This window comes from Leptonotus elevatus, chromosome 9, assembly GCF_054856555.1.
Source record: "Leptonotus elevatus isolate MCC_2025b chromosome 9, RoL_Lele_1.0, whole genome shotgun sequence".
Lineage (NCBI taxonomy): Eukaryota > Metazoa > Chordata > Actinopteri > Syngnathiformes > Syngnathidae > Leptonotus > Leptonotus elevatus.
This window is the reverse complement of record NC_141247.1, coordinates 7,585,043-7,729,221: the sequence shown is the minus strand read 5'-3', so window position 1 is coordinate 7,729,221 and position 144,179 is coordinate 7,585,043. Positions and strand designations below refer to the sequence as shown.

The following is a 144,179-nucleotide window of genomic DNA, read 5'->3' as shown; positions in this document are numbered from 1 at the left end:
TCATAAACACTTTGGTGTTTTTTGGTCTCTGGTCCAATAAAAACAGGGAACGCGGGGGTGTAATATCTGGAGCTGGGGGAAATTAAAGCTGAAGTTCCTCTCCTCCTCAGTGCACTCCCTGCGCGCACACACACACACACACACACACTTAATCAGCCAGAGAAAAATCTAAGACTACATCTACACCCAGTGGAAGGAACCCGATACAACCACATCTCCCCTCTTCCCACATTCCCCCTTTCCCCTTAATCATCCACACGCAGATGCTGATAAATTACAAGCAAGGTTCAGGCAACATATGATTAACTGAAGTTAATGAAGACTAAGAGAGAACTTGAATAAGGAAACCATAGAACTCTCTGACATAAAGCTGGCATTAGAAAACCAGTAGACATTCTTTTCTCTCCCTTTCTGCTTCTGCTGCTATTTCCAAAAGTCCTTTCAGTGTGCGGTGACAAACATAACCCTTCTGACTGGCGGAAAAATAAATCATACTTTCAAGCGAAGACAAATGCCTTATCCGCTGGGAGTAGCCCCGGGCTGCAGGCACATAATGGCCTCTCTGCCTCTCGCTTTCACTTTTTCTCTCAAGGCGGGGAGTTTCCCCGGACTGGCCACGCAAGCCCAAAGCACACAGTTGGTCTGGTCTTGCTACACAGCACCAGAAAAGTGGACATTATGCTTCGGAGAGTTACTTTGGAAAGGGTGCCGGAAAGCCTGACGGGCAAAACTACTGCTCTGCTCCAAGTAAACAAGACGAAACCCATCAGTCACATCTTAAAATATCAGAACATATTTCTGTTCAACACACATGACTTGAGCTCATTACTCATGGCTGATCCTGTGACCAAGCCATAAAAGTCAAGCATTTCCTAACGCTGCTTTGGCCCCGCTCTGCAGGCTTGGCTGGGAGCGGGGCCGGGCCAGCTGCAGGAGCCTGTCTCCTCTCCTCTCAGTGCTATCAGGTTGCCACTCCTCCTCCTCCAGCCCATTACACAGGCCTCTTTATGCTGCGCTAAAAGCTGCTCATGTTCAAGCACTCTTGGGAAAAAGCTCCTTAAAACACATCGGGATGAGAGGCCCTGTCTGGTAAAATATTAATAGGAACTTAATTGGTTGTTAATGGACTGCTACTTGAGTAGGAATCACCTTCCATTAGACAGGCCACCGAAACGAGGCCTTCAACAGTGTCGTCTTACCAACTTCGCGTTCTAATTGTTGTCCACTCACTGTAAACGTAAATTGCAGGAGACTACATAATTATTGTCATCTAAATTCCTGCAACATGTGTTGAACTCTACGAGTTTAATAATGACCCTTGTGTTACTTCTGCATGATAGCCGAATCCAAACCCTGCTCTATTTTCATACTTTTCAGTCATTTTCTAAGCAAACTCCTTCCTTCTGTTAATTTTCCAACATAAGGAAGTAGTTTTAACTTTTGTTTGCGGCCATTGTGTTTGTGCTCTCTGCGGTTGACATTAGCCAACAGGAAAAATCCCTCTTCTGCTAGAGTAGGCATGTAATATTGATGCAGAGCAGACTTGGAAAAACACCCAAATGAAATGGAATCTAAACTGAGTTCAAATGTGGACATCAACACATACATTTTTGATTATTGCAAACCGACAAGACGCCATTCCTTTTAGAGAAAGCCACAGGGGCGAGAGTAGCAAGGAATAGATTCACAAACAAGCAAGCAATGTCCTTCACATCAGACTTTGCAATGGATGTAATAGGAAGGAAGTTGTTGAAGTAACTCGCTTGCACTGACATTGATTTTATACCCCCCTTTATTATTATTTTTAGTTCCGGTACTTACCTTTGGTAATTTGCAACTCTTCTGACTGATTTCCATTAGCTATATATTATATTTACTGTCCGTCACAATGTGATTGACACTTGTCATATGACAGACAACGCAACGGCAGAAGTGAATTCGTGTCCAGTTACATTTCAAAGCAAATGTCAATGGATCCAACAGATGGCGACCAAACAGACAAGTCCCAGACGGCCCAGGCATTTCCAGCCGCCGCCACTAGATGGAAGTAAAATCACAGATACAGAAGATGAAACATTGACCACCCGGCCTAGATGAACATCAAATAAAAGAATAAGTAAAACGGAGCTTCCATTGTAAAGACTTTCAGTAAAATGTTGGAGTGTAATTGAGACTAATTAATTTCTTACGTGAACAATATAATTATTTCCCCCAATGTATATAGTGAACCTTCTGCTCTTTGTTTGCATAAAAAATATAGTAGAAATACAACACACAATACAGTGCAAAGGTCTTGGGGTAGTATTAGATTTGTTGTTGAACAATGCTAAAGTCATATTATATCGATACTAATGGAATGAAGTCCCATACAATGCCATTGCTATCATAAGGCTTTCGTACTATATTCTATTGTTTTACTAGGTCACAAAAGTAAAACAAAAAAGCTAGTTCTAGCATCAGACTGCACAGCTTCTCGAACTCTGTGCCACCAAACGCACACTTTTGTGATGCAATTTTTATTACATGTCACTGAATAACAGGTTCTTCGCTGGACGTTTACATCTCGGCATCCAACTTCACAATCAGAAGCTACAATGAGTACACAGTGATTCACAACAAAGCACTTGCAAAGGACACTTTAAGAAAGCTCCCTTGTAGAAAAATTCCAACAGTGGAAAAGTCAAATTAAAATAAAAAAATAGCAAATTTTAAAGTATACTTAGCCAACTACTAGTCAGTGTGGGCTACTTTTTTTTTTTCTCAATTTACCATCAAAATTGTACAAATATATGGACAAAACATTGCTTTTAGAAATGTTTTAAAAAGGAGTTAGCCTTACTGCATGTATGCTGAGCTATAACTAACTCTCAGTCATAAACATAAGGTGCACATAGTTAAAAAAAAAAGAAGAAGCTGGGAATAAAAAAGCTAGTACATAAAGCAGTGCATACAGACGAGTTAACTCTGCAAACAGTATCTTCCAGTTACCAATTTATCTCTCAAAATGAATGATTGTGTTTGCCATGGTAGGCCACAGAAACATTTGGTGCACTTGACACAGAACAGGCACAAAGAAGAACATAGTCGATGTAATTAGATTACATTAGACAGAAAAAAAGGAGCTTGATTCCCTGTTTTCATCCAGATGTGGTACCTCAGACAATCTGACATCCATTCCATCATCCATTGGGCAACAGCAGGCCCATCATTCTTGACATTTTTACCACAACTGTTCAAAGGAGGGTGTGGCATGTCTCAAGTGACATACAGCACAATCAAAGAGGCTTTGCTCTAGGGGGAATTATGGAATAAGATGGGTTTGACCATGCCTGAGAGGATCCTTGGCACATGGACGCTTACAATCTCCGCGATCATCTCCGGGAAGTTGACGCGAGTCTGCAGGGACTGAGCTTCAATGAAAAGCTCATAAGTGAATTGATGCAACTTCTTCACAATCTGCATAAGGAAAGGCAAAGAATGACAATCATTAAACGCGCTCAAGACTTGAGAATGAAGCCTGTGTTGTGACGTATGGTTTGGAAAAGGTGACTAAAAGAGAACTTTAAAGTTGTGATAAATCCGGTTCCATTGCCTTGCACCAGACATTGCGGTATTTATAATCCAGTTAATTAGACTCACTCGACGAGATGTGCAGACAATGACATCTTTGAGCCTCTAGGGATAAACTTAAAATAAAAGACGGAAGGCATTCATCATCAACAGGGGGGCGGGGGTGGGGGGGTGTTACATCATCCCTCTCTGTTCTTCAAGGTAAAGATGACACAAAGGTATACAATAAATGTTTGTCTACAACTTCTTTTTTTTACCTTTTCCTGGTAAATCTGTAGTTAAAAATGAGTTGATCATTTAAATGTTTTTTTTAATGACTTTGGAATAGTACTACAACTCAAGTTATACAGAACATTTGACTTACTTCACTACTGTATTAGTAATAATAGCAATACATACTATGATATTCGCCTCATCTCAAATTAATACGATGACTATCACTACCATATATATTTTTTTTTTATTGTGTATCTGGCTTGTTTGTGTTTAGACCTCCAGTCTGTAATAAAGCAATTAACTAACTAACAACAACAATAATATAATTATAGTAGGAATATTAATAATTCAATCCTATAATATGTAGACCACAGAAGCGTTTTTTTCCCTTTTCCCCATCACAATTGCTTTTGTTTGATGGGTACTTTATTGAAATATTGTTCATTTACGCCATCTAGTGGTGACATCTTCACCAAGACTTTCATTCTTTTGTCCATCTGTATTAATAATAATAATAATAATAATAATAATAATGCATCAGATTTATATAGCGCTTTTCTATAGACTGAAATACGCTTTACAGAAGAATGGATACATTATTCATCCATTTTCAATAATTAAACATGTAAATATCCAGAATAACAGAATTTATGAATAAGTATTTATGTGTACATATATTATTTGCATATTTAAAAACATCTTTAATCTTATTCTTTATTCGTATTCTTATCGCATTTTTCTTTTTTTACTTCAATTTTTTGTACACTGTCCAATGGTATTAAGATTCTCATTCTAAAAAGAAAAATGCGATAAGAATACGAATATATATATACATACATATATATATATAGTAAAATACTAAGCACAGAAGTATGATTTCATGTTAACAAAGATGCCATAATTACAAAACAAAATTACTGACTTACGTTAACTGTAAGCGTAATTAGGTAAAAGAGAAATAACAGATCAATGAGAAATCCATCCATTTTCGATGACCTTTATTCTCATTAGGGTCTTGGATGAGCTGCCTATCCCAGCTGACATTAGGTGAGTGTGCACCTTGGACTGGTTGCCAGACAGATGTAGTATATCTTCATATATCAATATTTGACAATTATATGTACCTAAATATAAACTAACATACTAAGACTCCAAATGGTAAGTGTCATTTTGTATGGTTTCTGGTGACATCACACATAAGTTTGCAATAGCAACCATTTTTGGAAGTTTTAAAATTATATTCAGATTAAATTACAGAACCACAAGCTTTAGAGAAAGATACATATAAACAGACTTGATTACACAGCCACATTTAGCAATTTTTTTTGGAATAGCTTTATAAAAAAAAATATGTTTTAGTTTTTTTTTTTGTACCCAAAAACATTATCTTTACCAATCTAAAAAAAAAACAATACAGTATTTTTGATAGCCTACTTGGTAGATACTACATAAGTAAGGTACACAATACAAACCTCTTATGTGTGCAGGGCTCCAGAATGCCCCTAAATTGTGGCATTTTGCCTCTAAAATTTGAGACCGTCCAACTAAAATGTTCATACATCATCCAATTTTCATTGAACCTTTAATAATTCTTGTAATCATTTATTCAGGTATGATGTTTATTCAATTTTTATGTTCAATACATTTTAATCAGAGCATTAAGTGGTTTGTTTTTCTTATTATAATTAAGTGTGGTGTTACTGTTCAAAATGCACATGTTTTAGTGCTAATCATTATGATGGTAGTTAGTGAGCTAAGATTTTTTTTTACGCTGGCACTTTGTGTAAATAGTTTGATAACCACTGCAGAAGTGCCTTCAATTTTGTAGACCACTTAATTTTCTACTGTGTGTGCAGCTGTACCTTATGAAGAGGTCAGTCAAATTATACTTGATCTTGCTGCATAAGCAGAATAGAAAAGTCAAACTTGGAGTCACATGAACCGTTGGTGGTTGCTGGCGGGAGAATTTCTTCACCGCGTGGGGCAGTTTTCCAACATATAAGGAGGAGAAATTACAAGCCGAGAGGTTTTGTTAAAGTCTGGATGTCATTGAACGAGGGGTAGATAATGAAGCAAAGTCTGGATATTAGGGATAAGTGGCTGCTGGTGGATGTCAAAACTTTGATCGAAACAATTTTGCACGAAAGCAACTCCGTGACACAAACTCCAGTGACATTTATACACCAGTTGAAAGTCGGAGTATGGTGAGTTTGGTGTGTAAAGTAATGTTTGCGTTGTATTACCGCTTGGAGGTAATCCAGCAGCTGCGTTAGCTGAAACAGCCTCTGTGTTCGGTTGCTCTCCCCGCGGTGGCTGGCCAAGCGGTCCAGTTCCTTGATGTAGGAGGTCCGCAGATCATCAAAGCACCGCTGGTTCTTTAGGCCTTCCACTGGCACTAAAAACACAACAACTCAATAACTCTAACGTCCTTTGAGTCGATTCTCTTAGGAATCATTTCATATGCTGACTTGACATTTTCTTGTTTCTATTTCAGACTTGGACTCACTGATGCTGAAGAGGACCAGTGCCTTCATGCATAAGAACTCCTCTTGGGTGACCTTCAGCACGCTGAACCGTTGGGACAGAATCTTCATTCGCACACAGTGCTCATACATACTGGAGATATGCATCCGCTGGCTACATAGAAAGAATAAAAAATAATAATAATGGGAGCACAAGATGTGAGAAAAGAAGATTTGCAATGGGTCAGGTAGAGAGAAGTAGAAAAAAATGAGAGTTAAAAGAACAGCAGAAAAAAAATGTGAGATAGATGAGCGAGATGGATAATGGAAAACGAGAACGACAGACAGGGAGAGAAAAATAGAGCTCGGAATCGGGGGCAGGCTATCCATTACCGTGCAGGTCAGAGGAAGCCCAAAAGAGTGGCACGAGCACACTCACTGGTGAAGGCTGCTCGTGGCGGGCTTACGGCCAAACGTGCTTTCAACACTCTCAGACTATTTACTGAATTACAACTTACACAGGTCGTTCAATGCATGATGATTAAGTTCAGAAAGTAAAATACACAATAGAGGTAAAACTCTCATTGGGTAGAAATTCAAGATGACACTGTACAAGAAAAGAAACCAAATTATCTGTGCACTTATGCAGGTTTTAAAAAAGATTTAACACATCTAATCATTGGAGGTGATCTCTCTGCAGCCACATTTAAAAGACCAAACTTGTTCAATGTCCATCCATTATCTGCTCATTTAAAAAAGTCGGCTTAATTATTTCACCCTCTGTAGCCTTGTGAGCTCCTAAAAAAGGATGGAAGTGAAAAGACATCTGCTTTGCACAATTATAGACCAAAAATAAATAAAAAATTCAGAGCCAATATCGATACGTTGTTGCCAAAGATGACAAGATATTTGGAGCCAATGTTTACTTTCACTGAAAGAGAAAATATGAACAACTTTTCAGATTTGCAAAATGTTGATTTTTTTTTTTTTTCTAACAAAAAGTTCAGGACGCTCTCAGGGTCATCAAATTGACAACTCGTCAGCTGTCAGATTTATAAAAAAAAAAAATGCAAATGCAGCTATTTGTCAAAATACTGAATATCGGCGCCAGTGGAAGGAAAGAAAAGAAAAAAAATTGATCTATCCCTAGTTTGCACCAAGCAAAACTTCTTCCTAAGCTGTACCTGGTTACACAAAATTCCAATCAAACATTCTGCAACAAAACTGTGCAATGCGTAGTCACCCTGACTTACTCATTGAAAACAAGGTCTGGAGCAAAGTAGAGCATGGAGCTGTTGGTTTGGGTGTAGGACCTCCAACCCAGAGCGAACACCATCACCCCCATCCAGGACAACTGAATGACTGTCATCTGATCATCCATGTGTAAGCTGCGGAAGCCTGTAAAAAAAACACACACACACACACACACACACACACACACACACACACACACACACACACACACACACACACTTAAATCTATTACATTTCTTGTTTTAACAATGCTCTAATGGCCACATACTGTATATTGGACTCAGCAGAACATGACTTAACAATTTTTTTTAAAAATGTGGAGAATACAATTCCGTAGCTTACTTGCCAGTTTAGAAAAGACTGTGCAATTATAATTGTGGGATTGTCTGAAATGTTATACACGTTCTATGTAAAAAACACACACACACACACAATTTACAAAAAAATAAGATATGTCCTTATTTTTGACAACTCATTTGATACAGTAAATAAAGTGTGTCTTTTCATTGTAAACACAACATTGTCATGGGTGACCCCAAACTTCTGAACGGTAGTGTATGCTTCTTTTTTTTTTAATGTGGGAGCAAACTACTGCATGAGAGAGCATACAAACTTCTTATAAGCTGAGATTCAAACCCAGATTCTATCAAATGTGAGGCAGAAGTGCTAACCGCTACTATACTGTGCTGCATAGGCAGTTTTGAAACTGTTAGCTATTATTATTATATATATTAACTGTTATGTGTAATCCAATGCCCTCGTGTGGCATTCTTGACTTAGATATGAACACATCACCCTCTAGTGGTGACTATTTGAAGCGCTGGATGGGTTTGTAGAATGACTGGCAACAACCCTTTATATTATTTTTTCTGGCTAAAATATTTTGAAATGCGGTGAATTACCTGGTATCCCCTTGGCCCATCGGACAACTGTGACGAGTTGTCTCTCCCCGAGCTCATTGAGACTGGTTAGCAGGGAGGCGGCACTGTCTGGAAGGGCAGGGTCGTGTCCCGCATTGACGACGGCAGGCTCAATGGCCTGAAGGACAGTGAGCAGGGATAGGCGGGTGCGTACAGTTGGAGGGATGCTTACAACCACACCCTGCGAAGCTGGAGAAAAGGAAACCATGCAGCAGTAGCAGGCAGAAAAGTAAAAAAGAAGATCACATGGGTAAACGTGACGATAAGCACCTCGAGCCCCAGCAACGGCATCTCTTGCTTCTACGCGTCCCCAGGCGGCTGCAGGTCGCTGCTCTTCCCCGCTCGTCGACTGGCCGACTCCCTTCAGTCGCCGACCTACGAGCGAAAGAGGTATTAAGTTGATCCGGCTGCTCAATAAATAGCTTGTAAAATGGCAGACTTTCAGACACAGACCCGTTCGTTATTACAACCATGTGGGAAGGTTCATCGTCATTGGCTGCTGGGAAACAACAACAATAAAAAAAAGCACTTTTGGACTATGCTGAAACACATTTGTTCCACTGTATTCCAGCTAGAACATTTTATTGGTCATTTCTGATCCAACGCATGTAAAGTACTGCATGTGTGCTGACCCTGACGGCACACACACACTTGGTCTCACCTTTGAGGCTCATTCCTGACATGTAGCACCGCTTCAGGCGACACGAGGCGCAGTTTTTCCGCCTCAGCTTATCAATAGTGCAGTCGTTGCGGCTGGCACACAGGTGGTTCTGTTTACCTGACAAAAGGGGCGCAGATGTTAAAATTCGAGTTCACCAATGGCCTTGCTTCCACCCCAAGCAACAATATATGGATATTGGCTGATAAGAAGTAGCTGGCACTCGTAATTTCAGGTCGTTGTGCCCTGGTTAGCTACGAGAGTGAGTGGGTGTAAGAAATAGAAGATGCGGATGAGTAATTGTGCATGTGTGCTGTGTGTGTCTCACTTACCAGCGGCGGCCCTCTTGAAGAATACTTTGCAGCTGCCACAGGTGACTGCTCCATAGTGACAACCGGAAGCATCATCCCCACACACCTGACACACCCGCCGATCTGACAGGAACACAGCTGGAAACACGTCTTCTGGCCTGAACACACACATGAAAGTACCGATTTTGATTTTGGTTGACCTTTACCAAGATTTCGTCCGCCCATCTACAGTAATGTGATTAGAACGAAAGATAACCCTCTGTTATTATTGTTGTGCTTGAAAGCCTAGCAGCTTTGGGGACTTTGTTTTTTTTAAAAGGGGACGTCAAACAAAATTAATTAAGCAGCAAAATCCACCTGTTTTTATCCATCTCAGGGGCGGCCATTTTGCCACTTGCCACTTGCTGTGGAATGAAAATAACGTCATCAAAGTTGCTCAAGTAATGACATATCAAAGCTCATCTTGTGAACGTCACATGAGCAAACAAAATACAGGTGAGCCATGGTTGGTTATTACCTGAGCAACTGTGACGTCATTACCAATTGACAGCAGTTGACAAAATGGCTGCCTCCTGAGATGAATAAAAACAGGTGGATTTTGCTGCTTAATTCATATTCCATATATTCCGCCATATTTAGACTAGTGAAGGCACAAAGAACAGATTATTGTAAAGAATATCCCCGGGATCAGCACAGCAGCAGGTGCTGTATCTCATGTTTACATGACCACTGATATTAACCTGTTTTGCACAAAGAGCACTGCAAAAGTTAAGGAAGGGGTGAGCTTTGAGCAGGCGCACAACAGGGCCAAGGCTGAGAGCTGCATATGGTGTTGTGACACAAATTGTGTAATACTGATAGGCGGCTGAACTCAGTTAAACAGATTTCCTAGAGTAGATATTTGTGTGTGTGTGTGTGTGCGACGCGCGTGCAATGTGGCACTGTGCAACACTGGTGAACTTCATATTCATATAGTTGTCCTGCACGACATAGCAACATACAGTACAAGCGATGACTGAATAGAACAAAGGAAAAAAGTTCAAAAGGACAAACTCATACAAAGGCTCTCATTAAGACCAACTGTGAAGCTTGGCAGGCCAAAACGGTCACCACACGAGCAGCTCGCTAAATTTTCCCTTTTGTTTCTCATCTGAGAAAGGAGAATGAATGAATGAATGAATGAATGAATGAACGAATGGTAGGAAAGATTTCCTGCAGGATTGCCCTCCCGTGATTTTACACCAAACAAAATAATTTCAAACAAATGATTTTAGTTTTTACCTGATGCTCCTCTCTGTGCACTCCATCCACGCTGGCGGTTCGGTCTTGATTGACGGATAAGTAGGTTGCCCCTGAAAAGGTTCACTTTGGTAACTTTCCACTTGGCCGTAGCCTTGTGCCGTCGTTGCTGCGGCTCGCATGCCTCCTTGACTCTGCACACACTTGTTGTGCCAGCCACAGCGGCATTCCTGCAAGGAACCGACACTGGCTTGTCCACAGTTACAATATTGATACTCCAAATGATGTCCACTTGATGCAGCACAAGGCTGGCCGTATGCGCGCTCATTTGCGCGCAACACTCTGCTGTCTCCGTGCAAGTTCGGGTTCACAGCGTAGGCACTGGCAGAGTAGATTTTGGATGCGAAGAGATGGTCCATTTGGGAGGGCAGTTCCAGGGGCGAGTTTGCAAACAAGTTGGACTCCTTGCTCACGAACGTGGAAATCACCGAACCGCGCGCCACAGTCTCCCCGCCGCTCGCTTCGCCCGACCTCAGCAGGTCCATGCAGCTCACCTGCTGGATTCCGTGGCACACGTCTCCGAACTCGTCCTGTCTCGGGTCGGCGTTGCGCCGTGAGTCCATATTTCGAGCTGCGCCGAACTCCGCTACTGGCCGGGAACTCTGACCCACAGCTGACTCCGCAAAAGTGGAACCGGCAGCATGGGTTGCGTTGCCGTTCGGCGGTGACGACAAGGCGTCCAAGCCCAGGGACACAGACACGGCCCTGCTGAGCTCGGCGGTGGTCGGACATGCACAGGTGTCGAAGCGATCTCGCTCGTTTCTTGCAGAGTTGTCTGGCTCGTCCAAGTCTGACAAAGTGGTGCGAAAATCCATCCCGAGCACAGGGGTCGGTCGTCCTCGATTCAGCAGTGCTCGAGCTCTCAACAAATTAAGCTAGTAAACGCCTCCCAATGAGTCTGTGCTCTTGTCAGGGGGAAGGAAGTCCAGATGAGCCGCCGACGTAGCTCAGCTCTCCACAGGAAAGAAGGGACGTCCTGACGATCGAATCCGCGGGTTGGCCAACTTTTTTCTCTCTTTTCCCCTCCTCGTTTTTCAATACAACAAATCCTGCCGCGCACAATATGCCAAACTATAATCGACTGCAAAACTCGCCCAGCACAACTTTGCAGGCGTTCACGTGGACAAATAATAATCCAAAATATACAATTAATCCGTTATTTGTCAGCCAGTGACGTACCGAGATCTCGCGAGAGAGAGAGAGCGCGAGAGAAAAAAACGCTTTCAAAGAAAAGTGCTGCGCCCCGAAAGCAACACTGTTATAATAAAACACATCACTAATTGTACATAACTTCTCTATCAATTCGCAGTTTCGAGCCAAAGGCACGAACTTAACATTGCTTTTTTTAATGCCATGGAACACCACAAATAGAAAATCTCATTACAAAAAATAAAGAGGATACATGCTAATTGCCGTCTAGTAATCGAACATTTTATTGTTCTGCCTCACTATTATTGTTATTGTTGTTCTCATTATCAAGCTATTCATTGTTTATTTTACGTTTGTTTTTATTGTTTTGTCTTGTTTTTATATTCGTTTGTGGTGTGCATGGTTATTGAAAACGAAATGATGCATCATAAGGGGTTTAATATCCCAATCCCATTTTCATTCACATACAATAGGACCTATACTGTGGATAGATTGCGATGGTAATCACTTTTCAGTAAAATGCTAAAAAGGATGATAATTGATTAAAGTTCTCATATTTTCATATATAAATGCATGTGAAAAAGAAAAAGAAGGAGAAAGAAGAAATCAAAAAGGTACAAGGAACTAAGTGAACAACAGTGTTTTGATACAATTCATTATGGTGAGTGTTGCTGGGGTGAGTCGGCTTACTTTTTACATGACTTGTAGTCATTTTCCTGTAATTTCTGGTGCGTGTTTGAAGGATTATTGCAAATTAGCTCCTCGTTGTGCAAATGTGACAAATGTCTTCTGTTCATGGTCTCTATATGCTAAGTAAACATTAAACAACAAAACAACAAGAAGAAGAGAAGAAGTACAGTCTTGCACAAAGATACACTTTGTGTGTTTTAAATCAATCAATAATACTACAGCCCCCATCATTTAAAACAATAAATGACAGAAGCACTTAAAGTTTGAGATATTTTCAGTTAGCCCCAAATGATAGCACAGTCCTTTAACCTGAATTAGTGTGGACATCCCTATTTTGTGACAGTTGATACTCTTGAAGATACATTGGAATAAAGACAGATGTGCATGAATGTCCATGTCAACAATTCAGTCAATGTAGTTCAAGCAGTACATGTACATTGCCAAGTTATGACTTTAAAATGCATGTAGTAAACTGCTGTGCTCTTAAATATGAAGAGCCCAGTTCATGAAGGCCACTAAAAAAAGATATCCTATCACCAATAAAATCCGGCACACACAGAAAAGTAACTGCAACAAAGCGCCTGTTCGTCTTGATGGAAAGGCAAGATTTAGTTCAATAATAAAAATCCCAGTTACAATTTCAGCTTTGGACGACACAGGAATGCTTTAACCATCCATCATTTTTATTCATATGTTGGAACCTTCACCTTGACTCAGAATAAAAGCTTCAACCAATAATATATGAGAAAATATTGCACACATGTCACTAAAACAGACAAAACATAAAGATTATGGTCATCTCGGCAATTCCTGTGACCTCCTACATGAAGACAGGCATGCTACAATATCCCTAAAGCCTACATTATTACAGTCTAGTCTTTAAACGTTAACGTAAACTGTTGGATGAAAATAATCCTGAAATAAGGACAAACATCAATGCTACCAGCATTACTCAACAGACTCATTATATTGAATTTTTTGCAACCACTGTTATCGTCTTAGAGATGTTGCATGTCATCTGAGGCTAACGCTATTCTAACTACAAGCCACGTGCATAAACAAAAGACTGCTCAAATGAGAGGCGAAGCATCTTCCAAGACAACCATGCAGTCAAGTTGCCATCCATTTAATGTCTTGTGAATTAAATGACCTTGACGAATGTGCATAGTTTCAACAGGCAAGTATAAATACTACTTGTTCCACTTTGGCTAAAATCACCATTATACAGTCTTTGCAATACAAAAGTAACCATTCTTCTATATTTGTCTGCATTAAAAAAGCAGAATGTGCTTGTTAGATTTACCATGAAAGTGCAAATCACAATTTCCAAGTGTAAATCGTTTCCAACATTTTTCTGAGGGGGGAAAAAAAAAAACTACTTTGTTTTGAAATCCTTAGTTGTCCAAATTTCCATCAAATTCTGTGAATTTCTTAGGGGAAAGTTTCAGAGACATGCCTTAAGCACATACAGAGAGCTTTACTGATTTTGGGAGACCCCCACATGACAAGGGGAAAACAATTGCACTTACTGCTCTAATATGGCCATATTCTCCTGTTTACGCCCAAGTATTTTTTAAATGTGCTTGGATTGTGCACCTTTCATCTATATCCCCTGTCTGGATTTCTGACAAACCCACCATGCCTCACCTGGGAATTTTTGTACAACCACTAAAGAATGTGAGGCTGGCTGTAAATCACGGAGCATGGCGTTTCCTGAGAAATCAATTTGAAAAAGATGGCACACTTTAAAGCAGTCACCTGAATCGAAACGTTTAGTATGATGTTCATAGGGTGTTGGACTAACTACTGCCTCTGGAGTGTGCACGTCCACAGAAGAATGTCTGAAAGTAGACGCTGGGCCTAAAAACGGGTGCATCTTAATTTTTGTCTCGTGCAACTCTATTTGAACGTGTTTGTGAATTTGGTAGACGCACGGCCCCCAAGTCAGTTCCGATTATCGTTATGTGTGAACCCTGCTTTAGTTAGCCTACTTTCTATATGTCATCAGAGTTCATAGCATTGTTCACCTTACATGACTGGAATGGAACTGCAAGGTCCATAAAGAGTGGAAGAATCTGAGAGGTCAGACCTCGACCCCATCAAACACCTTTGGAATAAAAAAAAACACAGAGTGTGAGCCAGGCCCTTTCGCGCAACATCAGTAACCTCTAATCTTACACAAGTTTTCTGGATGAATGGACAACACATGTGAGTACAGTAGATGGTGTTAGTCAACCAACTCTCTTCAATTTTCATTTCATGTGAGTGGAACAACCACAAAACCCTTCTCGTTTGTTAGTATTCTTTGATCATGGTAGCACTGTAATACTTGCTGGGGGCATTTGAAGGGAAAAAAAAAAAAATAATCATGTCCTGTTCTCTATTAAGTTATTTATCAAGACTATCAAGATGAAGCGCTTGTTTTTTATTTTATTTTTTTTACTTGTCCTTTTTCTCTCAAATGCTTCATTGATAATAAAATATGACTTTATTGATCCTACAGCAGGGGAATTCACTGGTCACGACAGGAAAACTGTGATTTAAAAGGAACACTATATAACAAGTACTTATGAATAATGTCATGTCTGGGAAGATCTGGTTTTGGTTGAGGGTCCCGATTGGTCCTGAGTGGGTTCCAGCCCTTCTGCGGGTTGACCAATCCAGGCCCTCAGCCACTTGTGCCTGGCCCCAGGTGTGGCTAGTTACCCAATTAGTGTGGGTGTATTTAGTTCCCGGGTGGTGATAAGTCGGTGTGGGATCATTGCCGCTTGTCACGGTCGCCGCCGGAGTTCTGTGTGTCATTTTGATTGTGTATCTTTTCAGTTTGTTGTTTAGTTAGCATTAACCAGTACCCTGGTTAGTGTTTTCTGTAAAATAAAGCACGCCAGTTTTGCCCGCACTCCTGCTGTGGTTCTCCTGCCTCCCTGCATTTTGGGTCCTCCACCTCACACGCCGACAGACACCACGCCGCCCCGTGACCACACCGTAACAAATAAACAAGAGGAAAAAAGTCACCTAGAAAAAGACTCAATGGCGTTATTTTAAAAGGGCAACATTTTGTTGCACAAGAGAAAATATACAGCGAGAGATACTTCATTTTGTGTTTTATTGCATGGGAAAATATTGCACATAAGTGTTTTTTGTTTTGTTTTTAGAATGTGGAGTTCTTTCACCATCGTTGTTGAAGGTGACAATGACTTTCTTATTGTATATCAAAGGGAGAAGCTTCTGCCATCAGACACAGGATACCTGCGGAAACTCAAGTCTTACCCCCCCAATTTTTTCCAAACATGTATATTTAAACAAACTGATTAAAAAGTACATGTGTAAAGACAACATGTAAAAAAAAAAACATATACAACATTCAAGCAACAAAAGCAACATTAGAAAGTTCCCCAGTCATGAGCTACACATTGACACATACATGTTCGAAAAGGAGTAGGAAGAAGCATTAACTTATCAGGTCCTACCCCTTTTAACATCCGTTACACAAAAAATAGTAGGTATGTATAGTAAACAAAAAAAACCAGCTAATATATCTTGATTATTAATAGCCAAGGTTACTATAGTAATTATTAGTAGTGAACACATTGAACAGTGTGCATTATGCATATATTGTCATACTTTTACTTATACATATTTATTTTTCCTTTTCAATAGCAACAATACTACTAATAATACAATAATAATAATATTAACATCAACCAATGTTACTTTTCATTGAAAAACACTCCTTCTCTGTACTTTTCAAAAATGTTGATTTATATTTCCTTTTGAACTGGTCTATGTTTGTAAATCAGTACTCATTCTGTTCCAAATTTTCACTCCACGTACAGATATACAAAAACTCTTCAATGTTGTTCTTGAATACTTTGTCTTTAAGTTATGAATTCCCCTCAAACTATAACCTTCGTGTCTCTCTGAAAACATATTTTCAATATTGCCCAGCAGTAAATTATGTCTAGCTTTATACACCAATTGTATAGTATCGAGTATCACAAGATCAAATAATTTTTGCAGTTTTAAATTGTAAGAACAGTGTGTTGGTGTGGTGGAGATATTCTACATTATGGACTGCTCTTATAGCTCTTTTTTGCAACAGAAACAAAGGTTGTAATGATGTCTTGTAAGTGTTTCCCCAAACTTCCCGAACAATAATTTAAATATGGTAATACTAGAGAGCAGTACAAATGTGTAATGATTTCTGGTTGAGAAAATGTTTGACTTTTGTCAGAAAGTAGATGCTTTTAGAGAGTTTTGGATCCAATATATTTAATGTGGGGTTTATTATCAACAATAACCCCCAGGAATTGTATCTCATTTACTCTTTCTATATTTACACCTTCAATTTGTAATCTTGCGCAGTTCCCTATTTTAACATTACCAAACACAACTAATTTTGTCTTGTTTAAATTTTTGATAACTTGTTTTTAATCAAGCCATGTTTTTACTTTCTGAAATTCAGAGGGAATTGTATCCAAAATAAGATGCATTTTCTCAACAGAAACTAAAATAGTTGTGTCATCTGCAAATAACACAAACTTCAATAAATGAGACATATTGCACAAATCATTAATATAAACCGTTTTGGCCCCAACACTGACCCCTGGGGGACACCACATATCATGTCCAAACATTTTGATTTAAATTCCCCCAACTGCACAAACTGTCGTCTTTCTTGTAAATAACTTCTGATCCACTTCAAGGCTGTATCCCTGATACCATAACGCTCCAATTTACTTATCAATATATCATGGTTTATAGTATCAAATGCTTTTTGTATATCAACGAACAGTCCTATTGTAAGTTTCTTTTTATCTATGGAATCAGTAATTTCTTCAGTAAGTTCTGTTAAAGCTAGTGCACTCTTAAAGCGATACAAAACTCAAAAAGTTTGAGAGTCCTTAATCTAAACAGCCAAATACAAATAGCTAGAAACGAAGCACTGTGAGCTTGCCATGAGAAAAAGCTTTTAGGAATAATGTTAATAATAAATAATAGTCAGGATATGAGAAAAAAAAGAGGATAGTGTAGACCGTGTGAGTGAAAACTGACCATTGTGTGCTGACTGAAAAATGAAGCTAATAAAAATGAATCACAAGCATGCTTCTTGGAAAGAGGAGATGCTGGCAGACGAACAAACACGGACTATACATGTAGATTTCAGTTTTATTTGCTTTATGCTTGCTGGAAAAATCTGAAGTAAACTGCACAATTTGTAAAGCCAAATTCAAATACTATAGTTGTAGGTCTTTGGTGTATCATGTCAGAACAAAATATCCTGCTCAAATTACCTTTACGGGCCCTTCCTGACAAATGAATGCTGCTGGAGTGTGGTGCTTGTGGGCAGGACAAAACCTCGCAGCGAGGGGTTTTGAGAATTGTTGCTAAGAAAAGAATATAAGAAAGTAGACTCCATTTTGCCAAATTTGTGTCAGTGCATATACTGGAGCTACACTATCAGTCAGTGTTACTAATGTCACACGATTCTCATGAGCGTGTGTGTGTTTGTTCCGCTGTTATTGCCATTAAAGGACATGCCCAAAAATACAAGAGCCTCCTTCCTTTGCCGTCATTTACATGGTGTCAGACATAAACTTGAATTATTGGCCTATAGTTCAATGCCCCAATGAGATTCCTCATAAACTCTTAGCGTAGCACGACTGGAAGCAGCGTTGATGAATGAGCTGACACTGGCGCTGGCCATAGAGGCGGTCAAGCAGTATGAAGAGGTGGCTTCTCAAATTAGCATGCAAGGAGAAACAGCTGGGATGATATGTGAAGTCACAAACAACTACAGTAGCCGCACCAAATACCATGGTACACAAAGAAATGGATATAATGGAAAATGTGGGAAAGCAAAGCATAACAAGAATGAAAATTGCTCTGCTCAGAAAACCCATGGGAAAATGGAGAAGAGTGAGGTCACAGAGCAAGCAGAGCAACAGTATCCATAAGCAGATGGGTCTTTAGAGCAGTTGGCTGTCAAGTTGTTAGCGGGTTCAACACCAGAAGAGTTCAAAATTGGCACATGGGCAGGTGTGAACATCATCTGTGAACAGACCACTCATCCCCAAAACACAACTGCATCCTGACGATATTCTGATCTGTAGCCCAGGCGACGACCTGCAGGGCTTAGGTCAGATTCAAAGCACAGTGACCTACGAAGGCAAAACACACCCATTTGCAGTATACTGTATGTTGTATGTGGGTGAACAACTTTTCAGCCGGCCATTGTCTGTGGTGAGGATAGTGGATGAGACAGTGACAGTCTTTTTTATTTTATTTTCTAGGCCCGACTGCCTTTTATCACAAACACAAAGTCCACTTCTCAATACAGAGTAAGGAGTTGGAGAGGGAGACCTGTCGTGTTGTTAGTTTTCATGTGGGTTGATAAGCAGTGGAGGAGGGGCCTTGTCCCTCATTTCTCAGCCGCAGGTGGGTCATCAGGTGCCGGGGAGAGAGAGGTCGGGTTTACAAGGCTTGCGTCTTGAGCTCGATGGGCTCCCCGCAGGTGTCAGTCTTTAAAGTCACGGAACTTTAACCCTATAAAGCCTGAACCATGTAATATGTGAGAGAAAAATCTGATTCTTTGTAAAGAGAGTATTTATTGGCCTTTTTGAACAAAAATCAACTTCCACATATGACTTTTGATTTGTGCCAGATTTGATACATGCTTTAAATTCGTACATTTACAACAGTGAAAAATGTAATAGTAAACAGACATATCAAACATATTAGTATATCCAAAAATCAGAAAGAACATTTCCCACTATTAATAGGTATAGGTGTCTCTCCTTTCTCAATTGGGAAAATAATGCAAGGTCGCTGGAAAAGCCATCTGCTGGGTAATACTGCCCTCTAATGGATTACCTGTGCAATGCATGTCTCAGATCATATACGTCAGGGTTTTAAAGGGAAAAAAATATTATACTCATGGAATACAGGGCTCAAAATGTCTTGTATTTAATATGATAGATTTGGCTTTACAGGGGGACAGACTGAACCAGTGGAAATACAACTGAAACACAATGATCAGCCATATGAGCATATTCTCTACACACAGCACAGCATGTTCCTTTCCCTATGCTGCCAAGAGTAAAAGAGGAGTTTCAGAGGATGGAGCAAATTAGAGAGGGTTGTGCACCCATGGTGCCAGTCCTGAAGTGAGGCATAGGTAAAGGCCACCTTTGTGTCAACCTGAAAAGACTGAATGAGGCTGTTAAAAGAGAACGGTACATTTTGCCTACAACTGAAGCGATCACAGCAAAACTAAAGTAATTGTCATTTCTGTCATTTTCCTGATACACCTCCACCCAGACGATTGCAAATTTACTGCGTTCATCACACCCTTTCAAACGGCTCCCGTTTGTTTGGAATTACAAGTGCACCTCAGAACTTCCAGAGAAAGAATATGGAGTTCCTCCAGGACCTTGATGGGTTTGAGGTCTTCGTGGATGACATACTGGGCCACAGAGAAGGAACATGTCAACCGCTTGGAGCAGGTAATGCAACGCATAAAGAATGCTGGCTTTAAGCTCAACAAAGAGTGTTCCATTACACCAGGCCAGCTGTGAGTCCTTGGTCACCTCATAGACAGGTCTGGCATCCGTCCTGATTAAAAGAAGGTGGAGGCTTTATGGCAGTTGTCGCCAATGGTGTATGTGAAAGACCTGAAGAGGATACTGGGAATGGTGAATTGCATAGGAAGGTACAACAGTGGACCAACCAGTGCAGGAGATCCTAAAGAAGGAGATTATATGGATATGGAGTCATGCTCAGTAAATTAGATGCATATCGCTGGCGTTGGGTCAAAATCTTTTAACTCTAAAATCTATTCAGGAGACACAAAAAAACGGAATGTTTGTTCAACCATTATAAAAGAGAGGAAGCCGTTTTCAGCACTTTAGATTGGTCAATAAGTAGTACAAAAAACGTGTGTCGACTGGCCAAAAGTATAGATTAATGAAAAAAAATGTGAAATTTGTCAGTTATGAGGTTTTGGCCCAGCGCCAGTGATATGCAGCTAATATTGTTGTTAAAATATTACATTTCAACAAAGTACTCTATGTTAACACACTTCTCTAGCTAGTTTAAAAGGACATAGATTAAAACATAAAATAAAATAAAATCTCTTAAATTTTAGGGGTGCTGGAATTGCTGGAATTCAATGTAGGGGGTGCTTGAGCAATGAGCACCCCCCTAAAAATAGACTAGAAATGCCCATGGTCTATTACAAGAAAACAGAGGAGAAGCAGAAAAAAAAATATTAGTTGTGATTGATTACAAACACTATGCGATTGATTAGTGTATCAATTTGAATGGCTTGACAGCTCTAATAAAAATGTGAAGTTGTTGAAATCCTCTTCTTTTTGTCGTTTTGTATGAAACAAGCTAAGTAGTCCCACTTTTGTGTGCAAGATGTCACTTTAAATGTAATTTCCTGCAGATTCATTAGAGATTCAATTGAGGTGGCACACTGATGATGATCAACAAAGAGTTGGTGACACAAATAATAATAATAGCGAAGTGTGTTGATGCATATTTAATGTGAGCACAAATATGTGGTCTACTTCTTCAAAACATAAAAAGCTATCAGGTCAAACACCTTTTGCACACATTAAGGAGGAACTCTAACAGCCAAGAGGGGGAATACAAATGGGAAAAAAAAGTTGAGATGAAATGTGAAACTTGTGGAAGCAGCCAAAAGATGTCCTTATCACATTAAATGGATGACAGAGGGTAAAGAAAATTATATTTTACCTTCCTTAAACCTACTATCAGGGCAAGGCGAATGTTTGAATTATTAGATGACTAACCGAATTTCACATTTTCGGATGGGTCTTCTGTTCCTCCGCTTGGTGCAAGAAGTTAATTTAACCCCAAACTAGTGCTATAGAGATGTCCAGTGTGCTATATCGCTCTCTCGGTTTATTTTGTGTACCTCAGTGGCAGACCTTTGAGTGGGGAAAGTTTAATCAAAACCTAACTTGACCAAACTTTTTACAGCACAGTTTCTATGGTCACATGATATTTGCTTTTACTGGCTGTACTTGTAAAGTCATCTGTTACCTTGCCAGTCAAGTGCTAAGGTATCCATCCAGCCATATACACCTTGTCCTCATTAGGGTCGTGGGTGAGCTGTAGTAAATACTTCATAAAAAAAAAGAAAAAGTCAAAATTATTAAAAAATAATCCATGCATGCAAACATGCAACAGCGCAATGAAATGCAACAATAGAAGAAAAGGTGGCTTTTGTAGGCTACCTGTTACATGAACATGAAATATGGGCAATGGATTGCAAACTTTCTTTTCACACCACACTAGTGAGCTACTCTGAAAACATTATTGCCTTCACATTCTTTGAGCCTTGCATGGTGGAAAAAACTCGTATCTCTTCCAGGAGCTACCTATCTATCCATTCCAGCGTGTGTTCCCGCTGAATGAAAGTTTAGTAGAGCTGGTGATGTCGTTAAAGCACATTTCTGTTGGCTTCATGCAGACCATGTGGATCAGTCAATGAATATTCTTGGAGAAAAATCTTGACGTATAAGCTGCTTAGATATTGAGAATGGCGATTACAGCAGCCTGTGGGTATCATTAATATACGTTATATATACGCTGAACTAGCTAACAACCAAACTTTTTTTTTATATGAAAGTGCACTTTTTTGTTCCTCACTGTTACAGTAATGTGTGAAGTATAATAATCGCACCCTTGAATGTGCGTCTGTGTGACAACTCCCGCTATTAAAAAAATAATAATAATAATAAGATGATGATGAAATAATTTGTTCTCTTAATTGATTTCTACACCATTAACAATGTCACCCTATTAACAAATGAAAACATGGCATCCTTGCTGATGGTAATCAGATATGTATTATTTCCGATGAACTGCTCCAGTATAATGGCATTACACACCCATGGTGTGCAGCATGCGGGCCACTTTCCCCCGCATGCCATGCTTGAGGCGTGTTGCAAGAAATGCGGTTGGAACCATTAATGGCTACAGATAAAAGTCTTAATCCTCTGTTCTTTGATTCATTACAGCCTTTTCAGAATCTCAAGGATATTAGTTTAAAACAAAAAATGCACTGAACTTCTTTTAAACCACCACAGCTGGTTTGCCAAAAATGTCATTAGACTTAAGAAAATAAAGTGCTGGTGTGTTAGTTCATTTATCTTAAGGCAGTTTTGGGTTATGTGACATTTTTGTTTTTGGCAAAAACAAAACGAAAAAACACTTTTTAGTGTTAGTTGTAGATCTGGAATGTCCCTCATTAGTGTCACTTGTGATATTTGTTTTTGCCAATCTTCTATTTAGATCCTCTTTGGTGTTTCCAAAAAAAAGACAAGGACAAACAATTTTTTCTCTTCAGAGAAAATATACGCCTCTTTACAGTGGCATTTGCTTGATCATGTCACAATTTTCTCAAAATCCCCCTTTTATCTGATCAGCGCTAGTTTTCTCAGTCAAGCAATTAATCAACCCTTGATTTAAATAGCAAATGATATAGCTTATATAGCACACTACTGCATACTATATACTAGGGGTGTTAGAAAAAATAGATTCTGCAATATATCGCAATATTATAGCACGCAATTCTCGAATCGATTCAATATGCGGCCGAATCGATTTTTAAACATCAATTTTTTATGGAAATATTCAACAAAACGTCTTACTTAGGGTTAGGATTCACACATTAAGCATGGAAGAATGTTATATTAATGGAACATTAAGCCTTAATATTTGATTTCAGTGCTGTTCAAACATGAAACAGACTGCAACCTGTTTGTTAAATGCAGTGGCTCAATTATAAGCCTGAATCTTCAGATAAATAAATAAAAAATCATACAAATCTTGCAATGTACAAGTTTACTGATTTGTATTTTCTAAATTTGAGTTTAAAAAATCGCAATAATCAATTTATAGATTCGGATCGAGATTAATCTGCATCGAATCAAATCGTGACCTAGCAATTCTAGTTTAAATGAATAAATAATAAATAAAAAAGGAGGAAAATGATTTTATCATTTAAGCAAAATTGTTTTAACAACAACATCTTGTCCTCAAAATATTGGTGGCGGGGGCGATGACTCTTATGTAACCCACCATCAGATGAGTTACAATAATTCCTTTGGTAAAGGTCAATAGATTGACCTTTGAGTTCAGGTAATCAATATTTAATTTGTAGAGAACCTTTCGGAAAATAATATAAAGTGTTTTCCAAAAAAGATGCTGATGAATAAAAACCTAAACCACATCCAAGCTGAGTCTCTGATGTCCCATTTCCTAAAAAATAAATATGAATGTACTGTACTGTATTATTGTTATTTATGTATTTTTTTAGTGAACAACAGCAAATAATGGCATGGCTGTCATGGAAACAGCGACTTTAAGTGATTATACAGTAGTCTTGAGGCAGGAGTAGACATCTGCTAGACCAGATGTATTTGAGTGACAGGGGAAAGCCAAGTAAGGCGTGTTTTCAGCGCATTGAGCGGACACAGTGGACAGTGTCTGAGTGCCAGAAAAAAAAGAGAGCCTGATTTGAAGCCTCCTTTTATATACTTTGCGATTAATTCCAATTTGGCAGGGTAGATAACAACACTCCGTGTCCGTGGTGTGGCATATTTACAAGACATGTCCATTCTCACTTGACCGCCTGTGTCTTGTCAAGGTCATTCTAGTTGTCTCGTCATTCTTTTTGTATTTAGTTCTCTGCTTTCTTTCAGTTTGTGTCGGATCATTGTCGCTGTCACGTACTCTTGTTTAGTACTTGTTTCTTGTAGTGGTAAGTGTTGTGTGTTTTTGCTACTTTGACTTTTGATTTTTATCAGGGCTTTGTTTATTATAGAGTTTGGCTGTTTTTGTTGTTTTTTATTTAAGTTAATAAAAATTCATACATAAGTTCAAATGAGTTCATCCAAAAATAACTGATTAGCTTCTTCATTTAAACCAGAGGTGTGCACCTATTTTTTATTTATTTATTTATTTTTTAAACCAAGGGCCACGTACAAAGAAATACATCAAAAGAGGCTGGGCCATGTTGACATCTTTCATTTAATACTAAACCAATCCTTCAATGGTAAAGGTATGTGAAGTTATAGTTATATGCATATACACTGATTGTATAATAAAAACAACAACAGTTAAGGTATTAAAGCAAAACATCACTGACTTTAGGGTGGCCAGTGGCCCTTCCAATTTTTTGTTTGTATGTTTTATGGCTTAATTAAACATGTAAACATAAAGAAAACACAAAACACATTACAAGTATAAAATAAAAGTTTAAGTAAAAAAGAAAAAAAGAATAGGAAGAAAGAAAAGAGTTTATATGTTCAAAAGGGGTAGGAGGAAGTTAAAAACGTATCTAGTCCTACCCCTTATTCGTTTTATGTTAATAAAATAATATGGTAATGTTTTTTCAACAAAAGGAAATGTATAAACCTAGTCATATATACATTAAGTGCACTTTAACATACGCACATATGTACATGAAATTCATAGGCATATACCATAATATATTTATAAATCATATCCTCATACTCACATATACAATTTGTATTACACTCCATCCAAAGAAATTACAGCATATGCACATTTTTAACAGCTCATGTCGGATTTAAGTAATTTTTTTAAACTTTGCTTTTAAACAATTTTTTTAATTCAGCAAGTGACTGACATCTTTGCAGGTCAGTTCCAAAATGATTCCCCAAATTGATTGTTGTGTACTTTATACATTATTTGTGCTATTTTAAATTTAACTAAGTCGTAAAATGTCATTGTGTTTGATTTAATAAACAGAGAATGAGTTGGTTCTGTATATTTGAATTGATTTATAATTCTTATGGCTCTTTTTTTTGCAGTTTGAAAACAGGATCTGTATTTGTTTTATATGCGTTTCCCCAGATTTCCACACAATAGGTCAGATATGGTAATAAGAATGAACATAATGTGTGAATATAACATAAAGAATGAATATAATGTGTATAATGATTTCTTATTCAATACATCCTTAGTTTTAGAGAATATCCCTATAATGTTTGACATTTTCCTTTTGACATTATCTATGTGTGACTTCCAACATAATTTGTCATCAATAACTACTCCAAGAAATTTATTTTCATGCACTCTTTTTATTTCAATTGAATTTACCATATTTTGTGTGTTTTGTCTAGTACCAAAAACTATCAACTTTGTTTTTCTTAAGTTGATTGATAATTGGTTCATATCATACCAATTTTTTAATGTGTTTGTGATGTCGGATTGATTGAAAACACAAAAGCGAGAAGTTAGAACAAACTTATTCTCTTCTCCTACCTTGCCGCAAAGTGTAGAAAGCATGTATGGTACAATGCAGGTAAATGACATGAGCCGTGTCAAATATTCATTTTATTCTTTGCTCCAAGCCACTAAAAAAATGGAAGCTTAAAATATGGACTTTGGACACTCCTAATTTTGTTAGGGTGGCTGTGGTTTTGGACCCAAGGGCGGGAAGGTAGGTTTTATTAATTACACAAAAACAAGGTGGTGCACAACGTGCCGACGGGAAACAACAAGATCCTAAATGCAAGCGAACTCAAATGGCAAGACATGGAGGAAACGACAAAATGTGGGAATGACAATGGACCGGAAAAGACTCAAACCAAAACAGGAGACTTAGGCCCCGTCCACACGAAAGCCAGTTTCAATGTATCCTCACAAGTTTCTTACCGTTTAGGCCGTTTGTCCTCACGATGGCGCGGTTTCGGAACTTGAAACCGATCGCTTTTGAAACCGGGCTCCAGAGTAGAAAGATTTCAAAACGCGCCTCGTACGCGTTCGTCTGGACACCATGTGCAGGATACTCCTCCAGTAATGACGTAATGGTCGCAGCTTGATGACGCGCAGTCACACGAGAATTGGAGCATACGTCATCACACTGTGAAAATGCGTTGTCATTGAGCTGCGACCATTACGTCATCACTGGAGGAGTATCCTGCACATGGTGTCCAGATGGAGGCGTACGAGGCGCGTTTTGAAATCTTTCCACTCTGGAGCCGGTTTCAAAAGTGATCGGTTTCAAGCTCTAAAACTGCGACATCGTGTGGACGAACGGTTTAAACGGTAAGAAACTTGTGAGGATACATTGAAACTGGCTTTCGTGTGGACGGGGCCTTAAACCATGCAAACTTTTTTGCCCTTGCTCCAAAAAGAATTGGACTCAAGAGTCATTTGAAGCCAGAACCGAAAGAAAGAACTGAAATCGTTCCATTTCAAAAGGTGCCGTAGTTAACCCTGCCATCCGGATCCTTAGAATCATCATCACTTTAAACCTCTCTTATTGCGCCCACCCCTGACTTTGTTGCTCATTTTCACTTATTTTTCTCTTGAATGTTGTTGGAAAGAAAGATGAGCTCAACTGCAGGTTTCAGAGGTACCTTTATCTGACTATCAAGTACACAAGTTTTGATGCATCACTAAATTACACATTATAGCCATGAGCAGCATTCTGGAAAGGCAATTCAAGATCTTGAGTGTGCGTGTGTGTGTGTGTGCGTGTACGCTATAGTTACTAGCACACTATCCAAGTTGAGGAAAACAAAAAGTAGCTCTGCCAATTAAGGCTTTGAAGTTCACATGGGACTATGAACATAAAGACAGTGGAGAAGGTCTCCTTGCAGGCAGATGCCTCAAAATGATTGGATTACAAGTGCAAGAACAGAAACTGTGGGGGGATGTGATACATTTGCTGTAATAGTGAATAAGTGTGAGCTTGCGTCATTTCTAATAAATGTGTTAAAGAAATCAGCACTGACGGACAGAGAGAGCGGAAAGATAAAGTTGACAGTGAAATGAGACGGGGTGCTCTTGGAATGAAAATGCCAAATAGTAATATAAATAGTTATACTGCAGTCTGACAGATGGCTTCTTTTCTAATTCATCTGGTGGCAGAAAAGAAAAACAATCAACCGTAACCAGAGGGGAGTAAAGAAAGATCAGTTTAATGCTAAGCTACTGCAGTGACCAGCTCACATGCTGAGCTTTGACAGAACATTTCACGTGCTTCTCTTAGAAAGTGTACATTAAACAGCAGATATGAGTGACTTAGACTTACTTATTGGTATTCAAAGTTTGGAAGTAGTCACCACAAGATAGATACAAAATGCATAATCAACACTCAGTACTGTATTTTTGGTGACGTGCGTTATTTGTCACATTGAAGGTCATGCAAAAGAGATAAACAAACAAACACACTGTCAGAAGCTGTCTCTGTCTATTTTATTTAGATGAAAGAAATACAAATTTGTATTTGCTGAGAGCAATATGAAAAACTTCAAGGCCAGAGCTGCTGCTGTAATAAGAAGTCCGTAAACCAGAAAAGACTGCTTTGGTACATCATACGCAACATACGTACCTGCACAATTTCAGATCTAATACAAGAACTGTGTCAGAAATTCTGTCTGTTTAGTTTTCACTGACACTGACAGAAGGGTATTCCGTAGTTATACGTGTCTATATTTCTACCACCAAAATTGGCTAAATATTAGAAAACCCTCCCAGAATTGTTAAATTTCTCTGACAGTGTCAATCAAAGCAGGCATTATCTTTAAAAATGGCATGTAAATTTGACAAATATTATGTATTTGCTCTTATTAAATTGTGCAGGTTTACTCAACATTATAGTTAGTGTATGTTTGCAGTAAGTAATGCCGTTTTTTCACAGACTAGTTTCAAATGCAAAATTGAAAATCAAGGACAGTAAATAGCATTATTGTTGTTACATTAAGTCTATTCATTCATTCTTAGATGCAATAATGTTATCAATTCAGTAATGCTCTACTTTTCAGTTTCTCTATTTAGTTGATCATTCAGTTCATCAGTGGACATTCCTCACATGGACTCAAATTCATCAATGCGCTGTTTGGTGTTGCCCTGACGAATCTGACGTAGAGTCTTGTATTTGTCACGTCCGGCCTTTACATTCTCAGCATGGATCAGGTCATTTGGGGTCTTTTTGCTCTCGTCTATGGCTCGAGCAAGCTCGGTACTCAGGAACTGAAAGAGAACACAAACACGCAGAATGAAATCCTCATAGCTGAAACTATTCAAAAGCTTCAGCCCTCTCCCCACACCCCTGTCCTCCCCTCAATCCCAATCTGAAAACATCCTTTTGTCCGTCGTTATTAAATCCGTTTCCGTGTTGGAGATTCTATGCAACATCATACGGTATCTTGTTTTGCTTGGGAAATTGAGTCCAGTTTTATTCCAGGAGTAATAGGCTTTGAATGGCAGGCTATAGGCAACATTTTTAATGATGTATAATGCACTTAGTTCCTCAAAAAAATACTTTTAGTGGGAATTAAGCTGTCAATTTAGCATAAGAGGAGGCATCGGCACTGTTTGAGGACCATTTTTTATAAACAATTTCAGTGATGGACAGACATATATAGTAACTCTAAATATCAATAATATGGTTCCAAATAACTGGAGCTGTTTCCAATTTTTTGTATCCATACCTTCAAATTTTTCTGCAGTCTCTGGTTCTTCTGGGCCTCTGTTACTCTTTCCTCCTCACTGCGGTCGCGTACCGTGCCGGGAGACATTAACTCAGCACTCGCCTCCGCGCTGCTCTCATCTGTCTCGTCGTGATCGTGCATGTGAGGGTGGACAGAATCCTGGATGTGGATTCCCATGATTTTAGACTTCAGCTCTTCTTTGGTTCTCTCTAAATCAGCTTCTACCATCATCGCCTGTCAACAAAATCATTTACATATTCAGTCAAGCGAAGAACAGATTTTTACACCCTCGTCGGCCATATACTGTTACAGTATGTACACAATGAGACAATGATGTGTTTTTAACTCATTCACTGCCATTGATTGCTATAGATGTAAACAAATCATGTGAACTATTTCTAATCGCTTAACATTTTTTCATTTCATTTCATTTTTTTATGAAAACCTAGATTTTTTTATTGTACATTTATAACAGATATAAAATCTGTGATTAATCGTCATGCGATTAATTACAATTAAAATGCTAATCGTCTGACGCCCCTAATTTTTTATTTTTTTATTTTTTAATTAGGAGCGTCAGGAGATTACATTTTTTAAAATTGTAATTAATCACTTGACTTCACTAGTTAACTAACGATTAATCACAAATTTTGTATCTGTTCTAAATGTACAATATTTTTTTCTAGGTTTTCATACTCTTGTTAACTAAAGTGGAAAAAAATGTAAAACTCATATAAATAGTTCAACTGAATTTTTTACGTCTATAGCCGTCAATGGCAGTGAATTAGTTAATAAGAAGGCCATGACCACTTTATGTCAGTGTAAAAGCTAATTCGCTCTGTTTCTCCCACTAGAACTATTAACCTACTAGAAATACTAGAATTGATCATCCATTCCTGCATTTTCCATTTGTCATCAGCTACCATCTCTGGGCCTCATCTGATATGGACTGTAGTAGAAAATAGAAAATAGAAAAGTGTGTTGCGGTCTGACGAGTCCACATTTAAAATTGATGAATGTATTCATTCATCCTCATTCAAATCACAAGTGGTGGATGCTGGTGGTAGAATTCGACATGCTCCAGTCTTGTTAGTGTGTTGCTATGTTGTTTGCACATCAGCAACGGTCCGATGAAGCATAATCACATGCTTCAGCCTTCAGGCTACAACGTTTTTGATGTGTCGAAAACTATTTCGGCCGAGCCACTTGATCGGCCCGATGTGTGCGCTGTTGGTCCCTTGGCACTTGCGTGGCCGATGAGCTTGTCGTCAGTGTTGCCAACTCCCCAGTAATGAAAGTAGCTATTGGCTGTCCTAAAGGCCTAAATACACCAATCCGGCGTCGGTCACATGTGGCGTTGAACCAAACGTCGGCACGTCGCGTAGAAAAATTACGTAAATACACACCGCACCTACACCGACTATAACGTACCTTCAGCGCATGCGCGAGAAGTAATTCCCCTCCGTACCATCGGCGGCAGTAGTCATTATTCCTAAAGGCAACTGGCAACCTCTTTACGGGGGCGGGATATAAAAACGTAAACAACTCATACCGGTGTTGATAGCGGCATCGGGGTAAACGTGGCGACCAGCTGGTGAAGCGAAAACGGGCGCCGGAACAAGCTTCGACCCCTTCTCCTTCCCAAACGCATTGATGTACTCCGTTGTGGCATCTCCTGGACCCTGTCGACTCCTGGCTGCTACCGATCGTCGGTTCAGCCAAAAAGCTTCGGCCGTGCTGCCCTCCACGTTTTGGATGTGGTGCCGACCTCCAGCTTCTGAAGGAGCTTCCTCGACACCGCCGGACAGAAGGGCCATGCACCCCTGCTGCTCCCACAAGGATCGCGCTATTAAATGCGCGGTCATTGACAAACTAAATGTTTATTTTGAGGGAGTTTTTCCTTTCCAACAACTTGGATTTCCTCTGCCTGGCGGAGACCTGGACTGTCACTGGTGAATCTAGCGCTATGATTAAATTACTACCGCCTGGCTGTGCTTACTTGGACTGTCCGAGGACGTCGGGCCGAGGTGGAGGAACAGCGACTATTTAAAAAATAAACATTTTAATGTAAATGATGTCTATTTACCACATCGATCACAGCTTTGAAGCCACCTTCTTTGAAGTCGGCCAGACTGTCACTGTGCTGTGCTGTCATATACCGACCTCCAAAATACAATAAGGACTTTTTCAATTTTGCAAATCGTTTTGCCAAAATCATGCTGAAATATGCTCATATCCTCTTCACGTGTGCTGTCCTGAAAAACCATAAAGTTGAGTTGAGTATGACAACCCCCCCCCCCCCCCCCCAACGTATTCCAACTCGATCCGACTTCACGACAGTAATTTATACACTGATCAGACGGCGCATGCCGTCGGCCAACGCTGTCCGACTCCCGACGTCGGATTGGTGTGTCTAGGCCTTGTTCTAAAAGTCGCGAGAAGACGCTAAATGATGTCACTGCCTAATTTGCATAAATGGCAATTTGCACTTAATATTAATGAACACTGTAGGAGAGAGGAAAACCATTGTGGGAGAGGCAAAAAGTGGCAAATGGACTGCTTTTTATGTAACGCTATATCTATACCATCTGGTGCCCAAAGCGCATTTCAATGTCTCACATTCACCCATTCACACACACATTCACACACCAGTGGTCGACTGCTGCCAAGCAGGCCGCTGCCAGGTCCACTATGAGCAAATCGGGGGTTCGGTGTCTTGCTCAAGGACACTTCAACATGGTCACCAAGGGTGAGGATCAAACACACAGGCTCACGGATGGAAGACGACCACTGAGCCATGTCACCCCGAGTGAGTAAAAAATATCCTAAAGAACAACAAAAAGTCACTAAATTTGTCACTAGTCGCTTTAGACAAAAAAAAAAGTCACCAAAAAAGTTTGGAAAGTTGGCAGTTTTAGTGAGAAAGTCGCCAAGTTGGTAACACTGCTTATCGACTTGTATTTATTGACTGGTAGTCTGTATTTATGTTTTGTTAAAAATGGTTGTGGTGTATTGGAAATTATATAGGAGTTAGATTTTTTTTTTTGGGGGGGGGGGGGGTGTTGCAAGCATTAAATTCAAAATTAGTCAGTATTTGCAACAAAAAAGAGTCTTCAACTGAATCTGCAAATCACTGTATTATGTTTTTATTTACATTACTTAATATGTTTTACACAACGTCCCAACTTCATTGTAATTGCCATTTGCACTTGGAGGGGGGATTGCCCCCCATTTGCGGCCCCTTCTCAAGTGGGGTTCTTTCCTTGCCTTCCTGAGGGTTTAATTTATGATCATGTGATAAGATCAATATTTGTCAACTGTGGGCTTGTGAAGCCCTTTGAAATTCTTTTGTAATTAAGGGCTATAAATAAAACTTTCCACTTCACTTTGACTACTTGCCTTGCATAGTCCCCCTTTCTTTCAGTCATTGTCTTGTTCTTGTTCTTAATCTTTTATATTGTTTGTATAAGTGGAGACAGCTTAGACAAGTAATTGACTCATTCATTTCTCAGTGCTATCATGAAAATCTTGAATCCTGAACAGCAACCCATCCTGTGTGCATGAAAGACTACCATCTCCTGGTCAACTTTTTAACATTTGGTCAGATACAACTATACATAAAAAACAGCTGTAGACATTGAACAGCACAGTGTTCAGCTCATCCAGCAGTGGCAGTTGTTGTGCCTCTGTTTACAAAACTGAGCAACCTGGACATATGCAGCTCACTGTGCATCTTGGTATTGGACGTCAGCAACAGACCACAGAATGTCAGGATAGGAAACAACTCAACACAACTCATCCTCAACACGTGGAAGGCCCAGGGATGTGTCCTAAGTCCCCTCCTATTCTCGCTCTTGACTGCTCTCCCATTCACTCCGTCAACACCATTTTTACTAATGACGCCACCCTTCAGGGACAGCGATGAACCAGCGTACAGAGAGGAGCGTTTGCATCTCAGGCATTGGCATGAAATCAACAACCTGGACCTGAATGCAGCCAAGACAAAAGAGGTGATCATGGACTTCAGAAAATCCAAGAAAGTTGAGCATCCCATCCTCAATGAAGAGGAGGTGGAGAAAGTGCAAAGCTTCAAGTTACTCCATATCTCGACAAATCTCACCTGGTCCACCAACAGCACGCATCAGGAAAGCATGTTAAAGACTGTACTTTCTCAGAAAACGACGCCAAGACCAGCTCCCCCTGCACCTGCTGATAAACTTCTATATTTACACCAATGAGTGCCTCCTGACCTACTGTTGCAAAAGTTGGTTCAACAGCTGTATTGCGAAGGACAGAAAGCGCCTTGTCATGAGCATATGTTTATGTTGGGTTGCTGTGGGGTTTTTTCAGTTGCCGATCACTTTTTTTTTTGCCTGCTCAAAAAAAATCTGTGCAATTAGCTGATTGTGTATCTTAGTCTTCCAAATGTGAATAACTGCATGTATATCATCTCGTTTTAAAAAAAATAATAATTAAAATAATTATTTGATATATATATATATATAATTTTTTTATTTTTTTCTGTAGCTTCCCATAAAAATGTTTGGTTTTGTGAAATCATGTTGTTCATGCAATAGCATGAAATACAGCTTTGTAGCTTTACTTTCTATTGTATTTTAAAAATATATATATTTAATGTATATTTAAACTTTAAACTTCAAATTTTACACATTTAAAAGGCAAGAGACTGCTTTTTTTTATACATTAAAATTATTTATAATTTTAGTTTGCATGGTTTGGGAGTCAATTTAGGTTTTGGGAATTATTATACACATTAAAGAAAAACTTCTTTTTTTTAAACATGGAGTGAAAAATATTTCCAAAGCTTTTATACATTCAATTGGTATTACCTATCAAACCTGTGAAGCAATGGGTAACAAAGCCGGAGTATCTGAAGAAAATCAAGACAGGAAGAAGATACTAACACCGAATATTTTGGTGTTAAATTATGGGGACAGAGATTCAGATTGTTGTAGCAGTTAATGAATATTTTGATATACAGTATTAATGACACATTTAAATGTGAACATCCAAATGCAGGGTTCCAGGTTGTATTCAAAAATATATTAACTAGACTGTGGTTTATATTAAATGCCATAAAATTCTTACCACTGCTGGATTCCTTGCTTCTATCTATCTTATCATATACCCTTTTCACTGAGTAGTGTCAGACATCCCTCTTAGCTCATTTTTGATTCATCCTTTATCTGGCTTTATCTCCATTAATTCTCACCCTTTTCTGCCATCTCATTGCCTCCTCGTCCTTTTTCTTTTTGGCATCTTCCAGCTGGGAGATTTTCGATGTAAGCTCTGCCAGCTCAGTGGCCTATCCACGTGCACACAAAAGGGGAAAGAGTTAAGAGTGCTCCTAATCTAAGGTCACTGTGCTCTGCCTGTTGTGACAATAGGTTTGTGTGGGTGCGAATGTGTGCCTGTGTGAATGCAGTCTCTTGGGTTGTATCGGGGCAAATTTGGATTAATTTCATTTCAATAAGCAAATGTAATACATACTTTTACCAATTCACACATTAGTGAAGCAGCTCTATTTTATGTGAAAGCAGCCACAATAGTGAAGCAGTGCAAGGTGGAGACTAGTTAGACACGTTAAGGTGTTCGAAAGGCAAGGACATGCTCTCAAATAAATGAGTTTTCAAGAGAGTCCTCCGCGAAGTAGAAGGGATGCGTTTCCTCTGACAGATATTTTTTTTCCACCTTCAAGAGTAATCAATGAGTACCAATGGACATACGTGTGTAGGAATGACATACTGTACATGAACTAGCATCTTGGTACGTTAATAATGGTTAATTGTGGATATGTACCAGCTCTTCCTGACTCTTAATCTCCGACGGATGTTGTAGCAGGGCTTCTTTAGCCTGCATGGCAGCCCTGTGGTCATTGTCTAGACTCTCGGCTTCCTTCTGTGCAAGTGACCTCTCTTTCTCTAACTCAAGCGCCCTGCGAGTCTGCTCCTCCAGCTCTGAAATACATCCAGCACACATAATACAGAACACAGCATATACACCGACACTTTACTATGCACGTTATTAGGGAGAATTCTCAAATCATGAATATTTCAATATGGTAAGCCTTTTTTTTTTTTAAATGTACGCAAACACAAAAAAAATGGTTGTATTAAAAAAGTTGTCCGACCATCTTGAGCTCTCTTTGTCTGCTCTTCAATCTGTCGCAATCTCTCCATCAGCTCCATGGTCTCCCGAGCAATCTTCTCTGTTTCCTTCTCAGCGTTTTCACGCTTTTTTTTCTCACTCTCAAGCAGAGCCCTGACAGTAGAATTGTGCATAAATACACGTCTGAAACAACTCCATCTATCCCCTGACAGTTCTTCCTTAAGTACAGAGGACACACAGTAAACTGTAACATCATTGCCTTTTACCTCTCCATCTGCCTCTTGTTCTTCTCCTCCCTTGCCTGGGCCTTCATCTGCTGCACCTCAATGGTGTCCGGTTTGCGCCTGCGCATGTATAAGTCGTGGTTTCCCATACACAGTGCCAATATGCGTTTGTTGATACGAAGACGAGGTACATAGAAAACAAAGTCCTTTAACACAAAAAAAGCATCAATTAGTTATGGTTTGCTGTATGACACGACATTTAGCATCTACACTTGATTGTGTAGTTTTGATATTGTTGATATCCTGGACATGTGCCCGTAAAATACCTTAATTTCAGTACAAACTGAGATTTACGCAGACATGAAAATTATCATTTTAATAATGCACTTTTGCAGGTATTCCGTACCGGAGATTTCTTGTCAATAGGTTTGATGACAAACTTCTTATCATTGAAGGAAACATTTCGGATCTCACTCCAAGGGAAGCCAATTTTTGGGGTTAGCCTGCAGAATATTGGAATCATTACAGTTAAGTAAAACAATACAAACAATCAATATGATAATTTCATTATGACTCAAAACAAGCTTAACGCAGTAGGTAGTGATGTTTGATGAACGTATTTCCCTTCCAATCATGGACTGCGTAAAATTCGATCAATATTGATGGCAGACAGCAGTGCAAAACAAAACAAAGCAAAATAAAGGCAAATAAAAATACATAGACAACAAAAAATATCTATTGGTAGCGGTCAAACACTTTCTATTTTATAGCAATTGTGTATCATAATACTGTCATTTAATGCAGTGATTCTCATCGTATAGTGACAGGCACGCATATAACAGAGAAAAATCTTAGCTTCCGATGAGCATTTTTGAGTAAATTCAAATTGTGAGCAGCCTGCGAGCACCAAAGCAACGACAATGTACTCTCTTCTGTCCACGATGTCGCCTCTTCATAAATTGTATTTATTCTGTATTGTGATTCAACCCGACGAGTTTCACAAGCTTTTCTCGCGTTTCCGCAAACATCACAAAGTGTGTTTTGGCTGTTTGGAGATGAAATAGCTCAACACAAGGCTTCGTTTACGCTCTGCCGTAATACCATTGTACAGCGTTGGACATTCAGTCATTCAATGACTACGTTATTTTTTGCTTTTTGACTGTTAATGATAAACATTCTCCTGAATGACTGAAGTGTCGAAACTGGAATCCAACGGGGAAAAAAACTAGGGATGGGCGAATACCAATACCAGGTATCAGTATCGGGCCGATACCCGATTTATTTCAAGGTAGGACACCATTCGCCACCCCCTTGTGACCGTTTTATGATCAGGAACTAGAATTTAGAAGGATAGAAAATTGCTATTCATTTCATGCAATTTTTAGTGCAAACGATATATTGGACATATATATGTCTTTCTTAAAAATTATCTGTCGTTTTTTTTTTGGAGGGGGGGGGGGTTGTAGCAAAAGTACTTGTGGTATTGGTACTTGGTATTGGTATATGTGACTGCTCAAAAGTTGAGTACTTACAGGTATTGCTCTGAAAACAATTTTTTTTTTAATATTGAATATCCCTAAATAAAAAAGTTCCTAAATGAACAATTGTCCCAGCTGGGAGTTGAATACCTACTTGTCCATTTTGTCATATATGTTGAGGCCCAGGGCGTCCACTCCCAACCACAGCTCAGTTCCTTTCTTGTTCTTGATGCTGAAGTAGTTGACCCCATACATTTCTAGATCCTGGGCTATCTTCAAGTACTCCACCGTGGCGTCCTCCCTGTGACAAGCAGTCATGCCATATGTGATGAACGGCCCATTTGCAGGGAGGGGTGCAATGACTCAGGGTTACCTTAACATTCCCTTGTGCTCTTGGTGCCACACTTGAATTCTTTCCTCCCACTGATTCGTATTCAGTTTGTGCTGCTCTAAAACCCTGGGTTTATCATCAAGATGACACACAGTTGGAATTCAGATGACTGAATAAAGTTAAAGTTTGTATCCGGAGGATGGACTGACTACCTTTGGGGAAGCAGCTTCTCTCTTGTTAGGTATCCTGGTACGTGATAATCTTTCCTGTAGTCGCCATGTTTGACCTGAATCGCATATGAGGCCAAAAGAACAGCAGTCTCAGGTGGACAGTAAATGTCGTCATTTAGGATGCTCTCTTTGACCTAAAGTAAAAAGAATTGCAGTTGTTCATTGCTAGTACATTTATTATAACTCACATACAGAAAAAACATGTCACAACTGAGGTGTGTTTGATGCACATGGATCCATTTTTATGCACATGACCTCCCTTGTGAAAAACCAGAGAGAATAACCTTATGCCTGAGTGGTTGGGAAACCTCCTGAGGTTTTTGTGGCATCTATTTTAGCAGTTGAGAGTCCTGGTTCATCTTTGCATCAACAAGGTACCACTATGAAACTAAAACTAAGTACACTCTAAAAACAGTTGTGTCAAAAATAACTCAACTATGGGTCAAAAATGGACCGATCCTCTACTTGGGTCAATTTGACCCAAATTTTTGAGTGGTTTTACATAAAATGACCCATTTTTTTTGACCAAAGTAAAGGATCTAACAAATATTTACACGTTGTTTTACACTAAAGACCAATTTCTTGACTCAAAGTTGGGTCAAATTTTTTATCCAAAATGTAGGTACTTTTGACCCAACTATTTTTAGAGTGTAGTTGAAAGTGTTTTTTTGTTTGTTTTGTTTTTAGTTTGAAGTATTTAAGACATACAAGTCACGTGGAATACCCTAGAAGGTATGAAGAATTTCCTAAATGTTTCAAACTTTTTTGAATTATGAAATAGCAAATTTAAAAACCTAATTTATTGTGTTTGCTTTAAGATCAGCGCAATTGTTTGTGTATTCACTAACCTGCAGAAAGAAAAGACGTTGTGTTGCCTCCTGGATGAGTTCTTCTACAACATCCTCAGGGTAAAACTTCCCCCTGAACTTTATCAACAGAGGGTTGTCCCTCTTCACATCCTGAGTGGTCACCTGGGATTGGCACCCACCAACAAAGGGATTAAAACAGCAAGCAGCTAATTAACCTCAATGGATCAACAAAGTCACGTTCATTCGTGAGCATCTGTCAAGGGTGGGGGCAATCAGGTGAGTCATGTGAGAGATATGCTTAAATGTAAACTTTCTTCTCACCCTTTTGTTGAGCTTCAGCCAGGTGGAGAAGCTTTTGCTGTCCTGGTACTGGAGACCAAAGAACCAGGTTTCCCTCAGCCCAATTGTTTTCACTATCTAAACGGAACAACACGGCATAACATTGCTGTTCAAAAAGAGACTTTTAGCAGGTGTTATACAACGTACCTGATCAAAAAGTTGTTTGCCAGTGGTGCTGGGCAGGATGGCAAATTCCAGCTCAGCGTCCATGCTCGTAACCCGAACATTTATCTGCCGGAAAACATAAGACATAGGAGGAAAATATCGCCTTTGTGCAATCATCTGTACTGTGTCACCGCGTTGAGGAACATGATGAGCAACAACTGAGTGAAAATGAACACTACTTATTTTCCATTATCTTTGTAGGCTCTTTGAAATTGAGGTCAGTTTGTTGGTTCTTGGACAGGAAAATGACCAAAAAAGAGTGTTCCTTACATTCTTCTGTTCAACCAGGAGCATCCACTCACAAGAGGTTGGTGGAGGCTACAATAAAAAAAATGAAGCCCAAAGTAGATTTTTAGATGGAGTTCATTCTATGATAAATATTCTGTAGTGAATGGGTCAAAACTTGGGGTGGGACAAAATATCAATATTATGATGTCTTATCAGCATATCTTTCGATACAATATCAATGCATCAGCATATAACACATTTTGATATTGTCAGATGAGAATAGATACAGTTAAATGGCAATTTTGACTTATGAATATGACATGATTCTCCTCCATGCATTTTACAAACAATTTATTTGATTTCATTTTGTTCCATCTGTTTCCTCGCCTTTAGGTAGATAGAGGTCACAATTAATTGTAAATTACTTGATTCCAGTATAGAAATTTGTAAAATAAATAAATAAATATAAAATCTGTGTTATGTATTGGTGTCAGGCGATTTAAAAAAAAATTGTAATTAATCGCATGACTTTAATAGTTAACTCACGATTAATCGCAAATTTTATATATTTTCTAAATGTACAATAAAATGTACAATAAAATATTTTAATACTCTTGGTAACATAAAAGTGGGGAAAATGTTAAGCTAATAGAAATATGGCCGCATCTTTTCGTCATTGATACATTAATTTCATAATAAATTATAAGATTGAGTTAAGATTAACAATATGTACTGTGCTGGAAAAAAACAAGTGTGCTATTGATTTGTGTTGAGGTCAATATTTCTGCCACTAGATGGCATAATAGCACTTATAACACGGTGAGAGCTCAGTACATTTTTCTTTTCATATTAAGAACTATCTAATCTTTTACATGAAGTTGTGAAATTCTGCACATTTTTAAAATTGTAAAATACAACTTAGCCCCAGTCTCCACAAATATATGCATTATTATCACACTTATTAGGGCTAAATTTTGACGTGGACGTGTCTGTTGCATTGCGACTGGAATTCCCCCAATACAGGCTTTCCAAGTCAGGGGAAGTCATTAATCACGCGTGGAAAAAAATGTGTGGTGTTAAAGGAACTTATATTAATGCACTAATATTGACACCCCTATTATTATGATATTGTTATCATTGTTAAAATATCATAATAATATAATATCATCTGCAATTCCCACCCCCAGTCAAAACAATGTTGACTATTCAACTCTGCATTTATAGCCTACAACTTTTATTAGAACAACATACAACAGAATAAAAGGAAAAAAATGGTTTGCTAAAAACCAAAACAGTTCTAGCAACAATAACATCCAGCAAAATATACAGCTACCATGCAATTCTTGGCTCACATGAGCATATTTTACAATGTATTTGACCTTGATCCATTTTAGATTACGGCGTCTTATTTAAAACCGTACAGGCAAGGATACTAATTCCAAGCCACCACACACACATCCTCAAACATATACATTCATAGTATTGGCACAAACAATAAAAAGTTGCTACTCACAGTTGACATTTCTCTTTTTTCTTCTCTGTAGTCAGTCAGTAGTAAAACAACTCTTCTTGGGCACACTTGTCGCCTTTTCTCTGTGGAGTCATATGAAACTGCTTGCAATACCAACAAGGATTAGACGGAGTGAGAAAAGACCATTGTATTGTTCCCAAGTACCTCGCTCTCATTTAATCCAAAGGCTCTCTGGGGGCCTAGCATTGCTTAAAGGCAGACCTCATCTGAGAACACTTCTCCTCATTTCATTTTGATCATGTGTCACTTACCTTGGACTGACACATAATCTTTGTCTTTCACAATTGGTTTGATTTGAAATTCCAATACATAGAAAGATAGAAGTTGTCATAACAGCAATATTTACGGATGTACACTTGTGTAAATAACATGGAAATTCCACCTGTGGTCTCTCTATTGCTTTCATTACATGTGTAGTCAAAGTAACATGTATGTTGTTGTTGTTGTTGTTGAGACCAGAGGTGGCTTTCTCGGGTACAGTACTAGACAAGAGGTGAAGAAGAAGCAGGTGAAGAACCACGACCACCAGGACTGTGATGTGGATTCAGTCTTTTACCTTTTCGAATGTATTTGAGGTTTTCGGCCAATCTATACCAAAAATATGTCACAGTTTCTCGCTGACAAAAGGCACAAGGATGAAGGAAACTGGTCTGTTTGATACATGACGACCCCACTACCACATCTGAGGAGCAAAATCCAACCGAGACTTAATGGTCTGAAAGGCTTCTTCGGCGGTCTGAAAACCACAATATCTGTGTAAACAAATAACCATTGCCACATAAATCACCAAGATACACATTTACCCGATTTTATTGCAGCCGTAAAACCTTCAATCACGTCCCTGCGAAAAGGCAAAAAAATCGTTTGCGAATGACTGGATTGTATGACTTCTCAGTGGCACAATTTTCTGCCTCGAGTGTTTCCTCCTCAATAGCATTACCAATAGCATTAGTTTTACGATCTGTGTGCGTGTGTGTCCTTTGTCTCTTGACCCTGTTTTTACTGTGTAAAGCATCTTGTGATTCAATGTTTGTAGGAAAAGTACTATATAAATTGAAGATTTATTGCAGAATTTTTAGACAGTAACAGTTTTCTTACGCAGCAAAGGGGAGTTAAAATTCCAGTGTTAACTTTTTGAGAGGCGATTTTAACTCCTGAAGTCTAATTTTAATATTTTTAGAGTTAAATAGTGTCCTAAGTAGGGGAGATGTAGATTAATTCTGCAGGGATAATTAAACTCCTCCAATTTGAGATAGACGAGTCAGCACCATTTTGATTCTCTTCACTTGTCTTAGGAAACACTGACATTCGAACAGAAGGAATTTGGACACATAAATCATTTTCCCTTCCCAGCAAGACTGCTTAAGTTTGCCTCGTGAACATTTCAGTTATAGCCAGTTATACACTAACTGCCGTGTATTTTTTCGAGTGCAAAAGTCTTGGGCCACTATTACATTTGTTGTACAGTACATTTGCTTGACTGCTTCGCCACAACAACACAATGCACAGGGCATTGTGAATCTGGCGGTTCATGGCTGAGGGCATCCTGGTAATGTGATTTTTTCTCTCTCTCTCTCTTCTAAATTCAAGGGTGTGATTGGGTGGACCCTTTTTGAAAACAAGGATGCCATCAAGATGAGCAGAGCTGCAGAGGATCTCAGAAGAACCCTTCTGAGAATGTGTGAAGGGCGTGAGGACTGGGAGAGAGTGTGAGACTTCAGAGGGATTACTTCGAAGGGGAAAACTTGTCATTTGTACACCCTAAAAACAGATTGGTCAAATTGACCAAAAAAAGGTTAAATTTGACCAATCTAGCTGGTAGTTATGTGTTCGACAGATCCTTTAGTTAAAACAACCACTCGAGAATGGTAGGTGTTTTCAACCAATATATATTAGTGCTTGGTCACAACGATACAAATTGGTAATTCTGACCAAGATAATGGTTATTCTTTGTTAGAGGCTGACAAAAGTAGCTACCACTGATTGTCACACCCACCAAAGTGGGGCAAAATTTGTTCTCCGCATTTGACCCATCCCCTGAGGAGCGGTGAGCAACAGCAGGGGCCACACTCAGGAATTATTTGGTGATCAAACCCCCCTATTCCAATCCATAATGCTGAGTGTCAAGCGGGTCCCATTTTTAGTCTTTGGTATGGCCCGGCTAAGGATTGAACCCACAACCTCCAAGTCTCAGGGGAGACACTCTACCACTAGTCCACTGAGCTGGATCTATCTAGAAACACATTTCCATTTTTAAACACTATAATATATCATACATTATAATATATTGTAATCACTTATAATAATTAATAAATACATTTAGAATACAATAAATTGATACAATGAATATATTTCCAAGTGATCTATCTAGACTTACTTTCTATTGTAACCAATTCATTAGTTGTTTGGCTAACCAATTAAATTGGTATGCCTGTAACCACCCGGAATGGTCAATATCTGACCAATCTATTGGTTAATCAAGCCAATATGAGCTTAATTTACTAGATTGGTAGTTTTTTTTTAATCAATCCATTTTTAGAGTTTAGTTTGAATTTGACATATCTTCTGTCATCTTTTGTGACTCCAATCCCGGAACGTTATATAATAATAATAATAATAATAATAATAATAATAATAATAATAATAATAATAATAATAATAATAATAATAATACCTCATATTTTAAATTATGTAGGCCTACTTGAATCAATGTTGTAAAAAATAAATAATAATAATAATCCCTAGGATGTCATTTATTGATGTAATATGTAGTGTTATATCAATATGTTTAGGTAATAACAAACAATTATTATTATTATTATTATTGGTATTATTAATAATAATACTAATAATGTATTTATTTTGTTATCCTAAACTGAGAAAGGGAGAGTCTTTCAGAGAAGAAGTGAGACAGGCTCTTGGTGTGCCAAGATGATGTGGGAGACAGGCGAGAGTGCTTGGTGGTGGAATGGGGAAGTGCAGGAGAGCATACGAGGAAAGCGGTTCGCTAAGAAGTTGCACACAGAGGACTGAGAGGAGACAGACAAGTTTATTAGGAGATGTATTGCCAGGCGAGGTAGAAGCAGCAAATGCCAAATAGGAGGCATATGATGACCTGTATTCCAGGTTGGATATTAAAGAGGAAGAGAAAGAACTGTGCAGGTTTGCCAGACAGAGAGCTAGAGGTGGGAAGGATATGCAGCAAGTTAGAGTAATTACTAATTAAAGATAGAGATGGAAATGTGTTGACACCATTAGTGCACTGTATGGATGTAAAGAATATATCGAATGAGAGAAAAAAAGAAGAGTAGAAGAAGCCGGTAGGCTATCTCACTGAAGGCTTGGGAGCTGTGCACACGTAGCGAACTAACTGAGCTCAGCGTGAGGTCTTATAAGGCAGGGAAAAGAGGGACAGCAGTGGCATGGAAGAATATGAACCAAGTAGCAATAACACTGATGTCAACAGATCTGGAGAAGCAAGATATTTCCCATCCATGGCCTTAAGATAAATAAGCAATGTTGTATGAGAATAACGGCAAATGTGTTGTCTAATCTGAAATAACACCTTCAGGTAAGGGTATATGTAAGGGTGTTTTTTTCCCCCTTTATCAGTTTTTATCAATAGCTAATGTAGCATTTGGCATTATACAGTTCACATTAATGTATTAATGTTAGGAAAGCTGTTTGGACCGTTTAATTTTGATAGCACGTTGCTTGCTGTGTTTTAAACATTTAATTTCACGGTGTCCCGTTAGCAAAACTGTTATTGTATATATATATATAACAAAAAAAAAGAAACTTTTGGATTTTAAATACATTTCAGAGTCTGTACTTTTTGACATTGAGTAAAGGAAGGAAAACGTTAAGTCGTTTTTCAGCACCTCAGTTAGAATGTGAGTTATTTTGCCACCTTTATACATACTTTTGGCGTATGAAAGGCAGACTACTTCCTGGCTCGCTTCAGCTACAGCTTCACCTTGAGCTCGCGCGCTCGTGTGCGCGGTCACGTCGGCCATTGTTTTTTTTTTTTTTTTTTTAATCAACAAGAGAGACCACCCGGCAACACGGCGGCATCAGCTGGGCAACGAGCAAAGGGATTTCTTCATCATGACGGACGAACAAGAAATCATGTGCAAGTTAGAAAACATCCTGGAAGTACGGTAAGGACACGAAAACACGCCAGACGATCAAAAGCCTGATGTTTGTGAAAGGTCAGCGAATACAACACTGGACAGCCAAAGAAGAGCCCCCCTTGGCTGCTTTGTTACTCTGTTAGCTAACGGAGGCTAGCATTGGTTAGCAGTGGCTGCGCTGCTCCTCCGCTAAACGGACAAAGCTCGCCTTTGTTTATTTTCAACATGTCTTGCCGTAATTGCATAGATGCGCACAGGCTGCAGCTGACACAAACGGATAATCATACGTTCGTCAGCATTCCAGATGTGTAGGGAAATTCCAGATGTGGGCTGCGAGGCAGCGCTGTGGTCGAGCTAGCTAATTAGCCAGTAGCAGTCTGTCAGGATGTAACTCACTGTCCATTCATTGCTCGCTGGCTGAATGGTACACAATATTGTTTTTGTTGTTGTTTTTGTTTTTAAATAATATATTTGCAGTATATACACTGCACTGTACAAAGACGCATTTACCCGCAGCTCATTTTGTAGTAATTGCGTTATTATTTGTGATGCTAAACACGACAAAGTTACAGTCGCACCACGATTACGTTATCATTTTCACTTTTTCAAAAAGAGCATACCTGTGCCATTAATCTGAGCAACAGTAAAGTCAAGTGCAAGTGACAATAGCCTACTCGAATTTGTTGTCAATCACCCAAAAAATCACTCTGTAGTAGGGTTGGTTTATTTACAAATTATATAGTATATTAACCTTACGTTGCAGCTACCATGGTCAAGGTTAATAAAATGTGTTTATTGCTATCGCCTGAATTATTTAGCCAGTCCCTCAGTAATCATGATAAGTACATTCAGAATTTCCACCACGTTCATATTTGAATCAACCAATCAATAAATCGAAAACAATCCTAATGAATACAGTGAATATGGCGTTAACTATGTGTCTTCTTGTTACACATGTAACCACATTGTAACCTCAATATGTCATATGTCTGTCAGTCAGTACCATTGTAAACTGATGAGTCGGGACCCCTTGGAATTTTTTTTAACTACTTGTCTGCAACCCATTTAAGTCTACCTGTTGAGACTCACTGGATGCTGTTGTTTTCAAGTTACCATTTATTGATTTTTGTGATGTGAACATTTGAACAAGATAAGCTAAGTGTCTTTTATTGTTTTTGTGCCAACAGGAACAAAACAGTCCAAATGCAGAAGATCAAGTCTCGTCTGAAGATTGAGTTTGAGGCTCTGGAGTCTGAGGAGAAGCATCTAAAAGAGTACAAGCAGGAGATGGATCTCCTCCTGCAGGAGAAGATGGCACATGTGGAGGAGCTGCGGCTCATCCATGCAGATATCAATGTGGTGAGTGCGTGCTGCCACAATTGCGGAGCAGCGCCATTTTTCATCATCATCATTATAGCATGTGTTACTAGGACTTCAAGTAACTTTTATATGGGTGTACAAGAAAGCAAATTGCTTTTACAAATTGTAAACCGTTGTTTACGGAGTTTAGGATTTTAGGTGTGTTTTTGTTTTTCCAAAGATGGAAAGCACAATCAAGCAGTCTGAAAATGACCTGAACAAGCTGCTAGAAACAACTCGCCGTCTGCATGATGAGTACAAACCTCTGAAGGAGCATGTTGATGCGCTGAGGATGACTTTGGGACTGCACAGACTCCCTCACCTCAACGAAGAAGAGGAGAAGCTCTCCTTGGAGTCAGTATAACACACCTACACACCCCTAGACAATTCAAGTTTACAATACAGTGGATAGGTACTGGGCCCACTGATATTTACACCCCCAAATTTCTCTCTGCAAAAATTTTTTGGGGGGCTCTAATGAGTACAGAGGGGGAAAAAAATGCTTTTGAAGGGTGACTTTGGGGTGGGCGAGTCATAAAATATTTGAGCGCTTGTTCTTCTCAAGAAATTATGGTAAACCCCTTTAGGCTTTTGTTGAGTCATATGAACAAATCAAATCAGTTTCATTTAAATTCACAACAGATGTTAACTCAAACCACTCTACATATGGAACAGGTCTAAAACCACACTCCACACACATTAAAGAAAACTAACGGAGCCCCACATGAGGAAAGACTACGGCAACAGAGGCCATGGTAAATCTCTGTCAAAGGAAGAAACCTCAAGCAGAACCAAGACTTGGTGTGGGGCGGCCGTTTGCCTCGACCTATTGGGTTTAGATGGAGAGGCAGAAAGAATGAGAGGAAGGGATGATAAAACAATGTGAACTAAGGGATGACCCAGCATTAGCCCAAGTCATTCTTGACTATAAGACACGGGTGTCAAATTCAACATTCATAGGCCGGATCCGGCCCACCACATCATTTTATGTGGCCAAAAAAGTAAATAAAGTGTGTTTCCTTTCGTTTTCATTTTAGCTGAAAATCTGTACCGAAATTGAAATTTTCTTCACGTTAACAGGCCTTGCAGGCATTTATTTTGACAAACTTTCTTAGCATAGATGGTATTCACATTATGCCTTAGTGCCGTTTTGATTAACTCATTCACTGCCATTGACGGTATAGACGTCAAAAATTAATTTGAACGATTTCTATTAGTTAAACATTTTTTCCTACTTTTGCTAACAAGAGTATAAAAACCTAGACTTTTTTATTGTAATTTTAAAACAGATATAAAATTTGTAATTCATCGTTAGTTAACTAGTAAAGTCATGTGAATAATTACAATAAAAAAAAAAATAATCGCCTGACGCCCCTAATTTAAAAAAAAGGGGCGAATGTGAATACTAGTGATGGGAAAATGAAGCTTCATGAAGCACTTGTGATATTTTTTGACTCCTCTTGATGGCACTCTTGGTTGAAAGATGCAGTGGAAATATAATCAATTTCCTTTGCACTAGCCTTTATATTTAAACCAAGAGCACCATCTAGGGGAGTCAAAACATATCACAAGTGCTTCATGAAGCTTCGTTTTCCCATCACTAGTAAATACTATCTAGAAGTTTCATTTCACATCTTTGTTTGCCCAATTTTGAACCCGTGAACGGCACACCTGTGCACCATTGTGAAGCGGTTTGTGAAAATCCGGAATGATTGAACAAAATGAAAGAATCAAAGTAACTTGTAGAAAGCAACGCGAGCGCTCCTCTGCATTTGCTTGCGCTGTCTCGCTGTCCGCAATTGTTTGACCCACCAAATGGCTGCGGGGTCGATGCGTAGGGGACGGTGACGTCATGTAAATACTTAAGGATTAGTGGTGCAGAAAATGCTTGAATGGGTAGAAGTTATCGCGCATGCAATTCTTTATTTATTTAAGGTATGGCTGAAGTTAGGATAGCTGATTGGTTTCTTTCATAAATGAAGTATGTGAAGACAGCGAGCCCAAGCAACTGCATGATACAACTATTGACATATGTTTACGAAGTGTAAGTGATCTGACAAGTAGAATTTAACCCAATTCAAGGCAGTTCCTTCTGTTCACTGGCAAAAATAAATAAAAATAAGATGGTATATTGTGTGGAAGGCTGTTCCTAGATCTAGCAAGAGCACCACAGACTAAACCTTTGTTTGTAGTAACAAGGAGGTCATCAGTTACGTTCACGAGTATCTCAATCAGTACTATGATGTGTTTTAGGAAGCCCCTGTTTTGTAGGAAGCCATTGTTTAGCAGTTGCTTTTTTGAAAGGAAGATTAGGTATGGGTCAATAACATTGCTCTACACACATTTTGGTACCAAGAATATTTCAACGGTTTTATGTTATTTTGATGTTGCTTAACCTGGAAATGACTTTTTTTTTCGAATTGGCTCTCGTTTTTGTGATCTTCCATATTCAAGTTTTTTTTAAAGTGCACATTTTGACACGATTCTCTTTTTGCTAGAACTTTGATGAGGCCTTATCGGTCTTTTCAACGTGTCCATACAGTATCCTTTCATTTTTGATGCAATATTATGAAAGATGGCAATCATCACAGAGAGCCTTCTAAATGCCATGTCATGTTTCATGTGAAAATTAAGCAAAACATTTAGAAAATTATTAAGGAGTATTAGCATTAACTCATTCACTGCCATTTACGGCTATAGATGTCAAAAATTCATTTAAACTATTTCTATTAGTTTAACATTTTTCCCACTTTTCTTAACAAGAGTATGAAAACCTAGAAACAAATATTTACATTTAGAACAGATATAAAATGTGTGATTAATCGTGAGTTAACTATTGAAGTCATGCAATTAATTACAATTAAAAATGTTAATCGCCTGACGCGATTTAAAAAAAGAAAAGGTTGTTAATATTTAGGTGCGTCAGGCTATTAAAAATTTTAATCGTAGTTGAATCGCATGACTTCACTAGTTAACTCACGATTAATCACACATTTTATATCTGTTCTAAATGTACAATAAAAAAAATCTAGGTTTTCATACTCTTGTTAACAAAAGTGGGAAAAAATGTTAAACTAATAGAAATATTTCAAATTAATTTTTGACGTCAATGGCAGTAAATGAGTTAAAAAGGGAACAAACATTACTTTTAGCAACAATCAAAGTAAATTTTGTACACTGCCAAAGTACATTACTCAATAATATAATACTAAGAAATTAGTTGATATTTATTGCAGACCGACTCAAAAATGTATCGGCCATTCGGGAAACTCTTGAAATTCCCGATGGCCAGTCCACCCCTGCCATTGTGGAGGGTTGCAATCGAGGTGAAAGATTTTCTCTTGCGTGTTCTGAGCGCCTGTTTCTATGACGGAGTTGTTTTGAGCAGATCAATGCTGTCTGGAGGAGTTGTGCCATACCGTAGCCGGGTCTGTGTGCTTAAAGGACAGAGCAGTTCATCTGCAGTCTGTTTAACTGAAGATATTGGTTCATTGGGAACATTTTAACTAAACATCTCCCGCAAATTCTAATTGAGAGTCTGTTCGCCAAATCTGTGATCATGGATTGGTTGTTGGCTAGCTCAATACGTCTGTAACCACTAGGCTGCTGACCATCACTCTTGTTCTGATGCTGTCAGACTCCCTAGTGCTACGTCTCACTATTAGAAAAGTAATTCTGCAAAAAAAAAATGTTTTACCTTTCGTAAATGCCTATTGAAATTGGCCTACTGAAGGTGTGCTAGAGCAAATGGAATCACACCTTTCAATTTCGATTTGATTTTCAAATACTCTGAGAGAAAGTAACACATCTGCATGAAAGACAATTCAGTTGAAATATAAAATTTTGACAAAAATACATATTTAGTGAACATCGATTGAACATAAAATTATGCGATGTGTTGTGTTGATGGAAGGCATTAATACTTTAATTAATACGTGGCACGTTGACGGATATAAAGCCGACCCATTAGATTTGTTCTTCAGTGAATTGTACTCCATCACAAACCCATTCTGAAAGAAACCAGAGAGCATAATAAAATAGGATATCACTTCTTCTTTTTTTCAGCACTCCCCACCGATGCACAAAGACACTCGCATTAAAACACTCTCACTAGTTGTAAACCCCCCCCAAAAAGGAACGTGAGCTTGTTTTCTTTTGTGTTGATGTACCTGATGTGCGATGGGATGGAGTTTGTGAGATCCTGCGAATGAGACTCACAGTCAGCCCTGTCTGTCTTGCCTTTTGTCGTCAACAGTTACTTTGAGAAGCAAAAAGCAGAGTGGCAAAAGGAGCCACACGAGCCGGCCATCCCGGAATCCCTTGCTGCCGCTGCGGCAGCGGCGCAGCAGCTCCAGGTGTCCCGGAAACAAGATGCCCGCCAGACGGCCACCTTCAGGCAGCAACCACCACCCATGAAGGTATCTGCCAGCCCAAAAGCACTCAGGATGGGAACAACACTCGTGATGGGATTGTATTGGCATTACATTGTTTATAGTTACTATGCTACACTGTTCTTAATTAATTTTAAATACAATGGTACCTTGACTAACAAGTAACAAGCTCGTAAAATTAAATCAATATTCATCATTGAAATACTCTTTGCATACTAGTTCAACGCGCATTTTTTTTTCTATCATATTGTCGCTGTCCTGTGAAAAACACTTTTTTCTTTTTTTTTACACTTTTAGTCAGTCTACGTGTGGCTGTCATTTTTACAAATGATTGACTAATCTAAATTGTTGAAAATGGATTGCTCATTTTGATGATGCAATGTTAATGGTTGAACAAAAATACAGTTTTGGGGGTCTCCTGAAAAGTGACAATTTTGGAAGTATGAGGGGTTTGGCCCAAAGTCAGCGATAGACAAGTTGCACTTGATTATAATTTAAAGGACAAGTTTATGAATTTTTTTTTGACTTATAGTCTGAAAAATATGGTAATTAAAAAAAAGTGGCAAAAAAAATGGTTTTGAAACCTTGGTGTGTTTTTTCTTGTAATTAATATAAATTGATGCCTTGAAGTCTCAGTCGTGGTCTTGAAGGCTGATTTGATTACCCACAATTCTCAGAATTAATTGGCTTTTGTCATTCCTGTTAACGAAAGAGAACACACTTTTGGATTTGCTGCACTCTAGCTACTTGTGCTATGTTAATAAATAATTAAAACTAACATCACATTTATATAAGGGTGACATGTTTTTAAAAAAAAGTTTCAAATGGGAACAACAACAAAATTGAGCTATAATCCAGATGAAATTGCAAAAATGGGGGAAAACAAAAAATAATTGAAAAATGAATCTTTTATACCAGCCCAGCAGCTTAATTAGTATTTGTGTAACAACTGCTTGTTCTACCAACTTCAAATCTGAATAATGTATTTTGCAAACCATTCCTTGGTGTACTATTGTTCATGACAATAGAGACTCAGTCCTTCCGCAATTAGTGAAAATATATATGTGTGTGTGTATATATATATGTATGTGTATATATATATATATATATATATATATATATATATATATATATATATATATATATATATATATGGTGGCCGACGCTAGCTACTCCTCCGCTAACATTCACCTTGGAAGGCAGCATCATAGGGCATGACAGAAAGAGCATCAAAATACACAGATATGCAAATTGTTGTGTTTTTCATGTAATAGTTTTCAATTATGTTCTGGACAAAGATTTGTGAGGAGGTGAGACCACGGTTTCCTCTCCTTTGTTTGAGGAGTGTTTAGTCATTGTTATAGTCATCACATACTTGCACGTACCTGCACTGAATATTAAACATGTCTGTTCAGATTTTGCGTGGAAATGGATGGTAATGGTGTTGTTTTGCATTTTGAGAGCCGTTTTCAAATGTCTGAGGTTTCAGACTAAACACAGTCTCCTTTATCCTCACTATAGGCCTGCCTGTCGTGCCACCAGCAGATTCACCGCAACGCTCCCATCTGTCCCCTGTGCAAGGCCAAGAGCCGCTCACGCAACCCAAAGAAGCCCAAGAGGAAGCCGGACGAGTAGATACTTGACTCCATTTACTGCAAACTGGCCCAGTGTGCACAGAAGTGACAGCTACACATTGCAATTTGACTAAATGTATTATTGGTACTGTAGCTTATTCGATATCAGTCTACCACTGAGCCAGGATTGGGTCATATCTACATTGTGTGTTTCGATCTGTGCTTTTCGTGTGTTAATATGTAACTGTATGACTTCCTCATTAGGTTTATTATCCCTCAATTGTGTTCCTGCAATAATATAACAAAACAGTCAGTCATTTTCGTCATGTTTATTGCCTTAGATAAAGAACTGTAAGTTTTCTGCTTCTTTTTTTACAAAAACAAATGAATTGCTTGCATGCTTCTGTGGTTGTCAATTGTGATTTGTGCCCCCCCAAAAAAAGGAAAACAAAATAATGTTGTTTTACAATGTTTACGTGACCATTGACCCATACGGGGAAAAACAGCCGGACGTATTTACTTTAAATTGTGTTGTAAGTTTTAATACAGTGATATGAAAATAAATGTTTCTTTTGTAACTAAAACCGACAAGTTTGTGTTATTTTTATTAGAAACTTTTCATCTTCAAAATATCAGAATCCAACCAAAACTTTTTGGACTCGGGTATCGTTTTGTTATCTATGTGGCTGTACCACCCTGACCAAAGTTCTTTTTCTTGTAGCAATGCTCCAAGACATACAAAACCGTGTGCAGTGCAAATGAAAGGCAGAGTGACTTCACAGGCCCCGCATATGCTCGCTTCACCAGCGGTGAGCACGAGACAAACAAAGCCGCGTTAAACAGGATGATCAAATGTGGGATGGTAAAAGAACAACGGGCTGTGCAAAATCAACAATACGCTTCCTTCCATAATGTGAACCTCAACCAAAGCCAATCTATTTTATAGTTAGATAACTAACAAACTGTGGAGAAAATACACATGTCTTCATCTCCAATGGACAATCGGATCGGTGTGGCCCGCATATTTAAAAACAAAGACATATTTGACACCACCTTAACATTGTCGCTCACATTGTACAAACGCTGTGCCTGTCATGTCTGCTGCTATCTGCCTGAAAAAGGACAGAGAGGTCCTGCTAAATGAGTTCCTGCAGTGTTTTTGTCACAGTAACCCCTCATTTCATCTGTTGCCAGGGCAACTCCACGTTCCTTCATAGTTGCTAAGGCGACCACAGGTTGCTGTGACCCGCATATTTCCACAAAATAGTTCCTCCCAAATCCAGAGAGGGGCATTGGAGGGCGACGAGGCGTTTTCCACAAACTCAACTAACATGCGCACTCCTAAAAGAAATAATTGTTCAAAAGGTCCAACGGCATCAGATTAAACGCATTGGTGTCTACAGGAGACATCAATATCAGAAATGTTTGGACCTGGGCCATATAGCTCATGGGTGTATTTAGTCTGCCTTGCAGTGTCTGGTACTGCAATTGTGTCTTCGTTCTGATAAAAGTTTTCAAGGCCACAGAAACCTGTTACTCCTCATACTGACCACAGTGGGAAACAGAAAGCATACACACACACAACATTAACATGAACCAGAGCCCACAGAACTGCAGGAGATGGCCAGAATAGACTCATTTGCTTTCTGCTGGGTTAAGTGCACTGCACACGAACCTTCACCTACTCATCTCCTCGGAGAGTTTTGATCCTCATCATTACAACGAACCAAAGCGGTACAGGCTTCAATTCAGAACCTGGAGAAGGAGGTTGCCAAATCTTAACTTCCTTGAAGGCCTCGCATCAATGCTGCTGGTAGTGGGTTTGGTTAAGTCATAATCTGAAGAATTTCTGAATCAATATTTTATCTAAGAATGTATAGGCTATCGGCCAGAACTACATTATTTCGAATCCCACTGTTCTAGGCAATTTGATTGGCTGCTGCATTTAAGACACGCCTTACTACTTCTGGGCGGGAAAAGACGTAACTACTTAAATTTGGCAGCGTTATGAATCCCACTAACCCTAACCCACCCTAACATTAACCATAGAAAACTTTACTCTTTTAATTGTGTACATACAAATGTGATACATATTTGGTCATGGTGCTACATCAGCCTACAGCCAATCATATTTGAGCAAGGTGTGTCCTGCCTAGAACTCCAGTGGGATTCAAAATACCACACCAGCACTTTTTGGAGGCCCTTGGCAGATTAGATTCACATGGCAGCACATAGAGGCTGAAATATGAACCGACAAAACATCCACATACCTAATAAACTAAAAAACTACACAAATGGACAGAAAAGCCTCTTTAGAATACATTAACACAATTTCGTGGAACAGTTATTAGAATTTATAAGTCACCAGATTTACTCTAGAACACAATCGATAATTGTCTCTATCACACAATTGATGTATCTATCACTATCCTAAATTAGGAATAAGTCATATAAATAAATAAAATAAAAAATCAAACTGCAACAAAACCAAAACCATTTCTTACGCTTGCCCACAGGAAAGAGCGAGGAGGACAGTCATGGAGAGAATTTTTTTTTTTTAGACCACATTGTTTTCTTCAATTTCTTGTTCATTTTAACGCCTATATACCGTTAAAGGTGTATCATGTGACTACAAGACAGAGAAGAAAACATTAAGTGACTAAAAACACTGTCTTTGGCAGTAATATGCCATAGCTATTGATGTAATTGCAGTCATAATGATCAATTATCATTGAAAATGGCTCGAGATCACTTTTTTTGTTTTGGTTTCATATATATATAAAAGTACCTTTACTTGTACTACCTGGCATTTCTATTGACGAAGAAACGGAAAAAACAAGGATGTTGTCACATTATTTATATTTTATTTAGTAAATATGAGCTTTACCAATTAACCAACAAATCTGCCGTAAAAAAAAAGTATTTATAAAAAAAAGTAAAAAAAAAAAGAAGTAATAAAGTACCGTCTTCTTTTGTGTTCACACCATGGACACTCCCTAAAATCAATGTGTCACTATCGCCATCAAGTGGAGATAAAACAATGATACACTTTCAATAAGTTTAGGTACAGCACTATTGACTTTAATGTTTTTCTGCTGGATGTTTAAGACAACGACGAGATTTTTAGTCATTACAAAAATTAAAAAAATATTGGAAAATATGGACATATTAAATCGGCTCGGCACTCGCGGATAGTAGAGGTTTATCAGATTGGTGAATATTTGTTTTGGTTTAAGTTTGAGTGTTGTACCGCTGAAAGTAAGATTTTTTTTTTTAAGTGAAGTGTACTCACATTTGTGTGACACTACAATTTTTATGTGCTCTCAAATAATGGAATATTTATCGTTAGTATTCACAGTGAATGCCAACAATGCGGACTATTTGCCATCTGCACAAAGAATGTGTTGCTACATTCTATGAAGACGTGGTTGGGTTTGGCAAAAGAACAGCTGACTGACGGCTTCTCTGCGGAAAGATCTCAGTCACACAGCTGACACAATCAAATGGCTTCTGTTAGGAAACTGGGGGTTGGTGGAGACACTATGATGGCAGCGATTCTTGTATATTCACCTGTAACTGCGGCAAATATATAAATGCAAATTTATTTTGAACACTTTCCCTCCAAGGACAAAGTGACCATGATTGATAACATTCTTCACACATTTAATTCTGGCATATAGATATAAACACATCTACTTTATTTGTGCTTTTGTCCTTGACAAACACACTCCTACACGCGCCAATCGCAGAGTGTGACTGGTCTATCACCTTTCTAATTTTAAGCCTGAGCTTCAACTCTCCAAGAATGGAAGTTCAGCCAGACCCATCTGTGGCCTAAATTTAGCCTGCGCCAACCCAGAAGTTTTAGCCCCTCACACACACACACACACACACACACACGCTATCAAGCACCTTTCGCAACTCACATTTCTTTGCATTCATCACACACACTAACACACACAGGATTTTCCCCATACGCAGTGCGTATTTCCTTTCTTGAATGTAACTTGAAGGCGATGACGTTGCCTTTGCTTGGAAATAACCTCAGCCCAATAAGGTGAGTCTCTAATGATTTTTTTTTTGTTTATAAAAAATATAATGCATAATTTCAAACTACTGTCTGCTTTTAATTGTATTATGTCAATCTGTTTGTGGCATTAATGCATCGCATATCATAATGTAAACTGTAATTATGCTAAATAATGAAATAAAATTCACACTTTATCAAAAAGAAACCCAAATATTTGTAATCATTTCACCAATAATGTAATAAAAACAATCCTTACTGATATGCAGATAATTACCTTTTGGGGATTTATTACATTTTCAGGTGTGTCTTTTCTATCTCTCTCAAAATTGATAATTTAGAACTTGTTTTATACATCCTCAAAAAAAAAATTGGACAGTTAAAATTTCGGTGTTAAATGTTTCAGAGTTGATTCAACCCCCAAAGTGTATTTTTAACAATGTCTGATTTAAATGGAAGTCAGAGTTGATTTATTTGGTGTTAAACCAACTCTGCAGTTACTCGAAGTCAAAGCAAGCTCCGCCCACTGGATTAGAAATGTGCTGCTGCAAAGACTTCTGGGAATGCCAAGTATTACAGTTAAATGCACCTGTTCTTTTTTTTAAGGTTTTGTTCATGTTTTATTGTTAAATAATCAGAGACCTGATAAGTTCACTGCTACATTAGTCTTTAGTGTTGCTATAATACAAAATGATAGTAGTAAATAATCATATATTACAGTAGTAAATAAAGTGTAATAAAAAAATATTACAATATCAGTGTTTTTTATTAGATTAATGAAATCATTACATTATTGGGTTTTATTACATTCTGGATCAATTTGAGTGCAAATTTTATCACATTGTCATGAAATTATCACATTAACCTCCTAAGGCCCAAGCTGTTTTTTACATGCAAAGTGCTGTCCAAGCTGTTTCACCCCACACAATTATATACAGAACCTTCTGTTTGTTCAGATAATGTTAATTTTTTAGATTGTATTTCCCTCTTAACCTCCTAAGGCCCAAGCTGTTTTTTACACGCAAAGTGCTGTCCAAGCTGTGTTTTTTACATGCAAAGTGCTGTTCACATATGTGGCCACTAAGCCTTAGGAAGAGTGCCACATTGTTTCTGTGAGTAAACAAAGTTGTGTTGAAATAGACACAAACTAAGATGACAGATATGTATTCAGCACATGACCACCCCCATTTTCTGCTCATGCAGATGGAAGAGCTTTGACTTGCACCAGCCCGGAGGTAAATATGGCTGTGGGTCAAGCCGTCGACATGAGTTTGATGGACATCTCCAAGATCTTCTCACTGCTGCAGCCCAAAGAGGAGGATGAAGGCAACGAGCTGAGCCAAGCCTTGAACAACGCCGTGAGCGGTGACGACGTCGTTCTTCTCTCTGAGCTTCTTTCTCAGGAGAGCTACAGGAGGTCTATCAACATTCGAAGCGGGTGGGGGGTCCCCGTCACCCCCCTACGGACTGCTGCCGCTCTGGGACACCTCAAGTGCCTGGAGCTCCTACTGGAGCATGGAGCAGAGGTGAGATGTGAAGCAATTGTTTGTGATGTGCAGCAGTGTGGGTGCAGAGGACGCAAGTAAGAATCCTGGGCTGGTAAACAAATATTATTATTATCTTTCAATATTTGACACCTGCCTAACATATTATGCATTAAAGCTCCATGATTAGAGGAGACCACCTTTCATACTACATCAGATAACTGAGCTCTGAACGGTCTTCACTGATCTCATTTTATCGTTATCGACTGTGACAGACACAGACAACTTTACACCAAAGCAAGACTTACAATAAAACAAATTAAATGAATCAAAAGGTAATAATGATGCAATAATTTGTGCCCAACAGCTACTTTTATAATTGGATGAATGAGACCCTTGTACATAAAATAAATATAAATTCCTCTCAGGAATATACAGTAGACTAAATTAATTTGTGTCCAAATCACTTTTTTTCTTGAACCATTTTAGCTGTAATAATGCAAATGTAATGAAGCCTCCCAAGGATGTGGATTTCTGTCAGATGTAGTCTTTTTAAAATACACAACAGCAACAATGTTTACATCAACATTGGTCCTTTTAGCTCAATTGTGGCCACTTTTGGCCAATTGAAACCCAAGACTACTTTTTAAATTTTCGTATTTACTTTGTTAAATAGTTTTAATGTATTATTATTATTATTAGTAGTAGTAGTAGTATTGTGTAATGCCTTCTACCAGATTACAACATTTAGGCCTATAACTTTTTGACAAAGGAGCCATATCGATAATCTTAATTTCCGTAATTTTACTGCAGTTCAATGCAAATGAATGACACAATTTAGATTTTTAGAAGTGGTGATACTGACCATGATGAACTATATTTTAATTTAATTAGTGGAAGCTTCCTCTGATACCTGAAGAAAGATTGTACTACTAGCTATGTGAAGAACAAACAAAGGGGATACAGTACTAAAAATAACAATATACGTTTTTTTGTCCCCCCCCCCCCCCCCCCCCCAGTCTTATTCCATCTGATTTATGGGTTTGAGTTAGGGGACCCTTAGCCTGGCAATAGCCAGATTGATTTGTGCTTCACTCGAGGGAGTTCTCCACAATATCAGTCTGGGATTGCTCCACGTTGATTTGCTCGGGAAAGGCGGGACATTCGGAAAAATACTTCGAGCTGATTGGACGATGCGGCATCTTGTAAACGTTTGTTTGGACCAATCACGGCCACGGACGAAAATGTCGTCTTCGTTCTCGCACGAACATATTACCTTACCAGCCAAAAAAGCACGAAGCTCCTCTTGCTGTTCAACATTCAACAAGGAAACTGTGAGTAATTCTGCGAGAACATAATTAATTGCGGCGTCCATTCGTCCATGTTAGGTTTGTTTATTTGCCCCGGCGTTAGCGCTGGCTTCCTGGTTTTGTCACAGCTGAGCTGTATATCACGCCCCCAAACATAATGTCGCTCCGTGATTGGTCCAAACCACCAGTGGTTCGGATCGGTGAAAATCAAGGGGAGCGGTAGAAGATGGATTCTCGGGAGTTTGTGAACTCACAAATACCGCGAGAATACATATTGCAAGAGCAAGGTTAGGGGACTCCCCTGACTGGCCATAATTGCAGGGCACATATAGACAAACAATTTCCTTCTGCAAACCAAACATCTGATATCTGATCATTTGATTCAGGTGTGTTGGAGGAGGAAAACCCCTAAAGCCCCCGAGGACCTAGATAGGTATAGTTTCCAATTAACCTAATGTGGGAGGAAGCCCAAGTATCAGTTGAAAACCCATGCAAGCACATGGACAGCATGTAAACTCCACACAGAACTGTGAGGCGATTGTGCTAGCTTGATGGTCACATATTGTTCTCATATTGTAAATTAAAATGGATTTTTGTTCTTTTTTACTGAAACTTATTGATCTGTTGACTTGGTCATTTTTGATGCATGTATTAAAAAATGTTTAAAATGTCTAAAATACATCAACTGCTGAGATGTCTCAAAAAGCTTCACCCAGTACCTCGATGCTACTTACACTGCACCAGCTAGCTACTGTAGCAACGAGTTTTAGCGGGCTACGGATGCGGCTGGACACGCTGCAAAGTTAATCACCAGTCAGTAATCATTGCCTCCGTGATGTCGAATAAGCTACATTTCTTGAAATGAAAGAAGTGCTAATTGCTAAACTAACCTAAGATAAGAAGACACGGCTAGCACAACTAACACCGAAATGAAGTGTTTGGATTATAAAGGCGGAGAATATCCAATTTTTTAAGTGCAAAACAGCAGGGAAATTAAGGATTCTGGAGAGAAAATCTACTTGATAAACAGAGCCAAAACTGGAAAATGAATTACTGTATACTGCGGCATAGGCTTCGGCAGCCATGAGGAGTGGCCTACCGTTTACTTTAGTATTAAATTGTTGTTTGTTTTCACCATAAAGTCCTGAATTTAGATTTTGAGATCTGCACAACCTATGTTCACATAATTACATAGTAGATCATACCTTTTATTTATTTTTACATTTTTTTTAATAAACTCAATTTAGCTTTGCTTCATTAAACCCTTCCTTTTAAAGGGAAGTCAACCCAAACCTTTTTTTGGGACAATAATATGTTCTATGCAGCCCTACTAGTGGTTAACGTTGTGTTAGTGGAATATGAGTTAAACAGCAAAATCAATTTGTATCCATCTAAGGGGGCGGCCATTTTGCCACTTGCTGTCGACTGAAAATGACATCAATGCTGCTCAGGTAATAACCAATAAGAGGTGATCTATTTTCTGAGTTTGGTCATGTGATGTTCACAAGCTGAGCTGGGATTTGTCGTTGCCTGAGTCCTGAATAACTGTGATGTCATCTTCAGTCGACAGCAAGTGACAAAATGGCCGCTCCCTGAGATGGATAAAAACGACTGGATTTTACTTCATAACTCATATTCCAAAAATGTAATATTAATCAGAATGTCATGTTTGGACTAGTGAGGTCACAAGGTCACATATATCATATTATTGTCAAGAAATGTTTAAGGTTGGCTTCCACTTTACGGTCACTGGAATTAAACTGCAAGGAAAAAACAAACCAACAAAATTAGAAGGTTGCTCCTCAAATGAAGTCATTCATTTGCAAAATTGAGCTGTAAAGAAAAATATACATGTATTTCAAGCTTTGGGATGATTCACCTCTGTCAAGTTTTCTTTGTTGGTGTAATCCCGTCCAGATAGACAGCCTGGACGTGAAGGCCCAGACGCCGTTATTCACAGCTGTTAGCGGCAAACATCTGGATTGCGCGGTGGCTCTTCTAAAGGCCGGAGCCGACCCGAACGGCAGCCCACACAACAACTGCTCACCGGTGCTAACGGCTGCCCGAGAAGGGGATGTGGACATCCTCCAAGAGCTGCTCCGCTTCGGTGCAGAAGTGGACGTTCGACCAAAAGTACCAGAGTGGGCGTCGAATGCTACAACATGCAGAGGGCCTCTTTACATCTCAGTAGTGTACGGACATCTGGACTGCTTCAAACTCCTCCTTCTCCATGGAACTAACCCCAACTATAACTGCACAGATGAGAAGATGCTGGCCCGATTAAAGCAGCCGAAGACTGTGCTGGAGGTGTGTTTGCGTTACGGTTGCGGCGTGGAGTACATACAACTTCTTATAGACTTTGGCGCAGATGTTTATCCGCCTACACTCATCATTGACAAGACAACAAAGCAGAATGAAGCCTTGGCTCTGCTGCTCAAAGAAAGAGGTAAGACCCGAATGATTGTCTACACACAAACTTTAACTGTCTCTCTAATTTTGTGTCTTTCTGCAACCAGTTTGTCCCAAACCTCTGATGTCGCAGACTCGCCTGGCAATCCGCAGAAGCCTTCATTTTGCTAACAAAGAGCCTGCCATTGACAGTTTGGATATTCCTCTCATCCTGAGGAACTACCTGAAGCATAACACGTCCGAACAAGTGGGATGTCGCAGTTAGCATCAGGACAAAAGCAGCAATCATTTTATCGTCAGTCTTTTCAGTTTATTAGTAAGGACCCCGCTGTTTCAATGTCCTTGTGAAGTGTAACACCATTGATGAGCACTAGAGGGCGCAGTTGCGCTACTCACTGCTCTGACTCACTCGTGGGACTTGCCAAAGGATGTTAATCTGATCTATTTTCGTCTTCAGTCACCCTGAGCCATATCTTCTGATATGTTCTCACTCATAAACAGTTAAATCCCTTCTTATAAAGAGTCACAACTGGAGCAAACCTCTCAAAAACAGACACCCACGCCACATCACGCCAGGGAGTCAACATCTCGTCTGAAAAACAGTCTTGCATCTGTGGGAGGAAGAGGAGCATTCGGCTGAGAGATGTATTTGCATAAATCTCATTACTTATTGATGGCAGCATAGCTACAATCTGCAGACTCATTTTTGGTGGGCATTCCCCGCCCCTAGACTAATTTTAGCATCACCTTGATGAAGTAATTTTAAATCAGGGGCGTAGACATAATTTCAGAAATTGGGGGTATTTGAGGAGGGCGGAAATTGTTCACGAGTAGAATGTTCATCTTCTCGCATTTAGTATCCAAAGATAACCCTAATGTCAAACTGTGTTTGACAAAACAAAACAAAAAACTGTGAATCATAACCAAAGAGAGACAATGTGAAAGACAACTAAAGTGACAATGTGTATAATTTACCGCCATCTAGTGGTCATCTATTAGAATGCAACAACTTAAGTTCAACGCACGTGCATTTTGAAGCACTCGCACTAACGTGCCTCAGAGAGACCACACTAGCTTACCACCAATTTCTACGTTAGCGAAGTTCTCCTTTGGGTATCCGTAAGACCTATTAGCGATGACTAGACTTACGGTTATATGAAAATAATGTACGTTGACATTACATATGACATTTTATTACATATTATTGAAATTAATAGTATGTTTTTAAAATGAATGAATTATAAGATCACCACTAGATGGCACTAAATCATATACTGTGTCTTTAAATGGCCATAAAGGCAACACAAAAATTAAAAAAATTAAAACATTGTGACACAAAATGGAAAGGAAGTTAAAATGCTTTAAATCATTTTTTTATATTATTATATATTAAATCCTATGATTTCGACTATTTTTGATTTTCCCAGTCCTCCATGAAAGCAGACAAACTGGACTTTAAACTAACAATCATGATCATCAGCATGAACTGAAAAATAATCAACACCAATCGTATTTTATCATGACAGTCATAAAAAAAGAAGAAGCAGGAAACAAATCAGAAAATCCTCTGATGCCCACCAAAATCGTAACATGTGAAAGTAGGATCAACACATACCAGAATAATGAGAATATACTGTATGTAAACATGAATATATAAAAATCATTAATTCAGTCTAGTTAACCTGTTCTGAACTTCAACTTTAAATGTGTTTTATCCATCAACAATAAGTAACATATTGAAAAACAGTATGAATAAGCCGGTAACCCAGTGAGGGTCGGACATTTGTGACACTAGCGAATTTTGTTGTCACATTTTTAACTGTTTTTCTTGTCATGACGACATTTTGAACATCTTCAAAATGTTCTTGCAACGTTTGCGAAGCTTGAACAATCCCTGACGGGAGCGTGTATTTACTACCTTCGCGCCAACACTCGCAAACTTTCACCCCTCAGTGGGATACGGGCTACTAAGTATATGTGTGTAGTATTACAATATCTGCCAAGCAAGGTGACAAACTACTGTACAGCAGGCTAAAGTCTTCGCATCAGGGCTCTGATTGACACTATGGGCGCGTTTGGAAATACGCTATGAAGTCCGTGCACTACAGTGAGAATGTATGTTCAGAGGCAAAGTGCGCTCCGCCCGTATTAATTTCCGCAAACTTTCATTAACAAAAAACAAACAAACTCTAACCAACTTGGGACCAACGGTACATGAATGGTGAATGACGTTGATATCCCCCGTCAAGCCACAACCCTAGCATCTTGCTAGTACCATTTCCATCACCACCGGAACACCGTGTCCCCAGTCAGAGTGTCTTGTGCGCAGTGCACTGGCAATTTCGAGCAACACACTTTTTGAACAGTCCGCACTCGAAGTATTTCCAGACGACAGATTCTACGCCCCTGCTATCGACTCCCAAACCCAATCTCTGAATTAATTCATGTGCTAATAGTGTCATAAGACAGAATATATTTATTAGTGTACTCACACACAAATGGCCCAACACCATTCTGTAGAGTTTTATTGTCAACAAAAGTACAGCTATATCAGATATGGATTCATTTTTATTTAATTTTTTTACAGCGAAGTACAACATATTCCCAGTGCTTCTGAATACACCAAAACATATAATGTACATACAGTTGACATCTCCACTCTCCCATTCACAGTTTCTGGATTGAATAGGCATTATTTTTCATTTCTACATCAAATAAACTCAAAATGCCAGCAAGAACAAAAATGACAAATGTTTGCATATGGAGACAAGGATTTCGGGTAGTTAACTGTCTGCGGGAGGCAAAACTCAGACCTTGGACTATATGGTATCATACAATGGATCGCGTGTTTGTAAAAGTGGAACGTCAGTCTTCAGCTCACGTTGCTGTCATTGAAAACCACATCTAATATGGCTCATTGGACTTTGTGATACCCTGACTGTTTAGATGCAACCAAGGGATCACTCGTGGTGATGTCGCCACGCTCCATGCGAGTGCTTTGTATACACTTTGGAATAAAAAGTGTGAGTGAAAGCAGCCTCCTGTGCGTTCTGTTCTGTTGGCTAACTTAACTAAAACAAATAAGATAAAACAGCACTGAGGTCAATCCTCTTATGCTTTGAAAAAAAGACGAAGCTCAGAATGTTAACCATATGCGATCAACAAAACGAAGATATACGTTGGTTGAAAAATTTAGACCCCAAATTATAACATTTAACACTGGCTTCTAATTAAATAAATACAAGTGAGAAATTAATTGTCACTGTCAAATTGCTCCAGAGCTTTATTTGGAAACAAGAGCATGATATGAGTTGTAATGAAGTACTCGGTGAGTGTCTTCTGGATTAGGGCTATTTTTAGCACATCCCCACAGAGTTCCTATGCATTCAGCTCTTCCGCTGGACTAAAAATCTATACACAACACCTATGATCAGTGCTAACTCTTATATTGTTGTCATAGAAAAATGATACCCGTTTTGCCTCAGATCTGAAGCTCAGCCGTTACTGGTATCCATAAATTAGCAGCCATTAGAGCTATGCCAGTGTCGATTGGAATAGAAAAGAGAAACATCTAATATTTGGCAAAGACAACGCCAGTGCCTTTCATTTGATCCGTCAAGAGCTCACTTTGACTCTGCGTGAGGTGAAGTCCCTTTCCTCTTCCTGACATGGACGAAGAACAAAAGCTGCAAGCATAAACGTGACACAAGCAGGAGACAGCTGGACAGACCAGAACTCCCTCTGGTGAAATGGCAGTGAGTTCACAACTGAATGCTCGATGGCGGAAAAATGCCATCAGAAGTGAAATGAAACTAAACAAACTGTAAAGAGTTGTTTTAAGTCTCATGCAAAGTATCGGATGCCACAAGCATGCATTTACCTGGTACTGAGCTCTACCATACGCTAGAACTGGAACAACATTCGTCTCCAACGCAAAATACCAATATCCAAATATATGATCTGTTCTTTTTACACTATTTACAGTGTGTAGCTGATAACGTTAAAATAGATGACACTTTCTTATTTAATTCATAACTCATTGCTTATAATATTCATTAAACAGTATACGCGTAACTCGACTAAGCAAAACTAATGATTTCTAATATATATTCCAAACAAATGCTCTTTCAACAATAAAGGAGTTCTACGTCATTTCTATATACTGTATCTGAAATCAGAATAACTTATATTTGTGCAAGATCATTGCAGTTATGCAAGGGTGACACAGTAACAAAATAAGTGTTTTGAGTGTGCCGTGTGCACAGAAACGACTCATGTGGAAGAGATCTGTCCGAGTGGATCTCGATCGAGCGAGAGAAAGGAAGAGACCGTTGCAAGTCCCACACTGAAGGGAAAATACATGACAAATTCAAATCTGCCTGCGAAACTGAATAGATAATCACTAGTGGAATGCTGGAAGGCACTGTTAGATAGCATCTCTCTTCTCCGCAGCACAACGGGCCAGTAAGTGCGCATGATTGTGTGTCTCTGTGTGCGTGTGCATCTGCGGGGGCTGAGGAGGTGGGGTGGGCGCAGCACTGGACCTGAGCTTATCATGGTCTAGGAACCGTATGTTGTGGGTGAAGGGAATTATCTTCCGGAGCAATCTGACTGGGAGAGACGGCACTCATCCGTGTCGCAACGTTTTTTACTGAAACAAAACACAGATTGTACGACATACAAATAAATTCTACGGTGTTTTCCCAGGAAGTTATAAGGCCCGTTTGAAGGCAAAATAATGACATAGAACAATGCACTAAATAACTCTTTCATACTGAGTAACAAAGTAATGATGATAACTAGGGCTGGACGTTTATGGGGGAAATAGCAATCACATTTTGTTTTATAATTGAGATTAAGAAAATAATTATTCATTGATTTCAAAAACGCTACTCAAAATATCATCATAGCTTCATGCTAATTAATCCCTGCACATTGAATGCTGTTCATGAACACTATTCTTTTTGACAAGTACAAAATGTCCTTCTAAATATGAGAAATTCAAGCCTTTTATGTTTTTATTAGTGCTGTCAAGTGATTTATTAAAAAAAACAACTAATTAATCGTACAATATTCCGTAATTAATTGTGATTAATAAAAACATTCTGCTAATAATTAAATCTTGTAACAGATATTTTCTTGAGTAAAATCTTGGAAATAATGTAAAATCATCAAATAGAAAGTACATTTTGATTCAAAGACTGTTCTAATAGCTTTTTTTTTTTTTTTTATCCTTGAATGCAACGCTTTTCCTGTAAAATAAAGTAAGTAAATCAGGAAGTAAAACTACGTATAGTCCGTGATTCCTTTAAGTTTGGCTGCATACGTGAGCAGAGGTTGAAGGTCAACACAGAACGGTTGGTCATAAAAAAAAAAAAACACTTTAAAGGATTAAATGTAATCTCCAGAGTTAACGCTTTAATTTTGACAGACCTCATATTTATTCCTCATTTCATTCTTAAATACCCTTATCTTTTTATCATATTTATTTCATCTTATTTTATTTTCACAAGTCTTGGTACTATAATAATAGCAATCAGAAAAACAATAAGAACAAATGGTGGCTGTTTCCGCACATTTTGGCTTCTTAAGGCAGTGTGGTGTCGTGCGTGGATCGAGAACACACTTAGAATGAGAACAGAAGAAAGTTGTGATGGAACTCTATTAATATAAGTCGTTTTTCACCTATTGGGAAGAATTTGTGCCTTTGAGTAGTGTTATCTTACCTGTGTGTATGTGTATCTACAACTTTTGTGCGTAAAGATTCATTATTTGAAGGAATAACACTCTTGAAGTCTATGCTTATTTCCTGTTAGCATTTCAATGGGATATTACATTGACTTTAGCATTAGCGGCGGTAGCCGTGCGTATGTGTAAATATCCGTTATTACTCCCCAAGTCGATGCCAATTTCCAGTTAGCATTTCAGTGGATATTACATTGACTTTAGCATTAGCGGCAGCTTTAAGTTTTACAGTAAACTCCAAGTGGAGTGTTATTAAACAACTTAAGAACGCTCAAGGACGGCGAGCAAACAACATGGTGCATTCAGGGTACTTTCACAACGTCAGGAACTTGTAAACGCACCGCTGATAGAGAAAAGCCAAAATTGAAATCACTATTACATTTGGATTAATCGTCCAGCCCTAGATGGCACATTGCTCAAATACCCCGATGTTCTGTACACTGAATCCAACATGACGTGTCTGAGCTCAAAATATGCTCATAACCCGTGGCCAGATGTTTTGCTTACATTCCAACTGGAACAACAAAAACAAGCTTTCTCAACATCAGTTTTTCAAACTGCTCAGCAGAAGACGAATCTCGTTCAATGTGGGTTAAGCAAATGCATCTGATCAGGCCAGTCGAGAGAAATTCTGTTAATAGTGTGGAGCACTGTGCCAGAACATGGATCAGATTGGAATAAACAACACGATGAGGGAGGGGAATGCCAAGATTTTAAGCTGCAGTCTGTGGAGATGCATGAATCACAATCAGAAAATGCCTGCATGCTACACATTTGATCCATCTTTGTGCCTCTATCCTCATGTTGCACTTCTTCTTCGCTCCTTTTATAACGTTGGCCTGTTGACCTCCTCGTGGTGCTTTGGGGTCTACCTTATTTTACGACAGCCGTGCGTGCACATACACCAAAAAGTACTTAGCCGTGCTTTGCCATTTTCCAGTGTGAACAAAACAAAATAAGTCAAAAATAGTTTTAAATAACTGATAAAAAAAAGGACATTTTAAAGATCAACCTCACTGCCCGCTCCGGATGCATTTCCAGAGGTGTGCCATGCTCTTTCGTCCGTGAGCTGCCAGCACAGTGCTACAGCGGTGGTCTCTGGGGAGAGAGGGCAGGGGCTCTGGCACGAGGCGACTGGAGCGCAGCCTGCCTATCTCCCGCTCCCAGCAGGTTCATCTGAGCGGCAAGCTCCCCACAACCCACAGCCCTTGACCTTCTGCGTGATGGGATATGAATACCCTGTCAAAACTGCTTGGTGAAAGAATGTTAATACGCTTTACGTTTGACATTCCCACTATTGATTTGTTCCTGGAGCCGTCATATCATGGCCGGTGGCGGGTTTCTGAAGGATTGAAAAGCTTCCCCTGACTCATATAGGCTGAGCAGGTGAGCAGAGAGATAAAGATGGCGGGATGACGAAGAGAGAGTGACTACAGAGCAGATTCGAATGTGTGTAAATGGTCTGTAATTGGCGGTGGGAGAGGTGATGTCCAACAGAGTGGAGCTTCCGTTGGCGAGTGCCATAGGCCTGTCGTTACTTGGACACACATTCACAAGAATGCAACGCGCAGTCTCACATAGCAGCACAGCAAGATCTTGGACACAATCGTACAACGGCCGGGCGCTGTCCGCTTTGTGTCTTCAGACGATGGATTTAAAGAGGAGTAAGACAACAATCTCTACGAATTCCAGGACATTCAGATGGTGTGTTGATACAGGTAAGTTTTGCCGAATCGGAGTGAGAGTGCAGTGAGGGTTGACTCAGCTGGAGAAGCATGATAACTAAGAAGGTTTTCAACATGTATGAATTGTTAGGTTTTATTCCCCGCGTTCTGTGAAAGTCTTCAGTCCTCTTGCTGCTTTCAACCGCACCCAATCTTAATATTGGTCCTTAACTTTGAAAGTCTCAAGTCAGTGTGTTTTTGTATTTTCTTCATTGTGGGACACGATCATCCAGTGTTTAGTGCTTCTAAGAAAAAATAGCTGGTCCTTCAGAAGAGTCTCTATTTCTTAAATGGAGCTAATCTACTAAAATTTTGCCAGAAAGGAGCCTGGCCTCTTTTGGATTGACTGAATTCAAAAACCTCTCCTTGTGCCATGTCCTCCGTAACCTCATACTGCCCCGCGCTGAGGGGTTCCTGGGGAGGCGGATATGAGGGGGGCGTGCACCTGTTTACACCTAAAAGAGCAGTGGGCGCAGAAAAGCAAGGGCAGGGGGACAAGGAGGCGGCATAGGCACAAAGCAAAGAGAAAACAATCGTCAGTATTGTCACTCATTTGCTTGACAACACAACATCTATTCATGCTGCCATGGCACACAGGCGCACGCATCAAAATGAGATTCCATTGGTAACATTCCTGCATGTTAAACCTGAATGATCGGAGGATGACTGCTGACGAAGATGACAAGTGGAATTCAGCATTAGTGATGACGCGAGGGAGACGAAAGATGCTATTCAAGCAAACGAGAACCCACGCATCGCACCCGATACAATGCTGCAACGGTCTTTTGGACAAGAGACATTGTTCCTCCATTTTTTGTTGACAGCATATTTGTTTGAATAGCACCCTCAACACGAGAGGAACACAAGGGTGGTGAAAATAGAGCCCAACAGAAAGCTTTTAATGTGCATTTAACTAGATTCTACCAAGTCATTTAGCTAGTCTACAAGCACCACAAGAATGCTGGCGTCGTTACAAACAACTATATTTGGAGATGAAAGATTCCAAAGTTGCCATGGCATCTCAGAAATACATCAAAATGATGAGAAACAGTGTGCTTTGTTACAGGTATTTTGCCAAACACTGTTTCAGCAGCAGTGAGAAGGGTTTGATCTATTTGTGATAGAGAAATCCGTTTCTCAGAGATACTGCATGTGATAATGCTTATCAGCACATTGGACAGTGACTGCATGCTCCAGTGCCAACGTTAATGACAACACCCCCCAATGCTGTTTTTACAGTTGCCATGGCATCTTATTGTGCTAGCTCTAAAGAGAACGCGTATGCATATACCTTTAGCATTTTCAAACCATGTCCATAAAACATGGCCCTCGTTCGCAAGATGAAATCTATAAATGAATCTGAAATTCAAGAGAGTACTTCACCTTGTGCCAGCCATGTAACACACACAGCACCAAACACAACATTTACTTGGGAAAGACATCTACGAGGGTTGACGCCAGAGAGAACATTCACAAGTGGTCATTGGTTAATTCATACTTTAATGGATGATCATGCTTATTGTGCAATTGGCCATAGCGAAAACATCACTCATGGAAAACAAACTAGACTAACACTAAATGGCTAAAATGCATAAGATGACACCAGCAGTTGTGACATGTGGGCCCAGTGTTTGTGTTGTGCTAGCATCTAAGAAAACACATCTGGCATGTCTTTTTTTGTCAATTTGCTGTAACACTTGGTTTTCATTGGCGACTTTATCTGTTGTTCCATCAGACTCATTTATACCAACTAAAGTAGTAAACTCAGTTCTGACAAAGAGAACAAAAAGGTTCTGGCTAAGGTACTTGTAAAGGATATAGAGTTAAGTGCCTTGGAAACGTCTTCACACCCCTTGAACTTTTTCTACATATCGCCACCTTACAACCACAAAGTTCTGATTTTTGTTTTGAGATTTTATATAATGGACCAACATAAAGTAGCACATAATTGTGAAGTGAAATGGAAATGATAAGTTGAAAGAGAAAATTAAGGGGGGGAAAAAAATCTGAAAAATGTGGTGCGCATTTATTTTCAGCACTCCTGGGAGCCAATTTTCTCGCCAATTTTGATTCTGAGGTTGCAATATGTGGAAAAGCTCAAAGGCTGTGAATCCTTTTTTTTAAGGCACTGTACCTGTTATGTTTAAATGGTTGAAGAACAGCTGGTAATTACAAGCTGCAGAGAGGTGAAAAGAAAGCGACAGATCTGAACTTTTACCTCAGACACATTGACTATCTTGGGTCATCATATTTTACAATTAAGTGACAGAACAAAAATCAGAAAGAACAAAGTTTGTTGAAAATTGTGACTGACTGTTCATAGCTTAACCTTGACTTTCAGCTTTCTTTGTCATCTTGCGTTGGATCTTATCAGCGTTCCCAAGCTCAGGAGCTAATCTTACATGGGCTCCTAACCTACTAAAAGATTCCTAAAACTATAGTGACAGCTGTGATTGTCAACTATATAATAAATGTCTCGGTACCAAGTCAAGTTAAAACCAAGTTGCTAACGTTAACCCATACAGTTGATGGAGGTAGGAAATTGCTTCAAGAAAACTATGACACCGGATCCAGATGCCATGAAGATAGGTGTCATCTTTAAAACTCAATACTTCATGCAAACAGTCCCTCTGTCTTTTCATTGATGCTTAACAGCTGATTTACTACACGTGGCAAGTCAGCTAAATGTGAGCAGACAGACATTTAACTCAAATGGAAGACCAAAAGTAAACCTAAATCTACGGTACTTTTCCAGTGCGTGTGTGTTTAAGAAAAGTTCATGAAAGAAGATACAAAAAGCAGATTGAACAAACAGTAAACAACGATGAGAAGACAGAGCACAGCAGTGAGGAAAAGAAAATGGAAATCACCTGATATCTTCTTGTTGCCTCACCTTTCTGTTTGGTCACCTTTCTCACTGTCATGGCTGCCTGCCGTTTCTGGTACTCTGAGATCTCAAAACCTAAACAGAAAACAACACAGGCAGAATGTTCTGAAAAATGAGCAGTGACACTAGATTGCAGTTCAGAAAAAGAAGAGAAGTGAATTGATGAGTTAATTTCATATCATATCATATCATATCATATCATATCATATCATATCATATCATATCATATCATATCATATCATATCATATCATACAAATATGGAGATATGTTTGGGGCTGCAGGGTGACATCTGATTAGATGCTTAGTAAGTGCCTTAAAACAGTGATACCGCAGCACCTTTATCATGTTATTGTTTTTTGTCAATGATCCTCCCTCTGATCTCGAAAAAAAATAATGTTTTGGAACTGATACATTTTTAGGCTCAGCAAAGTACAAGTAAATATACTGTATTTGTCGAGCAATAGTACTGCTATAAAGCGTGACAGATAAGCGGAATAATATTTTGATGAATAACAGCATAAATGTTTGTTTGTTAGTAACAACACAATTGATAAAAATGACAACATTTTGAAGTTTAGACATTATTTCACAAAGAAGTTGTAACTTATACCTAAAACAGTTTTGTTATGCAGACAAATTGTATTACATAACAGCGATGAATGAAGCAAAGACGTGACTAACCGATTTTCTCATCCTCCAGCACCATCTTCCTCTCCTCATGGAAAGCCCTGAGCCAGCGGATCTTCTCCTCCGGCTTCTTGGCCAGGAAGATGTGGATCTCGTCGCTGTCTTTGTTGCACAATTTGAAGGCATTCTTCACACTTACATTGAAGTCATCGTCTCTCCCATCAATGGCGTCCCGCACCTCGTAGCGATCCATGTCGATGCGACCCTTATAGTACAGAATGTCCCGTCGTATCAGATCCTGGTGAGGTGCATAGAGAGATGCGTTGAGTGTGTGTTTAAATTTCTCCTCAGCTGTCAACAAACTACCTTTTCATTGATACCTGGTAGTCTGTCTTGTGAAACCCTTTCCATTTGCTGCCCAAATACACCAACATCCACTTCACACATACAGAGATGCCAGTTTTCCAGAAAATAAGCTCATCAACACGATTTTATCGCTGGCATTCATAAGTAAGTAAGTAGTAGCAGCACTTGTACAAAGTAAAAAAAGTTAGACTTTACTTTTGATCATTATACTGTGAGTAAATTAATTATCAATAAATCTCACAATTCAAACATCATGGAGACGAGGCTGCGTTTAGACTGCAGGCGTATCTGACTCAAATCGGATTCCTCCTCAAATCCAATTTTTAGTGTTGACTGTCCAGACTATTTTTAGCAAGTGTCCAAATCCGATCGGGCCCCGTTCAGACTGAGCCACATTATTGACCCATCTGACAGGTTGCTGTAGCAACGACGTCGAACAGAGGCAGCGCCCAGCGTGTGTAGTGTTTGACGTCATGTGACACTGTTTACCGCTCCGCACTGCCCGTTCCTTGCAGGCGCGTAAAAGCATATTTTTTCTTTTTCTTTCTTTTTTTAAACGACCAGGTTTCTTTGGCACTAATTCGCTATTTCCGGTTGCGCATATGAAGAACTGATGGGGTAGTGAGACCGGCTTCAGCGCAAGTATTGTAAACTGTCACTGTATTTCCAGTTGAACACGAGCGGAGCCGACGGGGCAGTGGAGCCGTCAAGGCGAACCGATTGGATATTGACAGCGCGGGTGCATTTGGTTTTTGCACGGGTAGAGTGACGTCAAATCCGTTCCGAGTAATTTGAGCTGACCAGACTGAGACGCATTGTGCCCAAATCGGATATAAAACTACCTCCCGCAAAAATCGGATTTGACCTGCTTTGTGACTGTTCAGGCTACAAAAGAGCCATCCACTTTAAATCTGGATGGGCCAAAAATCGGATTTGGGCTGGCAGTCTGAACGTAGCCTTAGCAGTTTGCTCGAGGATACATGGGAATTCGCCCAACCAGTCTACATGTGCTTTGTGGACTTGGAAAAGATGTTCGACCGGATACCCCGGGAGATCTTGTGTGGGTTGCTCTGGGAGTATGGGGTACTGGACATCCTAGTACAGGCTGTTTGGTCCTTGCACGACCAGTGTCAGAGTTTGGGGTCTGCATTGCCGAAAGTTAGATTTGGATACAGTGAGGGCTGCCTTTCGTCACCTATTCTGTTAATAACCTTTATGGACAGAATTTCTAGGCATAGCCAAGGCGTTGAGGGATCCGGTTTGATGGACACAGTATTACCTCTACACTTTTTGCAGCTAATGTGATGCTGTTGGCTTCACCAAGCTGCGATCTACAACCTCTCAATGGAGTGGCTCGCAGTCGAGTGTGAAGCGGTTGGAATGAAAATCTGCACCTCCAATTTTGAGACCATGATCCTCAGTCGGAAAAAGGTGGATAGCTCTCTTCAGGTCGGGAAAAGGATCCTGCCCCAAGTGGAGGAGTTCAACTTTCTTGCAGTCTTGTTCACGAGTGAGGGAAGAATAAAGTGGGGAAATCAACAGGCCGATGGGTGCAGCGACTCTGTATCAGTCATTTGTGGTAAAGAAGGAGCTGAGACGAAAAGGGCAGGTCTCCATTTATTGGTCGATCAATGTTTCTATCCTCACCCATGGTCACGAGCTGTGGGTCATGACCAAAAAAACAAGTTCCAGGATACAAGCGGTCGAAATGAGTTTCTTCTGCAGGGTGTCTGGGCTCTCCCTTAGAGATAAGGTAAGAACTAAGCTTGGTCATCCAGGACTGGCTCTGAGTCGAGCCGCTGTTCCTCCGCATTGACATGAGTCAGATGCAGTAACTCGGACATCTTGTTAGGATGACTCCTGGATGTCTCCCGGGTGAGGTGTTCCAGGCACGTCCCACTGGTAGGGGACATCCGAGACGACCCAGGCCACGCTGGAGAGACTACGTTTCCTAGCTGGCTTGGGAACACCTCGGGAAGAAGAGCTGGATGAAGTGGCTAGGGATACCAAAGTCTGGGCTTCCCTGCTTAAGCTGCTACCCATGCGACCCGACCTCAGAGAAGCGGAAGACAATGAATGGATGGATGGATAAAGCATTATATAACACACACATTCACAATCTCAAGATAAGGCCAAAGGCACAATCTGACCATGCAACAACAATGCATCCAGTCAACGTAAATGTATTTACTTCTATGTACACTTAAACTAATCACCACAACACAATTGCCCTAGGACTAAACAACATCCAGTTGCATGATGAGTTCAGCAGGGGTAAAATGAGAAACAACAGCTAATGAGCATGGAGAGATAAACCTGCATCTATGCACTATACTGATAAGAACAATACGAGAGGAGAAGATGGAGGGCTAACACCCCTAGAGGCCTGTCGCTGGATTGAGAATGCTAAATCAGGAAGCATAGGGAAAAAAAGAACAAAAACACATAATTCAGCGTATCCTTAGAACCTTTTTAAGTGGCACTGCAAAAACTGAGCTCTGCACACATACTAGAATTTGTTTGAGGTGCCAGAAATGATCAGTAGTGACAGACACAGGGTGGATGAGGTCAATAAATGATTAATGAAGAAAACACTAACAGTATGTAAGCCGCACATGAACTATACACTTGGTGTATGTAAGTAAATGATGAGATAATTGTTTTCGGTTCACATTTGGATGCATGCGAGGAGGCATTTCCTCCGCCTCGATGAGACAGCGTGTCCAAGTGTCTCACTGCATTCGTGCCTGTGTCTCTGTGTACATGCATAGTTGGGTGTAGCCGAGCATGAACATTCGTCTGACAGGGGAGCACAGCCTTGGTGCATCGGAGCCCAAACTACTGCAGTTACATTTGGAGAAATGTGCCGAGTATTTGAACTTAACCGAGGGCTCATGTGTCTTGCATTGGGTAATACTGCATATTTCCGTCCCGAGCAAGAAGTTGCACTGGCTTCGAGCATCTCTGGGATCAGCATGAAATGCACAACTTTCAAGCAGCGGACTCGGTTGTTTGTGCTCTCCCTTATCAGCTTGTTTTCAAGCAAACGAGAATCAAAATGAAAGGAAGAAAATGAACAAAGTGAAAGACATTCTACCTTCTTACAGAGAACCAGCTGGTGATCAAAGAGGAAGAAGACTCGCTGCTGGCTGCGCCCATATGGCTGATAGATCCATGACAGCTCCCCAGTATAGATGAGCTCCGAGCTTCTGTCCAAGATATCATCGCCCTAGACGCATGAAAACAGATACAAAAATCAATAAATCAAAGGTTTACAATGTAAAATAATCACTAAATAATATATTTATTTTTAGCTTTAGCTTTTTAATTCAGAATGTTTTAAGAGACATGTGTTGATAAACTGTAGCCCCCCGGAACGTGAATCCACTTTAATTATTCAAAAGATCCTAGATGCACCATTTTCCTATTCTTGCTCTTATTCATTTGACCATCATGTTTTTTCTTGTGCATTTAAAATGAGTTAGTCATGTGAATGATTTTAAGATTAGATCCCACACCAACAGCCAATATCTGTTGATATCCGGAAACGTGAAAGCTCAAGCAATTCATTCTTGTTGAATTGTGCGACTTCAAGAAACAATGACCAGTTCATATACATGAAAACGAAACTGAGCAAGGAGTCCAGGAACTACTGTAGCTGAAGAGAGTGAAGATAGACACAACAGATTTAATACTGTACATAAAGTAAAACCAGCATTCAGGAACAAGACACTGTCAGAAATAGGGGTCTATAGTACGAATATTTTGCCCCTCAAGGTACACCAACGTGCGCAGTTGTTGTGTTAATTAAGACTTCATGGTACAGGACACTATCTGTAGTTTTGAGTGTACAGACCCAGTGAGAAGATATTTGTACTTTGAACACACACACGCACATACGCCTACACGTACGCATGCACACACACACACACACACACACACACATGCACGGACACGTACGTACGTACCTCCCAGTCCAAAACAGATGCTTGCCACTGGGCAATTTTGTCAATGTTTTCCAGCCTTCTCTTCCTCTCATTGATCTGCTGGGTGACGTTTCGCATTACTGCCAAGGCTGCTGCCACGTATCGGTAGTCGCTAGAGACACAGACACAGTGCACACGTAATGACTCTTGGGGAATTAAAGGGTCGAGTTAAGCTCTTTGAAAACTGGCCACTCTTTTAAAAAAATTCTGGTGAAGTTGCAGTAATGAAAGACACAGTGTACCTTATTAGACATGGGATGTATACTGAAGTAATAGCGGTAAGTCTGCTGGAACAAGGTCCAAACAGTAAGATAACTACTGAATTCTAATTAGCCACTTGGTCTAGCAGTTGTAAAATACGACTGCATCAATGCTATCTGAGTAGGATTTTTCCCTCTATGCTCCAATGGCAATAGATCCAAGTATAGTGTGTATGTGTTTGACAGAGGGATGGCCTATACTTGGCAGATTCTTTGCAGTCAAACACTGTGAATTGGCAGGCTTTGCCGGCAGAGCTGGCACCTGTCCCGATCTGGCTGAGAGCGCCTGGTTTGTGAATGACCTGGAGCTGGCTGTGTATATGCTAAATCTCTTACACTATGTTTCTGTGGGCTTGCATGCACAAGTCTGCATGTCTGAAATTTCATGTATTGTACAGTATGCTATCATCAGGGAACCTCTTCAAATACTTTAGAAGAGAGCCATAAAGTGCTGATTGTGCACTCATGTACTAAAATGGAAAAACTGATAACATTCTCAAGATTATTGGTACTTTTAATACAGTGGTTCTTAGCCTTGTTGGAAGTACTGAAACCCACCAGTTATCTATGCTACTGTTGTGTTGTGTACAAAGTGTCACACCTGTGCTCTTGTGCAGTGTATTTGAGAAGCTCAGCCAACTGGAGTGGATATTTGCAGATCTTCTGGACTGGGGTGAGCAAGAAGCCGTCTATGGCAATGTCAATCATTTGCTGGAGGAGTCGACAGGCCTCAAAGAAGTGCTGGTACCTGCCATCCCTCATCAACTTGCTCAGCTCCATGCAAGCGTCCAAGTGGTTATTACAGTATTCTGAATATATCCAGAAACCATCTTGCTGTAATACAGAAGAGCAGAAATATCAAATTAAATAGTCATCCAAGACATGCAATTCAAGAATATTGTTTTTATAATCATGATTTACTGTACGTTTAAAAGGATGTTAGTCCTACTATCTACAGGACTGAAGCGGAATACCAGTTGCCCAGTACTATGATTTACCATAAAAAAAATAAAAAAATAAAAAATCTATGAGTGTTTGGCAATGGCTACAGTAAGTACATAAATTGTTTTCTTAATCATGTTCTTGATTCTTGAGCCAAACATTTTAGTTACTGAAAGTGTCATAAAATAGAATGTTTATGTCATAATACTACAATGGTTCATACATCAAAGACAAAATGAAAGCAGTTTCTAAACAAAACAAAAAACACACACAAAAAAAAAACTGCGTGGGCAAGATACCTCAATCAGAATAACATTTTTTTTTTTTTTACTTTGGTAATGGTCAAGGTGTAGAGTTTAAATAGGTTACTTCTTTAGATGCCTTTTTGGACTGGCAGTACACAATGGTTCAGTATGGGATGATATTTACAGTACAGTACAGTAAATTGTACATCTCTAATTTCTATGTTTTGCACTGCATGTTCAAAATAAACGCTTAATCAAACAAAAACACATAATTCTGTAAAGAGCAAGGAGGAAGAACAGGTCAGGCACAGCTGAGGGATGCGAGCACACATGTTAAAATGTTCATAGGATTGGGAAAACCAGTAGTTACACAACAAACTCACGTGTTCTAAAAAACATGGTCCAATTTCAGAAAGGTGGGGATCCTCTGTGTTGTACTGTTTCTCCAAGTCTCTAACAAAACCCATCTGGAAGCGGTAGATGTCCTCAATGTTTCCGAAGATAACTTTTAGTTGGTCATCATTAAACATGTCCACACGCTTCCTGCACTGGCGCAAGTAACCCTGTAAACATTTTTAAAATAAAAAAATATATATTTTTTAAATTCAATTAGGGGTTGGCAATCTTGCAAAAATAGAATATCAAAACATTTTTAAATTTCTAAATCACGATTTAGATTTTATCACAATTTTGTTTTATTAATATGAAATACAAATTAAATTACACACAAAATTAGAGTAGCATTGAATAAAGAGGCTATACTTATAGTTTGTGAGAATGAACACGGTAATAATAAATACCTTTTTGTAAAGAAAAATATAAATTATAAAGCAGCAAAATAGTCTGTTCATTTCACAAACGCTAAAGAAGTCGTTTGTTGTTAAAAAAAAAAAAAAAAATAACCTGTACGATTTCTATTTTATTTGTTGCGCCACTATTAGTGAAATGATTGAACTGTTCAATCATGCTTTCAATGATAATGCAGTTCGGAGCCAGTAATTGATTGAAAATGAAAATAGCGGTGATTCAAAATCAAGATTTTAATAATAAGGAGTAATATAGATTTCTGTATTTGTATATTATAAGAACCGGTATTAAAGTGTAAATTTGTCATAATTTGTCCCCTTTAAAGCTGTAAGTATGTGCTGACTAATAGCGAATAATGTTGACACATTACAGACATAATAACTGGTCTGTACCTATTAGCTTGTTTAAATGCATTTGGTACCTCACAAATGTCCTTGAGGTGTTTGATGTAATGTCTCTCCGTGCTCATGATCTCATTGATGACGTTAGCTCTCATCTGGTCACGGTTCTGGAGAGGCGAGCCAAGACACAAACAATCGTTGGCCGGGTCCAGGTGACCATTTTGAACCTCGCTAGTCCCTTCGGCTGGTTCCCCACCTCCATCTTCTTGATTCACCCACAACTAAGGACAAATACATTTACACGCACAAACACGGACACGTGATGACTTGGTAAGTTGTGTGTTAACTGCATTTGATGAAAAGGTATTAACAAACAAATCAAGCTACAGACCCTTAATCAAAAATTGAATGAGACTTACTTCCACATACATACACCTACATCAGACACTGATACTACGACAAACGCCATAGCATTTCAAAGATTAGCTCCCTGAGGATATTTGACCTTGTGTGTGACCTCCCCTTACAGTGGATATAGACAAGAAGTGACCACACCACTGTTAAAATAACACATTCCTTGAGGGAAAAAAAGGCCATTCCAAATAATTCCACTGTACGGGTGTGACCTATAACCTGCTGAGTTGAGGAAAAATAAATAAATAAATAAATAAATATATATATATATATATATATATCTCTGAAACTGTGGTTTATTGATTTGCTTCAATTACAATTACAGAACTGTTTTTTTTTTGTTGATAAAAAGCTATCAGCATAGCCAATATTAGCCAAAATGTTTGTATGCATATTTTTTGATCAGCTATGTCTTAATTCACTGAACCAATCAATGTTTTTCAAATATGCATTTACCTGTTGGGGGGCCACTAAAAAATAAATTTTGGCAGCCACGAGATTTTGGTGCGACATTACCTGTCAATACGTAACTGTGATATTAACTTTCCTTGGGTGATCCTTGTGTGTATATGCTCATCGATACCCATTCATTCCTTTCTGATATGGTACTGCAAATGCAGTGCTTCAAATGCCGGAAGCATCAAAAGTATCATTATATAAGTTTGAGAAATGATCAAAGGCATCGACAGCTGAAACAGAGATGGCATTAATGGCCATCTCGTCACCTCAACCTCTGTGCTGTTTTTGTTGTCTTTGTGTGTATTTTTACTTGGTCACACCACTACATGTTGGGCAAAGCTGACATATTTCATGATTTTCTGAATTTTGGATTATGCTACATAAAGAATATTACAAGAAGTGAACCGACCACGAGCACAGACAGTCCTCCCCCCCCCCTACCCATGCTTCAAAGTAACTCAGTTAATGGAATTGTCCACAGTTATACAGTAATAAAGTTATATAAATTATCTTTATGAAGCAAATAAAGATATATGCAATTGTCACAAAATGTGCTGACCTCGCTTCATAACGTTGCCTTCAAAGATGTGCAAAAGTCCCATGTCCATCAATACACTATAAGACTACTATAAAACATCGTCCCACTTCACTACATCCTTCCTTGCAAGATTTGCGACTCATAAATCCACGTTAAGTTTTTCATTAAAATAAATTTGATAAGGTTTCAACTAAAGTGTTGACTATCAACACCTGCTATTTTCTGGGGATAGGGACTCGGCCAACCCACAAATTGTGAAAATACACATAAAGTTGACGGCCAATGAAAATGTACTGGCAAAATAAATAAATAAATAAATAAACATCTAAAATAAAATAATAATATCTAAAATAAAATTTAAATGCTGATAAACATTCAATGTATGTTTCCCGGAGGGTGGATGGGTAAAAAATAAAAAAATCAGTCAATATACAGAGCCTTGAGTGCCGAATTGCAAGTATGCGCGGGTCAACTATAGTTATATATTTCTATTGCAAGTTTTGAAAAGCAGCTAAATTGTTTCATATCAAGCTCTGCTTTTTTGTTAATGAATAGATAGATGTTTTACATTAAAATCCCTTTTTTTTCCTTCCTTGGGATTGCTAGACTTTGTAAAAAAAAAAAATAAATAAAAAAAAGTACAGTATATAACTGTACAGTAAATAAATAAGTTATTTAAGTACACACAGTATTGGTCCATCTTGTGATCGGATCGGTGATCGGCTATGTTTTGTTTTTTAACTTGCTGATCTGGGATCTGTCCCAAAAATCCTGATCATGTAAGCCTTGTTACAAGTAAAATGAAGCCACCTCGAGAGGAAACAAATATTTCCTTCATTTGAGTTAACCAAAACCTCCTCTGGTTGTGTACATTCCCCATTTTAGCCTTGAGTCCTCTCTGGACAACTTTGCAATATTTTTTACCCATATAACTCAAAACGGCCATATGTGACGTAGTTTAGTGCCGACACTGAGCAAAACTTACAAGCATCCTACAGTATATGATGTAACTATGGTAGTGGGCATATACTGTGCTTGTCACTATATAACAAGCCACAAATTCGACAGTAACCCTAATTCAAAGAGACCTAGAACTCCACATGGCTAACGTTATGTTAGTAAGGTACATTAACGTTAATCTTACTGATTTGCTCTCCGTTAATGTTACCTTATCTTGGGTCCTATGCAGCTTCATACTGGCCGTCTTTGGTGGAGAGCAAGGTCTATGTTACTACGATTACATGTAAATGTGCTCGCCTTGCATTTAGTCTGAAATGACACTTTCACCATTTTTTTCCCTCAGATTTTTCTTCTGTCGTCACCATCTTCTCACTCCATTAACCAAATAGCTTTGTCTCCTACTTAATGTACGTAGGTGTGTTCTCCTGTGCCAAAAGCCCATTCACAGTTCTGCTTTTCATTGTGTTTGTAAAGGTATGAAGAGTGAAATGCTAATTTTGATATGCAAATTGCGATATGAATCCACCCTTGCGATATGAATGTACCTACTTTGCAAAAACAGTCTAGATAATATAGAGATAGATATTGATAGATATATATCTCTATATTTTATATCGTTTTATGCTAATATTTTTAATAGTTAAGATACAGTTTTATTATTTACTATATCTCAAATAAAAATAATAAATATGCGGCAATATATCAATACAGAATGATACTGTAATTATGTGTTGTTGCTTTTTTTGCCTAAAACACCTGAGATGAATTAAAATGGATGGAAGGATCTGCTTAATTTTTATTCCACAAACACAATGTAAATCATAATACTGTGTTTTAGATTAGTGGACGCACAAACAACATATTCTTGCTAAGAAAAAATGTGTGCCTTTAAGGGTACAGCAATATTATAAAATATACAGAACAGAACCCAATTCCAATTAAGTCTGGACATTGCGTAAAACGTAAATAAAAACAGAACACAATTTTGTGTAACATTTTTCAAGCCTCAGTATATTCAGCTGAATTGAATTGACACTACAGGATATTTCATGTTTAAACTGATGAATGTTCTTGTTTTTTGCAAATATTCTCTCATTTTCAATTTGATGCCTGCAACAGGTTCCAGAAAAGCCAGGAAAGGGGCAACAAAGGACTGGCTGGGAAAGTTGAGAAATGCTAAAAAAACAACAACAACAAAAGCAAAAAAACACCTGTTTGAAACATCCCACTGGTAAACAGGTTAATTGGAAACAGCGGAGCATCATCGAAAAGGCTCACTTGTTCATGAGCAAGGATGGGGTGAGAGTCACCTCTTTGAAAACAACTGTGAGAGCAAATAGTCCAACAGTTTAAGAACAACTTTCTCAATGTACAATTGTAAGGAATGTAGGGATTATATCATCTACGGTCCATAATATCAAAGATTGAGAGAATCTGGAGAAAATGCTGCATGTAAGCAACAAGGCCGAAACCAACATTGAATGCCTGTGACCTTCGATCTCTCAGGCGGCACAGTATTAAAAACAGGCATTATTGTGGATATACCCACGTGCAGGAACACTCCAGAAAACCATTGTCAGTTAAAACAGTTCATCACTACATCTATTTTATAATTTTTAACAGTGATGTGTTCACTTTCTATGCCCACTGTAGATCTTTGCAAACATGCACATTTGCTCCCCAAAATTCAAACCCACAGGCTCACATACATAATACCATCCTCCTAATATAAAGGGCACAGTGAGCGTGATTTTAAATGCCCAGCAGCCAACACCTGACGACACACGCTTTGCCAATATAACATTGAAGAACTGATGGGTAGAATGCCAAACACAAGATGAGAAATGCAGCGCCACAGACAAGCAGAGTGACGGGTGGGAGAGCACTGAACTGCAGAGACGAGAACCAGTAGCGCAGCCTTAAAACTGACAAATAGAGTCAACAGTAAAAGAACTGTACTGAAATTTAAAAATAAAATAAAAATAGCAATAGGCATAAATATGAATGTAAATATTCTATGAAAATGAGTTGTCACTCAAACGCCCTTAAAGCTTAAATATTTGGGGGGCAAATCTCGAGGAAGAAAATTAAGATCTTTACTTTTGACTCATCATGACTACCTAGTATCTATATGACACCGGTCAAGGGTGACTGGATGAGGTTAATGTTTGGTGATATTGAGGGTGCGTTGCATGGTGGGTTGGGCAGGCTGGATGGGTGGATGAGGCTGGGGGGGGGAAAAAACGCACCTTTGACGTGGTGTGTTGGAACCGTGGAGTTGCTATGGGGTTGATATAGAAAACCTGTTTTGTTTGGGGCTGAGGAGGGTGGGGTTCCACCTTGGAGAGAAAGAATGACACAACAGAAAGATACTTTTTGGTAGACAGTCCTGCCCTCTTGGGAGTGACAATGGAAGGGTGGACAGGTGGGAATGGCAATGAGGGGGGTCTGGAGGTGGGGGAGGCGTTCTGCTGTGAGCCTCCACCTACAAGGATGCTAAATCTTCCTTCGGGCGCCCTCAAGGTAATAACAGTAGGACATCAGTTCAAACAGAGTTGGGGTAGTCCTGTTCAGATGTGGGTATTATATAATCACAATGTATAATGGCAATATGGTGAGTGCATTTGAGAGAAAAAAGATCAACGTGATGCCGCGTGGAAGGGACACCCTCAGCATTTATTTTTAGTTGGGCCATGTGTATTATTCAAGTAAATGACTGTTCACCATTCTGTACGTGTGAAGACCCAGTAGACCCAGTTTGTTTATTTGTTTGTTTGCATATGTCCATGAGTCTCCAGTTGTGCGTGTGGGTGTATGTTGTGTCTGTACATGTGGGCCAGCTGCGGCTGCATAAGACTCACCCGCACAAAGCTGGCAGGGAACCATCCCTCCTCCTCATCAATCTGTCCCCACCACCAGTCCTTGTTGGAGGCATCCAGCACCTTGATGACGTCACCGGCTTTAAATGCCAACTCCCGGTCTGCCATGGTCACATGGTCCCATACCGCCTCAGCGTTGACGATTGACCCTCCACTTATCAACTAGAGAATAGGTAAGAATAGAGAAGATATCTCAATCTATGGCTCATTAAAAATTGTCTCCAATACTGACATAACATTGCTTTGGTATGGTGTATAAGTTTAAGGTGTTATATATCTTATATCTTTTTTTAAAGCTTCTTTAAAAAAAAAAAAGCTCTATGAATTGTGTTTCAGCAATTGCAATCAACACTTATCCTTTGAGTTGTAACCACTCAGATTACTAAAACCTCAAAGCCCCCTGGTAGCATTAGACAAAAAGCATTAGACAGTTGCTAACACAAACCACAGCACAATACAACATAGTGTACCAACACAAAAAGGGCAAAACTATGACAGGAGAAACAACACAGTAATCAGACATGCATCAGTCAATACGGGGGGATCATGGCCTGTGAGCTGATTGGCATTCTATCAGGGATATCTGCAGCTAAAAGTCATTCTCATTAAACGACAAGAGACAGCGACATTGCTTCTAAGTGGGACCTAGATCTTAAATCATCCATTTAAACGTACAGAAATGCGATCCATCACTATGCGACCTCGAGACTACATCATGTCCACATTAATGCTGTACATGTTTGCATCTTTCCGGATCTCTTCACCAGAATTATCCAGCCCAAACATAACCAGGTACCAAGTTGTGGGAACACGACGAGTTCTACCCAGTCAAGATCTGCTTTTGCTGTAGGTAAGGAGATGGCTAAGCTATATGAACTATAAAGCTGAAGTCTCAACCATGTTTTTGGATTTAGAATTTGGCTAGAATTTGTGGAACTGTGGAATAATATGCTTTATCGTAAAATAAATAAATAAATTAATTAATTAATTAATCCTAATTTGTTGAGAGTGCTTGTATTATGCTAATTATTGCATACCATTCTTAATAGCCCTTAAGCAAACAAAACAAAAAAAATGACATCTTTCAAAAAAATGACAAATATGAACCAGTATGCATTTGAACAAAAAGGGTTAAATGACCAAGCTTGAAGGAATGGAATAGATGGAAGACTGGAAATAGACATAGGGCATTGCGTTAAAACGTGTAAAGCAGTAAGTTTGCCTTGAGCACTTTTGTATTACATGTGATACAAAACATGTAAAAAAAAAATCAATCAATCAATGCAATATATATTTTAGACCAATTTGAAACAATTGCTCAGTTGCATAAAGAAGGCCGTTTTCAAACTGACCCAGAAGGTAATACATCATGGAGCTAGATATAAAGATTTGCTAGCTTCATAAATAAACATTTCCACATGACCAATGTTTGTTATAACCAATGAAAGGATTAAAAAAAAAAAACAAGGAGTTAGCTTCAATTCCCTCCTCGACATTGGTAATAAGACATTTAATTAGTAAAGCTGCGGGTGATTCATGACAGGAAGTCGTGAAGTTTTTACTTAGAAGATGCAGCAGTGGGGCTAGCTCACCAGCAACCATATGGAAACCAGAAATCTAGATGCATTTGACAGCTCACACGTTTTGTGGTAAATGCTATTTAAAATAAGTGAATAAATCTTCGAGTGAATGTGATCCAAAATGGTCACAATCCATTCCCTGTGAGTCACTTTTGAAACTGACAGCGCTAAGACCACTAAGACTTTTTTAATTTACTTGTTGGCCAACAAAAACGTTACATGGGACGAGCAACGGCGGTCCATTGAGGGCAAGGAAAACAAAAACAAAAACAACCCACACTTAATAAATGTACAATTTTTGTAGTCCATTACTCTGCAAGCCTGCCCGTAATCATGTTTGGCCAACCACTGTCTAAGTTACTACATGGATGCTGCAGACACACGCATTCAGTCAATTGTCTCATCGTTGCTATGGAGGAATACGCTAAAAGAAAATAGATGCTCAAGGTTTTGTCGTTTAAAACTTAAAAAGTACAAAAATAAAAGTTTTATGTAATTACTGCAAAGCGGAGCTGTGGTAAACTTAGAGACGGGAACACGGGAGTGTGTATGCGTGACTTTGGGTGAAAAGACATCCTAATTTTGAGCCTTGTGTCCCAAGTCCCGGCGGATTTCGGCAGCCCAATTGTTTTGTCCCACTAGTATGCAGGTCCCATCCAGCATCCAGGCGTCCCGGTTTTTCCAGTCAGCAAGCCAACTCTTTGACCAATGTGTATGTATGTCAGTCACAGTTGTAATAGTGGTTCATATGATAAACCATTTAAAAGGGAATTATTTCACATTCACGTACTTCCTGCGTCCATGTCTAAGAATCATGGGAAAATATACTCAGACCGAACACGTGCTGAGCATTTGTGGCGGCCTTTTTGTTTGTTTCAGGGAGTATACGTGGAAACATTTCATTTTATTATTTGACGCATCAAAATCAGAACAGCCGCATGTCAACTCAAGTTCCAGGGCATAAAATTTTTTCGGGGGGTAACTACATTGCCACAACACTGGGAGAGAGTAAAAAAGGTTAGATAATGGTGAATGCATTGTTTGGTTTAGCACTTTTGAACCGTCAACCAAGATTGCATTTAGCATTAGCTAGATAGGAGCACAGCCACTGATCACCAGATTGACACGCAATTAAATCTGTTAAGAATAATTCCTGGTGACAATTTATTGTATATATGATGTTCAGCAAAATTGTAATTCCTGGATTTTAATTGTGAAAATATGGTCACCCTATTCAAACGGCATATTTCCAATATTGCAAAGCGTAACCGGCGCGAGGTAAACGGCACTGCCAGCTTCCAACAGCTGTCGGGACAGAAAAAAAAAGGTTGGATATTGGTGAGTACATTGATTGTTTAGTTAAAATGTCAACCAAGATTGCATTTAGCATTAGCAATCCCACCCGCCCCTGCTCTCGGTTGGCGCATATTGGCCGTCTTTTGCTGGCACACCCTGATTGAAACAACTGGTCACATTTATTTTATACTTAATTTTCATCAAAGTTGTAGCATCCCGGTTTTATTTTTTTTAAATCTGGTCACCCTACCCTTTTATACCTTTCACAGAAGCTCACGGTTTGGTGCTTTTTAGGTAAACTAGTGCTGAACATGCAAAAGCCTCGTAACAGAACGTCCCATGACTACTAGGGATGTAACGATAACGGCAATATTGCGATATTAAAACTGACACAATATATCGTCGTCGTTATGTCACAATATTACAAGCGGTACATCTGTTAAAAAAGTCAGGTTGATTTCCATTTCTGCAGTTCTAGTACCCTCTAGTGGCTAGTTTTTTAGTGCAGTTTAATTTTCAAAAGGCATGTTTTGGCCCTTCTATGTTTAAAATCCACACTAATGGGCAGATGAAGGGGAACATAATATGCTTGTGAACAGAGTCAATATGTGGAGGAGCTCAATGTGTGCTTGCATTAGCAAGTAAGTGCCTCAATATATACATTACATTTATATATTTTTTATAAATACTATTTTCATTGCTGTAATGTACAAAAGCACAATATATATATATATATATATATTTTTTTTAGTATGAGCTATTTTATTTTATTTTTTACAATATTGTCACCTTTTTGTATCGCCAACCTTCACACAATATAGTGATAATTATTGTATCGTGACCTTCATATCGTGGTAATATCGTATCATGATTTTAGGATATCGTTACATCCCTAATGACTACCTAACTGGAGCAAAGCATTTTCCACTAAATCGTCCTGCACGTTAAACTTGACTTAGTGGAAGTTGTAGAGTCTCCAGCTAACTTAGCTTAACATAGCTAGCTCTCTGCATCTCCACTCAACACATCACAGCAGTGATCTTGTTTGAGTGTAAAGTGACATGATTGTTGTGGGAAATAGAGACCAGGCGAGCGTGACAGTTGGAGCTAAGTCATTTTTGAATAAATCCTCCTCAGGTCCCCTGAGGGGCACTTGAGCTAGCACGAGACTGTGAGGCCAAACATTAATTTGAATGTACATTAATAAAAAAACATGTTTACTTTGAAGTGAGTATAGGGTTAATAGCCTATACATCAACTTCAGCCAACTTAAATGTAATTTGTAGAAGGGTGTTTATTACTATGGTACCAACCCCTTATACAAAACAAAAAAACTAAGACCAAATACAAAACATTTGTTAACTAGAGTATGTGGGGGGCAAGAGGGATCAATAGTGATGATCACCCAAGTAATCAAAGGAATAATCAATTCTAAAAATGATTCATTTGTGACAGCCCTAAATTTTAAGTTAGTTACTTTACTTAAAACTGCATAACCAGTTAAATGAACATTGTATGATAATACCCGTTTGTTATGGGAACATAACAGCCTGTATATTAAAGTTTAAATGTCCTAGTGGTAATTTGGTCATTCGCTGGTGTGGGTGTGGCAAATTAAATATGGAATCATATTTTGCAGACGCGGATAATATAGTGTGATGTCACCGGAACCAGCATTTTCTTTACATGGCAACTTTAGCACGATTCCACTTTCTATGACGGTTACGGACTTCATTTTGAAACCTCTTAAAATAGAATGTTTTTGGAGTCCAGAGACATGAAATCATACATGGAGTTGTTTTGACAGTGCTCTGAATCTTTTCATGGCGTCCTGCAAATCTTCTCCGGTGATTTATAAAGCAAACAGAAATGTGTGTCGATCCCGGGGCTCTTTTCTTCAGCGCAACAAGTTGCAAAGCTGCACAAGAGATTTTGAACTGCTACACGATCATTCAGAAAACATGTACATTTCAGGCAAGCGGCTGCCGGAATAGATATTTATATATAGAGCCTTCACTGTGAGCGGTGCTGTGTGCAACCCGGGAGTCCCGCTATGGTCTCCATGTTAGAGCCCCGATTGTAAAATGACACGTTTGTAGTTTCTAACGAACCAATCCACATCAAAATCGCTTTAGAATTCCATACGTTTTCATGTACTTATTGGAGCCAAATACACGGCTTGCTCCATAGCTAATATATCTATGGTCTCTGCAGCTAGCAACTGTACCAACTTAGTAGCATGCAGGGTAACCCATCCAGCATTGAGGATGTTTGCCGCAAGGACAATTTACTACGGTTTTCAACAACAGTGTGTGCAATAACCGATCCAGATTTGACCGTTGACCACAATGCAACACGAAATTCACTTAAGGTAAGTCATTTGAAACTTAAAAGAACTATTCCATAGTTAGAACAATGAGGCAGCAATGCCGATCATATTATATTATATTATAATAATGCTGATTATAATAAGTTTTGAAATAATTGAATATCAGACTTTGTAAAACTCTTAATGCTATGATAATAGGCTCTATAAGTCTTCTCAATTTACTATTTAGGTCAAACTTGATTTATTTTCCAGGAAATATGTTTGTTTCCTTGGAAAGATGTCATATTAGTAATAAATCCAAACGGAATCCGTTCGCTGACGTCGGCACGATTAACAATTCGAGATTTTAGGAGTGAGTCCAGCCCTTAATTATTAACCACTGCATCATAGTGGACTTTTGGATCTGGAGAATCTGCTCAATTGTTCCTTGCGTGTCAAGCAAAAGCAGCCATTCCTGCATGCAGGTTTTCGCTCAAAGATGTCACTGAGTCGGTTGATTACATCGGCAATCACACAGGGCTGTGAGCTGCTGCAACAATAGCTCCAGCCTATATCTCAAAGCTCTTCACTTCAGGAAGAGAGGAGGATTACTGCAAAAACATGTGTCACGCTGCCATGGAAACAGCACGGATGGAGGCTGCTCAAAAAGATTAAAAATCTTTGTTCATTCAGGAGGAGAAATTGGATTTATATCATTCAGACTCAAATGATTATAATGCAGAAATGCATTGTGGAATGATCGACCTGACTGGGCCAGCACATACAGAACATACAGAGGTCAGCTTTGATGCTCCCCTATTAAAACTTATCAGGTTCCCATCACTGCACTACACCATCTTCTGTCCAAATCACCACAGTACAGTTCCTATCAATCTGCTGTAATACAGGCAACAGGCATCAGAAACAAGGGGGGGAGATAGCGATCCAGTCACTATAGCGATGTTCCTCCCTATTCTCTTCTCTTTCCCTCATCCCATCTCCTTAATGAGATCAGCACTCTCCAATACATTGCATTATTTTCCCTGCATGTCGGAATAAATTAAATGCATTACATAATCAATCTTAACAATTGCCCCTGCTATAGCTAAGCTCGGCCACAGCTTGATCAAATAACAACAGAAAGCTCTTACACACAAACACTCGTGACCAGTGTATCTGACAGCTGTAATGACCTATACAGTATGACAACTTGCACCATTAAAAGTGCAAAATCTTTATTTAGGTCAAAGCAAATTAATGCAGAGAAATGTCTACAGAATGGACTTACGTGGCATGTTCAAGTGACATAAATGAACACCAAGTAAGAAATACAAAAATGCTATGGCTTGAGTCCTATCTTTGCACCACAAAGCATCAGCATTCACTACACTGGCTGCCCCACTGCATTCTTCCTCTCTTTGTACTTGTAGCATAGCTGCAACGATGCACCGACAGCATTCCTAAGCAAATACATATGTTTCAACAAGCCTTACCATGTTCGTAGCATGTAGCTGTAAGGAGAGCGTATGCATGGAGAAGTCCGGCTCATATGATCATGATTGATGATCCTTTTCAATAGAGTTCAAAATTGAGGTTGTTCACGAGCGTGCTGATTAACAGGGTGCTATATTCCAGAAAGAGGTTTCTCTTTCTGACGCACACTGTGAGTCTCGCGGTCCATCCTCCCTGCGTCTGCCAACCTTGTTATGTAATACACATATACCCCGAGTCTGGGAGCCAATCAGAAATAGCTCTTCCTAAAAACAGTGAGAAATAGCAGCACATTTCTCGCACACATGGTTTTGTCACTCACGCACACTATACGCACGTTGACACTTGTGTTTGCACAACATTTAACAGAAGGCTTTAAGAAGACAACTGCCCTGGAGATATTACAAATGTGCAAAAGCATTCTGATTCAATAAAAGACTCGAGTCAATACAAATAAGCTAGAATACATGTATAGAAACAAACCACTGCAGACATGGACATGCTAACGTGAACACGTGCACAGTATATACAACATCACGATGCTCTGCTTTCAGTCCAAGTTTTAGCTTTGTTCTACACTGAAGAGAACATTGGTCCACATGCCATGACAAGTGAGAGAAATACCTTCCCTTCTAATACAAATGGTTGCCAAGTATTTGTCTACACATGCAATGAAACCTTTCCACCTCCCCTAAACAAACACATATTACTTAGCCTACAGGGTGAGAAAGCACTTAAATCTAAAAAAAAAGACAAAGCAAACTAGCTTGCCCACCATCACTAATAATAGGAATGTCATGAACAACTCTGAGATGGGCTTTTAGCATATCTATTTATAACATTCATTAAACATTTATGACACCTGCTTCCCATCCTTTATTGGCTCATGCTACTGCATGCGGAAGAAATGATTTTTCTTCTGACATGCCTTTTCACTTGGCGGATTAAAAAAAAAGTGCAGATATTTCAATACAGTTTGCAATGGTCAGAGAGCTGTAAACCTCAGCAACATGTGCATTGTCGAAGTGTGAATAACCCAGGACTGGAAATGGGAGCCGATTTTAACAGCATCTAAAATGGGGGAAACCTAACGTGGAGGCCCTCCTTTATTAGGCCTGGCCTTGTCCACAACTGATTACTGTTCAGTTACCATCATCCTGCAGCGTCTGCAGCACACATCTTACTTGCAGGCCTATTTGCTAGGAATAACACGTTGTCCTCAGTACGGAGATCACATATTTGCTGCCATGATGTGAATAATAAAAAAAAAAAATCATGCAGCAGCAAGATGTTAAAAAATATCACCCAGTCAACGTACTGAGATAATTCAATTATACTCTCATGCTCATAAGCCATGGAATACAACATGGAGGAGAGAAAAGAGAGGAGATCGACGAAAGGGACATGTTTATATGCGGGGATACAGTAACTCGAGCGAGCACAGAAAAATGTTACAGCATCACAGATCGAGTGTCCGCACCACCACCACACAACATAATCTATCACAATTAAACGAACGTGAGAGGACACGATACACAACGAAGGATCGGGGAGGGTGGGGGGTAACACAAATACATTATGTTGTACCAACGTCATTCATTTCAACGCGTAGCCGTGATGGAGCGCCGGGTGTCCCCGCTCTCAACCACCGCGCACCGCCTGTCTCTCCTCTCCTCCTGTGTGACAGTGAGGTGCGCTGCGAACCGGGCCCCGACCGCAGATCCATTAACGAGTACCGAGGATGAACATCAACAGCACGTTCACAAGCACCAGCAACGCGATCACCGTAAACACCGCACAAGTCTGGACATCCAAGGCCATGGCGCAGCACTGCGGGCCGTGAGAGGCGTTCTCAGTCGGGCGGTATTCAGCCGTGAAGACCCCAGGCAAGCATGTAATCCACCTTTACGGTTGGGCAAAACGTGGAAAAAAGATGCCGATACGCCTCCTCACACTGCGTCTTGCAATTCATAATGGCACAGGAAGGGATGCATCATCCTCACCATCATCATCGTCATCAGTCTGCACCGCGATTTCTCCCTGCTGGTCAACACCTGACGGTGTTTTTGCCTCGTCCCCGACAAACGAGCCACACTCCGGGCTGCAGATTCAAGCAGGCGGGGGAGAGGCGGTGGGCAGGCTGTTCGCAGCTGCAGAGCTGCCTTCCGGTGAGCGGGGACCAGGCAGAGAAGGGCTCAGCTCAGCGTTGGAGAGGCGGTCCTGAATTAATACTCATCAGCCTCCACTGCTAGACTACCGGCATCAGACATCACACCAGGCGGGGAGGGGCACGGCCAGCCCCTCGCTGACTTCATTGACCACCAAGGCTGAAATCAGTATCACAACCAACATCCCGAACAATACCGCCGTACGTGTAATGCAATGCGATGTATGATTTATCAGTCACACTTTACAGGAGGATTTCACGAGAAAGGACCCATCTTATTTAAAGCGTTAAACATCTTGCATATTGGCATGATGTCAGCAAATTTCCACCACCACCATTCTGTCTGAAGCTACTATGCCAAATCGATCCCATATACGGTTAATTTTCGCATGGGGGAGACAAAAACAATCATTCGAACCCTAAGTCGTTCTTGTGCAACAATCAAATGATAATACTTGTTTTTCGTATGAATAGCCCTAAAGATCAAGTTAAGATAATTGGCATATAAGAAGTCCTTTATACAGTGTCCCACATTAAATTTTATTTTGAATTAAAAAAAAAATCTTAGGCCTACAGTATATACAGTATTAGTTATTAGTACGAATAATTAATGCATATATTACAGTAATATGTTACTGGATACAATTTGAATGTTAAGCTCAAAGTATGGGTGCCTATATGTCCGAACAGACACATTTGTTTGTCCACCACGTTGGAGGTTGAGATTAGCATTATAAACTATAGGCCTGAAATGGAAAGATTAGTAGAATGACTCACGTTTGTTTGCGTTTGTTTTTTCTGTGTAACCCTAATCAGTCAGATGTGCCAAAATGAAGGGCAAAAAGTTGACAAAGTGTACAGAAACTTTGGATCAGTGACGAATACATGATAAGATGACATAGTGGAGGTCATAACCAAATAGCTGCACTGCCTAACATTACTACCTTCAAGGAGATTAGAACGGTGGGAGTCAGGCACCATTCAGGTAGCCAAAGAATATTACATTTCTGACATGTATGTACTTTTAATATAGCTCAAATGTGGACGAAGGTGTCGACCATGTATTCTGCCATTTCAAGCAATAACAGTGTAATAAAGTAGCGACTTTAGCATATTAAATTAGCGATTGAAAATGATTTTTGGAGTAGTATTGTGTTAATGTCAGTACACAAAAGGGTGAACAATATAAGGTATAATACTAAGTGTAATACTAACTTGAATGAAATGGTGTTTGGCAAGCAAGAAGCCGGTCGTTTGAGTTCTTGAAAAGTAGCCATTTTGGAAGTGTGAATATTTTGAGTGACGGCAATGATATGTAGCTTGTTGCTAAATGTTTACTAACTCTATGGTAAATAAATTTGCATAAAAAGCCAGAACTGCCATACACAGAAAACATTCTAGCGAGAGTGCAAAGACCTAAAATGTTCATCAAATCCCTTCAGAAAAAAAATAAAAAATAATAAAGTGCACAACTGAGAACCAGCCGACGACCATGGCTTCATGCTTGTCAGTCCACCTCAGTGTGCTCGCTGGGTGGTTGCAATGTCATAGGGCATCAGAATGGAAGGGGAAAAAAACAATTCCACTGATGGCCCACTGAATTTCAACAGATCCAACACAACTACCAATCAGATGTTTTCCAGATGAAATGAAGGAAAACAGCAACCCAATCAGAGCAAAACTTATTACATATCCAATATTAATTCATAAGAAATCCAACTGATTTTTTTATCTCAGGCATTTAAGAACAACAAAAATAGCTTGGAAAAAAGGCATCATGGCTATTACCAGCCCAAATAATCTTGCAAACCTAATAAAATGATATAAAAGATAAAAAATAAATAAAAATTATGGCATAAGATCTTTAAATTTCAGTTTATAAGAATAGATTTTGAATAGCGTGAACCAATGAAATATAAAAGCATCATTCAGACTGGCAAGACTTTTTTTTTACTCAACCATAATTAACCCTTACTTGGATTTTATTGACATTTAACAATTGAAGGAAAACATTTCAATAAACAATGAAATAAAATGTTTTCCCTTTCATCTACTGTATATTGTAGCTAACATGGGATACAATTTTTCTTTGTTGGCTATCAAATGTATCTATTCAAACACTCAATAAGCATCAGAACAAATCAAGGCGTTAATCTCCAACATGACAGCTGCAGTTGTCTCAAGTGGGACTGGATGTCATTGGAAATAGTCTAATGATAACTGCCTTTGGTGGTGTAAGGTGTTCCCCAGCAGAAATTCTGCCGCCATTTTGTTATCAAAGTAAATAAAAACGACGTAGTAACGTTACGAGAGTTTGATGCGTAACTGTAGTCTGATTCGTTGGCTGGGAAAAGTAACATATAAGATTAGCCGCTACTGAAAAACATGCACATTTTGGAGTACTTACAAATGACTGCTCTTGAAGATGTCTTGGTCTTGGGTAAAGCAAAAGACATTGTGGATGTGAAATATTTCGACAGGGGATTGTCCTGGTCTCCTGCCAGAATGATACACTAACAAGCAATAACATGCGTGTTTTGTTGTTGTTGTTTTGTTTTTTGTATTTGACAGTTGAAGGCACACATTGCCTGCCAAATACATACTGTAAATTACACAACTGTTACAAATAGACCCCAACACAGTACTCATAGTAACAATAAATAGTCATACATAATCAATCATAACAAGTGAGCTAACAGTTTTTCAAAATCAATAGCAAGTCAGCTGATTTCTTGAGCATGATCATTAGGTATTGTCCTAGTATTTGTGTCCTCATTGTTGTGAAGATTATGGGTACACACTGTGATTATAAATAATTTCATAGGCTGCATTTGGTTCAGTTCAGTCACCACATCCCCACACCAGTTATCAAATCAACCACTCAACACAACTTCACATAGCGCTTCGGGTTTGGATCAAAGATCTAAGAATATGTTTGAAAGAATAACACCAAACGGAGTGCATCAGTATTTTTAAAGCCATAAATAATTTCCAGGGCACTTTCTGCACATACATTCAGATAAAAGCAAAGGCTCATGAAAGTGAGGCTTTCAGTGAATTGCAAAGAGCCGTACAAAGCATCACAGCTAAGATATGACAACCCTTCTCAAACAAGATCCTGCTCTGTGCTTGGATGTGTGTGTGCGTGTGCGTGTGTGTGTGAAAGGCAGAGGGAGCATATTACATAAGTGTGCCCTTCCACTGTGGGCTCACTCTCCAATCTCCCTGACATTTAGACAACAAAGGTCACATTTGAAAGTCTAAATCTGCACAGACACCAATGCTAATTTACGCATACATATACAGAAGAGTTCGTTTGTGAAAACAGTACAATTCCTCACAGTATTACATCTGATAAAATGTTTAATTTATTTTACATGAACAACAAGCATTGGCATGTTCTTCTCCTTGGCTGACCTAGCCCTCATCTTGTTCAGACACACATTTTCATCCCACTTGAAACTGAATAGACCGGTTTCTCATTTATTTAATATTAACTCTTTGACTGCCAGACGTTTTCAGAAAAGGGATGCAGTCAGTGCCAGCCGATTTAAGCATTTTGACTGATTTTCAAGGTCCACAGAAAATGTTCTGTTTGGACTATGGAAACACACGTACTACCAAATGAAAGATTGGACTTTCATCTTTCATCAGAAAAAAAGAGTTTGTTTCTACCTTATTCCGTTCTTTAGTAATCAACAATAGAAAATGGTTAGTTTGACCCAATTTCGCCTGTGTTGGACCAAAATACGGAGAAATCAAGCTTTTAGTGAAACGATATTATTTCATGCATTCTAGTGAATTTGACACTTCTTTTTGTCCATGAATGATGCCACAAACACCTAAATAGTGCTTTACTTCTATAAAACACTACCACCAAGAATGAAAAAGTGTTTTTTGATAGCAAAATACGTTTATTTACATTCAACAGTGTAACAATTTGACAACAATTTGGCAAACTATTTACAAATGTGTGCAACTGTGGTGCTATTTACAAATATGTGGATGTTTCAACGACAGTTTTTCTTTTTGTAACACTCTCCTGCGTGCAAAGAGACGCAACAGCATTTGCACAACAGATTGCCTCTTCGCGTGCGCCACTTTCTTGCAGGCCGTTTTTTTTCCGGGGAATAGCAAGTATATACTGCAGTGTGTCATCAAGTCTAATATCAGGATCATGCTACGGTTTCGTTACGTCTCGCTTCCCCGTGTCCTTCAGTTGCTATACCGGGTGGTAGGAGATGTTCTGATCCATTTTATCCACTCCATTCATGGTGGCATCGTAGTCCAGAAACAGTGTCTTCTCCGTGATCAGACTGTACCCGCTCCTCCGATGAATATGCATTGGACTCGGGGTACTCTTCATTGTCCGATCGAATGTCCGCTTGTGCAGCTCCGCGTTTTCCGGCGTTAGCAGCGCTAGCCGGTGAGGCTTTATGACGAGAGAACGGCCGCGTCAATGCTTCCAACTCCGGCGTCAACCTCGGGAGTGACCATCATCATCATCATCAATGTGCATTGGTCGATGCTTTTCGACTACTCTCCATCGTCCGATCGAATGTCCGCTTGTGCAGAAGTACCCGGCCGGCTATTGTGCGCGTTTTCCGGCCTTAGCAGCGCTAGCCGCGCTTAGCCGGTGAGGCTTACTACGTGATCGTAAACACGTCCAGGCTTCCAACTTTGGCGTCAAACTCGCAGTCATCATCATCATCATCATCAATCTGCATTGGTCGATGCCAACTCTCCATCGCCCGATCGAATGTCCGCTTGTGCAGAAGTACCCGGCCGGCTATTGTGCGCGTTTTCTGGCCTTAGCAGCGCTAGCCGCGCTTAGCCGGTGAGGCTTACTACGTGATAGTAACAGGCCAAAGCTTCCAACTTTGGCGTAGAGCTCGGAGTCGTCATCATCGTTGACATCAATGCGCTTTTTAGTATTGATTGATGCTTTCCGTCTTTGAAAAAAATGCTCAAGCTGAGCTGCTTGTAACCGGTTGCTTGGTCAAGCCATTGTGGCTTGGATCAGCCATTGTCTCCTCAACACTCTAGCTCCGCCTCACGTCTTCTACTGACGCCCACGGTGGGCGGCCCATCCAACCTTGTGCAAAGAGAGTCATCGCTGCCCTCTAGGGGCCAAAACGAGTCTTTGACTAATCATATCTGCCTGATACTTTCAGCACAGCTGCCCAAGGCTTTCCTGCACCCGTTTTTGAAAACAAAAAAAAAAAACATAGGGGACGTCTTTTAACGTCCTCGGCGCCCTTCCCTAGGTTTATGCTAAACGTTTTATAACGTTTATGGCAGTCAAAGAGTTAATAAGACAACTTGCAAAATAGTTATTTTCTAAACAGTGGCTCCTGATACTGGGCTGTAGCCTTTATTGGATTGCTACCAGGATAGTACTTTATATTCACAAATTTGTCAGTGAAAATGAATAGTTTCCTGAAAACAGCCCATGTCGCGAACAAGACTTGTCTATACACGATCTGTCTAGCATGGCACATTCATTGCTCTCAGCTATTTCAGAAGCAGTGTTGTGAGGTCAAAGCATGAAAGCATTGACTCATAATGTAAATAAAGTATTTTAATAAAGAAAAACATGTGTCAATAAGTCTGCAATGAGGAACAAAAACAATACCAATTAAATGGGCTTTTGTTTGGTCTGATCCTATTTACTGTCCACTCTTGTTCAAATGCCCCGAACCCTTTCCCAAGTGAGCACACAACACATGAAGAGAAATCATTCATTAAGGCATAACTCCAGTGCACAAGGCTGCCACAACAATGTCAACATGATCTGGAAGAGGGGAACAGAGGCAAATCAATCGACATCAAGCTGGACTTTCTCCAGATCTTGACTGTACTCAACATCCTTGCAATGAATTTCACGCAGACACTGTTAAGCAGCACACATCAATGTTTACCAATAGATTGGTGTAATTATATTGTTGCTGAGAAGCCCTAGCTCACATGGTATTTCTTAGGGAAACATTGATAAATATATTGTACTGTACTCATAAATTACATTGATATTATCTATCACCACCTACATTACCTGCAGTATAAGGGCAAATGCACTTAACAACTTTCATCTTATGGAGTGGGGTCTATAGGTCCCTATAAGAAATGAAACCATACTTGGGAACTTAAGTGGATGGTCAAAATGGATGCCACACACCTCACCAAGAGGCGGTGGAACTGCATAGTCATAAACTGCAGTAGATAATATGTAGATAGCAGTACAAGTTAAACATTGGTTCACAGCTGCCCCAACAAAATTAAGTGACCAAATACAAGGGGGCGGAGGGTATTTATCTCAGGTTGTCTTTGTTTCCACTTTTTTTTTTTTAAGTATTTTAAGTAGTGGCCCAAAATGGGTGAAGACATAATGCATAATAATCGTAACCCTAGATTATTTTTCTCAAATCAGTCTGTGTGAGACCACAAACATTTTTAGAATGTTTCACTCAGAATAAGAATTTCTGTCTGATCAAATCTGTTTGTGGCCGAAGGGCATTTGGTTTATTGAGGCAATGGCCTGCACCACACCCATTTCCACTCCAGTCTGCTCCTGTTTTTTTGTTTCCCTCCTATCCCCACGGCAACCACACTGATTTCCTGCTTTCTTTCTTTCTATGCCTCAGAATGCCTAAAATATGCATGTTCTTGAACCTAGGTCTTTTAGCATTGTTCAGAAATTAGTCATTGAAAATAAAGTTATGCAAGTATTAATCTGTGATGCTTTTTTTTTATGTTGCTTGGGGAAAAAAGTCTAATGAGGGTTAAAAATTAAGATATTTTTTCAGTGGTGGCTTTTCCTCTCTTTAGACTGCCTTTTTATCATACATTTAATCTGATCATAAATCCCTATTTAGACCCTCTGAACCTTTGTAACATTTGGGAGAAAATTTCAAATATGTTATTTTATACTTAAAAATAATAATTAATAAAATAAAAAATAAAAAAACACACACACACTTTTATATAGCATGTGTTTTTTTTTTGTACCAACCCGCCAGAAAGAGGCATTTATGAGGGAAAAGGAAATGCATGACCTGTTTCAGCTTTGATTTGTTGCAGGCGAGCACTGCACACTGCACTTGCATTGTGCCAGTTATGAGTGTGTTTACTAGTGTCACAACTCATCAGAGCACTGGCAGCCACCTGGGGCCTTATACATTGGAATCCTGGCTATGTTTTCTGGTTGCTGGCTCTATTTTTGCATGCAATGTCTGTTAGAGTTTTGTAAAATGTCTACTTCAGAGCAGTATAGTTAGATCCCCATGTTTATTACATCTGGAGCCATTTTTTAACAGTTGATAATAAACAGTCTTCTCACATACTTGACTAAAAGAGTAAGCAAATCGGAGGCTCTTTCAACTGGTCTATGCATCGACACCAGTCGGGTTTGTTCACATTTTAGATGCTCTTTAGTCCAACTGACCCGAAAAAAGAAGAGAGCTGCTGGTAGACCTATAAACGTCACTCCTGTACATTTTAATGGCATTTGCCGTTTTGGACGACTGCTTTCCATTTCAAAAGATTAACCTGTGCTGTGGAGGTTCTTGGCAACAAAACACATTTATAAACTTTTTGGCTGTACATTGAGAAACTATATGGGATAATGTGACATTTTTCGTTTCCAGTATTATTATTTTTTACAATTTGTAAATCAATCTCACCACCTGCTTTAGATTCCACCAGCAGCATACACCCCCATGTTTCCACAAGAACATAGACCACCCCCAAGAAGCAGGTAGTCTCATATGCCCGGAGGGGGGACCACATGGGGAGAATGCAAGTGAGGTGAGCGGGTGAAAAACAAACATTGGGGAGTCAAAATCAAGTTGATGTGAGGAGAGGGAGAAAGACGCGATGCCAGTGAATGAGGTCTAGCTCTCTTCTCAGAAGTCAAAGGAAGAGGGAGGGTGAAGAAGAAAAACTAAAAGAGAAGTTGTTGCATAATACTGTACGTGTGTGTGATGGAGCGCTTTCTCTAATGCCGCATTGGTGTAGCAGGGAGCCTGGGAGGTCAGACACAGAAAATATTAAAAAAATAATGTACACAGGAATTGTCAGCTGCCAGGACAATCTACCCCATCTTTCACATGGGCCTACAGGACACAACTACAACACCTTACAGCCAATTATACTTGTCTTGTTATTTTAGAATAGGTTCACCACCATCACATGTGCACAATCCATTGAAGGGTAAATAAAGCTGACATCTGCCAAACTTCAAACTATGTATGCTTGAATTCCACAGAGCATGCTGGCCTTGTATATTTGTCAAATAAGATTTACATAAGTCCGTTTAAGCAGTTTTCAGAACCCTAATGCACAAAAAAAGAATTGTCCCTGGAGCCGTTGACTAGTGGCAGCGTTAACCGTCCTCTTCGGATAGGCCTTAGCAGCTTGTCTGTTACACAAGAGTTTGTCACAATTATAGACCCTGCTTAAGCAATCTCTTGTGTGGGAGGTTTAAATAATAAATTAGCTTATACTGCCATGCCTTAATGGGATCACTGCTCGAATGAAACACATTTGCATTGTATATTTGTGTATGCTATAATAAAACTGATGAACAACAGGGATGCTAGGAGTGATGAAACCATCTGAAGTAGCTGTGAGGAATATCAAAAACCCTTTGACATACTACGGTGATCTTTATATGTCTCTAATTATTTTGTGTGCCAGAGGTCAGCATTTGCATAGATGCATACAATTGTCTTTCCTAAAAGCTACACTTGTCACTGTTGCTTGGAGATCATTTAAACTAATTGCACATATCGAGCACAAGAAAGACTAAATATGCTTCCAACTTTAATTCTGAAAGCTAGCGTTTTTAAGTTAAAAAAAATGAAATAAATCATCAATCACATGTATTTTATTAACTGCTAATTATGTCCCACTTCCACAATTAGTAATTAATTCATGTCACATTTTTAAGCTCACATGGCATTCTTCCAATAAGGTAAAGTTCCAGTGTGTAGGATTTTGGCCTGAGGGTGACCAGAGAGAAAGCTGAGGCAGCATCCTAAATGTCAAGTACAAAGTGCTTGTGCACAGTCAATAAAATGACAACTTTTCAGCTGAAGACAACATTATTGATGTCGTTTGCATATCCACTTAAAGTTGGCAAGACCTGTGCCACAATATCCCCTCAACAATAAGAACTACTTAAATCTACATTTTGTACGTAATGAGACTGCAGTGTGGGAAAAATGAGGAAAAAAGAGACGCCACTACATGGACAAAATATGTGAAAACCAGGTGCCTTTATCTCATGAGAAGGCTTGCCACAATATTTTGGAATGAGTCTGTGGGAATATTTGCCCTTCATCCTAACGGAGTGGCAAAGTGGAGGTCAAGACTCTGTGAGCTAATCTCATTATTTCACACGAAATACTGTACATCCATTTATGCCTTTATGGACCTTGCTTTGTGCTCTGAGGCACAGTCAGAACAGAAATGGGCCTTCATCAATTTGTTCCCATACAGTTGGAACAAGATCAATTGTCTTAATGACTTGGTAAGGAGGATATATGGGGGCGAGAACAGAAAAGTAGTCAAGACGGAGGATATCAATATAATTGTTACTACTGGGGATGTTTGGTTTTTTTCCCGACCCATACCAAAACGAGTACACCACTCTTGATATCAATTACCAATATCACTCGTACAAAATGGCAGCCAGGCTAAATGAGGACTTAGATTGAGGTTGGATAATAAGTACTGCATGTTCTAAAGCTTTCCCAAAAGGAAGATTACATAACACATTTGACACTTTCATCTACTAAATGTCCTCAATGTCCTAGTATGACATCAACATATGATCACTTCACAGATGATGCTGTCAAAAACAAATAGCCCTCTGGAAGTTTATGATCCAATGTGCAACAACAAAACAAATCTGCACTTGCACAGGCACACAAGATACGGAAAGATACAGAGAATAATTGGAGTTACAGAAATGCAGGCTACTCCAGTGAGTCAGATCAGAGAGTTACCACATAGTCTCTGGGAACATGAAGCCACATTAAATAAATGTGGGAATGGCTTTTACAGGGAGCAAAGGAAACTCTCTTGACAATTATATAAGAAAAAGGCCCCTGAGCCTCTCTGTCTGCCAAACACACACACACATGAATACACAACATACTGTGCATGCACCAACAATAACACACATGAACACACCTGACATGCACAAACCCAGTCAGAAGGAGAAACAGCCTCAGGAGGCTGTGACACAACTACCTGCTTAGATTCTATCAGCAGCACTTTATCAGAACTGTTACAGCTGGTGGCTGCAGGATGTCACAGTGCATATGGATTTGCACCTTGGTAGAGCAGTGTTGCTGAATAAACACCAAGGACAGGTTCGAGAGCACGAGTGGCTTGGAGGGCAGATGTTTGCAGTTCTTCATTGATAAACCTTCACGGTGTTTGACAAATAAATCACAACCTGCTGCTATTTATTCTTCTTAAAACTGTGATGCCAGTGGAATGAGTCATCCATCCCAAATAATACATTTGAAATAGAGCACATCAGAAGAAATGTAAAATGTAATTACTCTCTGTCTGAGTGTGTTGTGCTTAGTATGTATTACCAGGTGGCAAGTATTGTAAACGCAGTCATTTAAATAATCTACGCTGAAAGAGCGAGGTCGACAAATGAGAACTGGTGCCCCAGCATGTGTGTACCGTTGCGTGCACAAGTAGCGCGTTCCATCACTGGCCAACTCTTTGCCCAAACTACCACTGCCTGCTGACTCATGCGTTCATAATTAATAGACAGGGTTGCATAATATGATTATGACCGAACATACCCAGCTTGGTCTTACACTTAATCATGTAAAATTTCTGATTTAAGTTTTAACCAGCATGAAGCCCTTAATAAATGAGCCTCTCTCACCAACTAGTCAGTACAGATGCTATCACAGCATCAGCAACAAACCACAGCAAACTGTCCCCTCAATCTGAAGAAGAATTAACCGAGGCAAGGAGAGGAGAGGGGGCAGTGACTGGAGGAGAAATCCATTTAAATGAAATGAAGAAGAGAGGCGTCAGCATTAGCAGTTAATCCACTGCAGTGAGAATGCTTTCTTTCCGCCTGCGGCCTCCAAGCGCGAGTCGTCATCCTAATAGGAACAGTAATACACACTGTAGTGTACCTAAAAGATATCCGTCAAAGCCATGTATAGTGAAATAAGACATGGGAAATGTGGAACATCTGCGGATGCTTCACATAAATGTCTCTCACCATTCAACGACCTTTCCAGTGGTGCGTGTCCCTACCCTAGGGCAGGCTACGACACAAACATGCACACGAAAAAGGAAACATCTTTCGTTCCCTCTCCCTCTCTTTTTCTCTACCGCCCCCTTTTCTCTCTCTGTCACCCACACACTGTCTTCTTTTAGCCCTTGCTTAAAAAGGCTGCCTAAAGATAGCAAGTAGATGAACGCAAGACAGCCAGTGTCATGGCAACATTGTGCAGTGGTTTGCACACCATTTAACATCAAGTGCTCCAAATGCTTAATTCAATTTGAGACTTTATTAGAAAAATCTAATTCTATATTGAGGTCATGTAATATGATATCAATGATAATTAACAGAATTATTTATAAACCATTTTTAGAATGGGGATATTGTAGATCATATTGCAATTCTCCAATTTTGTATTAAGTAAACAGATATGTCAACCAGTAGTTTCAACTTAAACTAGTAGGTTCAAAATGTTGAATACTCATTTGTCTTTTTCCTCCCCCATTGCCCTTGCCTCTCCGCACCCGTCAACATACAACCACGCACCTACAGTACACCCACTTTGTATGCACTAACCAACAATTTCCCCAAGGCAACGTGCACATCAAAGCACCTATTCTGCTGTTTACTTTTACTAATAAGAAGGTAATACTATTTATATAATAATAATAATAATAATAAATAATTATGATCAAGTCAGTCAAGTTGACTTGATACAGTAAACTGCATTATTAATCGTTATTAACCGTTCCACACTTCATGTCAGTAATACCGGTAAGCAAAGTTACTGTTCATGAATACTTACCATAAGAAAAACTGAAGTGGTTCTAAAGCGCAGGTTATTAACAGAAAATAATGAATGTGAAAGATCAGTGTTACTCAATAATTTTTTTTTGTTCTATTTTTTTTGCTTCCACCAAGAAGAAGAAATTACTTTGTGCCCCCCCTACCCCCCAACTCTCTGCCGCGACTATAAATAGCATCATTTGTCTATGAAATTGTTGGTAAATGGATTACTTTTCTTCCCCTTTATAGCGCTTTATCTAAACCTGATAAACCATTGGGCCGCGGCTCAAGAGCGCCATCTAGTTGGCCGCAGATTAATTTCAGTTTTGTAACTGGGCCACAAGGCCCGCAGGCAGGTTTCAATTGAGGATTTGTACACATGTAGCAGGGCATTTTAAAACCCGAATATTTCTCCCTTCCCCGTGCAGAAAAAAAATCCGTCCACACTGCCTCGTTTGTTTAAAAAAAATAAACATCCACATAAACGCACACAAAAACGGAAAAGTGTGTTTTTAAGCTAATTTAGAAACTTCTAGGCGACAGTAATTAGTCAAATACTGCTCGACTTTGACGTCCCTTCAACCATACGTCACACAAGCTTGGACTGTCAGCCCAAACAAGATAAAAAAAATACATGTAAACAGTCAACCAAGTGAGTAGGCCTACATCATAAATGGAGCATAGAGGAAAACAAAGACGATAAATACAATATTTAAAAAAGCTTCACTTGTCTGTTTCAACAACTTGATTTATGTAATTAATGAATTCATTCATTCAAAAATAATGAGTTTATAAACCTTAACTAGATTTAATTTAGTTATTAAATACAAACAAGAATAAGTCAACATAAATCATAATATCTGAATGGGCCCCTGGCCAGTTTTTACAGGAAATCTTGGGCCCCAAGGTAAAAAATGTTAAGAACCATATGATGCCTAAACCTCATGGATGGGAGACAGACACTCTACCACTGAGCCCTGCCGCCCCATCGTTGTAAGTACATCTCTGCAGAGGAGCTAATACTCCTTGTGCACCCACTGCCAAAAAGTGTGCCACTGCCACCTACAGTAGCGGATGTGCTATTACACTTTATTGTAGTACAGCAACAACAACCAAAAAAGAATGTTCCATGGCGTCACATGGAACATCCTCCACCCCTGCATCACGCTCCCCTATTGAAGGACTGCTACAGATGCAAGTGTGAAGTCGTCCTTTAATATCACCCCACTTGCCTAGTTTAAGATGAGGAATGGCATGAGAAGATTGGATGAAATCATTCTAGACGGTCATCACATCCATGCATCATTTCCTACATTGATGATGACGTATTGACTCGACCCTTGTCATCCTTCATATTACAGCATGTAGTGAAGGAGTATTTATCCACATTAATGCAATGCACACCCACACAGTTCGTTTCTACATCTAGATGTACAGTATAGTCAAAATTCATAACGTTTGTGATTAAACAAAATAATGCAGTAAAAAGTGTGATTCAAAGGAACCCAAATGCTTGGCGATGGAAGTCATCATGCATGATGTCATGTGACATGTCAGCATATCACACAAGAGCTCACCTTAGTATACCTCCCTGCAGAAGTCAGTCAACCAGCATCAAAGCAGTGCATGTGTGTTTTGTTTTTTCTTTAATAAAAATAATTGTATATACTTAAAGATTATTATTTTTCTCCAAAAGATGGGCCAGCCTCAACAAGTCGCGTGTCAAGAAAATGAGACGAATGTACAGTACAACACAACGCACGCACGCACGGTCACACTCGAAGCGTGTACTAATGTCAATTGGAGATAATGTGTCGTTGCTCCAGTAGTTAACCACCAACAACTACAAGCACGAGACAGTAAAATGAGCACTTTTCAAGCAATGAACAATTTGAAACAAATTGCGACGACTGTGTGCTCAGCCCTGATGCCATGTTCCATCTTTTAATGGCTCTTCAAAACTTCAGAGACAGCAAAGCTATGAGTGTTAATGCTGGGTGTGCTCAACTTACAATGTTAACCTGCAAGGGTTCTGACCCAGGTCGCAGCAGCCTCTTCCTCCTGCAACTACTGCCTTCAGACCGCAGACGTACTGATGACGATGATGACTGGCCCACATCTGTTGAACAGGTATAAGTAAGAAAGTTGGGCAACAGATGATCCCATCTATTCAAACATATAGAACATTTAAATAAATGTGAGATGTAATACCTGAATGAGGCAGGAGAAGAGCCAAGGTAGTTAAAGTGCTGGGGGGCAGAGGAAGGGAGCGGCACCGCTGCAGAGAAGCCTTCAGGGGTGGTTCTAATGGAGACACCCTCAGAGGGCGAGACAAGGCCTAGAGGGTACTCAAAAGTTAGGACACAGTTGATATATTCTCAGGTTGAACGTACACAACATCGCTAGAAAAAAAAAATCCTGCCTCTCTGCTTGTGTCCAGTGAATTCAAAATATTTCACATCCAGCCTGCCAAATGTGATGGTGTGTTAGTGGTGCATGCCTGGCTGCAAACTGTCAGACTACACAGTACATCAAGCCAGCCGGGCAGCCTCTAAGGTTCAAACGAACTGACTTTGAGTTAGGTTAACGAGAAGGAGAACTTATGGGAGCAATGAGGCAGAAAATTGGACATAGGGGAAAAATGAGAGAGGCAACAAAGAGAAAGACAGAAGAGTGAGAGGGGGATGTGAGCTGGTGGAAAAGCAGCGTCCAGGAATAAAGGCCCTGCTTTATAAATGGGGCAGAGCATGCTGGCATTGTTGCAGCTAACAGTGAGTAGTGTATAAATACTGGGTTAGGAACAGGCTGACCTTCAGCATCTGTAGTGTGTTCATTCATTCTGGCCTTGTGCTCTATTTATCAGTGAGAGGGTGGAGACTATAAGTGGGACTCAGACATCTTTTTAAAAATGTTCATCTAACTTTCTACTGTGCTTAGGGGAATATATCTATAGTACATTTGCATATTGATGCCAAATTTAGTTAATGGATACACAAATGCCTGTGTGGTTATTTAACATCTTACTCTGTTGTGCAACTCCGTGGACTGCATGGTGCTAGTAACACTTGCTTCAATGACAGAGCAGGGCCTGGGACGAGCAGGCCTCCATCTAAGGCCCAGTGAGTGTCGCATGGCGGGATTAGGTCTGTGCCTCCGTCGGCATAGTGAGCCAAACTCACTATAAGCGTTGTCCAGATCTTGGTCTGGGTTAGGCCTCCGCAGATCCAATACAGCTGATGCCGGGCGAGGACGAGGGTGCAGCAGCTTCTGAGGTACAGAGGTCTTCTCTGTGTTAGAGAGGGGCAAGGCCGGGCCTGGCAGTCTTACACTGCAGCCGGTCTGGCTTGCAATCTGCTCACACAGCTGGGATTGGCAAAGGTTCTCAGAGGCTTGGCCCAGATACAAGATGCAACAATAAATGCTTACAGGACACTACATTGGGTACACCTGAAATCGAACGAGACCCATTACAACACTTTGCCGTTAAAATACAATGTTTTGTTTTCATTCAAAATCAGAAATGTATTCTTTTAATGTTTTGAGAATCTGCACATTATCCGTGATAAACTATGGGGAGAATTAAGGACCAATTAGTCAATATTTTTCATTAATCTAGATGCTAGAAAACCCTGTGGAAAATACAGGTTTATCTGCTAGAGATCACTGGTGGTGTAGTGGTACACATGACTGCCTTTTGTGCAGCCACCGTGGGATCGATTCCCACTCGGTGTAAATTTGAGTGTCAGTGGTGATCTTTCCTTATGCGCCTTCAACTAGTAACCATTCTGGGGTAGTCTGTTTTACAGTCCCAGTCAGCTGGGATAGGCTCAAGCTCATTTGCAACATTAAGCAAGATAAGCAGTGGAAAATGGATGGCTCTATTTCATGTAAATCAAAACTGAGTTTTAAGTAATAATAATTAAGAGCATAATTATTTATCCTTCACAGTGTAGACCACACTAGTTAAATATAGTTAAACAATAAATAGTCATAATTCAATTATCAGGATTATGAAAAAGCATTAAATGAAGCACTAGGAAGGGGCGGTGCTTGGACCAAGAAAGAAGCTATTAGATTCTAGTGATGATCTAGATCTGTGATTATAAAAAATAGCACTAGTACACCAAAGAATCACTTAGTACAACTAAGTTGCATTTAACTTTTAGCTCCATGAATTTGCATGTAATCTTTAAAAAGTATTTATTTTTAGCTTTTATGTGCAATAAATTTTTATTTTCCTTATTGTTTAAGTACATTATTTTATTAATTTTTTTTATAGTGTCAATGTTCTCATTGGGCATAATGGTATGGTGGATGACAATAGCTTAAACTATATTATGCTACTATATTTTACGTATCATTGGTCATGATGGTGGCGCAAAGCATAGCTAGGTGGTATTTGGTAAAAATAAAAAAATAATTAGAAAACCACTGGTCTAGATAAAAGTGATCGATCAACACGTATTGTCTTTGCAAAGGAAGTACTGTTAAGAAGAAAAAAAAGATCTCAGGTGTACCTAATCTTGTGACTGATTTATGTACAGTTCTATTAGATTTTGAGGAAAATTCCATTAAATTAAAAAAATATATTTTACACAAGCTCCTATTTTACTGAAGAATTGTGGGGAACTACAGTGGTGCAACAACAATGACAACAAAATTCACTGCACATGTCCTTGCATAACAACCCCTTATGATATTGTGCTGAGTATTGCAATGTCGTTTCTCATTTTGTCAATAGGATTTGGGCTACCATGTCCTGACTCAGTGTGACTGGCAGGGACATGACTAATACCTTCACTAGTGTACAAAAAAAAAAAGGATTGCCACCATGAAGCATAGACATCACCGTGCTCAAGGGAAGTCAGGGCTGTTGTTACATGCTACATGATGCAAGAATGAGCAAACATCTCTGGTTTGAAGTCATATCATCAGCCCTTGCAATTACTACCGCCTCTTGCCAACAGATGGTGCTAAATGATAACGTTTCAAAACTCTCAATATGTGCCATATTTTTTTTTTTAGCACAAGGTTGGTGAAATGAATACTTTTTTCATTATCAATATTTATACCACACATGCGATGACTGAACTCATGGGGCGATGACAGACATGCCATTTTCCTACTCTGCTGCTGTTACAGGAAAATGAATGTATTGGTTAAAATTGTTACATGAACCACATTTTGAACATGGACAGTAATTGCATGCCTCTGGCAGTGTTAATGATTAGGAAAAGTTTGCGTTGGGATGTGGTTATGGCATCATTGTTAAACAGAAAAATACTGGCTTCCTGCACATTTACGGAAATTCTGTTATGGGATGTAAATGTAAAATGAAAACATACTATAGCTGCATTTAAATGAATGATGTATATTACCTTAAATATCTCCTCAGTGGAATCAGATGATGGTATGCTATTGGTTGTGCTCTCTTTACTATTCATTTGTAATTGAATATTCACTTCCTGTATCTGCTGTGGGTCAGGTGGCGCATCCTTGGAATCCTCATCATTTCCTGTGTTTTCCTTTACCTTTTCTCCAAGGTGCAGACAGTTTGATGGATTCATTTCATGCTCAGCATGACTCTCCGTGTTTGGAACTGAGTGAGGAATATGATTTTGTACAATCGTGGACCTGTGGTTTGTTGTGTCTACATGATTGCCTGTACTCGCTGAGCTTTGAAGGCCGTTGATACTTCCAGACACCGAGCATGTCCGAAAAGCTTTAAACACAACCGTAGGAGATCCCTCACTTGTCACAGGTGCTGGGACCTCATGGTCAAAGCTACTGGATTTTGAGGATTTAGTGGTCAATGGTGAGGATGGAGAATTGTGACGCTGCAGAAGTCCTTTGCCGTGGGGTGTTAGGGACACACTGTGAACTTTGTGTACTGAGCACTGAGGAGCCTGAGACAAGCTTATTGGGGTATTCTCTTCCTCAGGAGGGGAGAAGGAGCGGGATGTCGTCCGCCATTTTCTGGCTGTTTCTGCTACATTATTAAAAAATTTAAACAGTCCACCAAAATGTCCCTTCATGTCAGGATTTTTTGGAGGCAGTGCTTGGAAGTCTTTGACATTCTCAATGTCTACAGAACCATAGTCGTAGTCAATAGTTTTGTCAAGAGAGTGAAGCTCAGAATCAAAGCTCCTCTCTGAATAAACAGGATTTGCCTTTCCCAAAAGAGAGATCCTCCTCAAGTAACTCCACACATCTTTGTGTCGCCTTCCTGCACCTTGGGTGGTACTTTTGCTAGCCTTAACACTAGCCTCCTCACAGCCTGCAGCTTTGTTACAGTTAGTTGAATTGATGTTGTTTCTTTTTGAGTAGCAAACTCTTTCTGATGGCTTACAACCGTTCTGAACTGTAGTTTCTGGTACCACAGCGGGTTGTTGGTCATCCATCAGAGCTGGGAGGTCAATGTCTTCGAAAGAACAGTCAAACTCGGCTGTGTAGCCAGCATACGAATGCCTCTTGCCGCGATGTCTAAGTGTGCCCCTGCTGGATTGCTGTGGTGTGCCAATGTCTCTGCAAAAAGAGTCCTCATCCACCAATGAGCTGCTAAGCTTGGCACTAGACAATTTCCCAGCCTTCCCTCGGAACACAGAAGGAGATTTTAGTTTCTTAAAGGAGCGAACTTTATCAGCAAATGAGAGTTTAGGGACAGACGCTTCCCCAAGTAAGATCATGGAGTGGGGTCTTCGCTCCAGCTCGGAGACATTTTTTTTCCGGTTCAAGATCTTCCAGATGCCCCCAGTGGCACGGGGTCTCCGGTTGACCTCCTGTCTGTCCTTGACAGGGGTCTGAAAAGATGGGGCCTGGGCTTCACCCTGCGTCTCTTCATGCCCTGACCCAGTCTCTTTAATATAAACACTGCTGGTCTCATTCTCCACATCCAGGGAAACATTAAACACTCGGTTCACAAACCCATTAGGGTTGTTACTCTCAGCGGCAGGATTGTCTAGTTGCTCCATCATCTCTCATTCCACAATGTCAGCTATTCGCTCCAATGAGCATCATGTCTTGGTCCTCTTTCTCGCTCATCAACGCCTAAAAGAATTAACAACAAAATCAGTTTTGTCAACAACAATAATATCTCCCCCATTGCTTTTCTCCCCTCATGTTTGGGCCATGTTATCCATTTAAAGTAGGAGGCAGTGTTGTCATGGAAACCCTCAAGTCAGGTATGTCTTGTTATTTGATGCTGGTTATGACATCAAACAAGCTGCTTCAGAAAACTGATACCAAGAAAGTTAACAGCAACGTTTACGTGTATCACGTGTAAAGCAGGCCTGTTTCAAATAGCTTGTTTTTTAAGTGACTGATTTAATCATGTAGACAATACTGTACATTGTATTCCTAGCATAAAAAATAGCATTTAGTACACATGAAATCTTATTGAAAAAAGTAACTACTGGTATGCTATTCTGGGGATTTTAAAGTGAGTTATCAGTTCTTTCACACAAATCGTGACTCATGTTACATGAAACAAAAATATAAAGCCAATCCTGAAAGACGAGCTACTTTATAGTGACACTCCCCGGATTAATGGTGACACTGGGCGTCCACTTCAAAAATCGCAGGTTCTTCAACAGTCATCTCAAACAAAAACGTAAACAACACTGATGTTTGCAAGTTTAAGATAAAGTTGTTCGCTTACTTCCCAGTCGGCGGTGAAGATGGCATTGTTGTCGCTTGAGTCCTTAAGTTAAAAAAAAAAATCTCCGACTTTCAACTTCATCCGGCTGTTTGTTAGCGGCTTCGCTGACATCCATGAGCGAAGCAGCAGTTCAGTGACGGGCAGCAGACAGCGGCGACTCCCCACAAGATCCTTTCCTGCTCGGTTTACACAACAAAACCTCGCCCGAGCCAGTCTGACCAAAGCAACAGTTGTGAGTGAAGCCACACACCGGTGAACTATTGGCCTGCGTGCACGCGCGCTCGCCGACACGCTGTCTGTGCACGCGCACACGAGAGCGAACAGGCACTTGGTGGTAAATTCAACTCACCCCGCCACAACAAACAACTTGCACAGTTTTTTAACAAGAGAAAATCGGTATGAAACTACAGGAGTTCTATACAACACTGACTTGAATTTAATATATGCGCTACTGCTGACAAAGTTAAAGCATTAACTCATTGATTAATCACAAAAAATATTGTATTAATCATGTATTAACGCAGATTAATCACAGTATTAATTTTGAATGAAGATGATCCTTGAGCTTGACAGCGGATGGAAGCAAACGTTAAAGGTAGCACAGGTTGTGTTTGAGCAATAGACATGACTACATACATACATACATACATACATACATACATACATACATACATACATACATACATACATACATACATACATACATACATACATACATACATACATACATACATTTAATAAATGTTTGCGTATGACATTCAGGATATTTGTTCATGTCAAAGTATTAATGTCATTGTTTTTCATTTTAGATTATGCAAGTAATTAACTGATTAGAAAAAGAGGAGGATGAGAGTGTGCATTCGATCAAAAACATTTGGAAGACATTCTCATAACATTAAATGTAAAAATAATTAACACATAACAGGTGCAATTTCAGCAGGCTGTCTATGATTCAATGAGAAGTCAGAAAGTAATCAAGCATAATTTTCAACAATTTAAATACAGTACGGTACAGTATTTACTTTTTTGTCAGGAATGCAAATATAGCCCCTACTACAATTTAGAAGCTGGTGTGCTTTACTGTTCTCAATAATCATATGTTCCCGTTAATATTTCCGACTACTTATTGGTTTATGAACAATTACAAAAACATAAAAACAGAATTCTGGTCAGTAGTGCTGTTAATTCTGGGCAGCTGTGAGGCATGGTACAAACCTGCCAATGGGTGCTGGACTGATAAGACTGTCAAACACTGAAGTTATATCAAATAAACAAAGAGGGAAACAAATCTCTGTCTCCCCTCTATAGTTAAAGTTAAAGTGACCACTGATTGTCATACCCACCTAAGAGGGGCACAATTCATTCTCTGCATTTGACCCATCCCCTGAGGGAGCGGCGAGCAGCAGCAGGGGCCGCGCTTGGAAATCATTTGGTGATCTAACCCCCCCAATTCCAATCCTTAATGCTGAGTGTCAAGCATGAAGGCAAATGGGTCCCATTTTCATAGTCTTTGGTATGATCTGGCCGGGGGATTGAACCCACAACCTCCCAGTCTCAGGACAGACACTACAACTAGGCCACAGAGCTCGTTCAACACATTCATCATGGTAACGCATGCCGATGCTTTTGTAATGCACTTTAATTCAAAATCAAAATGAATCAGATGAGTCGATTAATCGGTTGAATGATTGATAGATTAATTAATTCTAAAAATATTCATAGGTGACAATACTATAAGGGAATATGCAGATGTAATGTTAAGTCTATAAAACGTATAATACAAAGATAAAAAGAACACAATAACACAAAACTTTAATACTCTATCATATGTATTGCAAAAACTATGACGTGCTGTATAAAAAGTATAACACTAAACCCCAACTAACATAACTACAGTAAGAAGATAGAAATAGTGTATAATCATGATCAATGTTTAATATTAAACATGCTATGTTATTACTTTTCAACTAAAGAAAGTATTATTAACTTCATAAAGGTGGGATTTTTTGGAAAGCTATTGAACATTTTGCATGTATGAAGCTACTTTATACAATTTATTTATACAGTAAGTATTTTCAGCTGCAATTTTTGTAAAATCTAAGTTAAAAGCACTTTAAAAAAATATTTTCATCTGAAAAACAAAAGCCAACTCTTATACCATGATGGTCTGTGTGCTTATTTGTGAGGCAGATTTACGTTAAAGCGCATTTGTCAGTGAAAACAAGTAATTGACTGCACTCTGGTCTCACTGGCTGATCCTCCTTTGGGATTTGCCTTGAATGTGAAAATCCTTCCATTGAAAGGACACAATGGGGAGAGGGAGAGAGGGGGGTCGGGGAACTGAAGGAATTCACAAAACCTAAACAGCTCCAGAGCTCCAGAGCTCCAGAGCCGATAGAAAGAGGAGATGGTGGAAGAAGGGACCTAAATTTAAACATTTCCTCTCTGTCCTGTTTTGGGCCCATTGTCATTGCATGGCGTTCTCCCTTCTGCACAGGAAGGAGTGGATCTGACATCAATGCTCTCGGGCTGACAATGCCAGGAAGTCTGTCTGACTGTATGTAAATATCTCTATGTGTCCATGCTTCCCTTGCTGCCCATGGAGCCACAGTTTGCTCCCTGGTCCTATAAGCACTTATACATTGTGATTTACATGCTATACATAACTCATCCAACAGGAGTTGCAAAGAATTATAGCAAAATTATCTCCAAAATCTTTCAGATAAAAGCCTTCACTTCTCATACAATACATCAGTATTATTGACTAATTTTTTCCTTCTTCTTCTTTTGTCTTTCTGCAGTCAGCTTTCCCTCGTGACTCTCTTCCATTCCCTCCCTTCCCTCCCTCTACATACTCAGTCACTTCCTCAGGACCCCAAGCCGTCTTCCTGCTGTCCCCTCCCATCACAAGACATTCTGGTCTAAACTGTGAAGCAGCACTCTGGCCTATATGCACTCATTAAACATTTCTGAATACATCTTAAATACATCTCTCTCTCTCTCTCTCTCTCTCTCTCTCTCTCTCTCTCTCTCTCTCTATATATATATATATATATATATATATATATATATATATATATATGAAGTGAGATTTTTTTGAGAGGCAGAGTGTATTGTGAAGGAAAGAGAATGTGAGTGATTTATGGAGAGTATGTATGGACCTTTGGCCAGATGGGCCTGTGTCTAAAATGATAAGTTTTGTTGACGTTTGAGCCGTGAACATTGCCGCCAATTGCTTATTTATCCCAAGTGTTGAACACTCTCAACAGAGCTCTTTGATATGATGTCATTGCCGTCTCATTGTCAGAACAATCAACCTCTTCCTCCTCTTCCTATGACACAGTCCTCACTGGTGGAGATTACGGTACACAAACACTTGCAGACTTTCAGCCCAGCTGTAATTATTTCACCAGTCTTTGTCAACGTTGTTGAGTGAAAACAGGCTGCCTTCAAAAAAGCTGGCCAGTCTGGGTCAGTGGGTGTGGGTGTATGGCAGTAGATAGGTTGTGATATCAAATGGGAGGCTTACTAGCATGGGAACAGGATTCAAGTGGTGCTTTTTGTTTTTTTCAACAGCTGGGAGTTCTATATTATTTTCAGGACAGGTGTTTGGGAACAGTTTGAGTTGACGAGGTCTCCAAAGAGATGTTGTCCAACTCCTGTGTTTGTGTGTGTATTCAATACACTTCCAATGTGTTTAAAAGATATGTGCCAAATTAGCACTATTTGTCATTTTTTTCAGACGTTATACATTAAACAAACCCAGGTAGCAGTTTTCTCTTGAAGTCAAAAAGAGTTTGAATTATCCTGACATTCCAGACATTCCCTCTCTGCTGACCTGCATTCTACCCTGGCCAGGCTGCACATGGCACTATCATTGACACACACACACACATACGCACGCATTGCACACACAATTACACACATTCACTGGCCAGTCAGTCTCCCACCAACTCACTTTTGTTGTTGTTGCTGCACCTGCTTTTAAGGGATACTTTTGTCTTATTTTTGTTTATTTCCAGATGAGACATACATGAACATGGATAATATTAAAGAGGACAGGTCTGAAAGTCATTAGTGATGTAAAGATCTACTAAACAAAAATGAGAAAAAAAATACAACCCAATGACAACAGCAGGTAAACCAAAAAAATGGTGTATAGATGCTTTGGGGGACTTCAGCTGGGGACTTTTGGCCTTTATCAGGAAGAATCTAAAAACAGGAAGGCGGGTTCCAATAAACAAGGCGAACGGAAGACAACCGCAGTTCTACTTCCTGTTTCAGAGCAAGAAAGGAAACAGCAGATTTTTAAGGAATTCAAATCTGAACTTTGCGGTCCTCGCTTAAAATGTACTTGTTAGTAATTAGCTTTCATGAGTCATACTTGGTTTGTTTTTCTTCCCCCCTTTCTGTTTGTCAGTTCTTATGGTTGGCCTTTGTTGACTTTGGATGGTTTTGGACTTGTATAGGAGAAGTCAGAATGAAATGATCAAGCTAACCTGTTTATTGTTTATCTGGTGTGCTATCTTCCTGCACAAGCCTTGGGCTGAGCTGGACTTGGCGTCGTTTGTGGGTCAGCAGCAAAGAGAGGAAGGCAGCTTGGCACACAAAAAAATGTTTCCGGTCTTTTGAATGCGTCCATCTTTTTGGAGAGCAGAGCGTCTCACTGACTCAAACAAGAGAAAGAGCCAAATCATCCAGCAGATGAGGCCAGGATATTTTTCTAAATACTGCACCACGATGCATAGTATGTGGCTTATTAGCGACATGGGTGATTGGAGGCTACTTAGTACACAATTAGTGTGCGATTGATAGAAGGCTGGCATTCCTGTCAGCTATTGTTTGTTAGGAATGTTCGTTTAGAGATGTCCGTTTTATCTCTATGATGAATGCTGACCTCTCACCTCAGGATTGTAGATGGTAAAGCAACATTATTGTGGCAGTAAGGCTACAATGAGATGTGATCCCGACCCCTGTCCTGTACAAGGTTCCTTTTACTGAGTTACAATTTGAGAAAAATAGCTCTGCAGTTAGAGATATAGCCTAAAATGTGGTCATGGGCATTCCCACTAATTTATTGCATTTGTCACAAACGGAAGTGGGAGGGGCTAAATGTTCCTCTGCAAGTTTACATTAAGTCATTGACAGTAGCTTCAAAATAAATGTAGGAATGGAAAACAGAAAAACACTCTTAAATTTATTGTCTTCAATGTATCCTCTATTTTAGACTTTGTTGCAAAAAACAAGTACCTGATAATCAAATTTGTACTTAACTAGCTTAAGGACAGTGAGTTTGGCATCTGACGACCCCAATGTTGATCCCTCCACTTTCTCATCACGAAATCTGCATAATTAACACGGCCAGTTTTCTTACTGTTATGGTGCAACTTTGCTGAATAGAAAGGCCGACAGAGGCAGCTTCAGAGTTAAACATTAGTGAAGAGAGACATCTAGAGGTACTATCGGAAAGTGTCGTCTTGATTTATTTGTAATCTCACTGGATGTCAGAAATGACAGATATCATAGCCTTTATTGTAGCAGTTCACAATAACTGTCCAGGGTGTAGTCCGTCTTTCACACCAATCCAAATGGTTTAGGCTCCAGACCTTGCGATGACCCAGAAAATGAGGAGCGGTCTAAAATAATGGAAAGATATTGCTGGATATCAATACATACAATATGTAATATAAACAATACATGTAGTATACATTATATTCGTAATTATTACTATTATTTTTAAATCTGTCTGTCTGAATGTCTATCTACAATAATGAAATGTAATAAAAAAAAAAAAAAATCTCTCCAAGGACTGCAACTGTGTAACAAATGTGTAGTGAAAGCTCCTTGCCACATGATGGTACTGTGGGTCTTCCAAATTTAAAACGGTGGCCTGGTTCACAAGAAGATCCTTTATTGTTACAAATCAGATACAGTGCACATATGAGAATTTTTATTTTTTTTCAGAAGCCACACAATACAGGCATATCCAGGTTTCCTTGGGATGTGCACCGATACACTGAAACGAGAGGAATTAATCTAAAATGATGAAATGATATAGGCCAAATTTGCTGTTAGGATTTTAATTAACTGCTTGAGTAGGTTCTGTTCACTCTTTCATTGAATTATTGGTATTAGATTTTTCCAATAAGACACTGCTCCTAAACTTAATAAAAGTGCCGGGGCTGTCCACTATACACTGCTCAGTGTCTGAATTCTCCCATACATAAATGGTACCCTGAGGCTTCTGGTTCACCTCCCTGTAATGACGGTACAATTGTATGGGTACATGTGCAATAATTTCAAGCAGCCGACCACATGTGATACCTGGAATGCTCTCCACTGAGACCTATTAGTGACATTTAGGGGATTGGGGTTATTATATTTAAGATAGGCTGTGAGTGACGAGAGACGTATTTTGTGTGCGTGTAGATGACACACTCTGGGCTGAGAAGTAATTTGACGTAAAAATAAAGAAAAAGACTGTGTGTGTGTGGGGGGGGGGGGGGGTTGACGAGCATATAAGTCATATGTGATGAAAGCCACAGGCATCTACTGGATTTCCACTGTGAGGTTCTAATATCTTTAGGATGTTCTACATTAATTCTTGTGATTTTCACTGTAAATATTATCTGCTAAAAACGGCAAATTTTGGGAGGAAAAAAAGTACTAATTTGTAAGGAAATTTCATAAAATCTGACAGCAGCTAATTGATACAAGTTAGGTAATGACTTGGTCTGAATAATATGATACAAGGCATGTGGAACTTTTTCATTTATTATTCAGTGAAGCATATCATCCCTGCTAAAGGCTTTAAGAGGCAAGATAAGAGCCTCTTTTAATCTGTATATATGGGAGACATACATCTACCGCATCTCTCTTTTCCTATCAGTCACGACAAGGTCTAATCATGGAGTTTATGCTTCATGTTTCCACCTTTTAATCCATTTTTCCCGAGTGCGGATTCACACATTCATGGGGGATATGAGTAAAAAAGAGAAAGTGTGACTATTAGGGGAAAGATTGTCGAATATTTTTCAGCACTCCTAGCCAAAGCCTGTCGCCTTCATGTTAGCAGCTGTCTGAGCCAAAAATGGCCAATTACCTGCTGGTGTTGGTAATGTTAGTGGGAGCATCAGGCAGATAGAAGGGACCCGACGGCAGATGAAGTAAAAACGGCAGCGATAAGCCACAAAATGAGACCACGGAAATCAGACAACATCCACCATGACAGGAGGTGAATCCATCATTTGCAAAGGAAATGGATTCAATTAAATGGGTCCCTCTGGTATGTGACTACACACAGGAATTGTTTTTATGATAATAATATCATTGCAATAGCATCACCTGGTCTGCTCACATTGATTATGCAGTGTAAATAAGTAAGGCCTGAAGAATGACAGGAAAAAGTAAATATGTAGTATCAGCATACCGTTACTGAGAGTGAAATGAATTCTGCAACACTGGCAATGATCTGACCAGGTACTGTATATACATTGTTTTTCAATATGATTATAGAATATGTACCTACTACCCTGAAAAAAAAAAGAAATGCTGCTTTATGTTTCATGTTTTATAAAGCAGATCCTGAGTCAATTAAGGAAATGTTTTATACAGTACAGTATGCTCAAAGCCTAAAAGTAAAATCGCATCATCCTTATTTCCAACATTTTATTTTATATTGCTTTAAAACCAGTGCAACACTCACAGAGTTGATGAACAGAAGCTTAAACAGCATGATAGTCTAGGATGGTGAAAGGGAGTATATTTTCTCAGATGAAATATCTCTGCCTGGCTTTTCATCAGGTTTGATATTGCAGCTCAGAGTATCACATGTGGGTGGCTTTAGCTGCCTTTGAAAAGGGATACAGAAAATGTTTTATTTCATTCGCTCGGCGAGACATTTGAGGTGGACAGACACGAATATCTGTTTTGTCCAGGAAATACAGATCCTAATCAGATAATAAAAACAACATGTTGGCAGAAGGTTCAAATAAAGTCCTAGGACATTAATGATGCCAAGATGAGATGTAATGTGGACCTGAATGACTTTGCAATCAGTTTTAGTTTTTCAAAAATACTAGAATGATGCTCACTCTACTGATACTAAATGCACGAAAGAGCTTTGGCATAATTAAGCACTACAAGTAAATGATTCTCCTGATTATTTCAGCCTATTACATTTTGAGCGGATGCTGTTTTTTTTGTAAAATAATTTCATACAATGTTTTGCTGTCCCCTGATAAACAACAAGATCCGTACTGCACAACAGTAGCTTATAATATTAGCCTCACAGCCTTTTTACGGTACACATCCCAGACTTTGTCATCTTTCCCAGGATGCACAAGCAGCATTGTTGAAAGAAAATTCATCACTTTGCTTAGAGGCCTATTCCATGGCTTGGGTGGCAAAGGGCAAAAGATCAAAAGCATTCTACCATTCCAATCCCATATAAACAAAAAAGCCTCCCTCACTGATGCTAAGGAAGGAATATGGAGTGAAAATGGTGGATGCTGATGAAAACAGTTTTGGAGAACACACTGTATACAATAGTCTCATATTTTTTTCCTACATACACCCCTTTGGTCTTTTACTGGGATGATAATGTGATATATATATATTTTTTTTTTCTGTAAAGGAAGCATGTAGGTCATGTGCTAACAACCTTGGTCATCAGTAGCCAATGGCTTCCATTCAATTTAAATGTGAAAATGTTCCATCTGCGGTTCAGTACTTACCAACCAAACATTCACCTGTAACAGTCTCATTTGGGTGCTTAGAGAGACCCGATCGACAATGATTGGAAACTACACAGCTGTCACTTATTAGGATGTTCGATAGAAAATGTCTGAATCACATGTTGAAATCGGTTAGTGGTATGTGGCTATGTTCCTTCAGTGGAACGTAAGCGTAATTCAGTGCTTATCAATTACTTTTTTTGTCATGCCTTCCCGGAAAGATGTAAATACGATGTTTAAAAATGATGGTTGTAAAATATATGAAACAATAAATTAAAATTTTCATAGCACAGGTTGGAAATTAAATGTCTGATGCTAAAAAGGTCATCTTCTTTGGTTCAGCATCCTATTGTTCAATTTAACTGTTACGATTTGCCCTACCTATGTTTAAGAATTTAGAAATTCGCCGGTACAGTTATAGGAATTGAAAATAGATGATTGTCCTTTTCCAGCTAATCCACTGTAATTTGGTACTAAACGAAAAGATGAACAAAAATGCCTTGCTCAAAGTCATTGTTTAATTTCATCCCAAAGACAATTGATGGGTTTGAATTCAGTCAGGACTCTAATCCTATGTCCTTCCACACCAAACTCAAACAAGAATGCCTTTAAATACCTTACTTTGTGCACTACGCCACAGTCATACTGGCAGATAAAAAAAAAAGCCTTGCTTTGACTGCTCACACAATAATAAATTGTAGGCATATACGATCTAAGGTCAAACAAGGGGTCTAATCCAACCTCTTGTTTCCAAAACATTGGTTCATGAAGTGTAATGATCCTCACTCTTATTTTGTGTGATTAATTCTTATGTGCTTATGCCCATTCTGTAATAACAATGCGTTTTACATGTCTCATTGCCTCCATCTGTCCCAAAAGAACATGTCTGGGAACAGGACATCACCAGAACAGTTAATCTGCCTTGTTTGCTTCTCCCAGTATGTCAGCTTTGTCACACACATTGTTCTCCAAAATAAATATTTCCACAGTGTTGGTGTACACTACATGTTGATTTATCCTTGGCCTGTAATGGCCAAACTGCATATGGCATGTTTTTTGTTGTTGTCAGTTTTTCTCTTCTGTGACATTATATACTATAATTCTCATCTCAGTGTGACAGCAGTGCTGGAATCCATCCATTGGATTTCAGAGACCTGTGTGTGTTTGTGTAGAATTGGCGTAATCCTCTGTATGTTTTGATGGCTAAAGCTGTGATTTGAGAGGAACCGTGTTAAGGTCATTTCATTGTAATAAAGATGATGATAATAATATTACATGGGGAGCCTACTGACACTTAATGTTGGTTTGCTGTTAAGCAGTTTTGTGCAATTTTTGAATGGCAATTTTATGCACAAGAGCTCTTTCACCAGAAAAACAAAAAACAAAACATTGCATGTGGTTATTTTCTTGATTACTTCTAACCCTTTGTTGTTGAGTGGTGTGCATTGGTTGGTAGCGCTGATGAAAAATTGTGGCCCCCTCCATCATTACGGCCCTGATATACAGTGCTTCACTTTTATTTTTATTTTTTTAATATATATATTGGTAATGTAGCTTGTAGAATATCTTTATTTCATTGTTTCTGTTTGATTATTATTATTATTATTTTTTAAACATCACACACTAATAAAGCAACGCATTTAAAAGAATCAACAACCAGTATAATCTTAAACAACTTCTCTCTACCTAACCTAAAGGAAAGAGAGAGAGAGAGAGAGAGAGAGAGAGAGAGAGAGAGAGAGAGAGAGAGAGAGAGAGAGAGAGAGAGTAGTGTCATTGTATAACCCTTGATTGATCTTCAGTTTTTTTTTACTTCATTGCTTTTGATATTGCAGCATTAAGACGACATACAGTATATCAAAAAGTTTCCATTTCATATGCAAGGCAGTGATTTTATTTCGAAATGAAGATTTGGACCTCAGCTTAAGAAAGTAGATAGAAAAGCGCTGAGACTCATCATTTATGTCCTGCATCATCCTTTGTTGATTTTGATATTCATACAGTTTCACTGCTTAGCGATTCACAGCTCTCTATTTCCTCAGCATACCATGCTGTCAAATTAGATCGAAAGTGCCCTAATGAGAGAGAGGTAAGACTAAATTAAAGACAGGAACAGGATATTGTATTGTAGGACCGACTTGGCAGGTTTGCAAATGGTAATTATTCATTTGTAGCAAAAATACATTTTCTTTTTTTTTTGTTGAGACAGCCCATCTGAATACTTTTCAAACTTTATTACACCTTATCAAATCGAACAGTCACATGCTACTGCTCCATAGACTGACATGTTTATGCAACTTTCCATTCATTGGCTTGTACAGTATACATGCATGTATTCCGTATGTGATGAAATATGAGTGCCGAGCTAGTAGCTATGCCATTGCAAACTACACACACAATAATAAACATATGATTAAATTAATAGCTTTCTTACAGTGTCAATCAAAAATTTGCTTTTTGATTGCTTCACAAACTTAAATGCACAGTAAGTTATTCTATCTATCTATCTATCTATCTATCTATCTATCTATCTATCTATCTATCTATCTATCTATCTATCTATCTATCTATCTATCTATCTATCTATCTATCTATCTATCTATCTATCTATCTATCTATCTATCTATCTATCTATCTATCTATCTATCTATCTATCTATCTATCTATCTATCTATCCATTCATCCAAATAATGAATGAATAATCAGTATAATAGGACACAGCTGAGAAATGCCACATTATTCCAATGCTCACGCTAATACTGGTTTCAAACATAACGTGCAATATTTCTTGTAGTTGTGTATGAGAATATTATGTTATGTACAGCAAATACCCAGAAAACCACAAACAAATGTTGGACTGCTGCTCTCTCATCTTGTGTTCATCTTTTAATTTCAAAGTTAAATAATCACAGCAAAAATTTGACATTTTCAATACATTTAGTAGGTGACAAAATGACATTTTTCAAATGTGATACTGTATGTAATGTAGATGGTGCTTTTTCAAAGTTAACATACTGATATGGCATTGAAGATTTTTTTTTTCACCCCCTCCCACCTCATGAGTCACCTATTGCAGCAAAATTACTGATCTTTACTGTTCAGCCTGGATCAAACAAGAACAAGATGGTGAGAGTGGCTGAGACACATTCCCCGGAGAGACGGCAACCTTGATAGGTTTCAGACTTTGTTAGTGTCTTCTTTGGTATGTCTCTATTCATGAAACTCTCAGAAATGACAGCTCAAACTAGTCTTCACGCTTCCTCTGCTTGATGATCGAAAATTAGAACTAAATAAAATATGAGAAGGCTCTGGGAAGTCTGCGTGAGGAGTTCATTGTCTGATTCTTGAGCACAGGCAATTGCAGAGGCAGCATGTGCCTATTTGCCATGCACAAATGAGGGATAATTTAAAAATTCAAGCATATTTCAATTTTGTAGCAAAGTTGCCTGAACATGAAAATATTATACCATTGTGTCGCAGAAATCACTCTTTCATTTTCACAGGAATAAATGTGACGCTTCTTTTCATGGTGAGATTGAATAGACTCCTTACCTCACTTGGCTGCAGATCACATGTTGGATCTTGAGCATACTAAGAAAATGTGAAAAGGATCATCATTCCACATTTAAATGCTCATCAGAACTCATCAGAACAAATTCTACCATGGGGAATAGCATGCTGCTGCAGATGCTGTCATTACGTGCGATACTCCCTCTTTGGTTACATGTGCATAATGTAACTGTGCACGTGTTTGTGTGCATACATTTGAATGCACTACAGTATGTGGGTGTGTGCCCCTCTGAGACATGATAAAGCAAGAGTTTTTAGACTAGCAGCAACCTTTTGGAGAGATAGAGGTCTCTAGGTACTTTGTCCTGAGCGCTATTTTCTTCCTCTGCCTTTTGCTTTTATTCCTTTTTTTCCACCATGCTTAAATATTGTTGTGTTTTCAGATCAAACCTGCACATGAAAATGAAGTTTCTGGGTTGTTATCCCAAATGAGAGACATCTCAAACCCTCTGCTTAAAAAAGTTTTACATCAATCTTTTCATCAGATGAATAGATACAAATGTCCTTGCATTTCCCTCTTTTCCTCGTCACAAGCTCTGACGGAAAAAAAATCTTGTCGACCACTTTGAGTAGGTACAAAGAGCATAGAGGGAAACGTACAACTTACTCATGGAAATGTTCAAGCAAAACATAAAGCTAAACCTAACCGAGAGAGTGAAGAATAATTTTTGCACAAAAACCCTTCAAATCACCTGTGTTCCTTCTTGCATGAATTGAGTCCTCCTTGTACACATAATTTTAAAGCCTTTTCAGAAAAACCTTCACTCCACTATATACACTAGCTATAGCATAAAGTTGAGAGCTAAAATGTTGGTGTTAAATGCTTCAGAGTTGATTTCAACCCCCAAAGTGTATTTCTCATACTGTCTGATTTAAATGGTGGTCAGTGTTGAAGTTATTTGACAGTTGATTTATTTAGTGTTAAACCAACTATGCAGAGAGTTAATCAAAAATAAGCTCCGCCCTCTTGATTAGAACTGCTTTTCTACAAAGACTTCTGGGGGTGCTAAGTGTTACAGTTAAATCTACCTCATCTTTCTTTTATTTAATACTGTTATGTTCATGCTTTACTGTTAAACAATCAAAGGCATGTTAAGTTCACTGGTATCAGGGTTTTAGTGTTGTTCTAACAGGGCACCATGTCAGATCAGCTAATATCAAGGTCATTAAAGCTAATTGGTCTAACTGGTAACACTCCAAGTTGTCCATAGGTGTGATTGTGAGTGTGGATGGTTGTTCGTCTCTGTGTGCCCTGCGATTGGCGGGCAACCAGTTCAGGGTGTACCCCGCCTACATTGTGAGGACAAGTGGTTAAGAAAATGGATGGATGGATGTCTAATTGGTGATCTTGGAGTTAATTAAAAAAAAAAATATATATATAATCAATACAATTATTTTTAACGTTTCTGGGAGTGAAACTAACACTAACCAGGTTGTTAAATATATCTCAGCAATATGTTACCTCTCAACTCCAATAGTATTGTTGAGTAACTGTATTGTTATAGTATTGTTGAGTAAGTGTAAAATGGTTATTTAGAAAGTATCAATTCAACTCTGTAGAGTGCAGTGTTAATTTTGACAAAAATGTTGAATTTAGTTTTAGTTATAGTCTTTTGGCTAAAATTAATTGAAAGTTTTAGTCATAATTGTGTTTCTTTGGGCGGGGGGGGGGGGGGTCTGGGGACTGCTTTTCTGAGTCCCCAGACCACACCCCTAGTAAAAAAAAAAAACACTCATGGTGTCTAATCAGCATCATGATATGGCACACCTGTGAGGTGGGATGGATTATATGATTATATCGGCAAAGGAGAAGTGCTCACTCTCACAGATTTAGACTGGTTTGTGAACAATATTTGAAAGAAATGCTGATATTTTTTATGTGGTAATTTTATTTAGATCTTTGAGTTAATCTAGTAAAAAATGGGAGCAGAAACAAAAGTGTTGCGTTTATATTTTTGTTGAGTGTACATTCTGGTTTGCAATGTATTTTCAATTATGGAATCACATTTCTTGCAAAAGGTTCTGGGTGTCATATACTCTTTAGAGTGTACAACCCCAATAGCGTGTGATTTATGACAATGGATGACATAAATAAAATTGATCTGAGTTTAAAACAACATTGCAGAGACAAGAAGACATCACCTTGCAAAGTCAAGACCCAACATTTGCGGTGTGAATTGACAATATTGATTTTCCTTGGCAGCTATTGGCAGAAGGAGTAAGGAGGACGGAGCCCAGTGTGCGGGTCCATGGGAGCTCGGTGAGATCTGGGCAGCATTATGCGTACCAAGAGAATGAGGCTTAGCATATATTGAGTGTTTATGCTGCAGAATAAAAAGCGTGGAGCACCTTGCTTAAACTCACTGAGTGTTAAATTGGGCTTAACAAAAAATCCCTTTCGATACAAACACAACGTGATCCATTTATTTTTGCATAAAATCTATTATATATGGGATTTTTTTTTGCAAAGTACATGTTTTGGTATTGATGGTTCTCTTTGTTTTACATTACAATTCACAGATACATAGCAAAGGAGAGAGAGAGAAGGAGATTGACTGTGGCACAACTGATGAAAGGTAATGTGTTGAAAGAGGTGATCTGAAGGAGACTGAAGAATATCCATTGTTTGCCTTCTTAAGGGCAGGGCACACAAGAGGGACCGAGCTGGAGTGTATGTGGATTACACCAAGGCACCGTCCTGAATATATAACCAAAGCAATGTCCTCTTCTCTTTTCTTCTCTGCACCAAAGAAATAATAGGGTTGGGAAAAAATCTTCAAATATATACATAGACATTCGCTTGATATTAATGGCTTTATATTCAGAGACAGCGTAGCTGCGCTCGAGCGTAAAGACTGGCGTATCCGGACTTTTGTGCCAACACAAGCTTTTTTAATTTTTTTATTTTATTTGGTACGTCTCTGTGCACAACGCTGGGCGTTCCAGCGTACAGAAGGCATTTCCTGTGATATGAACCCGATGCACCTGACAATTTGGTGACTGACTAAGCATTACAACTACTGCAACAACGTCTAACTATTGGCGCAGGGAGTGTAACAAGATTTTGGTGAATTTGATCAAAGTGCAGACAGACAGATTCTGAAGTCCACAGATATGTGTGGTGGATGTCAAAACAACCTCGAACCCTCTGAATCCTTGCAAAAATCAACACATTGAACTAGGGACGCTCCGATCAGGGTTTTATGCTACCGATACTGATCATCTGTGAGTAAGATCAGCCGATACCGATTCCGATCACATTATCTGTATTTTTTTCCTATTTATTTATGGTGAGTGAGTGCCATTGGCTATATTATCTGAAAAAAACAACCACCTTAATTTTAGACAAAAACAATATTTACTCATTCAAGAGAGTTACTACAAAACACTTGCTGGCACAATGTATCAACTACAGTATTCAGTAAAAAACAAAACAGAAAAAATTACATTTACCAGTTTTTAGTAACACAAGCTTTAACAGCTTGAAATAATCAGCGGTCTCAACTCCATCCATCCATTTTCTTAACCGCTTGTCCTCACAAGGGTCGTGGGGGGCGCTGGAGTCTATCCCAGCTGGCTTCGGGCAGTAGGCGTGGTACACAGCGGTCTCAACTGTGCCACATAAACATTGCATGATTCACAATATAGTAAGGTAAAAAAAAAAAAAATCACATATAGGCTTTATTCAAATAAACTATTCAATAAGTTCCTAAATTGACAATACCCGGTAACTTGGATTAGTCTCTCGTGCATAGACAAACGATATTGTGCATTTATCAATGTGTGTGTGTGCGAGTGTATATGTGTGTGTGTGTGATGGGGGGTGGGGGTGGGTGGGATTACATGAGCCGGACAGGAACTCAGGCGTCGGCATCAAGATAGCTCCGGTATATTTCAAAATAAAACCGTTTGCAAACTCATGTTTTTAGGACATAACCTAGCTAACTACATAGCTTGACATGAGTCGGACATTTAAAAGACAAAAAACGAGCTCAAAATAAATAAAAAATGACAAAATAACACTTTTTAAACACACAACGTACTTACCGTTGGTAGAAGTCCCAGAAATCAAAAAAGCATATCGATGTGACCACAGGCAAGCATGGCTATTGTTTACCGGTAGCGCTCTATATACACGGTTGTTATTTGTGAACGTAACTGTCCAGCATGAACCTTGTAGTCTCACGGGTGCAGATTTCCGAACACTTACAGCTCTTGCAACGCACTCGGTGTGAATTGCAGTCCGTACGGATACCGTACGGAAACCGCTCCGCAGTCAATGTGTATTCATCGCTCTCAAGCCGACGACATTTATCTCTGTGTTGCTGCGTGCGTACGGGGCTGTGGGCCGCCTGCTGTGTGAAGCGAGGGAGGAGGGGGACGGAAGAAGAGTTCCCGCAACTGCCCCGAGTCTGGTCTCTCAGACCACGCAGGTTGCAAAGCATGACCTGCGGATGATCGGATTTTTGATCGGGAATAAAAGCCTTTGATCAAATATTCCGATCACATACTTTTTCATGATTATCAGCCGATAATGAGCATCCCTACATTGAACACATTATTATTTGTATTATTATTATTATTTGTATTATTATTATTATTATTATTATTATTCTCTTTTATCACAGTCTTTGCTGGTGTTCCTTTTGTGCATCAGCTGGGTGCAAACCATGCATCTAAGGCTTCAGTCACTTAAGTCAATTATTCTGTTTAAGCATCTTTCTGAGGATTCGTGCCGATCCCAGCTTGCAGATCTTTTGAATTTCTGTCATAGTAGCTCTCTCTGATACTTTCACGATGTTTTCTACCATACCCTTCTTCACTGTACCAAGTGCACCAACACTTATTATTATTATTATTATTATTATTATTATTATTATTATTAATTGTATGTTAAAATCATCCCACTGACTGCGACACAGCTATGGATTCCCATATAGATAGATACGTACAACCTTGGTGGAAGACAAATCTGTGCATTCAAAACAGAGCTAAAAAAAATTAAATACTTTTCAAAATATTCCTTACAAAAACCAAAATGAAAAAAAAGGAAAACGACTCACTTTCCAATTCTGACTTTGTGCACAAATGAAAAATGGATAAAACGTAATGGGTGATTTATACTTTTGTCTGACACAAGTTGCGTGAACCGGGAGGAAATTTGAACCAAACAAGAACTTTCACCTTAATTACGGGAAATTCACTGATTTGTATTGTGATTAGAACACTTAAAAAAAATCATAACTCACTGGATTTTTAAGCGATTTTCACAGTGTTTTGTTCTAAACAGCAGACATTTTTTTTACTCAAAAATTGTGACTTTAACGAAAATAGTAGGTTGGTCTGCTTACAGCTCCTTATAAAAGTACTTCGTGTGCAGGGCTGGACTGGCCATCTGGCATACAGGGCAGATGCCCAGTGGGCCGGCCTCTTTTGCGGCTGATGCAGTGCTTTTTAATGATTATTTTCCTACATTTTACCTGGCCCACAATTTTGAGGGACCAGTCCGTTAACCCAGTTCGAATATGGAAATCAAACTGAAACATCATCAATAAACATCAGTGGCAGAATTACATGTTAGGCAGGAGTTGGGGTTGGCCAGGCAGCGCTGGTCTAAGTCAAAATGCCAGGGCCAATTTTTTTGTGCCAGTCCAGCCCAGTTTGTGTGACTCGCCCTACCCACAGACAGGCAAATCGGAATCAGTCTACATTGTCGCACACAGCACTAGTAGCGGCTTCAATTTGCAGCTGAACAAGTCGGCTGTGTTCTCACCGACAACGGCACAAAATGCTTTTTATAAGATGCACTGGCTTGCATGGGGTTCGTGAAAATATAAAAACTTAATCTAGTCTGCTCCTGCGCAGATTGACACCGCACCTCTCGTCAGACCTGTACTCGACATACAAATAAAGGTTTATTTGGGAATGGTATTCTCTGCTGCATTTTTTTTAGTGGTGAGTTTAATGAAAAATCTTATCTTTTGTCAAAGCATGCAGAATATTTACACGTCAATGTTCTGGACACTCAATTATGAGAATTGAGAATGCTACTTTAATACAAAGAATATCATGAAACACATTTCACATATTTTAATTTATTCATTATGACTGCTATATCAAACAGAGAAATTGATCAAACTGAATAAAGTTATTATTATAATGCTAGAGTGAATTTGTACCCAGCACTGTCAATTTAAGTTTCTGCCATGTAGCAATAACACAGCGTCTCTCATCATTTGCAGCCTTTTTTTTTGTGCTATGAATTTTAATGTGATAGGTCCTCTTGTTTGCTGGTAATTAGGATCTTAACAAAGAGAATCATTGCTTTGCCTGTACAGAGAACCCAGATGACATCCAGATGACATGAGTAATCGCGCTCATGACGAATACTGCAATATAGAGTTGACTATTGTGTCCATTGCCCAAAAGATTAAGAGGGGGGTGCAAAATACACATTGGTGTGCACAGACATTTTGGGGAGGGCAAGTGCTCCAGGGGGATACAAGGGCACTTTTGCGCATATGGAAAATCTTACTGACAATTCCGAGATGACGTCACAAGTCAAGATGGCGGTCAATTTGGTGAACATTATGCTCAGTGAAAATTATTGGACTTTGGATCGTTGTAATTTGATTTGTGAGGATTATTATGATTTCAAAATGTGATGAGATGTAATTTAACTACTATAACATTCGGTGTGGTTTGTATGATAGTCACAGGCAAAAGCATTACAATCCTCACTTTCCTTTCTTTTCTTTGGTCCTTCCTCGGGTCTCCTGACGGCGGTGTTCGGTTTAGGTGAACGGTATGGTATTTTTTAATAGGTTTTTGGTGAACTAATGAATACACACACACTAACACGCACGCACACACGCACACATACTCACCCACATACAAAATAATAATAATTTTAAAAAAAAGAGCAATGATGATGACATGTCAAATCGGTAAAATTACCGAATGAACAATACTGAACTCTTAAAAAAAAAAAAAAAAAAGCATTACAATCCGCTGTTTGTTTTCACAGTATAAAGGAAGCATTTACATTGGGAAAGTGTCAGAAATGCCCGGATGTTAGTACAAACCACCTAAAAAATCAAACAGCTTTTAAGATTTTTCAATAAAATTAACTGTAAGGAACAAATCAATATTAATATGGGAGCTTCAAAAGGTGCTAAGTTAACATGACTCCCTTTGGCCTTGACTCTGACCTTTCATCTTCATATGTCATTGGCTTCATCTAGGAGAGCAGATGCTTCCCTTGGCTGCTTGCTGTAACTCCTTTTTTTTTCCTTTTTCAGTCTCTTCTTTCTAGGAATTATGTTACAATTAGTAAATAAATAGACCAATTGTAACCATACAGACCAAGGGCATGAGAATGAATAAGACCGACTTATCATTCTGAGAAGGCAAAAGGGTATTTTTCACAGGAAATTGACAATTCCAAACATCCGGGCATTTCTCATATTTCCACAATGCAACTCAATGCAAATGACCACCGACGGCGTATTAGATAGCTTTTTCTTGTGACTACTAGCATAATACAAACCAGACACAAAATGTTCATCACATTTTGAAGTCAAAATAATCCCCAAAAAACATCACAATGATCCAAAGTCTAATGCTTTTCAATGCACGGACCACAGAGAGCTTCCTTTCACCGTCATTAGTAGTGTGTGTGTGTGTGTGTGTGTGTGTGTCCCACCGCGACCGAGAGAATTGTGATCATATACTACGCCACTAATTTATCTACTTATGTGCGGATGAACGTTCATACTGCAGATGCATCACATATACCATTTGAATCCACATAAGAAAGACGTTTCACATTTGAAAAAATTGCAATTGTACTGTTTGCACTGCATGGAAAAAACTAACAAAACAGATGTCAAATTTGGGCAGACGAGGTGAATTGAATTGAGCTGCAATTTGAAACCTAGCCTAAATATGCAAGGCGTAAGCATAACAGACTTGCTGGAATCCATGCAGGAGATTGGCATGCACAAAGTACATTTATGAAGAACTGCAAAAAGATTCCCACTTGTGGATAATGTAAAGTTGTTCACTGCGAAGTGTGCACTTGGTTCGTGCATCTGTGATAAAATAATAATAATAATAAAAATAACAATAATAATAATAAAAAGAAGAAGAAGAAGATGCACGCTATTGTTGAATTAATTTACGATGACCCCCCACTACACATACCAACGGAGCAAGTGCAGAATCTGTCTGCATACTAGGGATGTAACTATAACGGCAATATTGTGATGTTGCGATATTAAAACTGCCACAATATATCGTCGCTGTCATGTCACAATATTAAAAGTAGCACGTCTGTTTAAAAAGTCTGGTTGATTTCCATTTGTGCAGTTCTAGCACCGTCTGGTGGCTAGTTTTTTAGTGTAGTTAAATTTTCACAAGGCATGTTTTGGCCCTTCTATGTTTAAAATCCACACTAATGGACAGATGAAGAGCCCGTAACATGCTTGTGAACCGAGTCAATATGTGGATGAACTCAACATGTACGTGCATTAGCATGTGCCTCAATATTGGTGGCAAGTTGGTAACAGTTTCACCTTGTACTACTACTACTTGGACTACTTCTATTTTTAAAATTTTCAAATCCAAACAAATCATGATGAATGATACTTGTTGACTGTGCTGTGGGACAAAGATTTGTTTAGCTTGCATAATAAAACGTGTGATAAGGGAGTGCCTTTAAGCTTACAAATTCATTCATTCATTAGTAATTGCTATCTCATATACGTTTATGCGTGGATAAAAGAAGACTCACAAAGTATTAAATTAAAACGTAGAATGTTCTTAATCTTGCAAATGAACTCTCTCTTTGACACCTAAAAGTGTTGTTGATTTTGAAATTAGCACTTTTCAGACAGACAAGGCTGTAATTTACATAAATTTTCATTTGTGTATATGAAGTGATTTTGTTTTCTTCTGACTTTGTGGCAGTTGCATGATTAAAATGTCAAGCAGACCTATTCACTTAACACAAATTCTCCAGAAATTAGCCTACTAGCTTCAAATGAGCTCAATCAGGTATTACATGGATTTTACTTGCGGACTGGCAGGTTCAAATTAAATTAATTTCACATCCGAGCGGTTTGAGGCAACCTAATGTTTGACTTACTGTTAACTGCAACACCGTAGGATTTAGCTGTGGTAATTCAAGCACCTCTTAGTCTTCCACTTTAATAAACACGGGTATGTCCACCAACCATATTTAGACTAGGTTAAAAAAAGGTTGAGAGAGCTATTGATTGAAACATCCATCACCTCGCTAACTGATGGGAGACATTACACAAGCACAAACTTAGATTATCTGGGGGTTTGGGAGGCTCAATTATAGTAGCCTGAAATCCTAAACTTTACTACACGCACGCATGCAAACACAAAACCAATGCCTACGCCTATGAAATTATTTTCTCTGTGCCATGTATGGACAACACAGCAACATCACTCACTCATACTTGTACTGTCATGAAACTGAACACATGTGTCACACACAAAGCACAATATGTCATGTCAACCATCTTTAATATTCTACAATATAGTCTCTGGAGGGAGCTCGTCGTAACCCACCACCAACTACTAAAGCAGATGAAAACAGGAGCTACAGCTGGGCTCAGTGGTGTATTTGACGTGCAAAATGAAAAACTCTCCTGAGCACATCAGACAAGCCTAAAGGCAACACAGTCCAAAGACAAACAAGTTGAGGAAGAAGGCAAGACAGTGTCTGCAATACATGTATAAAGATTAATTGCAGTCACCTCAAAGAAACTTTATTGATTATTTTTGGTGTAAACTAAACAACTTCAAATGGTTACCAACTGTATCCCTCTGTACCAAGGTGACTAAAATGATCAGTGCTTGTAATAATAGTGTGTTTTTTTTTTTTTTATAGCTGAAGATGTGAGTGTACGTTGAGTGTTTTTCAAACTGTTGTCTTAGAATGCTGTTAATTTAACAATGTGTTAACTATTATATTAATGTTTTAATTTGTGGGGATTTCCGGCTTGTTCGGCATCCTGGAAAAACTCGCCGCTAACGCAGCCTATCGTCAGTCAATATAACAATAATTTACTGAAATAAACTGAAGCACAATGGTTAATCTGCTCACACTCTGCCTAGGATTTTGGTAAAAAAATTGTGAATATGACTCAAACAAACAACACAATAATGTAATCCCACTTTTTGTACCTGTCACAGAAGTGGCCATGTTTTTCCAGCAAGAATATGGCAGGAAACGCATTCACTTGCTGGAAATATACACATTTGGATTCACACGACGACACAAGATGAGAAACTCCATGTGCTGCACTCTAAAGCATGGAAGACATTTAGTTTCAGATGATCCTGGAGGCTTGATAGTAAGACACAGCTTACCCCCAACCGAGCAGGCATGACTTCGCCTGAGTCTTACAACCAGTCTCATTGATTTACTCATTAACTTCTTCACAGGCGATCTTTCTGTTGGGAATCACAGGACATCACTTTATTCCGTTCTTTTCTGTTGCAAAAGAGTTCTTGATCACAGTAAACCTTACAAAGGATCACATCACTCAAAGTGGTCCAGTTGAGCTGGATAGATCATTTACATTTTACCACTTGACATGTTGATCACCCTCAACACTTCGATAAACATAGTCAAATATAATGAGGTTCACCATTAAAAGCAGTAGGGTGTCTGTTCATGCGAGCTACACATGTCATTCTTTTAGTTCAGTGGTTCTTAATCTGGGTTCAATCGAACCCCAGGCGTTCGGTGAGTCAGTCTCAGGGGTTCGACAGACACACATCCGACTCAAATGATTCATGATGATACGCCCTGCTTGGCCAGCACTTGGCTGCAGGTGATCATGCATTCACGCCATATAGCTTGACCTATCTGTGCTGCAGGGAATTTAGTGCGCTCAGTCGTCAATTCGTTGCTCTTGTGGTGGTACATCATGTGTTTTCTTTATTATTGTAATCTCTTCATTGTATGTCGAGCAAAAAAGGAAAGCGGCCGTCAGAATATGTGCAATATGAATTCACATTTATAACGGAACGTATGGTGTACCACAGAGTTCAATTCTAGGGGCTTTGCTGTTTTCATTCATTTGTGTCCACTGCCCCTGGGTTCCATATTATGAAAACAGCGGTAGTTGTTTTAAAGTGATGAGTTGAGTGATGGGAGTCAGCGTCCTAACTGCATGATTTACAATGCCAAGTTGAGCAATTCTAGTTCAGCACAATTAGTTATCTAGCAAAACTAAAGGAACACTTCATCAATGGGGAATACAGGAGTACAACGCTTTCTCAATTCAAGGTGAAGAGAGCCAGATTAAAAGGATATAGCCTTTAAACTCCCTGTACATTTTGTTCACCAGTAAACCCTATACCTATGTCTTGAAGTTTGGGGGCGGGATAATAAATCAAAGAAGATGAATGTGCATAAGAAACTGATGGGGCGCAATCTGGTTGGCTGTGCAGTTAGTACTGAATTTCACCATCTGCTTGTGCTTTGTAGATTAGACGCTCCCGGATTGCTCCATTTATAACGGCGCAAAAAACTTCTTCATCTTCTCTAGGTTGCTAACTTGTTACATGTTAGCACAATAACTGTTAGCATGTTAACATCTGATAATTTCTCATTATTAGGAATAATACCAGACGAAAAGGCAAGGTGTAAAATCCTTACCAAGCTACTTTCTCTACTTTGTAATGTGAACAAAGATGTTCCACATTTATTATCATTCGTGCACACAAGTCGTTAGCTCTTAGTAATCATGCTAGCGTTTATTTGGAAATACTATTAGAATGTCTCTAATGTCCATTAGAATGCCCAAGACTAATTTGATTGACAAGCCCTTGGCTAAACCTTCTCTATTGTTCTTTTTTTTTTTTTTTTTTACTGTTCAATCGTTTTACAACTTTCTGATTTATTCATTTCATCAAAATATTGCACACATAAATCGAAAGACTCAGGCCTGAGAATCAACATGAGATTCTTTTGTTTCTGCTGATGGTATTAACAGTCAGCACAAATCACATCAGGAAGCAAATGTGAAACGTGGAATAATTGGAATTATGTAAATAGTAACAAGGTTGCACTTTGTAATAACAATATTATACTTATTCAAAAGTTTCTTCTTTTTAATCATGAGATCAATCTTACACATGGTCTTGCTTTTCTCTTTTGTTATAGATAATTTATGCGATGTACCTTTATTCTCACTGCAATGTTTCTTTTATTGTGTCAACTTGTAAATTTAGGGGCATGAAAAGGAAACGGTGATTTTCATTCAAAAATGAACAGAGACTAAGTCAAACCGTCAAAGAAGCTTTTCATGCATAAGTGTTGATTTCTCAGATGAGGATCAGGAAGCCCTCTTTTTCTCCTTTCTAATTCGATCCACTTCTGTGCAGCTGTAAAGTTCTGCACTGAAGAGACTGAAGAGAAATCCATATGCGTTGCTGTCTGGCCATTGATATTCTCCTTACTCTCCTGTTCTCCCCAACACCTCCATCATCCCATCTTTCCCTCTCTTGTTCTGGCTTTCTATGTCGGTCCGTAGTGGCCAATCCATCCTCGTGCCCTACACTGGCCTGGTCAGGACATCCAATATCCCATAGATTCACACTTTCTCTCCCATGGCCACATGCAACCAGCCAACTCCTGTTCTTCTCTACTCCAACCTCACATCAATATTTCGTTCCTCAACTTTTGTCTCATCGTCCTCTGTGCTGTGACACGTTTGCTGTCTAACTTGTCTCGTCTTATATTTGCCCTTCAAATGAATGCAGAATACTTTTCGTGAGCATCACACTATATAACTCACACCTCTAATGTATTAGTGGATCCCAAAGGTGCGGACAAGTAAATCAACAAAAAGGATTTATTTCCAACAAAAACTCAGCACACAGGCAAAAAGTTCAACAGAAGGAGCTTGCAATGGCAAGAGACAATTTGATAACAAAAAACGCACACAACAATACGTGGAACCGAAAACACACTTGAGCCAGTCCAAAAGGCAACAAGGCAAAGTACAACAAAAATCTCCAAGAACTTACAAGAAACAAGACGGGCAGGCAAGATCAAGGTCGAGGTCACAAACGAGGTCTAGGGCTACGTTCACACTGCAGCTCAATTCCGATTTTGTCATGCAGTGTGAACGGTACAATTCCGATTTTTTCACACCCGACCTGGGCCTCTTTCATATGTGGATATTAGGGTTGCCAACCGTCCCTTGAAATATGGAATTGTCCTGTATTTACGACTATAAGTGCGCATTCCGTATTGAGTTGTCAAGGGACGCACTATGTCCGGTAATACCGTGAGAGTAAAAAATAGTCCGTAAAATGTCAATGGAATTAATGAACAGTGCCCTTTATGTGACAACTTACAGTAACATTCCAAGGATCTCCTGCTCTGTGACCAATGAGCTGACAGCACATTCATTCCAAGTATAACGATAGAGAATCCGCTCATCTTATTGGTCGACCGTCGACGTAATGTTTTGCTTACGGAAGTACATAGCGCAAGAGCGTCATTTGCGACCGGCAGGAGCAAAAACTATTGCAAAAACACACCCTGCTTGTGTCCAAATTCACAAGGCTGGGTCCGCCGAAGGCCGAAATTCTCGGCTGCATGACGTCACTCCCGATGCGACTCAACACGACTCAACAGCACACACGGACTTACATATGAATGGATTGTCAATGCTGCTTGTCTGTAGCGCATTGTCCGACACTCCATTCATGTGCCAGCCTGTGCGTGTTGTCGAGTCGCGCCAGGAGTGATGTCATGCAGCCGGTAAATTCGGCCTTCGGAGGACCCAGCCTTGTGAATTTGGACACAGGCAATGTGTTCAAATTCACAAGGCTGGGTCCCGGCCCGACTCAATAGCACGCACGAACTTGCACATGAATTGACTGTCGGTCAATGCGCTACCGACAAGCATCGGCAATCCATTCATACTGCCCGTGCGTGCTGTCGAGTCGCGCCGGGCAGAAAACACACGGTTGAAAAAGTGCGGGAAAACATCTATCAAATGCACTATACCATCTGCTGGCGTACCTTTACCCTAGCCCATGGTGGGTTTACTGATCCTCAAGCCCCATGCTTCCAGTGTTGGACACATACGGAATACTGTACAAGGTACAACAAAACTTGGGAACCGGAGAAAAAAACGGTTGTCCACCAGGCAATGCCAGAGATAGATAAGGTATGTAAAGAATGATTATTTAACCCTCTGATCAAGGTTAATGTGGAAATGTGCAATAAATGTCAGCGATGTATGGAAAACCTATAATATTTTTTGGGTGTTATAAACAAATAAAATTGATTGACAAGTAGGCTACGTTAAAATAGATATTACATAAACGTAGTCATTGATAAATTATAGATACATTGCCTTACATTAATTACGTTAAAACAGGTATGTATAATTTTTACTGTACATGCAGTTGATATACGACACTTTTTTTTTTCTAATTTAGAGGTAATTGCTGCCATGTCTATCACACTGTAAGCATAGTTATATCCTATAACTCATGCTATAACATTTGTATTTGTACTTAATATAATCACACTTGAAACATGAAGCATAAAGTTGACAGTGTGGCGTAGAAATTCAGCCCTGCAGACCGTTCACAACATCACAAACGGTGATGACGCGACGTGATCTTCGGTAGACTTCTCAATGAAATTGGGAGGTCGACGAGTGTCCCTTCATTTCCCCCCAAATAACCTCTTCCAACCTCTCTACTCTAGCGACATGAGATGAAAAAATAAGTCAGACGGATTTCTGTTGCTGTTTGTACACAGCACGAGGAAACCGAGGACAGCAGCCAACTAGGAGCGAGCGTGAAAACAGTCCACCAACCAGGAGCGCGGGCGTTCACACAGCTGATGTATGTGAACGACACAACACTACTTCCGTGAACACTGCAACGTGGCGCGGTTGTTTTGGGTGTACGTTACCCGACGTGTGCTCTTTGCACATGTGAGTCACATCACGGGCGCGTTTCGTTCACATTAGATGTCACATTTGTTTTTGTAATGTGAACGGTACATCAACATTGCTGTATGATAAAAAGCACTCTCCATACTATTTCCCTAGAAAAGCAATGCATTTTTTACCAGTGTAAATGAGGAGAACTGATGATGTGGTCATAAAGCTAGGAGAAGGTCAGGGCAGAGAGGTGTCAAAGACTGTTCAATTTCTGTTTACTGTTGAGTCAATAATGTTTTACCACTCTCTTACTTTGACAGACAATTGCAGAACAATTCTTGTATTCTGCTGGCAACCAAATGTTTTCAAGGATTGGGGACATAGTGGACGAGTTGTTAGCACATACTGGGTCTTCAATCCAGTTCCTGAGTGGAGTTCACCCTATGTTTGTGATCGTTTTTTCTGGTGCTACGACTTCTTCCCACATTCCAAAAACATGCTTCTTAGGTTAACTGTATACATTAATTGTACTTAGCTATTGACAGTTGAAGAAGAAGAAATTAATAGAAGAAAACTATTGATCCCACACTGGTGAACTTCATTAGTTAGGCCAAGAAATATCAAAATAAACCAGATCAAAAGTAAAATGTTAACAGACAATTAAAAGAAATCAGCAATGTGTGTCAGATGTTTTGCACTTTGTGTTTTTGATTGTCAAAGTGAAATGTAAAAGTAGGGCTGAACGATTATGGGAAATAATCTAATTGCGATCCCCCCCCCCCCCCCAAAAAAAATTGCGATAGCGATATCATATGCAATCATTTTTTTCAAGGTCCTTTTTAATGATTTTTTTTATCCAACAAAAAGTTAATTATAATAAAACAATATCAGATCTATTATAGATTTCAGGATCAAATTAAGCCATATGAAGGCAAATGAAGCCATTATATCACAGTATTTTTCTACAATTACAGTTAAAGTTACAATTTACCACTTCAAAGCAAGGTAAGCCTCTGTAGCGTTCCTAAAGGGACGATCAAACCTCTTGAATGCGTCTGGTGAATGATGAGAGCACGGCATGGGGGAGGGTGACTCTCCTAATCGCATGTTGTTTCTGTAGGAACGCTACGAGACTTAACCACCGGGGCTGCTCATTGGCGGAATATCGGACTGCACAAGTTTGTGCCCAGGGTCTAACTTGTTGAATGTCTCTTTCTTCATGACATTTAAATCTGCCCCAGTATAAATTTTAAATTTAACCGGTGTTGCGCCAATGAAAATTTCTACAGTCCATTCATCACACAAGTCGCCACATTCAATGTTCGTGGTTCTTTGTATTTAAAGAGCATGATTGAGACTGAATTAAATTTAGAAAAACATGCATTTATTCACTACGGTTACACATACAGAATCAAAACACTGCCTACCTAACTATCATACGGTGAAAAAATGAATAAAATGAAGGAACAATTTAACGAGGTAGAAAGGAAAGGTTTGACTTGCCACATCTGTGAGATATTCAAAATGGAAGTTGCACCAGCGATATGTCAAATTAGCTATGAGACGTGCAACTTACTGGAGTAAGTTGAATCAAGCTAGCGGAGGGAAGGTCGACTGAAGAAAAAAATTGCTCCCAAAAGGGCAAGTGAAAAAAATTAAAATATTCCACAGTTAGATGAGGTGCGACGCAGCTCGGGGCTCCCGGCAGATGAGGGGCGGTGCAGCTCGGCTCAAAGTGGATGGCGCTTTCAGGCGAGGTCGGGGGGCTTCAGCCGGAGTTGTACTCTCGGCACATGAGGAGGTCCGCGTCTCAGCTGCCCAAATCCAGCCGCTGAGGCCGAGATCCGCTGCGTGCCTGCATCCCGAGGAAAACCAGCCGTTGAACCAGCTCACGCCGCAACAGGATGCTCAGAGGATGGAGCAGGTATGGGTTGATGCACAGGGCATTGGAGTGCGCGCTGCCAGGGTCCAAACTGTGGTTGCTGGGTGACACATGGGGTCACAGAAAAATTTGTCGGCGACTTTGTGCCACTGAGGTGGGACGAGACATAAAAAGAGAAAAAGAAAAGAAAAGCAGAATGTCTGTCTGGCAGGTGGTGCACGCCGGTGGTTTGGAGCACGGCGGCGGTTCGGTGCGATCGCCAAGTCCGAGACACTTGGTCATTCAGGGACCAGAGATTTCACGTGGTTGATAAACGTGGCACGGCACCGGAGAGTCCTTTTGTTGGTTCTGGGCCAGAGGTGCAAAAGGGGGAAAAAGGTGAAGCACGAATGAGAGGGCCGAAACAAGAGCGCTGAACGAGGTTCGCGCCGGCTGTTTCAAAGTTGCGGGGCGTGTTTGTCACAAGGGGGTGCGGGCGCCGTCACTCTTTTGGCTCAACCCAAGTCAGAAACTTTTAAACTCCAAATTATTAAAGAATTAACCATTAAGAATTAAATTTGGTCAGCTGGCAAGTCAAGTTCTTCCAAGCAAAACATGTTATCGTTACATATTTCAACTAATAACGCATCATGAGATCATTTTGTTCTTTCCTGACTAACTAAATAATCTCTGGGTTTACAATCTTTATTGCTGTTGAAATACATATGACATTCTCCTTCATAGACATAACAACATGACGTGAAACATTCAGTTGTGCGTAAGTTCACTTGTATGTGATGAATTTCGTATGTGAAATGTGTAAAAGTGCTTTGTGGTGTATACGTGTTTCATGTGAGGGCACTTCCAATCATGACCACTTGGAGGCACTCTGTTTGCGTGTAACCTCCAAGAAGGCTGGAATGTACTGACCAGGGTTCCAACAGACCTTTTGGCCCACGTTGTTGTATGACTTTGATAAGACCGCTTTAGACTGCCAGTCTGGGATGTCAGCAGGGGTGAAGATGATGCTTTCTGATAAAGTACTTTGATGCCATAAACTCGTGGTTCTGGCTGCAGACAAACAAACAATCACATCCTGGTTAGATGGCCTGTGGTTGACTTCAAAATAGTGTAATCTCTTTTGGATTGTCTCTAGTTTAGGCGAAAGGGGGTGAACGGAGACAGCTCACCCAACCAAGGTTGACTGAATGCACATTTCCAAGAGGGAAATGTTAAGGAATGGAAGAGAGAAAAAAAATGAGGGTGACTGGTCTATCATTGTTACACTGCGCTTTTGAGATCCAACTCCTGAACATAACAGAATTGTCCGACCATATGGATCCCACACTCAAATAAGATGTGCAGTGCCCTGGCCTACCAGGTACAGTTGGTTGGACGTCATGAGCAGTCCTCGACTGAGCTTGGGGAGGCACTAAATTCATTAGCAACCCAGTTTAATGCTTTATTCGCACATGTTTTGTCCAGAGACACATCGGGGGGCTCACCTCGTGAACCGAGTCTCCTACATCCGTCTTGCTATGGGGGTGAGCCCTTTACCTATTCTCAAGATAATACCAAAGTCGCATTCATGATGAATTTACTTACGGGTAAAGTAGCAACTTGGGCTATGGCGGTATGCAATGTCAAACCAGTATTGTGAACTTCCGGCTTTCCTTGCTGGATTCAAGCAAGTCTTTGATCATCCTGTCAAGAGGCTGGAAGTAGACTGATTGATGATGCCCAAGGAGACCATTCTGTTGCGGACTACTCCATTTAATTCCGCATACTAGCAGCCGAAAGCGGTTTCGATAACACTGCTTTGTGTAGTATTTTATGCCGGGGCCTGGACCCCAGAGTAAAGGACGAGCTAGCTGTCAGGGATGAAACAACTGATTTGGAAGGACTCATCGCCCTCGCCATACGACTGAACAACCGCTTGAGGGAGCGGTGGAGAAAACGCTGCGTGGAGCGTCCCAGCTACCCCTCGCATACCAGCGGGACGGTCCCAATAAATCCTGGAGGTGGTCCAGGGCTTGCGACATCTCTCATAGAGGCAGTGAGAGGGACCAAGTTTCAGCTGAGGACGTCTCAGCCAGTCTGAGCGACTGCGACACATCCAGACAGGGTCCTTCTTCTACTGTG

The 144,179-nt window shown here is 39.4% G+C and overlaps 5 protein-coding genes across 9 annotated transcripts; 2 read left to right on the top strand and 3 right to left on the bottom strand.

The window, feature by feature from the left end:
* Nucleotides 1-2,543: 2,543 nt before the first annotated feature.
* Nucleotides 2,544-11,766, bottom strand: LOC147168249 (progesterone receptor-like). 2 transcript variants are annotated; one of them, XM_086084383.1, is made up of 9 exons: nucleotides 10,673-11,766; nucleotides 9,413-9,549; nucleotides 9,084-9,200; nucleotides 8,693-8,797; nucleotides 8,405-8,611; nucleotides 7,502-7,646; nucleotides 6,293-6,423; nucleotides 6,030-6,181; nucleotides 2,544-3,456 (listed from the first exon to the last, which is right to left on the bottom strand). In XM_086084383.1, the coding sequence occupies exons 1-9, from the start codon at nucleotides 11,503-11,505 to the stop codon at nucleotides 3,292-3,294; spliced, it is 1,992 nt and encodes a 663-aa protein (XP_085940509.1). In that variant the 5' UTR covers nucleotides 11,506-11,766; the 3' UTR covers nucleotides 2,544-3,291. The 2 variants fall into 2 exon arrangements, with proteins under 2 accessions (XP_085940509.1, XP_085940508.1); XM_086084382.1 differs by having other exon boundaries at nucleotides 8,405-8,797.
* A 16,013-nt stretch (nucleotides 11,767-27,779) lies between these two features.
* Nucleotides 27,780-44,488, bottom strand: LOC147168248 (moesin a-like). Of its 2 annotated transcripts, XM_086084818.1 has the most exons (16): nucleotides 44,421-44,488; nucleotides 40,481-40,560; nucleotides 39,010-39,057; nucleotides 38,722-38,805; nucleotides 38,557-38,652; nucleotides 38,275-38,397; nucleotides 37,409-37,560; nucleotides 37,239-37,322; nucleotides 37,020-37,166; nucleotides 35,794-35,890; nucleotides 35,430-35,593; nucleotides 35,186-35,316; nucleotides 34,855-35,012; nucleotides 34,268-34,360; nucleotides 29,035-29,268; nucleotides 27,780-28,573 (listed from the first exon to the last, which is right to left on the bottom strand). In XM_086084818.1, exons 2-16 carry the CDS (start codon nucleotides 40,487-40,489, stop codon nucleotides 28,409-28,411), a joined length of 1,785 nt encoding a protein of 594 aa, XP_085940944.1. In that variant the 5' UTR covers nucleotides 40,490-40,560; nucleotides 44,421-44,488; the 3' UTR covers nucleotides 27,780-28,408. The 2 variants fall into 2 exon arrangements, with proteins under 2 accessions (XP_085940944.1, XP_085940943.1); XM_086084817.1 differs by lacking the exons at nucleotides 39,010-39,057; nucleotides 44,421-44,488 and having other exon boundaries at nucleotides 40,481-40,589.
* Nucleotides 44,415-52,546, top strand: zc4h2 (zinc finger, C4H2 domain containing). The gene is made up of 5 exons (XM_086084819.1): nucleotides 44,415-44,658; nucleotides 45,819-45,990; nucleotides 46,172-46,344; nucleotides 50,246-50,408; nucleotides 51,903-52,546. The coding sequence occupies exons 1-5, from the start codon at nucleotides 44,606-44,608 to the stop codon at nucleotides 52,014-52,016; spliced, it is 675 nt and encodes a 224-aa protein (XP_085940945.1). The 5' UTR covers nucleotides 44,415-44,605; the 3' UTR covers nucleotides 52,017-52,546.
* A 3,317-nt stretch (nucleotides 52,547-55,863) lies between these two features.
* LOC147168246 (ankyrin repeat and SOCS box protein 12-like) lies at nucleotides 55,864-64,159 on the top strand. The gene is made up of 4 exons (XM_086084381.1): nucleotides 55,864-56,012; nucleotides 57,186-57,508; nucleotides 60,694-61,222; nucleotides 61,293-64,159. The coding sequence occupies exons 2-4, from the start codon at nucleotides 57,224-57,226 to the stop codon at nucleotides 61,448-61,450; spliced, it is 972 nt and encodes a 323-aa protein (XP_085940507.1). The 5' UTR covers nucleotides 55,864-56,012; nucleotides 57,186-57,223; the 3' UTR covers nucleotides 61,451-64,159.
* Nucleotides 63,694-113,152, bottom strand: arhgef9a (Cdc42 guanine nucleotide exchange factor (GEF) 9a). Of its 3 annotated transcripts, XM_086084378.1 has the most exons (15): nucleotides 112,915-113,152; nucleotides 110,636-112,304; nucleotides 108,282-108,620; nucleotides 107,469-107,595; nucleotides 107,270-107,376; nucleotides 84,349-84,528; nucleotides 83,737-83,826; nucleotides 79,197-79,397; nucleotides 78,352-78,531; nucleotides 77,383-77,615; nucleotides 76,504-76,633; nucleotides 75,633-75,764; nucleotides 72,224-72,467; nucleotides 71,548-71,616; nucleotides 63,694-69,109 (listed from the first exon to the last, which is right to left on the bottom strand). In XM_086084378.1, the coding sequence occupies exons 2-15, from the start codon at nucleotides 112,229-112,231 to the stop codon at nucleotides 68,934-68,936; spliced, it is 3,804 nt and encodes a 1,267-aa protein (XP_085940504.1). In that variant the 5' UTR covers nucleotides 112,232-112,304; nucleotides 112,915-113,152; the 3' UTR covers nucleotides 63,694-68,933. The 3 variants fall into 3 exon arrangements, with proteins under 3 accessions (XP_085940504.1, XP_085940505.1, XP_085940506.1); XM_086084379.1 differs by lacking the exon at nucleotides 83,737-83,826; XM_086084380.1 differs by lacking the exon at nucleotides 108,282-108,620.
* Nucleotides 113,153-144,179: the final 31,027 nt, after the last annotated feature.

What these genes read in the sequence shown, in the direction of transcription:
- LOC147168249 (XM_086084382.1), bottom strand. Translation starts at nt 11,505, where the DNA reads ATGGATTTTCGCACCACTTTGTCAGACTTGGACGAGCCAGACAACTCT. An exon ending in ACTGGTCCTCTTCAGCATCA is followed by an intron (nt 6,182 to 6,292) that starts GTGAGTCCAAGT and finishes TTGTGTTTTTAG; the next exon opens with TGCCAGTGGAAGGCCTAAAG. An exon ending in TGCTGGATTACCTCCAAGCG is followed by an intron (nt 3,457 to 6,029) that starts GTAATACAACGC and finishes TTCCTTATGCAG; the next exon opens with ATTGTGAAGAAGTTGCATCA.
- LOC147168248 (XM_086084818.1), bottom strand. An exon ending in GCAAACAACTTTTTGATCAG is followed by an intron (nt 38,653 to 38,721) that starts GTACGTTGTATA and finishes TGTTCCGTTTAG; the next exon opens with ATAGTGAAAACAATTGGGCT. An exon ending in GACAAAGAGAGCTCAAGATG is followed by an intron (nt 35,013 to 35,185) that starts GTCGGACAACTT and finishes GATGTATTTCAG; the next exon opens with AGCTGGAGGAGCAGACTCGC.
- zc4h2 (XM_086084819.1), top strand. Translation starts at nt 44,606, where the DNA reads ATGACGGACGAACAAGAAATCATGTGCAAGTTAGAAAACATCCTGGAA. An exon ending in GAAAACATCCTGGAAGTACG is followed by an intron (nt 44,659 to 45,818) that starts GTAAGGACACGA and finishes TTGTGCCAACAG; the next exon opens with GAACAAAACAGTCCAAATGC. An exon ending in AGCAACCACCACCCATGAAG is followed by an intron (nt 50,409 to 51,902) that starts GTATCTGCCAGC and finishes TCCTCACTATAG; the next exon opens with GCCTGCCTGTCGTGCCACCA.
- LOC147168246 (XM_086084381.1), top strand. Translation starts at nt 57,224, where the DNA reads ATGGCTGTGGGTCAAGCCGTCGACATGAGTTTGATGGACATCTCCAAG. An exon ending in TACTGGAGCATGGAGCAGAG is followed by an intron (nt 57,509 to 60,693) that starts GTGAGATGTGAA and finishes AATCCCGTCCAG; the next exon opens with ATAGACAGCCTGGACGTGAA. An exon ending in TCTGCTGCTCAAAGAAAGAG is followed by an intron (nt 61,223 to 61,292) that starts GTAAGACCCGAA and finishes TTCTGCAACCAG; the next exon opens with TTTGTCCCAAACCTCTGATG.
- arhgef9a (XM_086084378.1), bottom strand. Translation starts at nt 112,231, where the DNA reads ATGATGGAGCAACTAGACAATCCTGCCGCTGAGAGTAACAACCCTAAT. An exon ending in TCTTCTCCTGCCTCATTCAG is followed by an intron (nt 107,377 to 107,468) that starts GTATTACATCTC and finishes CCTGTTCAACAG; the next exon opens with ATGTGGGCCAGTCATCATCG. An exon ending in AGCTGGTTCTCTGTAAGAAG is followed by an intron (nt 72,468 to 75,632) that starts GTAGAATGTCTT and finishes GCACCTCACCAG; the next exon opens with GATCTGATACGACGGGACAT.